This window comes from Euprymna scolopes, chromosome 21 (genome assembly GCF_053919585.1).
Source record: "Euprymna scolopes isolate OS-2025 chromosome 21, ASM5391958v1, whole genome shotgun sequence".
NCBI classification, from domain to species: Eukaryota; Metazoa; Mollusca; class Cephalopoda; order Sepiida; family Sepiolidae; genus Euprymna; species Euprymna scolopes.
The window spans coordinates 121,188,691-121,332,869 of record NC_136502.1 but is presented as its reverse complement, the minus strand read 5'-3'; positions in this window follow the sequence as shown (position 1 = coordinate 121,332,869).

Sequence of the window (144,179 nt, the reverse complement as noted above, 5' to 3'; positions counted from 1 at the left end):
ACCCAATCAATCTGTACTATATGTCTGTAATTAATCAAACCACTCTAAGTGAATATTCAAATCAATATTCCCTAATGTATCTTAAAGAATTACTAAATTATCTTCTAACGAATCTATATTTAACAAAAACACAAAATACTACAATGGGACCTTTAAAACCTATGGATATAAACCACAAATCTAATACCAAATATAAACGGATAAAAATACAAATTGCCTAAAAACATATAATAATTAACCTAGAATATTGCTATATAAACCCACATAAATATTACAAAAAATAGCAAATCACAATACAAAACCAAATTAAACAACATACGTCAGCCATTAACAACAATAGACCCCAAAACCATGACAGAAAACGTAAGAATTGATATAGAGATACCGTGTGGTTTAACCCTCCATACTCTACAAATGATAAACAATCATAGCCTGATAATGTTTCAAAATATTAGAAAATAACTTCAAAGCCTCAAATAAATACACTAAAATAATAACCAATTACACTATCAAAATACCTCATTCAACATTGGCAAATTTAAAACAACAAATAATTAGTAACAATAAAAAGAATTTAAACATTACAAAATACAACTATACAATCTATGAAAAGCTGTAATTGCAGAAACAAAAACAAATGTCATTTGCAGGTGTTGTATAAGGTTACATATTTAAAGATGACGGGAGTTCATATTGGGGAGGACACATAATCTTGAAAGGGGTTACAATGGCCGTTATAAGATGATGATAAAAACACATTTACCTTTTGTGTATGGAGCGGCAAGACGAGACAACAGTTATAAACAGTTGGTTCCTTTACCCTTCAGTAGACCGATCAGTGATGTCAGAAATTCAAACTTTGATTGACATGGTCTATTTTATTTCCCTCGCTTCTAAGGGGGTCTCCTCTCCAACTGACTATCACCGTGTTTGATCTGCTTTTAATATCTGACCCTAATCCACCCTATCCTTTAACTGACTCTAACTCCGAACCATTGATTTCTATATTGAGAAATCTCCTTTGTTTATGACGTAAGAAGTGTGTATTCCAACGTAGCTACTTCACGTGGATTCACAAATGTTTGTCCAAACACACTTTTGGAAAAAAAAGAATCCTCAATTCTAATTCTAACCTATTTTAACAATATATCTTAACTTGAATCGTGCATTCATTAAACTGACATATTTAATATCCAGATTTCCAAAAGAATGGACAATCGACTCTTGTTCCGACATAAACAATATTTAACTATTTATAATAGAATGAACAATGGACTTAATTTTTAACATTCCATTATCTATTATCTTTAACACTTCTTACTTACATGAGAAGGGCGCAACCCTTTTAAGTAATACAAGGAACATATAAAAGCGAAATATGATAATTTACAGCTGCACAGTAAAAAAATGTAATACTAACAACTATATTAATCCTTAGGCAAAGACAATTAATGAATAACAACAACCTATTAATCCATCAGACATTTTAGTGAAACAATTATTTTTTCTGGACCCATAAAACACAGAATCTCCAAACATAAACATTCTTTCAAAAAAGAGACCCTTAAGAAACCAAACAACATTGGAAAATATATATGGCACGTGAAAGATATGAAAATCCCCTTTAACATGAAATATAAAACACTAGGCTCTTTTAACACATATACATTCGATGACAAATTCTGCATCTTTGTAGATGTAAATCATTGGATATATGAAAAGTCAATGATAATACGTCAACATGTTTACACAAAATAGAGGAAATATTATCAGATTGCATACATAGACGATGCGTAAAAATCAGTAGATATAATCCCCATGGGAAAAATATTAACTTAAACATTTTCGCTTTATTATTATTATTATTATTATTATTAGTAGTAGTAGTAGTAGTAGTAGTATTAGTAGTAGTAGTAGTAGTAGTAGTAGTAGTAGTAGTAGTAGCATTAGTAGTAGTAGTATTATAAATATAATAATACTAATAATAATTGATCTTATTATTTTACTCATTTTATTATTAATACAATTATAATTACTATTATTATTATTTTTAATATTATTATTATTATTATTATTATTATTATTATTATTATTATTATTAGTATATTTAATATTGTATATATATATATATATATATTATTTTTATTTTTTTATTATTATAACTATTACCATCACGATAAATACTTAACTTGCCCCTAAAATAATTACAAATATATAAAATACAATAAAAAAAATATGAATTTTAAATCTAAGCAATTATCCCCTTTAGATCGTTAACCGTTTTTATTAAATATTTAAAATTAAAAAAAATAACATTTATCTCCCTTGGATTTTTAAATTAACCTCTACTAATAAGACAGTAAAACATTTCATTTACCTAGCGTTTTTAAATATTAAATTTAATAATAAACTGTAAATATTCTTTTTTACCATCTGTGGCCAAAATAAAATATGCACACTCATATATTGGCGAATTTTTAAAAAAATGCAACTCAATAAAGTAATTAAAAAGGTTAGCCCTTGTTATTCTATTTTTCGGAATTTTCTATTTTCATTAAAAAACAGGAAATTTACAAAATTTTTCTCATGATTGTAAATATTTTCAGGACTATCTCCTTGACTAACTAAGAAAATGCTATTATTATTTTTGTGTCAGAAGGTAAGAATTAGCAAAATGCGGGATCGGATTTTGCACGCAGAAGTATTTGATGAAACCACAGGTAAGTCAAAGACATTACGTGATAACAAAAACCTGAAGCAAAGGGAAGTTTAAAGAATATATATATATATATATATATATATATATATATATGTATATATATACATAATATATGCATGCCTGTGTGTATATATATATATATATATATATATATATATATATTTACACAGTGGTCACAATTTATCAATCCCCGGAAGCAATTCAGGGATAAGGGTTATTGCAAGTACATTACGTTAGTGTGGATATTTGATTAAGTGTTTACTTGAGGGGGCTGTTCATTAGGAATTTGTTAACGTTGGACTTGACCACATCCAAGTTGTAGTCAGGTGGGAAGCAGGCAGACAAAACAGAGTGCCACCGGCGTGCAGTTCTAAGAAAGAAGCTTTATTCATGGAATCCACGTTTTGATTTAGGCACAGATAAAGGCTGGGGGAAATTTTTCACAGTGGATTCAGCTAGACGGGTGTTTGTTGCGAAAGATTGGCGAGGGGGGACCAGAGATTGGAGTTCAGACGAGCACCTGCCATGGAAATAACGATAAAACCAGGATAGACTCGCGACGTGTCTTCTGTGGGAGAAAGGTTGCAGGGTAGAGAAAAGGGCATCCCCCACTAAGCCACGAAGTCTATTTTGTACTCTGTCAAGGCAGGATAGGTTGTTTTTAGCAGCTCCTGCCCAGATATGGCAACAGTATTCCATCCTTGGACGTACTTGGCTTTTATATAGATAGAGAATTGCATCAGTAGTGAGATATCTTCTGGAGCGGTAGAAGGATCCCACCATCTTTCCAGCGACCTTGGCAACAGACTTGATGTACGTGTTCCATTTCAGATCAGGAGTAAAGGTCAAACCCATAAGCTTGTCAAACCGGGGCCTCTCCCAGAGGAGAGCCATCCATCCCAATTGATGCCAGATGGGGATCAGAGCGTTGATAATGTAAGGATAGGAGTTTGGTTTTAGACGCATTAAAGGTAAACAGCCACGTCTTCCCCCACTGAACCACGCGCTCGACATCTGAGGAGAAAGAATCAGAGTGAACTTTGTCATTTACAGCCTTTGATGTGTTGCCATAGATAGTTGTGTCATCAGCATAGATGTCAACGAATGATTTAAGTATGTGTTTAGGGAGGCCATTGATGTAGATCAGGAAGAGAATTGATCCCCGAGGGACTCCAGCATTAATATTGCAGGCCTCTGATTTTTGTCCATCGACGACTACTCTTATGAGCCTACCGGAGAGAAATGATTTAATGATTGAGAAAACATTTCCAGTAATTCCGTCGCTGGAAATCTTGTGAAGTAGACCCTTATGCCATACCTTGTCGAAGGATTTTGATATGTCAAGAGCAATTGCCCTAGAAAGGAAACCTTTGTCAAGAGATTCACTAATCCTGTGAGATATAACCGTCAGCACATGTGCGGCAGATCCTCATTGTGTGTCACTAAGAAGGTTGTTTCTGCTAAGGTGGTTGACTATTTCTCTTTTTAATATGGATTCCAGCAACTTACTCATGACACACAGGAGACTTATTGGACTGTACTGAGAGGGAGATGATTTATCACTTGAATACTTAAATACAGGACAAACTGATGAGGTCTTCCAGAGAGTCGGAAAGCACTTCTCCTTAAGGCAGCGCTTAAACAGTTTCGTAAGTATGGGAGCAAGTTATGGTTGAAGCTTTTTTAACACTATAATTGGGATGCCGTCAGGGCCAGTTGCTTTACTGGAATCACGGTTCTTGATTAGCTTGGCGACCTCATGCACAGATATTTGTATGTTACCTAACGTGTTCTGTGTTATAGGAGGAAATATGGAGTGTTGATTGCCTTCGTCGCATATAGACTGGGCATATAGATCTCTTGCATGTTTTATTACTCTTTTACTGTGGTTTCTTTCAGTGCAACTATTACGTTTGTAGCTATGGAAAAAGTCATTTCTGTGCGCGATAGCAGCAGAACATTCTAGGGAGAACCATGGCTGGCTGTTAGGTTTTTGTTGGAATTTCTTAGATGGTATGAATTTATCTATGCCTACAATTAACCATTCCGTCTGATCTGATACTATAGAGGACACTTCCTTTTTAAACATGGAGTGAAGAGGTAAATCAGATATGAATGTACGGAAGCTTTCCCAGTCAGTCATAGATTATCGGTATACAGTACGGTGGAGGGGTACGTCAGGGGACTTATTACATTTCGTTTTTATCTTAACTGATACAACTGGGTGGTCGGGGATCCTAGAGGAGAATGAATGGAACATGACCATAGCTCAGGGGAAGTTGAGAGAAAAAGGTCTAGGAGGCTAGCATATTGACCGGGTGTATCGGGCACACGGGTGGGTTTGCGAGCAATCTGAGTGAGGTCATAAGCAATGGCAAAATCATGACAAAACCTCCCCTCATCATCTGTCTTATTTGAATGGGTTAGCAATTCCACGTCATGGACGTTGAAGTCACCACAGATGTGGATGTTAGCCGAGGGATTTGCAGACAGTATCTGGTCTATTTTCTCAGATATGCTCTTAAAGATAGTAACTCCGCTGTTGTGGGGGCGATAGAGGGCAAATATAAATGCAGTGGTGTTAGCAAGTGCAACCCGGAAGCACATATAGAGTAAGTTAGGATCTTCTCTTGAGATATCCCTGCCACACGGGAAGCCATCTTTTATGTAGGCACATATTCCATGCCCATGGCGATATTGGGGGTTAGATTTGGCTGTTAAATAAGGTATCCGTTAATTATGAACTCATCTAGGGAAGTGGTCGGCCCTATTCCAGTTTCGCTTTGAAATAACATGTTTGGTTTCGTCTCCTGTAATTGGGTTTCACACTCTGGAAGGTTGGAACGTAGACCCCTGGTGTTGGAGAAGGAGTCCTGGTAGTAGGGGTCTACGTTGGAAAATGTGGTTCTAGGTTCATTCGAGTTTTTTTTTTTCTGGAGATATTTCATGTTGAGGTTTTGGGATTTGTCGTCATCTTTGTTTAGAGCAGTACAGAGAGGAAAAGTAAGAGAGTAAAAGACAGCATTTTTTTTGTAGCACACGAAAAGGTAAAGCCGTAACAATTACCCACCAGTATGGGATCGAGAGGCCCCACCAGAGACTACTGCATGGTCAAGATCCACTCACCAAATGGCAATACAGCAGTCCCAGTACTTTGCGCCTGCTGATAGGACAGCCTCCTTAGTGGTTAATCCAAGGTTCGGGTCCCTGACTCAGGCGGATAATGTCAGCATAGACAAAACGTTTACCTCCAGCGCCCTTACTAGTGGCATGGCCAAAAGGACAGACATAGAGACAGAATGAATTCCCACATCTCAGACTTCTGTTAACCAAGTACTACTGACCTTTAAGCAGTTTTTTCTTAACCCTTTGTCATAAAAATCACTCATTGAATGAGGACTGAGGGACAAAAAACGAGAAGCGAGAGTTACTGGAGCTGCAGATAACACATCCACTGTATTATCTTCTCTCCATTAAAAAAAAGGGAGGGATTGGTGCAAGTGACTTATTTATATCTAAGTAGTAAGTCCGGTGCTAAGTTATCATTTCAGGACACTTTTGATGATAATCTCCCTCTCATATTACTGGGTGGAAGTTTGTCGTTATCTATATCGGTTTTATATATATATATATATATATATATATATATATATATATATACATATATACATATATATATACATATATACATATATATATACACATATATATACATATATATATAGACACAGGCATGCATATATATATATATATATATATATATATATATATATATATATATATATATATATATATATACATATATTCTTGAAACTTCCCTATCTATCTAATATATCAATCTACCCATACTTCCATATCTTGTATGTATACTTACTTATATTTTACTTGCTTTTTTTCTTGCTTTTTCCTGATTCGAGTTTATCAGTCGTATATGGTGTATACTAGATGATTACATTTTCACAAGGTTTCACATTATATAAAGCGTATTTCGACAAGAAGTCGATCAGTATTGCAATTTTGAGTTGTATTTTGTGTCTGGTCTCTCAGCATTGGCATAGGACTTTATATAGCCTCTATTAAAGTAACTTTATAAGTTAAAACCTTACGACCGAAGTGCCCAATTTAGTTCCTTTTGCGAACGTATTCGTTCATCAATATTTGTTTCTCTACTAGATTTATTATTTCATAAATCGGGTATTTCTCTTTTCTTGATGACTTGCTAAACGAAGCTGAACTCAGAATAATGTATTTCTTCCAAACATGCAACTAAAGACAATCATCAATTACCGATTTTTCATACTTATCAGATGGTATTCCGATAGGAACCTATCTAACAACACTCACAAAGGATACATGTGTGAAATTAAAATAAAATATCGGCCCAGTCCTTTTGGAGTCTATAAGGAACGACATCACACACAGACAAAGTGCCTTTTATGTATAACTAGAGAAAAGATTGAGATAAACTTTAACGAAAAAATATCATTAAGAAATCCACGTATGCGGTTTGAACCTACAGACCGCGTCATACAGAAACAACAAAAAAAAAACACGTAAATTATCAAGTCTTATAATTTTCAGTTCATGAAAAAAAATAAGTTAACGCGTGAAAAAACAGAACAAAAACAAAACACTATCAACTTACCAACAGTAGATTTTTTAGGACTCGTTGTTCTATCATCTATATATATAAAAGCGAAAATGTGTGTATGTATGTATGTTTGTATGTATGCGTGTTTGTGTGTCCGCTAAAAACTTTCGACAGAAGGAATAAAAATTCACAAACTTGGTATCATATTGACGCCCCATCCTTCGCCCAAAATCTCTCGAAAAATTGGCCAAAAATGTTAATTTTTTCACCCCGAAATCGACAATTTTCGACAGGGGAGTCAACAAAAACGGTCCTCTCGTGACGACGACCGGTTCTACGCATGGGTCAGATGACGTCATGACCTGATTTACTTTAAATAGTTGAAGAACTGATCAAGTTTAATGTACGTCGTTTTAGCTCAGTTGGTTAGCGCGAAACGTTTTGGGTTCGAATCGTGGTGTAAGATTGTCTTTTTTTATTTTTTAAATTTAAATATTGAACTAGTGTTATTTAAGCCATTTTTCACGTAACGCTCGTTTTTTTTTTTTTCATCGCTTATCCACTCCCGACCACACACCCAAAAACCCGGGTACCCACCGATTTTTTAAATTTTAATATCGAAACAGGCTTCTTTTAGCCATCTTTCACGTGTTTTTTTTTAACGTTCGTTTTTCTGTTTTCTTTGTTGTTTTTCAGATTTTTACATTTAACATCGTTGGTTTGCCTTACGTTAGTTTTTTATGTGTTTTTTTCGATGTTTTGATTACCCCCCCCACCTAAGTTTTAACGTTCGTTTTTATTTTTTATTTTTTTACTTCGCTTATAACAAACAGACATGGTCATTGCCCTCATTAAAAAGAACTGCTGAATAGCTATTGCTTACGTCGTCTTCGTCGTCGTAACGCTCGCACAAAATCTATACTCTACGACTTCCATGCGGGCACCTGTCAATTTTGTTCTTACTTAAATAAATTCAAACATATTTCAGTAACTCATTCTGGTTGGCCGAACGGTTCATGTTTTTTTCACATTTTATTTTCAAACTTTGTCTCAGGGCTTCGGGTTCGATCCTATCTACTTACCAAAACTGTTTAACCCCCCCCCTCGGTTTCTTTTTTATTTTAGTGTAAACACATCTCGAAACACCCAGGCAACGCCGGGTACCCCGCTAGTCTATATATATAAAAGTAAAAATGAGTGTATGTATGTGTGTGTTTTTTGTATGTATATATGGGTGTGTGTGTATGTCTCGCAAAAACTTACGACAAGGGTCAGGGATTTTCCCGACATTTGTAGCATTTGAAAGTACCAGGCTTCGCCCACAAATATCGAAAAATTGGCCAAAAACATGCCTTTCTTCATCCTAAAATCATCCGTTTTCTACAGGGAGGAGTCAGTAAAAACCGTCCTCCTATGACAAGTTCACTTCTACGCATGCGCTATACGATCGAAACATGATTTACTTTAAATATTTGAAAAATCGACACAATTTCGTCGACGTCGTCTTAATTGAGTTGCTTAGAGCTCGACCTCATTATCTGAAGGTTTTGGGTTCGAATCGTAGTGTGATATGTCCTTTTTGTTCGTTTTTTTTATTTTAATATTGAAACAGGGGTATTTAAGCCATTTTTCACGATTTTTTTTTTTAGTTTTATTTTTCAGATTTAAAAAAAAAGTTTTAACGTTCGTTTTTTCTGTTTTATTTTTCCATCATATTCGCGTTTCTTTTTTTTGTTTCTTTTTTTTTTGTTAAGTCTTAATATTTTATATATTTACAACTATTTATTTCGCTTATTCTTATGTTTTGATTAATACTTCCCCGCCCGAGCACACACACACCTCTAAACACACGGGCAACGTCGGTAACCCCCCCCCGCTAGCTGTTGCTAATTCATTACATGGAAAATGGCTTTACTGAAGATAAATAAATAACGGTTTCGATCATCGCTAATTGCCGCGGGTATTCTGAGAAAGAGCTCAACTAACATAACTCCTAGATAATTTACTAAAGTTCTGTAAATTTTAAAGAAAATCTGTTCAGCCGTTTCGGAGTCTATAAGGAACGAACACACACGCGCGGACAAAGTTTCATTTATATCATTTAAGATAGATACATAGGTAGATAGATTATATATTACTTGGAAGAATTTTCCCAGCGGACTAATTCGCTAAAACATAAATATAAAGAATAATAATATGAATATCGTTCATCGAATTTAGCTCATGTTTGTTTACAATATCACGTCAGCTGATATTTGCATTTGACAATGAATGCTCTAGAAAAGTCACTTTTGATTAATGTTTAGTTTTAAAATATGCAAAGAAATTATGATTTGCGGCGCTTTGATCTTCTTTTATTTTAAACTACCCTGGGTGCCCGGAGTTGCCAAGATGTTTGGAGGTGTGTGTTGAGCAAAATAAAAGTAGTTGTAGTAGGCAGGCAGACTCGAACCATGACAAGAAATTAAAAAAAAACGTTAGTTCTTTGCTGTTGCGTCCATTGCCAAACCGAAAGTGACGAGGGTTTAGATTAAGGCTTGTCAATCTTTAACAGAGGATTATTTTCGAAAATGTCGGCGAAAAAGGGACGTCCTTGAAGGAAAGAGTCTAGTTTAGCGTGAACGAATCACTGTTTTTAGCCGACATTTCGATATTTGTCGCCCGACGGGTTATGCTTTGAAAAGTACCGATCTCGTGAAAATCCGTCGCCTTTTACGAAAGTTATGGGTAGACATACATACATACATACATTTAAACAGTCAGGTGAGATTTATTTTATAAATTGAACTCATTAATAAGAAAAAAATAAAATAAAATGATGAGGTACACGCGGGATTGAACACGGGATCATTCGATCTGTAGTTGAATGCTCCATAACTGCGCTATATCGCCAGATGTCAATGATTCTTTTCCTGATAAGAAACAATTGCTAAGATCCCATTATCTCCCTCTCCTGTGTGATGTATACAATTCCACTGTAAAAATTATTCGTTTTTATATTCAAGAAAAAAACTTATTTAAGGATCGGATCGTTTCGATTTTCGATATCTGTCCGAGGAATTTCTGTAATAAAAAAAACATATATAAGAATACTGGCAGACTTATGAATTACCTTCATGTTAAATTTACAATGGATAAGCGCATTTGTTTTGAAACCTTATAAGGAACTTATTATAACACACAGACAAAGTTGCATTTATATAGTTGTAGAGTAAATATATATATGATTGAATTAACGGTTAGTATACTACAAAAATATCACACTATATATATAATTAAATGAAAATGGAGTATTTTAATTTTCATAGAATTAATACTTAATCTATTTTGTTGCAAATTATTTATCAATGTCATTATCTGTTAACATTTTATTTAATTCATGCATACATCAGCAAAGTGCACATAACATATAAGAAATATAAGGAATTTTAAATATTTTATTGATATTATTATTTTTATACTTTCCGTTTTATAGTTTATAAAAGTGCAAATGAAAAAAATCAAATTAAATTTTGTACGTAATTCAAAAAAATCCTTAACCTTGCTCATAGTTTGCAAGAAATGCTTTTCTTACTTACAAAAATATAACAGCAATAAATGAATAGAAATAGGAGAAAATTAGGTGTTGATCACCGGAAGGTACTTGAAACTTTGACACAAGAGTAATCTAACTCGTCATTGTCAGATCGAAAATTACGGATAGTGAAGTGAATAATGATGATGATGATGATGATGATGATGATGATGATGATGATGATGATGATGATGCCTCAAAAAGCATGGGCATGTCAAGGTAATGATATATGAACAGATAAACGCAATGGCTACAACCAACGGATTACCGCAATAGACGCTTGCACAAAGAAACGAAACTAGAAATCACATCACAATGCAGCAAGCTCGGCTGAAAGAACTCAACTTCCACGATAACGGGCAGGGATCAGTTTATTGGGAGCTGCGCAAACATCTGCATTTTTAACACGCGGACAGTTCGTAGAGTCACAAACAGGAAATTGCATTGGAAAATGAAGATTACAAACGTTTCTAGAACAGGGAAATATAAACGCAAGGATACCGGGCGAAATGATAATCACAGTGGAACAAAACATATTGAATAGATTTCCTGGTCGCAAATATTTACAGAGTAAAAATCAAAGAAACTGAAAAACTAAGAAAATACAGGCGGATCGCGAAAATCTGGAACAAATATACAGCTTGAATTAAGTTGCTGTAATTGTGAAACTGTCAGCAACAACCCCCAAAGAACACTTGAAAAAATCAAAGAGAACTATAATGATCCGAGTGTAGAAAAATAGATATTAGAAATTAAGGCGATTAATGACGCGTCTGTAATTGGAATAGTATTTAAAAAAAGAAAATACATCAATGCAAAAAAAAAGGTAAAACTATAGTAAAGTCCATGACTTGACACTCTCTAAAATAGCTTGGTATCAAATTATAATTGCACAACGCAATATAACCGTGAAGGTTCATAAAAGGTAAAAGAACTAAAACGGATAATATGAGACTAATGGATTGCTCTACGGAAGAATGGAACGGTCGTTGCAGCATGGGGTATTTTAATTGAGATAGAAGTTAAATCATAGAAATAAAAGAATCCAAGGGAGCTGGAAATACTATGAATTCTATAATTAGATTAAATGGACGCAATTATTCGCAGCGATAATCAAAGAATCGTGGAAATCAAAAGGGTAATTATCACTACACAGACGCTACTAAGACAACGTTCACATCCCATGAACATTTTTTGCAGCAGAACAAGTGATGAACTTGAATTGTATAGTTGTTATAGGCACGGACTGTGAGCATTGTGAGCACTACGTGCTATGAATGCTACTACATTAGTTCCATTTATTGTTGTAGGGACTCCCCCATGCACGGGGTTAACTCCTTCAGACTCGTTTGACATAGGAGCCAACAAGTTTCGGAGGTAACTCGAGCATAAGGGTTATTGAGTATACAGTAGTCAATGCGATAATGTGGCAAATTCGTTTACGAAAGAGGACGGGTCATCAAGAACTTGTTTACATTGGACTTGAAGACTACCACATTGTAGTCAGCTGGAAATCAGGAAAATGGAACTTTCCACACGCGTGCAGTTCTAAGAAATTAGTTCATGGAATCTACGTTTAGGTTTAGGCACAGATAAAGAGTGGGGGAAATTATTGACAGTAGTTTCAGCTAGATGAGTCTTTTTCGTGAAAGTTTGGCGAAGGAGTACCATTATGGAGCCTAGACGAGCACTTGCCATGAAAATAATGATAAAGCAGAAACAAACTCGCATCATCTCTTCTGTGGGAAAGAAGTTGGTGGGAAGAGAAAAGGGTATCCCTCTTTGGCTACGAAGTCTATTTTGAAATTGGTCAAGGCAGGATAAGATTTTCTAACAGCTCCTGCCCAGTTGTGGCAACGGTACTCCATCCTTGGACATACCTGGCTTCTATATAGATAGATAATTCAATCAGCAGTGAGATACCTAATGAAGCGGAAAAAGGATCCTACCATGGCAATCGATTTGATGCACGTGTTCCATTTTAGATCTGGAGTGTAGCGAAATTGGCAATAACCGAAATAGGGGGATAAAGAGCTTACCTCGGATATGTCTGTTGTTGTGTTGCGGGCCGAGCGGAAGAGAGTGGAAGATAGTTCCAAGATGGCGTCCATTGTTTTTTATTGGCGTCGTCCATATGCAATTCTCGCAGAATCGCATGTGCTCTCGCGCGATTATGCAAATATATACTTCCCGGCCGTTATAAAGACAGGACGCTGGGAAGCAATCAGGCAGTGTCCTGCAGATTGTGTGTATGTGATTCTGGCTGTTGGATTATTCTTTGCGACAAACCACGAATCTGTATCCTTCTTCTTTCTCTACGTTCATTACAGCCAAGATATCCCTCTCTTCTAGTGGGGGTGGTGCAGGGCGAAATTGACTATTTCCTATCTTTGTTCCTGACTTTTGCCCACTACATTTTGTTACATGGAGTAAAGGTCAAACCCAGACGCTTGTCAAAATATGGAGCCGCCCCAAGACAATAGGTATTCATTTCGATAGATGCACGATCGGGATCAGAGCGACTTTATAAATTAACTAAGAGATACAAAGAGATACAATTCTCGTAGTGTGGTAAGTGTACTTCCGTAGTCGACCATCTTGCTGGTAATTACAACGATGGTTGTCTTTTATATGATGTTTTTTGTTTTAATATATTTTACTTTTTCTAACTCATTTCCGTGTCTGTGTTTTCTTTAGTCACGTTTCAAATATCACAAAACCAATAAAAAGCTGGCAAATGAACGCATCTGTTCTCTAGCTATAGGGAGTTAATTGTTTGTCTGAACCGCAAGCTTTGATTATGTAACACATTTGGAAAGCAGGAAAAGAGAGAAATAAACTCAAATAATACGAGTATTTAATATACGTTCATACTATTTGCAACTGTTTAATATTAACTGAAATTACTTTTCACGGAAAGTAAACGAACAATATTGCAAGCGTTTGCCGCGATGCCAGACACGTCGAATCTGCGAACAATATTGTATGTTCTAAAAATAGAATGTGTTTATCTAGCAAATCTGTTCATATCTAACCGTCATTGTTCATTTTCTCTAAAAAACTCTAATTAAACTACGCTCCTAATAAACTTCATAGTGATTACTCTTTGAAGCAATGTGCTTGATGAAATATTATTTCCCCCTCTTTCCTTAATTAGGGAAGTGATTATTTTCGATATACAGTGTATACTTCACACACACACACACACACACATACACACACACACGCACACACACACACGCGCGCACACACACATATACATATATATATGTTGTTTTTAAACAGAAAAACCGAATGAATTTATGAAATGATCAATGTTTCGTCCCTATTGCAGAGGACATCTTCAGACCAGACACATAAACGATTATATTCACTACTACTCGCACCACAATGATAAAATGAAGACCGGCATGATCATTATTTTTTTCTTGCGTGCCGTTTGAATATGACGCCCTCAATATCTTAATTTTGAAATTGAATATATTACGAATGTTTAAAAAAAAAACTACTGTACCTATCCTATTAATTTTTTTACGTAAAGAAAAAAGCTACGAAAATACTATATCATATAAACAGACAGAAAAATAAAAACACCTCACTATTAAACAGACATCTTTTCATTCCCACCCACACTAAAAATACAAAAATCTACGACACTCTTAATAGACTTGGTTTTCACTTGATACAAACAACTTCCACAACAATAAAACACACATTAAAAACTACCAAGCACTATCCCAAAACCCTCACATCCGACGCTGGTATATATTCCATCCCAGGTAACAATTTTTAACAAGCATACATAGGTGAGACACAGCGTAAATTGAAACTAAGACTTTACGAACACAGAAGAGATATAAGGAATGGTAACGCCCTTAATGCACTCTTTTGCCATTGTGCAGAACACGATCATTCATTTAATTTAGATCATTCGAAAATTATAAAATTCGTGATAGAGCTAAAAGAAAAGTTTTAGAGTCAGCACTAATATTAAACACTAATACTATTACGCAAAGAAAGGGCTTCTACCATTAAGCCCCTCGTATAGGGAAAATAATAATCAAAGAATAAAATATATAAACAGATCCTGGTTAACCATTTTTCCTTAATCCTTAAATAATTTAAACAAAATGAATAAGTTAAGAGGAAAAAATGTACACATTTATTTAACGTATTTTTAAAAGTGTATATATATAGGCATTGAACAAGCCAACCTTCCCATACACACATAGTTTCCTTCCCGATTTGGGTAGGATTCTAACACTTTTTTCCTTTTACTTTTCGTATGGTCTATGATTGTTTTCTATTTTTGTATTTTTCCTTTATATATCCTGTGTGTCTACGTCGTGGGGGCACAAGTGTCTGCAGTTCGTCAGAGGATTCACCATTAAAGTAATTGTAGAACAGGTAGAGGGAAACAACGTTTCGTCGATGGGACAGAGGCTGAAGCTTAGATGCCAGTTCAGGGCCTATCAGATTGGCGACTCTTTTTTTAACCTTGTCTAGGAGCGAGAGACTAGTAGCAGATGCACCAGCCCAACTGTGACAACAATACTCCATACATGGGCGAATTGTGGCCTGGTAGAGGTACAGGATACTTTCAGGTGTCAGTAGTTTTCTAGCACGGTAGAGAGAGCCTACCTCTTTCGCAGCGGCCCTGGCAATGTTTTCAATATAATTTTTCTAACTCATGTTTCCTGTGAACGTTAGGTCAAGCAGTTTGAAAGATGTACTCTCAGACAGGGAGTCACTGGCCATTGCTATTGGTGGCAGAGAAGGTTTCTTGTTATTATTGAAGGAAACCAGTTTAGTCTTGGCAGCATTGAATGTGACCATCCATTTATGTCCCCATTCCACTACAGATTGGAGGTCATCCTCTAGTGTTTTTGTCATTTCTTTAGATATGTGTTCATTTGTTTTTCTGTCATGCCTGTCATAGAGTGTAGTGTCATCAGCATATATACCCATCTCAGAGGCAGTTTTGTCGGGGAGGTCATTATTACATATTAGGAACAATAGAGGTCCAAGGATAGGCCCCTGACCCACACCCGCATTTATACCCCAATGTTTAGACGTACGACCGTCGAGGACAACCTGGATTTTTCTCTTATCTTACAAGGACCTGATTATGTTAAGTATTCTATCATTGATACCGTATGATTTAATTTTCCTGAGGAGACCCTTGTGCCATACCCTGTCAAAAGCCTTAGATATATCTTGAGCTACCGCTCTGCCCTCCCCCGCTTTGTCCAGTGAATGGTATATACGTTCAGAGATTACAGTGAGGATGTCAGCTGTGGAGCGGGCATGTCTAAATCCATATTGTTTGTCAGTCAGAATTTTAGCACCTGTAAGGTGCCGGACTAGAGCATGGTTAATTATGGTCTCAAATATTTAGGGAAACAGTGGGAGGAGGCTAATGGGGCGATAATTTGATGGGTCAGTTCTTTCGCCAGAATTCTTGAATATTGGTACCACAGAAGCAGTTTGCCAACAGGTCGGAAAGCATGATTCATTTAGGCATTTGTTGTAGATTTTTGAGAGAACTGGGGCTATTCGGCTGAACACATTTTTAATAGCATAGCTGGGATGAGATCAGGTCCACATGCTTTTGAAGTGTCAAGGTTTTTTTATGATAGCGTGTACCTGAGCAGGGATGATTTTTAGCTCGTCTAGCGTGGCGTCTGTCCGCAAAGGAAAGTCAGGCAGGGGTGGTGGGTAGGGTCCAGTGTGGAGTTCGAGGCAAACCGGCAAGCAAGCATATTAGCCTTGTCGGTTGCTGATCAAACAACCTTGTAATTGTTGGTTAGCAGGGGAATTGTTGATTGGCCATTATTTACTACACTGTTGTAGATTTTCCAGAAGTCACGATTTCCTAATTTTTGTGCTTCGATGCGTTTTTAGTGGTTTCAGTAAATTCTCTCTTAGCTGTCGCTATTTCTTTCTGAACGTTACTTCTAGCTTCTATATACATCTGTTTGTTTGTACTGGACTTACGTCGGTTAAATCTGCGGTATGCATGCTGCCTTTGAGCAATGGCAGTTGCGCAAGTCGAAGTAAACCATTGGGGAGAGTGAGGCTCGCTATAAAGTTTCCGCATGGGGCATCTGATAAGATCTCTGATGGCTTCCCAGTCAGCCTTTTTTATAATTTCTCGTTGTTTTGAGCACTAGCTCTTCAGTTTTGGGTCTAGAATTTAGGGCGATTTCTATCATTATCACTGCATGGTCAGCGTTCCCGAGTGGGCTGTCTGCATTTGTTGTACAATCCTCGGGAACTGTAGTCAGAAACAGATCTAGAAGTGATGCTTGTTGTTCTTGCTGGTCAGGGAAACGGGTTGCAAACGTAACCATTTGTGATAGGGAGTGAGATATAGCAAAACTATGTGTTGTGCTGCCCGCTGTAACTGTGTGAGTAGAGAATCCAAACCAGTTTTTGTGGTGAGCATTAAAGTCATCAAATATGTGTTCCTTGCGCTAGTGTCAAGGAAGAGTGCTGTGTCTATGCTGGCAGAGACTTTGTTTATTATGGTGCGGTCCTGGGTCGAGGGAGAGCGGTAGAGAAAATAAAAGTTGCTAATGCTGTGTTGTATGTTTAGTCTAAAGCACATAAAGGCTTGATCGTCCATTTCTAGGTTTGTTTATCTAGTCAGGGGGAGGGTGTTACGAATGTAGACTCCAAGTTCGTGCATATGTCTATCAGAGTCCTTACGGCAGAGTGGGAGATAGCCAGGCATGTTAAAGTAGTTAGAGGGGATGGAGGAGTGTAGGTTAGTCTCGCTTAGTGCTAAGATATCCGGGGTATTTGTTAGGAGAAATGCTTCAATATACTGCTTACCTTCTATCAATCAATATAATTCCATTATATATTTTATTTTCCACATTTTTAATTTCTGTTTTCGCTCCTACGATTTTCTATTCCTCCAACACCTGAAGATAATTCGCAGTCGAATCAAAAGAGCCTGTTATAATATCAATATAAAACAAATTACACGAAACATCGAAAACATAAAAACTTAATTAAGCAAAGTATTTCTGTTGTATTTAATAATGTTTGATTAAATATATATATATACTACTTCATTTACTCACATAAACCTAATATACGAAAGTATAGATTGATGCGTTAACTTTAAGTATTTACTTCAAAAGTTTTCACTACGTAGGTAGAGCTAGTTAGTAATTTATAAAATATATATGGCGATTAAGCTACACTGAATATTCTGCGTTTCATCCACTATAGGATTCGTCAGGCTTATACGCGAATTCTGTGGTTCCTTCTTGTTTTTATATATGTTGAGGATTTTTAGTTAGCCAATTAGCTTTCTAGTATCCACCGCGCTCCCTCCTATCAGCCAATGGACATGCATTTTATCGAACCAACGATCTGTTTTAGAACTAGGTTAGTGGTTTAAGGTAGACGTTTCCTTCCTTTATATATATATATATATATATATATATATGTATATATAAATATACATAAATATACATATAAATATATATGTGTACACACATGCACACATATATATATATTTGTTCACAAATAAAACTTACTCTAGGATAGAGGTACAAAATAGCTTTAAAACTAACAATAACAATAGAAAACAAACAAATAAATAAATTAAATAAACATGAATATACATAAACTATCACACACACTCACACATATATATATATACATATATGTGTGATCGTTTATGCACACACGCATACACACACGCACATACACAGAAATATATGTAGGAGCATACATATATACATACCCACCTACACACTCACACAGGTACTCACACACATCCACCACTAACACGTCAGGCACATATTGGTTAATTACTTTTATTTTTTTTTCATATTTTATATATATATATATAAGCCTGACGAATCCTATAGTGGATGAAACGCAGAATATTCAGTGTAGCTTAATCGCCATATATATTTTATAAATTACTATATATATATATATATGTATGTATATATATATACATTAAAAAGAGTGTAGCCATCAACAATTGTGTTTTTTTTTCAAGGTTTTCATCATATTTTTATTTCAAAATATTTTTATAACGCGTTTCGAGCTTAGGGTGTGCTCTCTTCAACTGTCAAGGCTGGATGAATAAAAAAAAATTAAGGCTTAAAAAACCCCGAAAAACGGTGACAGTTTAAATTTGAAAAGCATGGTCAAACTGACCCAGACAAAAAGCGCGAAAGTTAGCGTTAATAATTAGGTCAGCTTAGATATGCACGTGAAAGTCCCAGAATTAAATTAAGAAAACTGATCAGAAGAACAAATAAATATGATCATATTTCAATGTATGAGCGAATAGTACATTTAGGAAATTGTTATTATTTTATTATTTCTAATTTGCTTTCCTAAGTTTGCATTTACGTCACTAACATATCCGATTAAAACTATTCGGTTGCCGCAGGTCACCCCCTTGTAAAACATTAAAGCGCGATCGTTGTTGGTTACCAACCCCTAACATCCTCATATTAAGAATGGCTTTCGGAATTGACAGCCCCAATCTCTGCATGTTTAAAACGGCTTTCGGAATAGACACCCCCAATCACCCCATGTAAAGAATTGCTTCGAGATAGACAACCTCAACTGTCTCATGTTAAGAATGGCATTCGTCATAGGCACCCACCTATCGAAAAGTACTTATCTCTTATCTTAGGATTTTCCTAAATCGAAAACATGTAAAAGTTGTTATGTAAAAGAAAATTGTGAAGGTGGATCTAATGTACAACATTACCCACAAAAAATGTTATTCACTGCTGCATAGAGCAACGCTAATCGGTTAATATGTTTAATTTTGTTTTTATTACAGCACGATTGTAATATCTAACGAGCGACGACAATCGATTAATATGTTTTATTTAGTTGTTTTTTTAGCCTGATTTTCTTCTGTAGGGAGCGACGCCGTATTTTATAATTTCTTTAGCGTTAATTTATTTATCGTCAAGTCGATTCCGGAATTACAAAATTTGAGAAGGGAGAATTTATTCGTTTAGAATCAGGAAATATAAACGTGATATTATGTGTGTGTGTGTGTGTGTGTGTGGGTGTGTGTGTGCGTGCGTGTGTGTGTGTGTGTGTGTGTGTGTGTGTATGAAATAATTAGTTAATGGGATGGAAGCACAATATAGTACAAAAATATAACATTTGACCCGGTCTGAACTGGTAGGTGTAAGATCACTTAATACTAAGAGAGAAAAATAGGAACTTCTTCCTCCGTAGATGTGGCGTTGCTTATCGAATGTAATGTAGCATTTTATTTTCACAAGTGAAATCGACAGAAATGGTAGTCGAAAGCTAAATAAGATAGTGGCTATCAGAGTAGATGTATTGAATTTGTATGTGGCGTCTGCTGTTTCAAACTACGGGTCTTTCGTTCACTAGGGAATTTCTGCAGTCAAAATATTATACATAGAGATGATATAAACTTTTCCTTTTATTTTGATTAATTTTATTGAATTAGTTCGAAATAATTTTCAGATCGGTGTAATCGTATTTTCATACTAGAAGTTGTTTTTCAAATAATATTTGAATAATAAATTATTCCGTTTTTCTGGAATACATCGCTTGCAGGAACGAACTGAATGGAATAACCGTTTGGGATGCTTTTATAATACCGCGACACATTTATATAGGCTTGCATCTTGCTTTATGGGTTCTAAAAATGAATTTCTCATATTTCAAGGCTATACATGACAGGAAATAGATGATTTTAAATGTTATACATGTTATAGAGAAAGAGAGGAGGACCTACCCTACCGTTGATAGAAGAAAACATATAATATAATAATTTGATAAAGAGACAAAATAGAACCTCTTCATTTGGAGGTACACTTAGAAGCATATAGTATAATTTGATACAATAAGCAAGATGAAACTCGCCCGCGTGATATAACATATGAAGCAAGTCTGGAAAGGGACTTGGCAGTGAAGGATTGCGTTGCTAACATCTCGTAACAACATCATCTGAATCTGATGTTCGCCTATTTTGTTCACTATTGGTCTTTCCGCTGTATTTATGCAATATAAATGTGGTTAAGCCTCCTCAGCCTCCAGGTTGCATAGCTCAAGTTGAGGTTTGTTGGAGTCCTCGTGTATCGCTCCTTTCATCTCTCTTGATCCTGTATAGCTAATTTTATGAAAGCAACGCAGACTGGTGTCATGCTGAGGTGTGTTTCCTGGGTGTTTTAAATTATAAAATTATCATAACTTTCCGTTCTCAATTTTCCGCGCAATATTATAATTTTGTGGTTTGTTTAATTTTTAATTGTGCTTATCTGTAGTTGATTTGCTTTCGACGGTTTTGTGGATGACTTCGACACCTTATATGTGCCTTTATTTTTGTGTAATTAAACAAGTGTAAAAGACAATCAGTCACCCAGCTTACCAAACATTTTTGTCAGGGCTCTATCACAGAGGAAACTGAAACACTGAACAAGCCTACCACAGAAATAGCAAGAAAAAGCCGCCCAAACTATGCCGAGACCTTCCAAAACCGTGAAGAGTGAGATCAACATCAGCTTGCAAATTGTTTTATTTCTCCCAAGAATACATGGTTGAAGAGAGGAGCCCTCAACCACGATAAGGAATGATTTATAATGGCTGTTCAAGACCAGGGATTGATGACCAATACATTACAGAAGATGGCAGGTCTCAATAATGACAATAAATGCAGATTCTGCCACATGAAATTGGAAAGTATGTGTCATCTGGTATCAAGATGCAAGGTTCTTTTGGGGGATGGCTACTACACAGCGAAACATGATAGAGTATGTAAGTACCTCAACTGGAGCATCTGTAAAAAATTAAACATCCAGGGTAGCAGCACGTACTGGGAACATCAACCTGAAAGAACTGTTGGAAATGACTTATATACCATACATTTCGACCATATAATCCCTACAGCCACCTACCCTGAAAATGCTGTTGTCAAACCTGACATAGTTATATAAATCAGTCAGAGAAAGTTGCAACCTTGGTTACAGTGAGTGCCCCTTATAATGGAAGTCTGAACAGAGCCGAAAGGGAGAAACAGGAAAATATCAAGGTCTCATGTATGATATGAAAAGAAACAGGAATCTTACAGAGATATCAATAATGCCAGTTATTATAGGTGCGACAGGGCTTATGAAGAAGAACTTGAAGTCCTACCAAACTAATATTCCTGGTTAACCAAGTGCAAAAGAGATCCAGAAAACTGCACTTAAGGGAACAGTGAGGATACTAAAAAGAGCTCTCGGTTGGTTTCAATGAAAAGCATGGTAATGTTGGCAGCTGGCTTACATAACGTAACAATCTTCAAAATAAGAAAAAAAAAACAAGAAAAAACGAATATTACAGCGGGAGAAACGTTGAGAAAATAATGTGAAATATGAGAAAATTAATCCGATTTATGCAAATCAGACAAGCAATTATTCCTTATCTCAAAGATTCAGAATTCTAATTATGACTTTCATTCTAATTCTACATTTCATCTTTGCTTTACATAAAATTGTTGTCGTTTGCATAGTTCGTAGAACGCTGTCTTTTGCATCTAGAGGAGGTTTTTTATTTTGTTAGACTAAATTTCCTCAGTCACCTTTGTTATTTCGCGGTTAGTCTCGTTCTGTTACTTTCTTCACAAATTTGTTTATCTTGCGACCCATATAGTTCTTATTTTCGAATTGTTTTGTGTATCTGTCCGTGGCACTTTTGTGCCCGCTTTAAGTGCAATTTGTGTAGGCATGTCCCTGTGCGTTGCCAAACCTTTTTTTACGAGCTCATTAATTGCTCTCTCTCTCTCTCTCTCTCTCTCTCTCTCTCTTTCCATGTTCTATTTTGTCACTTTCTTTTCAGTTGTGCTGCTCCGTGTAGATTTTATTCGGCAATTAGTATTTTTATATGAGTATTTGTATGTGAATCATCCGGACCACTGGTATCCTTGAATTTTATTTACGTAACCTTTCCGCCGCTATAACCAACCAGATTAATTCTCTCTTATAAAACTGAGTTATCTTCATATCGAGTGCCGAAATGCGAGCGGTACTTCAACCAGAACCCTCTATTGCATTTGCGAGGTTAGTTTCGTCTTCTCATAGCAGCTATGACAAGGAATATTGAACTTTCAACCTGCGGAAACTATCGCAAATGAACGATTGTTGCTTTGTCATATTCTCTATAATTCAAGAACTTGAATGTTATTTCTTCCTCCCGTCACACCAATAATTTCCTGGGTAAGGTTGACACTGTTGTCCAAACTTCCAGCTTCCAAACTTCTGTATACGTAACGCACCTTCTCTTAAATCCAAACGAACTTCTGTTAATTCAACTTATTTCTTCGAAATACAACTTCAAAAATTAACGCCCCTCTAAAAAATCAACTTTATTTTATCTCCAACCAGGAGCATCTCACTTGCATATCGGGTGGTCATATTGCGGGCATATAAAGAGATAAGGCAGCCATTTTTGTTTCTTTCTTCTTCATTTATTTCATTGCACGACCGACCCGTTGAATTATGCACACGTGCTAGTTAGGTAAGTCGCACGTTTCCCTAGATTCTCAAAAATGCCTTTCTTTATATATTCTTATTTAACAGGATATGTATATGCATCTATATTAGTTGTTCTTCGTATAACAGAATCCTACTCTCGTCCTAAATGTCAATCTTCACGGCCTTTGACTCGACTAGTGTTATAGGTGCGTGCGCATCATCATATATAATACACATACGCATGACGACATACCTGCCTGCTGCTGACCGCTTCTGGGGGATTCGCTAACCGTACTTGGGGAGCTAGAACCTGCTGTAAAAGAGACATTTCAGCAGGCACAAAGGACGACAGGTTTTTTTTATATATATTGTTATTTACTCCCATGCATCCAGTCAGCAGAAATGGAGTGGCCGACGATCTTTAGCTTGTTGGTTCTCTCTTTCAGTCCCTACTTCCCTGATGCGGAAATCTTCTCAATCCATATTGCTTGTTAAGCGTCCACGATACAACTCAATTAAACTTAGCTTATTCCAACCGGAGCACCTGACACGTTACTTCTGGTACCCGTTTTATATTCCCGATGTACACTGACAAAGTTTGATAACTGTCAAAGCATGCCACTATTCAAATATTTGTTGTTTATTACGCTTAATAAAGAGATATTTATATAGACAGGCATATAGACGGATAGATAAACAGATATATAAATAAACAGATAAATAGATAAAACGATAATTAACTGCTTCTGCCTGGTAATAATCTAACAATATTTTACTAAAAACGTGTAGTCTGGAAAAACAATACGAGTTAAGGTATTTTAAGAGAGTGTATGTCTTTTTTTAATATATTTTGTAAACGACTATGTCTATTTTTAACGTATTTAGTAAGAATGTTCGTCTATTCTTACAAGGAAATTTATCTGATTATCCTCGAGAATTGATAGATGACAAGCGTAATCCTTAATCACCTGTCATCTCGATCGCCACTGCTTCATATCAGTCGCATGGAAAAGTCCAGGATGACTGTAAACAATGTCGGGATAAATGGAACGCTCTTGTACTTTCAAATATACAGGATGGTCACTTTAAAACAGCTGTTCGCGTTACATCATCGAAGTTAAGCGTTGTTGAGCTTCGTCAGTAGGAAAATACGTGACCCCTAATCAGTAAGTTAAATAAAAATAGAAATTAGATGATTTCACATATTTTATGGAAGAGTATCAAAATCATTTTTGAGAGTCATGTATGCTTTTTTTTTAAACAAACTAAATCATTAAACTTTGGACGGATATAAATAGAGGTATACTGTCTTGTGAAATATTGCTGCCTAATATAATGACCCAGACGAACGCATTAGAGAAGACTCGTGTTTATATGCTCTATTCCAATCTTAATAAAGTTGTCTTGAATTACTTTGTGCAAATGGTAGTGCTGTCAGAAAGAGAGATGTATTCAATGATTGAATCAAGAAAAAACATTATTAAACATAGAGTAATATCTTCTGCGCGTTTGGTTTAAGTCTAAGATAAACTGACTCGGTTAAGAAATGAATTGGCGAAAGTGTATTAGATTTAAATCTATTATCGAAACACTAACATAGCAAAAATGTCATTTAAGGTGTAAGTATGCCTGACTAAATAATATGGCAATTTAAAAAAGGGCGGTTGCCACACTTCAAGAGATGAGTAAATAATAATTGTGTTACATTTTTTCATAGTTTCCGCCTGTTCCTGATCACTTTTTCGTTTAATGGTTGCTATAAAATAAGCTTCTGTTTTATATGAAAAAAAGCAATCCACAAAGAGTCATATTTTTTATCCCAGTTATTGAAAAAACTAACAAAAAGAAAAAGAGAGACAGCCTGAATTTCGATTACCTTAGTTCATTTTTTTTTAATTTCTTGTATTCCTAACTTACTGAAAACAATGACGAACATCTAGTTAAAATTAGTTCTTTTGTTACAATTATTTTTATGATAGTAATAATATAATATAATATTAGGTTATTGATATTTATACAGATATAAACAAAATATTGTTAACAACGCGACAAATTTTACAAATAAAATTATTTATGTAAAAATAGTTACCAAAATATTAACTAATAGAAAAGGCCTGAGATGTGAAGACATGTTTACGGCAAGGCTTAAATTTAAAACATGAACAAATAGCTATTACGTTACGCATGCATATTCCTTATGCGGTCGTCCAACATTCACTTGGCAAATTCTATTATTTATAATTTTCTCACTTTCGCACCGATTTTCACCGGCGAAAAACCCAAAGATACAGTTCCCCAAGAGTTCAGAAACATTATATAGAAAAGCTCATGTATGTACCCTAAAACTGGGGGAGGAATTTTTTAGGTAATTTTTTAAAAGAAATACATATACGCATACATAAATATATATATATATATATACATATATATATATATACATATATATATATATATATATATATATATAATAGAGGTTTGTGTTTGCTATAACCTTTTTACACAAATATTACGCTAGTATAAATCATGTAGAATATTTACATGAATATAATTACACCTAATAGTTTATTTGAGATGATCAGCCTATCAGAAAACGGAAAAAAACTAACAGGGAATTAAGTAAAATAAGAAAATTAATGTTTAAAAAAAATGTAATTTATAGAGATCGGTTGCAAATGAATGCAATTTCATGGTCCATATATAAAAAGGTATGTATTGAGATCTTATATATATATATATATATATATATATATATATATATATACATATATATATATATATATTCACATACACCGTTCACGATAAAGCTAGAAACCAGAATTAGATAAAATCGAGCAATTGCATCGACAACGGACAACGCCAGACCCAAAGTGGGTTTCGATGTACTGCATCTCATCAGTGACGTGCTCCGACATAAGCGCAAACCCAGGTCGTCGCACGCATGAAGTGTGCAATACTGACGACCTAACCATGTCAAAACGTTAAACAGACATCAAATATATTGATCGTGTTAATATACAGCTTGTAACTATGCAACATTTCGTTAGCTCCCATCCATGAAGAGACTGATATAGAAATCATAGTGTTCTCTCCGTTAAATGATGGGCATTTTGCATCATCTCTCTCTTTTCTCTACGCGGTTTTAGCTCCACATCTTGCTTTAAATTTTACTTCACCCATCTTAGCTTCAATTCTTCGAACAAGTCTGTTATAGATGTAAAGCATAATTCACTTACATGCATATTTTTCTTAATTAAATAGGGAGCGTAAAAAGTACATCTTGTGTATTACTTTCGGTAGTCGCAACACTCTTGCTACCATTTACTTCCTTTAGTTCATACAGTCCAGTTACGGGTTTCTCAGTAAAAATCTATTCAATCTAACAAATATCGTGATCAAGTTTTAGGCCTTGAAGTATTGTTTCAAGTGGTTTCATGCCTTCACTAGAGCGATTTTCATTAAAAGTCAAACAAGCTAGAAAACGGAACTGCCGTAGCATCCCTAATGTAAACAAGTGGATACCGATGTGGTGTAGCACTCCAGGTATTTCAAATTCTATAACATAACCTTTACTCATCTTTATGTGTTCTATAGATAAGACACATGAGAAAGTTTAGAAAAAACCCAAAGAAAAACAATAGAACAAAGTCGTTTAAAATGGTACAATGCTTATTGGGACACATTTACATTGACGATTAAATTCGAAAGTGGAAGACACCTAATCCAATAAAAAAACAGATACATTTTCTTTACCAGATACCATGACACATATTAAAACGATGCCTTCAAGATAAGCGTGACAGAGCATCAATAACCCGACGGAGAAGTTTTACATATAAATCCGTACTGTTGTATACAAATTTCGTTGCAAAATTCATCGTTATAAGTATATTGCTATCATATAAAATCAGCATAATATATAACTCTATTTAATTCTTATATAGATTAAGTAAGGCTCGGTTTTCATGAGTTAAACTTAGTTTGATAAGCTTTAACGAACAGCGTTTGCAAATTGCAAATGACGTAATCAATTTTCTGAGAAAACACATTTTAGGAACGAATAATCTCACAAAATAAACCTGTAAAATGGTCACCTTATTCGTGTGACTTAAGGTCATTATATTATTTTTACTGGATATATTTAACGTCACATGTCAACACTAATAAACTAGATACAATATTCAATTCAAAGACAACATTCGACGCGTTATTGCCGAAATACTTCCTAATTACATGTGGAGAGTTTATATGAATTATACCTAAAGACTATGATGTATAAGGTCGGCCTAACAAGCAATATGCCCGATATTGTTTTTAAGTCAGTAATGCCAAAATGATTATTTATATAAACCGGGTAGTTGTGTAACAAACTATTTTTGTGATATTTATTTTAATTTAAATTCACTGCCTCTAAAACTACTCTTTACAAAATAACACCTGGCAAGAAAAAATTTAAATTGACCAGCATAATAACGTTAATGATTAAAAAGATGAAGATTTTCCTCAGCATGAATGGCTACAAAATATCTAATATAACCTAAAACTGACAAAAAATATTAAAGAAAGCTTAAAATAAGGCTAAACCAATACCACATTATGAATAATCGAATCTCATGCGCTGAAACATGTATGGAAATGTCCAAACCTTATAAACATGCCCGTTTGACTTGTGATGATCTGATAATGGTTGAAATATAACTAAATTCGACACTTATGCACTTATGCTCACGTGCTGAAAGAATAATGTGATTATTTAGAAATACATTCTTACATGGAGAGGGAAGGTGTTTGGCAATTTACTATAATTTCCCCTAACAATTAAATAAAAAAAGATATGGTGAAACTTGCAAATAACTTGAAAATGCTATCCTAAGATAATGCGGTGACATAAATACATAAGTACTATAAGTTCTGACAAACTAACATCATATTTCAATCTTAATCGGGATAAACTCCATTCATGTTTATTTCCAATACCCGTCCAAAAGATAAAAGAAACCATTTAAAACGTAATCATGTTTGTCCAAATAATATTTGGAAATAAAGATTGACACTGTAAGCAAGTATATTTAGAAATACCACTAAAGTAACATATTTTGCTAAAGCTTTTTCATGTACATTTTTATTACAGAAAACTGGACCAACATTATTCTGTTTCAAGCGATATTATGGCAAAATGAAGAGTATGTTTTTAGATATTTGAAGATAAAACACTTACACAGGGTGTAAGCAAACATCACGTTGTCCTTCCCTTAATTCTCTAGGCAATTCTTAAAGAATACTCTACCGTTTAAGCTATCACCAGATGGATAAAATCAATGAAAATGATACCATTTCAAGCAATTAATGAATTTGCGCATGTGCAAAAGTAAGAAATATGTCGGTAAGTGAAAATGAGCTTGTCTCATTTCCAAATGCCGACATATTTATATGCGTGTTATCTATCCATAATAATAAAGATTTTTACTCGTTATACGCCCTCGTTGGTGGTCGATTGCTATGCCTGTTAATTCTCCTGTTATCTGACATTTTCTTTTCAATTGCAAAGATGATTGCAAACAGAAGATTGTGATTTTTGATAGGTGAAAAGAGGGTTAGGGTTAGGGTTAGTGATTGTATATTTTCAACTCAAAAATTATATATTGGACCTAAATGGAAAACTTACCTCTTACAAAAAGACGGTGTTTGAAAATCAACTTTATATTTTGCATTTTAATTCACCGAGCGCGGGTGGTAGTATATTTGTTAAAGACAGGGCGGTCGAGCAGAGTGTCCCAAGTTTAAATCCAGTTCATTCCACACCACCCCACACACACACACGAACACACCCACACGAACGCGCGCGCACGCACACATACCCACAAATACACACATACATACACACATACACATACCCACATACACACACATACACATATACACATGCACACACACATGTACACACATAGACACACATACCCACATACATATACACACATACACACATACACATCCACCCACATACACGTACACACATTCATACACATACACACATACACATACACACATACACACACATATACACATACACATACACATACACATACATACACATACATACACATACACACATACACACACATATGCACACACATACACACATATACACACATACACACATACACACACTTTCATTGAGATCTTGGCAACTTCAGGTAATCCCTGATATTCGTATGTAAAGAATTCTGATTAAAACATATTGGGGAGACAAATGATAACGATAGAATCTTTGGATTCATACGTTATGATGGTTGCGATAGATGTGGTGAACATTAATACAAAGACATATCACTTTTTCAAACTGGCATAAGTAGGAAAATAATTCCCATTAATTCATAAGTATATTCTGCAAGGAATTCACGCAAATCCTATTTAATTCTGCATAAGAAAAATGCTATTTTACTTACTTTTAACCAGAAACATGTATAGTGTCACTAACGAAACTTAACAAAATATTGATTTTATAGCAGGAAAACTTTTGCTGATAAAACCAGAAATAAACTGAATTAGTTTGCGTATTAGATTGATTAAACTACCTACTTGTGGACAAAGATCTTATTATTGACACAAAAACGCACTAAAAAATAAATAAATGAGAATTTGCTGTCAAGTTTTTCGAATGGTTTTCTACAATGTTCCAACAAGATGGCGATCAGATAATATTCTGCAAAAGCAGACGTCAATAAAATAATAAGAACGGTGATATTTTTTTCTTAGATTTATGTGTTCAGAGCGTAAGCAGTGTTGATAATAAACGCTGAGTGGATATATTAAATGTATTTTTAAACCTTAGGGAAGAAAATATGTAATGTAAGGCGTTTTACTTGATAGGGGATGAGGGGCACATATCTGACCAAGAGAATAAATAGAATGTCGTTTAATAGAGTTCTGAGATTTGTGAAACTGAGTAAGCTCGGTGGCTTAGACACATAATAACACGTTTTGAGGCATATCGAATGACTTTTTCTTATCTTTAAGAGATCCTGCGGAGTAAATTGTAAAAACAAATTCAAAGAGTCAGAACAAAAAATTATGTAACATTTATACCACAAAATACAAGCGGAGTTAGATTCGGACGTGCGATATGTATCTCCGAATATTACTGTATGCCGTCATCTGGAGAAGTAGCCGTAAGCGTACAGTAATAACCCAGAAAATCGTTGTATTACCGCTTATTAAAAATATATTGTTTTTTATTTATTTTTTCACATGAATCAAGATAGATTTTTACAAGATGTTTCTGTGAATAGAGGGTTCACTGAATTTATAGTGAAGTCCCTTAGTCGGATAGTGTGCTACGAAATATTACTAAGTTTATATTTAAGTTTATATATTTTTTGGGCGAACTAATAATTGAAATCAAGAGAAATGGCCTTCTGAAGCAATAACCAATGAGTACATTTACAATGATTCGAGTTGCCGCTTGTGCTGAGTGTGGTATTTTGTTGCGGGGGCTCACTTTCACTAGTTTAATTGCAACAAAGTATGTGTTGAAGTATTTGTAAAAAGTAAACATATGGATTTCACACCGCAACGATAAGTTAAAAGTTTAACTATGGCAGAAATTGCAGGTTTTTTCAAGAATATATATGTTCTATCTACAACCTAGGTCAAAGGGAAAGACTCGTTGTTGGGGCAGCAGCCATATGTGACGACAATATCCGACGTATGTGTGAATGTTGGTGTGATACTAACAGGGTGTTCTGGCTACTGTGAATTTTCTACTTCGTTACAGGGACCCCATCTTCTTTCAACAGTCTTTGTATTCTATCCAATAATTTATACCTGTAAATGTAAGGCCGAAGTCTTTAAACTTTAAGTTCCCTGAAAAAAACAGCCGTACATATCGTTTGTTTTAAATCTTTCTTATAATTGATTACGAAAAAAAAGGCTTTGCCTTGTTAGCATTCAGTTTACCATATATTTTTACCGGATTCTTCTAAAGACGGACTACATTATTTCTAACGACGCAGATATAAACTTAGATATGTATTCTTTCATTATGCAATAAAAGAATAAAATTAGCATAAGGAGATAGTAGACCGTCGTTGACGCGATTGCATCAACGACGCCTATTTGAAAATCGGGAATAATAAAGGCCAACGTATCGATACCTAAGATTCAGCAGTGTTTATTTTATATTCTCTGTACACCTATCACTAACAATCTGAATTTTTTTAAAATTAGTGCATATCTGATTTTATTTAATATTCTCTCATTAATACCATAAGAGATAATTTACCTCTTGACACATTCTATGAATAACTTATGAATATATAAATGGTTACTGTATCAATATGGAGTCTCTCCACCATCAACCATAACGCTTCAGTTCAATGGTTTTATCTCTCTCACCGCTCATTTTAATTAGATACGTACTTTACACATATCTACGCTAAATTTCGCTCAGATGCGATTCTTCGATATGGCGAGTTATTTTAAACACTGCGTTCAAGGCAGCCATCTTGTCATTGTCCTGTTCTTTCCGAGACACTCGCATTTGATATACAATACTAATGCTTTGCCGCTTTCGTAAGTAGTTTCTTCGATTACATTGTCTGATGTCACTATCACACAATATCGACTGCTGTTACTATGTGAGATCGGAAAACGTTTTCCATATGCAATCTTCCAGCGTCTTCATTAATATATCATGCCTTTTTCCGTTTCCTTTATTAGGATGGTTTTTGCTCTTTGTAACGAGATACATTAAAAATAATTATTGCAGTTTTGAGCTGTCTAAATATAAAACGTTTGGCTGTTACTAGCCTAAGTAGTTAAATAAAACAAGCAAATAAACAAACACACAAACAGACACACACACACACGCACACAGAACCCCCCCACACATATATAAATAAATATATATATATATATATATATATATATATGCAAATATGTTTTTTCAATGATATGTCACATGTGTATACATACCAATCATTTAATTCATGAAACCCAATATAATTACAGAGCATATAATTAATACATGACTAAAGCCTATATTCAAAATTTAAAAGTGTGGTCCACCATACAATTTATTCCGTTACGTATTGTCATTCACTTGTTCACTATATATATATATATATATATATATATATATATATATATATATATATATATATACACATATATATATATATATACTAGCAAAAGTACGCGTCGTTGACTGGGTCCAAAAACGACCTACAGAAAATGGACTCTGATTTATGAAAGTATGATAGGTTATGAAAAGGAAGGGTTGTAAAGAGATAGCTTCGAATTTAGGGGCATCAAAAGCAAAGCAAAATATGATGAAAGTAAAAATAAAATAGATAAACCCTATAATTTATTATACCATACCCGTTCACACTGAAACACTTATCTCAATATTCTGTGGATCTATATTAAAAAACCTTGTTAAACTTTGTGAGATATTTCCATTCTATGGAGGTCTGGCGTGAACGAACACCCCATAATTTTATTATACCATATTTCTTCAAACTGAAACATAATTATCAAAGTATACTTACGCAAATAGATATGAAAGTCTTTATTAAAGTGGGTGCCTATTTCCATTCTATGGAGGCCATGCGCGAACGCAGACCCCACAATTTTATTATACCATCTCTATTTAAGTTAAAAAATTCTTATCAAAGTATTATTCTGTACATCTATATCATAAACACTTGTAAACGTTTTTTTTATTTTTAATTTTTTTATTTCCATACTTTGTGGACGAGGCGCGAACGCAGACCCCACAATTTTAATGAACCACCGTTATGCCAGATCCAACATACACATTCCTGTGTCTCGATACATCTTTTATCATTATATGTAATCAGTTTTTTTTTAAATAGTCAACCATATAGAAGCCTATTCGTGACCACACATACACACATATTCAGCTTTATATTATATATATATATATATGGGTATGTGTGTGTATTTACATGTGCGTGTGTTTGTGTGTGTATGTATGTGTGTGTTTGTATGTAATTAAACTACTTAAGTAACAAGTGTGTGCGTGCCTGCTTGACAGCAGAAGATACCCGACTCTACAATGCATCTGCATAGGTAGATTCGATGCATGATAGAAAATAAACCGTTGATATGTGTCCATTTATTATGCCAAATCTGTTGCATGGTTTATTGCGATTCTCGGCGTCCATGTTGCGTTGTATTTCGTTTCTCTCTTACGCGTTTTCTGTCTTTGATTTTAGCGGTATCTTTGATTATATCACATTGAAATGGAATTGCCTTTAGCGAATCTGTCACATCATGACACGAACAAAACAAAACTGATAACTATCGGCTTCCCGGTCATCGTCACACCATGACCAAGTAGGAAAAATCGTTACAGCTATCCAAATGGCTGGCATATGTAAAAGAAATGCGCAGAAAATGAAAATAAAAAGGTAAACCTGTTTCATCATTTAATTTTCCGGTTTAGGGTTCAAAATAGGATACATAATCTGATACTGAAACGCTGATCGACGTCCAATGCACTTTATAAACAGAACAAAAACTATAATATCGAGGTGAATTATAATGTATCATGCTTGAAAGGCATGCCCAATAAAGGAACATCAAATCAACTTTAATTAGTCACATTTTTGTAGAAACTTATGTGATATTTTATTTAGTGGGAATTGATATAACATTACCCTATATTTTACATCCGTTCTGTAATTTTATTTATTAATTCAGTAATATATAAAATATCTTTTATTGAACATTTAAAGTTTTAGTTGAATATATTAATTTGGAATTGAATATTTTGTTTTGTATTAAATATTTATTGAATTGAATATTTACAGATGTGAATTGAATATTTAAATTTTTTCAAATGAATAGTAAAAGTCTTGAATATTTAAAGTTTTGAATATTTAGGTTAGGAATTTGATTTCGAAAACAATCGAACTGAACTATATTGAATGACTTGTTTTGTTTTTGTTTTGTTTTTAATATTTATACTAGAAGACGTAATCGACGTTGCTTGATATTAAGCGTAACGTTAAATTCTTTAAAAATATGGAATAGACAAACGGAAAGAAACTGAGATATGTGCAGACGAGTGTCATGTTTTTTTTTCTAAACAATTCACTTCTATAACTAAAAAAATATTCGAGCTGAGATCGAAGTCTAAAGAGAATGAGCCAAGTACGATAACTATTGGACCAGCTTGCAGCGATCTTTAAAAGGTGTTTTCAAACTTTGTGAAACACTTAAAAGATAAAAATTCAGTTACCCTCAAGTACTAATTGTTCAATTTAAACCTCTTGGCAACAAACAAATTAAAAACGTTTTCCACATATATGAATACTGTTTATATACATATAAACATGTATATGTTTTCCACATATATGAATACTGTTTATATACATATATAAGTGTTGGGACGATTATCGGAATCGGAATAAGGAATCGGGAAAATCGGAAGATTTGGCAGTATTGAAATCCGTATCGGAATCGAAAAAACCGATGCCTATTTAAGTGTCCATCTTTAAATGCCTCATAGGAGAATGTGTCTCTAAAATAACACGTACATCGGCATGACTCGAACCAGCAACTCTCCTTGACTGACATGCCCCATATCTTACATGGATAGCTCCATTTATCAGCACCTTAGAGCACACGACATCCCCAATGTTTATAAATCAATTAAACCATATACACATGGACGAATACATAGCCTTGCACACACATATAACTACATACACATAAGTACTGGTTTGCATGTAGCACACATGCTCACGCCCATCTTATTCACGCAACATAAAATCACTATTTTGTTGTTATATATTGTTATTAATAGATTTGTCATTTTATTGTAATTATTTTGTTGGTGGTAGTAGACCTATTCGTTAACACTTGAGTTATGTCGTAAAATATACTTTAAACGCAATAGGCTAAGAATGAAGATTATCATTTGTTTAAGTGTTGAGTTATGTCATGCATAAAATACCAAAATAAATTTCAATTACACAAAACAAAACAAAAATATTATATTTGTTCACAATTTGAAAGAAATAATATAGTTATTAAAACAAATGGAAAAAAAACTATTGGAACTAAAAGATTAACTAAACTAATAAAATGTAAACATTTTTAAGGATATAGTGTATGTATTGTCCGTTTGTGTTATTGACATCCGTTCGCACGTTATAATTCGACAGTTTCCGTCGTTCGCCGGGTAAGACTCATGAGATTTAAACTGCAGAAGTACAAGCTAATGTCTATAATTAGATGTGTAAAAGAATAAAAAAGCAAACATTAATCATTTAACCTCGAGTGTTCAATAATTGAAGAAAAAGACAAAAGAATGTGGAAGATACATTTACTACTATATACTCTACGTATATTTGTGTATGTTTTAGAAGAGAAGCTAAACACTTATGCATAAGGGGCGGAGATTCGTTCGCTGTTGTTCTTTGTTAGAAATTACGTGTTTATAAAATGAAATTGATTTCGTGCAAATCAGTGCATGTAATAGCGACGCCATATTTTAATATTCATAAGTGTTCGTCCGAATTCAGTTTAACTAAGCTGAGTTAAGTTAAGGAAACTGGGTTTGAGACAAGCACGCAATATGGTTTAAACAGTTCTTCCTATAAAAGAGGGTGACCGTCTCCAAATGGATGCAAAGAAACGCCACAAGTTCGAAGTCGTTGATGTAACTCCATGTCACGGTAAACGAGATGACTGGGAGGAAAATAAACCAATCCCTCAAGTATCGCCCAAATAACCGAAGGCAATGCAGCAAAAATTATGTTATTATAAATTTACTGTGAATTAGATGTTGTGACACACACACACATTTCTAGATGAATCACGGACCGTTAAAACATTTAGGACACGAGGAAAATATTTAATCGGATTAGCAGTTAAATACACAATTAGATAACAGATATATTTTATGGCAACAACACCTTCGTTTGATTGTTTTCTTTTGTTCATATTTTGCATCAAAGTTCTGATACAACTATTTTTGTTTCCAATAATGTTTCAAGCAAACTACATTCCCTTTTCGATCTAACTCGTTATAATGTGTAATTAACCATCGAAGTGACGCATTTCTTAACCAGTTGGAAATGTCTTAAATGTCTAAGAAGAAGAACTTTCGAAAACACACATTTTATCTTAGAGAGACTCAATAGTCATTGCGATACGAATAAAAAACAGACTGCTAAATCGCTAATTGAACCAGAATTAAGCTAACACACATTCGGATTAGGTCAAGTGTTTCTTCAAGTGAGATAGTATCATCTACAAAGAGAAAATGCAAAGAAAATGACATGTTCATCAATACTTCCTTGCATAATGGGGACCACTTTAGAAATTAAACCACTATATTATGAATGTAAACACGTGGTAAATTTTACTCGGGGAAACAAGGAAAATGCAAGCAGAAGCATATGTTTTTTTAAAGATCATATATATTTTAAAACTTTGCGTGTGTGTAAGAGACAGGTAGGTTTACGTCATGCGCCCACGTCTTATGATTAAAAAAAACATCTTTCAATTTTTTTCTAACTGAGGAGGTTTCAGGCTTCGGCAGTAGTCTTCTCTTAAAAAAATTGTTTTGGGTGGGAGTGGAACATCCTAACCGAATGCCTCTATGTCCTACATTGCCACTCAGAGATATTTTAAAGATTTTTATTGTCTATTTAAATAGAATTGTTTGTATCTCACGTGTAATTTGTTCAAAGTGTATATTTCCTAGGTAGTTGTTGAAATTATTATGCATAATTTCGATTGCTCCTATAATTAATGTTTGATTATATAATAATGTTGTCTTAGTCAGCTTTCTATTTCGTCCCTACAACGGTTGCCTCCCTCGTCGATTACGTCTGCTACCTATTATACATAAGTTACGAAAGTCTTTAAATGGACTACCTTTTTCCCCTTCTTTTTTTCATTGATTTTTCGCACGCTGCCTGGCTTGAACACTACCACCGAGAGACAAGGCCTGTTTACTGCAAAATTACGTGATGTAAAATAGGTCAAGACAGCAACGTATGCCGGGCAGTTATAATGGCGGTAATACATGACAACTTTAAAAAAAGATGAAGAAATCATTTGTATAAATGTATTGGAAAGAGATAAAAACAATGAACACTATTTATACTTGAATTTGAATGTATAAAATATAAATTGATAAATAAAAAAAATCAAACAGAAAAGTTGTACGTTGTCCCCGAGTGAAAATGTAAGAATCACAGTTTATCATTGGTTACAAACACTAATATTCGTTGACTATTTTGTTGAAAATAATGTGAAAATAAATTTTAAAGGACGAATAAAAAATATTAAACAATGACAGTTATATATATATATATATATATATATATATATATATGTATGCCCCCACATACATATATACGTGTGTATATACATGTATATACAGCTATATATGTTTATATATATATATGTATATGTATATATATATATATGGTCATGTATATGTATATATCTGTGTATATACGTATTAATATATGGGGGTTATGTTAATATGTGTGTAAATACATGAATATTTATGTATGTGTATATATGTATATGTTTACATATATTTGAATATCTATATATGCGTGTGTATATACATGTGTAAATGTGCGTGTGTAGTAATAGATGTATATATATATATATATATATATTTTTATATATATATATATATATGCTTATGTATATATGTAGGTATATTTATATATATATATATGTGTGTTTATACATGTGTACATGTGTGTATCTATATGTATATATGCGTTTATATGTATGTGTGTATACCGCCGTGTATAAATAAGTAGGTATATATATATATATATATATATATATATATATATATATATGCGTATATATACGTGTATATAAATGTATATTTATATTTCTGTATATATGCACATATATGTAGATGTATATATTTATAAAACCACATGTGTATATATATATATATATATATATATATATATATACATATGTATACATATGCATACATATCTATACAGTGGTCTTCTTTCTAGCTAACAGTAATTTACATTAGCCGAATATCACGCGTTTTAAACTCAATTACTCAGCAAATAAACTGATTATAATTAAGATGTTTTAAATGCAGGCATATGATTCACAATAATGTAATCATTGCTTTTCTTATTTAAATATTCATAAAGTAATAAATTTAGTGTAAGTGTTCAAGTTTGCCCCGGGAATGAATTCTACTCCCAATTATTTATTCTTGAGAAGTGGTGTCTTCACATTATTTGCTAAATAACTCCATATCTTTTATATTTTAGCATTTATTAGAGACTAGCGAGGGGTACCCGGCGTTACCCGGGTGTTTTCAGGTGTGTGTGCAACAAACAGGTGCCCGTGAAAAAAAAAACAAAGCCTTGATGACGCGCAGTTAGAAAATAGTAAAGTGTAAATAACATTATTTAAAGTTGAAATTCTTTCAAATTACAAACTAAGCAATAATTTGAAATAAATTATTAAATAAATTACTTTCCCTCCGAAAATATTTTTATTTTTATTCATAACTTGGATTTACCACTTGGATTTTATTTTTTAATCTTATATATACAAAAAATATTCATCTGTTATATATAAACAAATATATGCCGGTGTAACGAAGGACTATGCTTGCATGTTAGTGTTATCCAGTACTTTGGAAGGATTACATGGCACGTTGAGTCTCTTTACTTCCTTACTACCAGACATTTGCATTTCAAGATTTAGCATTCATTTTGGGTTCACAGTTCAATATGAATTTTCTGCCTCAATGTCTGTTCCCCTTATTCTAAGTACCTAAAATTGTTTAATAATATTAAAAAATTTCATTTTTCTATGTTTTTTGCGTTTAGAAAATAAGGCGCAAACCAATAAATACACGTCTTAATATTTTTCTGCTGAGGAGATAGATGAACATCTAAACTCATGGGTTAAGGAAATGTATTTATTTACTTGTATTTTTCGTTTTGAAAAAATAAAAAATTCTATATTTGAAGATTAACCTTTTCAAATCATAAAATTTAAATACCTTATATATATATATATATATATATATATATATATATATATATATGTCGAAAATAATTATTAAAGAAAACAACTTAGACACCGGTTAAACGCAAAAAAAATCGTAATTTCACTTAATTTTATTTTTATTTTACTTATTTACTGTATTTTATCATTACCCATTTTCAGACTCCATTTTATCACCTCCTATTCCTACTTTTAGACACCATCTTTTAAGTTACTGCGCTATTTTATCCCAATTCAATTACTTCTAATTAAAAAAAAAAAAAGATTCTTTCGTAATCTCGTGTCATTTTATTTATTTAATCTATCACCGCTATATTTCCAAACACAACTTTTAATCTCTACGATATTTTATCTTTTAGACGTAATCCACTACACTAGTTTACTCTAATTAGTTCTTCTCTCATAAAATGTATATACATGTATATATGACATCTAATTTACATAAGGAAACCACGCTGCTCTCCCCCATCATTATATATAGCCCCAATCCTCCGACTCTCTCGTCAATGACCATCCCTCTTGAAGAAGCCCGCATAAATCGGGCGAAACGTTGAGTATCCAGGTCCCTCCACCTCCATTTTATTTCATATATATATATATATATATATATATATATATATATATATATATATATATATATATATATAATTATATATACGTAGGTTTTATATTTTTTATTACCATTTTATCTGTTTAGTTACACATTTTTCGGTTGTCTGACTATATCTACAATCCAGCAGCCTCGTCAGACATTACATATTTCTGTAAGGTCTGACGAGGCTACTGGATCGTAGATATGGTTCGGCAACCGAAACATGGGTAACTAAACAGATAAAACGGTAATAAAAAAATAAAACGCATATGTGCTCTGCAATAGTATTGAGCACTCTCTTCAGGTTTTTACTAATTACAATTTTTGATCTCTCTCTCTCTCTCTCTCTCTCTCTCTCTCTCTATATATATATATATATATATATATATATATATATATATATATATATACGCTCTTATATAAAGGTCACTTGGTGTTGATGAGAGAGAAAGCGAGAGTGACCTGTATCCATAACTGTAAATTAAAGCCTTTACATTTTTGCGGCTTTCATTAAAGGATTGTGTTCAGAAGAAAACTGAAATTTTAGGTTATCTGATGAGACTACTTAAGCGAAAGAGTAGCATTGTTTTTGTCGTAATTATATAAATCTTTTTTTTTTAAATTAAGCGTACACCCCCCATATATATATATATATATATATATATATATATATATATATATATATATATATATATATATATATTTGAATATTCACTACGGCGATGAAACATGTAAAATTCTGCGTAGCTTATTCGCCATATATTCTCAAACGTATGTGTTGCGTAATATTAAAGTAAATATGGACGTTGATATATGACGTAGCATCTTATGTATATACACAAAATAATCATATATATATATATATATATATGGGGGGGTATTGTTTTTTTAACCTTTAATCACTTGATTTGTATTAATTGAAGTGAATATTTTCTATTTAAAAATTTAAAAGGAACCGATTTTAATGACTTCTAAAGTTACGTACATGAATAAACAATTTTTGAAAGATTAAATGTCTGATTTCGGAGATTTTTTTTTTTTAGTTTTTGTTAGTGACTTTTAGTATATTTGCACTTAGGTAGAATATATCAAAATTGTCAGACTGGCTGTTTTATCCTACACAATTAATACAGAATGAGATTATTTCCATTTGTAGAAGCATATATTATCGTATATTTCTAGATAATTAAAGTGTTTATATGACACGCAGTTTTTAATATTAGAAGTTATTAAATGTCTTTTTGTTTATTTTTGTGACTGTGGGTTTATAATAGTTTCAGATAAGGGGTCCAAACCTGAAGTATTAGACAAAATTGCAATGACAGCTGCAACACTGGTAAAATTGCACATAATTTAGAATGACAAGACCATCAAGCTCAACTAAAAAAACTTGTGAACCATGGATATTTACAGCAGAATTAGAGAAGATGATTCTCACGACAATCCAGAGGCGCAAACTAAACCGGTTCAGCCCCCTAACAAGCGGAGAGAGGCTAGTCAAGACAGCCTTCCAGAGAATACTCAGAGGAGGAGAAAGATAAGTAGAGATGGGAAATAGCATCACAGAATGGACAGAAATGAAGTTTAGTGGGACAGTTAAACGTGGAGAGGTCTGGGAAGGACAGAGATGACTGGTTGACAGGTCATCTGTAGCGCACCAACAGCAACCGTCATGATGAGTAAAAATCGCTGTAAAAAGCCTAGTAATTTAATACTATAATTACCACTATCACCAGCACCACCACCACTTTTTTCGTATATCACCAATACCGCGTCTACCACCACTACTCCCAATACTACTACTACTACTACTACTACTACTACTACTACTACTACTACTACTACCAATAATAATAATAGTTGTAAGTTCCTAGCTTCCCCACCATTCTTTGTGTGGTTATCACCAAAAACGTATGCCACAATAAATAAGCTAGAAGGGTCAAGGAGGATTGAAAGGCAGAGGAAGGAAATACTTGCTAGTCCTCCTCTGGATGAGTGCAAAGAATACTGCCACTTTAGGAAGATGTTTTTGCCATATAAATTCCAGTGAAAACCAGTGGTCGCCGTCAACAAGAAATCAATGTAAAGTGGTTGTTACGATGACGCAAATTCATCGTCAGAAGTGGAGAGTACTGGGAATCTGATGAGATAGTGTGTCGCTCAGACCCCAGAGAACACAACACGTTGCTTTCAAGGAGCAATCTTTGATAATTGCTTGTGTGACTATTCATAGTCAGTAACTACTACTACTACTACTACTACTATTACTATTACTACTACTACTTATAATAATAATAATTTTAATAATAATAATAATAATAATAATAATAATAATAATAATAATAATAATTACTACAGTAACAAAACCGGATAATCAATGGCGGTCAGATCGTGTTATTCCAGAAAACATAAGAATATTTCATCTGATTTTTTTACACGATCACGACATCATCACAAAAAACGGAGATATAACGAAGAAGCTTCCATCGATGCCTCGGTTCAGTATCCAAAGACAAAGGATACTCCCGGTAGGGGCAGCTGCGCATGTAATTATGTATCAAAGGTTGAGTAATCTCCAACTACATCTCTCCTGAATCGAGAACGGCTTACATCCAGTGGGAGGGAGACGTCTAGGACAATTGAAAACAATGCTAAGATAAGCGGAGAGCACATACAGCCCCTGGAAATCCCAAAGTGGTCACCTAGCTGGTACTAACCAGGTTCATCGTTGCTTAACTTCGGTGATCTGATGGGAACCGGCATGTCATAGATAATTACGCCGTACATACAAAGTAACTTAAGAACTGCAAAGGAATATGTGAAAACTATGAATTTTATGACACAATGAGAAGACAGAAATGATACAGAAGAACATCAATCTTCACTTGGAAAAGTGCGGTTCTTACACATTCGAAACTTTACTTAATCCTTCGAGCAAAACCAAGAACATTTGTCTAATCATTGACGTAACCTTCCGCTTCGATACTAGAGTGCAGGGGAAAATTAAATAAATAAACATCAAGATGTAAAATTAGAATTAGCTGAACGCTAGAAATGTAGAGAAGTCAAAATCATTTATTTTCCAATTTAAATGCTTTGGCTTAAGCAGATTAAGCAATTGTGCAAGGATGCTTGCACGTTTGAAACGTCAAAAGTAAATGAAATTGACATTTTACACAGATCAAACTGACGACCTTCTAAATGTATGGATACTAAAAATAATAAAAAGAAGCAGAAGAAAAAAAAAAGAAAAAGCAGTAGAAAAGGAAAAAGAAGAAGAAAGGAAAGTTAATTTTATCAAAACGAAAACGGTGTTGAGCAAAAGAAGATCGGAGGTTATATCGACCGAAATGTGAAAACCACACTCAAGATGAGAATAGTAGTCTGATGAATCCAAATAATAGGAATAACCACTCTTCATCGAAAAAATTTAGGAACGACAATATCTTCGTTTATCTGGGTAAATGTTTACATTAGCTCTACCTTCACAATTTTTAACATGGCGGATTTTAAAAGTTTTCACCTATGCTGATTACGAAACTTTCATTTAAAATTGGTAAAGACAGGTAGTTTTCGATATTTGCGTTGTTTATTCCGAAAACGTTTCTTAATATGACGCGGTAGGTTGTCTATTCCTAAATCCGATTTTAACATGGGAAGCCGGGTGTGTCTATTCCGAAAATCGTTCTAAACATACGGAGGTTGAGACTATCTATTCTGAAAGCCGTTCTTAAGGTTGGAGGTTGGCCACCAACAAAAACCGTAATTTTTTACGAGGGAGTCTGTGTCATCCGGGCAACGCCGATTAATGAGCTTTGCTAGTTATATATATATATTTATTCACATCTCAGATATCTCATCCCAGCCGAACTTGTGGTTTCTCTAATTAACCTCAAGGTGAAAATAACCAATCAAAACGTTTGATACATGTCAACACTTGTTACCCTTAAAATCCCTGTTGCCCACTTATCACTCGATAGATAGATAGGTAGAAAGATAGATAGATAGATAATTATATAGATAGATATATCATCACCATCATCATCATCATCATCATCATCATCATCATCATCATCATCATGCAGTCCGTCAATCTTAACGATGACTAGTCAGGGCCTCAGTGCTTTATCCTTCGGTTTTAACATAGTCCTCTTTCTGTGTGAAACATCCGGTCACAGGCACTGCATATGTGGGCGCCAGGGTTGTGTCGCTAGATAGATAGATAGATAGATAGATAGATAAACATATGACTGACAATTGAGTTTTTCTACCGACGAAAGCATGAACTACCTAATGTGTATGAACGAGCTAAAAAAAATTTGCGGGAAAGAAAATAGAAATTGAGACGCTGATGAATTAAAACAGATTATTTGAATGGAATGGTAAATGAAAATGTGTGCACTACTTGTCATAAAAAGCAACACACCACAAGAAAACAGACGGTGTGAAATATTTAAAGAATCGGCAAAACACAAAATATATTAATGCTACAGATTAGCACCGAACAACCCAACCAGGAAGGCAAAGCAGTTCACTTAAGTGTTATGTATGGACCCACCCTCAAACTAACGGTTTGGATTTCTTGTAATGCATATTCCACCCTCTTTTCCTTAGTAGAGGAAACGAACATGTTTTCAACGCCCGAAGAAGGTCGCATATTACAGCGATCAAAACCCTGTGCTAATAAACCCAAGATAAGTATAATTGTTCGAATAATTAAGCATTCACATAAATCATCTCAAAGAATCAGAATGGCAAATACAATTATGTTGGACCATGTACCATTAAGTACTTTACTAAATCACGATACTTTGGAGCTTCAGGTCCTGGTATCTCTGCTGACACAATTGCATCGATTTGTTGAACTGTTTGGATCTCATCCTCATCTAGCAGCATCATAATCATGGGGTGTGGTAGGCTCTTTTTCTTTGAAATTCAGTAACATAATCATTCACAGGTAGAATTACCATTGCCTATCTTGATTGTCTTTCAAAAGTTCAGCTGTGCCATTAAGGCAGGTTGATTTTGTATAAGTTCTGATGGTCCCGCGTTGTTTATTTGCTAGGGCATTTTGATTACACGTTTCTGTAAGGAATAGGTGTAACGTGATCGACCTGAGGGAGCGAATTGCCCCTCATTGGGGAGCCGGATATGCTTAGATAGTTTAATAGCGCCTGATTTTTTCGTATTTACAGTAATCTTTGTACTAATTGCATTGTAATTATTTAAACATATGTCAGTAGATGATCTAGTTTTCATTCGAAATGCACACGTTTTAAAATCGTTAATCAATAAACACGCCTTATTATTTTATTTATTGTCACCTGACATTAAAGTATGTAATAATATTTTCACCTGAAATGCATAAGTAAAAAGATCAAAAGAACTAAATGATTATACCTATTTTTACATGACACATAAGTAGGTAATACTATTTTTGTCTGTAATGCGTTGGAATTTCTAATAATTTCAACATGACATGTAAGTAATAATGTTTTCACCTGAAATACGGAAATTAAAAAAAAATCATTAAAAAAACAAAATAACTTTATATTATTACTTGCTTACAAATAACACTTAAAGAAGTAATAATGTTGTCGCCTGAAATGCGTTGGAATTTCTACGCATTTCAACATCACATATATGTGGGTAATAATGTTTTAACAGAAAATGCACAGGGGTGTAAAATTCGAAATAACCAAAAGTGTTCTATGATTTTAATTATTTCAACAATCTACGTAAGTAATAATATTTTCACGAAAATGCGTTGCATGTTTTACTATTTTAAACATGACCTGTAAGGTGGTTATAATGTTTTTAATGCGGAGATTTAAAAAAAAAAAATCCCTAATAACCAAAACACCATACCATTTTAGTTATTTCGATATCCCACTTAAGTACGTAATAATGTTTTTACCTTAAACGCGTTGTAGTTAATCCTAATTTCAACATAACATATAAGTAGGTAGTAATTAAAATTAATATTTAGTGCAAGCGTAATAATATATAATCAGAATGTTGCTACGGTTTTCCGAGACAGCGACACCATTATTTTGTTTTATTAATCAAATGTTTATTAGTCATTCGGATTATTCCACTTATTAAGGCATGTGAGGGCGATAAGTGCCGAAGCGAATTATCGTATTAATATATAGATCATGATGATGATAATAATAATAATAATAATAAAGAGAAGAAGATGAAGAAGAAGAAGAAGATGAGGAAGAAGATGAAGAAGAAGAAAAAGTGACGTCCACAAGTTGCCGTCCAACAAATTCTAAAAGTTGTCCATCAAATTAATGAGGTATTACACATAAAAAAACAATGGTAAATGCCACGGGAGGCAGTCTATAATGCAGATAACAGAGAAACATAGTCTTAAATAGAATAATAATGAATAACGGAAGCAAATTCACGTATCGTTTGTTTTTCTTACAGAAGTGAATATATGTTGGAACGCTGGTCACATGACAAGTGATCCGACAATTTTATGGAGAGGTAGTCTACAGTCTTGACATTTGCGATTCAACATTCACCAACTAATCAAAATGGTCGACAAATCAATGTTCGTCCGGTTGTCTTACCCTGTTAAAACATTCGAACTATCTGTCAATCAAACACAACGCATCACCAGGGTCAGACAAACCAGTGGAAATCTGAAAAAAACACAACATATTTTTTTATTATTTACTTACTCCTCCCAGCAGGATATATCAGGTAAACATATTATTCACACACACACACGCACAAACACATATGTGTGTGTGTTTGTGTTTCTCTCTGTGTGTGTGAATAATATGTTTACCTGATATATATATATATATATTTATATATATATGTGTGTGTGTGTGTGTATGTGTGTATGTGTGGTTTACTTCCTCCCCACTGCAAGAACTTAGACATCAACGTCGAAAAGTAGGATTGGAAAGAGAAGAGGTACTCTGGCGTACAAAAATATCCTAGGCAGCCGCCTCAGCATTCTCGGCAAGGGCGCCTCAGTCGATTAGCAATAATCTAACCCATTATCAAAGAATAAGAAGAACTGCAGAGAAGAAAACTTCTACAACAAAATAAATGAGGATCTAATCATAACACGAATGGTGTAATCTTTGTTGATTTGGGGACCCAGAATGAAAACCAATTAGTGTACGATCCTTTCTGAGATGCCAACATTTTAATGAAAAAAAGGTGATTTTTATTGGTTCACGGATGAGACACCAAAAAATAAAATGTTAACACATGTTCTAGGCTAAAGTGATTATAAGTAATATGTAAAAAGTAAATCTTGAAGTTTATAGACAAAACAGAAGTAATTTTATATAGGAAATGTATGAATATATTAATTGCAAACATAAATATTTAATGAACAAAACGTGAGATGAAGGAGAAATTTAGTATAATTACAAAATCATTCTCTTATATCACTTATAACATCTAAGAAAATATTCGATTTTTGTAATTGATATAAGATAATTATTTTGTACCTTACGTTGAGTTTTCGGGGGAAATTCTTGACCTGAAGACGTAGTCTCCCTAATAGCGGATGATTAAAGCAACATGTATGCAAGTATGTAGTTATCAATGTTTGTATTAATAAATTTAATATATATATATATATATATATATATATATATAAATATATATAAATTTAGATATTATAAGTTGATGATTTTAGAAGGTTAATCTTCAAAAATAGAAAATTTTCTTGTTAGAAAACAAAGAATAACATTTAATAAATCTGTTTAATGAATTTTGGATGCTTATTCATCTCCTCAGAAGAAAAATGTAAGCACATATTTTTATTCGTTTGCATCTTTCTTACTAAAAGCAATGCACATAGCAATTTAAAGTTGTTGTTGTTTTTTTTACATTTAAGATACACAGTAAGGATGTTCGTGTTTCTAAAGTTGGTTCTACGTTTGAGACCTCTGTATACAGAAAACCTACATTTACAGGGCTCTATCTTAATTGGTTTTCCTTTGCCCCTCAGTCTAGAAAAATAAACCTCATTAGCGCTCTTACACATCGTGTACTCATGATTTGTTCACCAAACCGTCTTGATGCGGAACTTAGTGAAATCACAAATATTTTTCTCAGCAATGGATATCCCATAAATATAATAAAAACTACTATTGAACGTAAAATTGCTACATTTAATAGTGTTAAACGTATTGGTCCATCACGTTGCCCTATTTATTTAAAATTACCATGGTTAGGTCCTGATGGCCTTCATATTGTTGAAAGGGTTTCTTCTGCTACTCAACGTTGTTTTCCAGCTACTATGCTTAGAGTAGTTTACACAACTCGAACCTTTTTCTCTTCTTTTCGTAAAGATGTTTTGCCAACCATTCAAAAGAATTATGTTGTTTATAAATTTGTTTGTCAGTGTGGAGCTGACTACGTTAGCAAGACATCCCAAAGATTGGAAATGAGAATATCCCAACACATCCCTCGGAATATTCGATTACACCAGGTTTCGAGAACATCCGGGCACTCCCAAGCTCATGAGTCCGCCATCGGTAATCACCTGATTAGTTTAAATAGGTGTTATGACCAATATTCCGATGGTTGGTTTTCTGTTTTATAAAGTGCTAGGTCGAACTATAATCTCAATATCATTGAGGCGTTAGTCATTAATAACTCTCGACCTAGCCTGTGTAGACAAAAGATTTTGAAACATCAGTTGGAAATATTTACTGATTTAAAACCACCTGAACAGTGAGAATTATATATATATATATATATATATATATATATATATATATATATATATATATATTTCTCTCACTGGTTTTCCAACTGAAACCAATTTCCCTCTTTCCTCATTCGATTCTTAGCTTTTAATTTATCATTCTGACGTTTCCTGTTAGAGGGTCAGACGATAAGGCCTTAAGGAAAAAAAAATTAACAATTCCACCTGCCCGTTTTTTTGTTTCTTTGATCTTTTTGATTTAAATTAAATTATGTTTCCTCTGAAATTTCTCCTTCCATTTTGCTGTACCAAGAATGTACTTATATATATATATATATATATATATATATATATATATATATATATATATATATATGCATATATATATGTGTGTATGTGTGTGTGTGTGTGTCTGAGAGAGAGAGAGAGAGAGAGAAGGAAAAATAAAAACTGCAAGATGATAATATAAATAAAAATTTATTGTTCGACTGAATACTCCCAATGTTTTTTTACCATTGCGTGTAGCAGGCAAACACTGTTCTCTCTCTCTCTCTCTCTCTCTCTCTCTCTCTCTCTCTCTCTACATATATATATATATAGATAGATAGATATATAGATATATATGATTAGAAATGAATACTCCCAATGTTTTTTTACCATTGCGTATAGCAGGCAAACACTGTTCTTTCTCTCTCTCTCTCTCTCTCTCTCTCTCTATATATATATATATATATATATATATATATATATATAGATAGATAGATAGATATAGATATAGATATAAATATATATATGATGAGAAATATGGAAATAGTATTCCGACAAAATAGAGAAATTAAAAGGAACAAATCGTATTATGTGTTCATCAACGTTTTGTTTTTTATTCTGAGACTTCTTCTGGACGAGTGGGATTAAGAAACAAAAAATACCAATGCAAAATATTTGAAAATATTTCACGTGCAAAGTGTGACGCTGTTGTATTTCAGAAAAATGGAAAAAGACGTAGGAAATTCAAAAAGGAGGGAGGGGGATTGCGCTGTTAAAGAGAGGGAAATTTTTTTGACGTCATATAGTCGTTAATGTAATTTTAACATATATGAACGCAGTTAATATTCTTACTGGAGAGAAATATATCTGTTGGAATTCAAATATAGGTGTGTAACAGAAATGAAATGAGTGTTATGTAATTTATTTATTGAGATTATATGTATTAATTATTATAGGGGTTGTTTAATGGTGTGAGAGGGTTTACCTATGTCTACTGTTAAATTACGTTCTTTTAATAAAAGTTTACTTATTAATGGCGCTATCTTATAGAAACCTGCACGCTGTTTAATTGTGCTTGAATTTGCGATAAGCGCAGATTCAAGAAGTAACCGGTGCGGTTTATTTGAAATAAATGTAACTACTTTTGCTTGTTTAAAGTCAAGGGTGTGATTATGCTGCAATAAATGAGAGAATAATGCACTTAGAGAATTGCAATTTTTTTATATCTCCTTTATGTTCACTGAGCCTTTTTTTCCAATTTACGCTGGGTTTCACCAACGTATTATGATGGCAATTTTGGCAAGGAATAGTGTATATACCTCCATTGGAAACTGGTTTGGTTTGGAGATGTTTCGTAGTTCTTAATATTTGTCTTATGGTTAGTGATGTGGTTTGTATATATACACGGCATAATCGCGTTGACACACCGGTTCTCGTCAGATCACCGAGGTTAAGCAACGTTGAGCCTGGTTTGTATCAGATGGGTGTCCATTTTTGAATTCTAGGCGCTGTATGTGCCCTCCGCTTATCTCGGCATTTGTTCAGTCGTCTTGTACTTCACTGGTATTTAACAATGTCGTCTCAGGAAAAGTGTGGTTGGAGATTGCGCAGACAACCCTTCGTTGTTATCCTTAGTCTATCCAAGACTAAATGCGCCTGTTATATAATTAGTTTTTTTTTTTTGGAAAAAGTAATCTATAGGAGTGCTCAATTATAAGGAAAATCTGAAAATAAGTGCGTATTTATCTTTTGTGTACAGAAAGTTCTTAGATGGGACAAGTCATTGGTACCGTCAGTTAAAAACCCGATAATTAGGACCGATTTAGATATCCATATAAGACTCTCTTCAGCAAATGTTTAGGATTATTGGCGTCAGAAGGCTTGATATAGGAATCTAAAACTGTCCTATGTATCGGGTTTGAAACAGACGGTACCAATGACTTTTCCAATCTAACAACTTTCTGTACATATAATATAAATGTGTATATTAATATATACATATATATATAAGAATAAGTACTTAATAAAACATGTTAAAACACTTTGAAAAAGAGTTAAAAATATTGAATTATAAAGGAAACACTAAATAAGTGGATAGTCCTTAATCCGCGGAGTTTTGAAGAAATACTTAACTTAAGGGTAGGATTTAGCAAAATGGGGATCAAATTTTGCTTGCAAAATTATTAAATGAAATTACAAGTAAGTCATATATCTTACTTGGTAACAAAAAGTGAAGTAGAGGGAATAGGGTGAATAAAAAAAGTAATTTCACGTGTGTGTGTGTGTGGGAGGTGTTTGTTGTATATATATATGTGTGTGTGTATGTGGGTGTGGGTGTGGGTGTAACTGTATGTATTCATATATATATGTATGTTTGTATTTACAGGTGTATGTATTTATTTTGTATTTCTTCTTATTTCATTTGGTTTACTTTAAAAACTTTTGCTGATAATTTAATTCTTAAATAATAACTTGTACAGTTCAGTAGATCTCTTTTTTGCTTAAAATTTTGGCGCCTTTAAAGTCATCTTGTCTGGGTCATTTTGACATTGCCTTTTCTATTTTAAATTTATTCCAATCACCATTCAACTTTATTTTTCTTTTTGGTCCTCTCCTTTTCTTCTTCTTCTTCTCCGTGCATTTCCTTTAATACAGCCTTGCCTCGACAGTCGAGCTGTACATTTCTTCCATTCCTTTTTTTTACGCACATTTTATCTTTCTTTTAATAATATATTGGAATCCCTCTCTTTTCCATGTACCTATTTGTGAATTAGTCCACCGATTCCTGCCTTTTAGATTACTATGGATCATCTTCTAATTACACGATTCCCTTGGATTTTACTTGTGCGAATGGAAATTTAACATTCTTGGATTCTGCATCTTTGGTGTCTACCGCCATGTGATATTGTACCCTTCACCAGACTATGCATTCACGTGAAATCACTTTTAAATCACCGTATCTCCTCTGCTTCACTTATTGTTATCAAGTAAGATATATGACTTGTTTTATTTTATACTTTTGCAAACAAAATCCGATCCCGTATTTTGCTAAATCCTACCCTCTGATGAAAAGGAAAGTCTTTCTTCAAAACACCGCGGATTAAGGACGATCCACTTATTTAGGGTTTCCTTTTTTAAATTAAATATGTTTGTAACTCTTTTTCAGAGTGTTTTTTACATGTTTTATTAACTACTTGCTCTTATTATAAGCTCTCTTTCGCATTTAGTTTTATCGAGCGTTTACATCTGGTTGAGATTACTTTATAAATATTAAGTCTTTAATATTTATAATTTACTTTAGTTTTTCCATTGTGCATCGTTTTGGTTAACTTAACTGTAGTTCTTATTATATATATATATATATATATATATATATATATATATGTAATCTTTTTGTTATATAAACTTTTATATGATTTTAATATATATGGTATCAAGGGAAATATGTAATCTAAATATTAATGTGCATGTTGTAATTTAATCTTAAAAATACAGATGAAGACATTTTGGCCTATGCATAATTGTCATCCCTATATAAACTTAATTCAATGGTTATCTTTTTCATTTGAGCCTGATTAGCGTGTAAAGAGATTCGTCATTTATTCCAGAAATTCATTAATCTGTACGCACGTTATTTTTTAAATAATTTTTTTTTAATATTTCATCAGTCCCTGTTATATACTAAAATACATAATGTATGTGAGATAAACTCATATATTTACCGCCTACCTGCAAACAAATATAGATATACATATACATATATTTATTTTCATGCTGAGAATATTGTAACTAGAAAAAATGAAATATGTTATTTTTTTAATTTTTTTAATTCAATTTTCACTCCAAACAAGGCACAGTGCCACTTTGAAGCAGGGGGCTTCTATCAGGGACTTAATTAGCGGGGTCATTATGAAGGGAGATGAGTAGAAAGATGTTTGTTCACATTGAACTTCTGCATATAATTGCAGTTTGGAAAGCAGACTCCCGGAAGGGAGTTCCAAAGACCCGCAGTTCTGGGGAACAAACTATTGGTGTAAAAGGCTTTCTTGCACCTAGGGATCTCTACTGTAAAGGGATGAGACTTAGTAGCTTGTCGGGTTTGTCGGGGGTAGTTACGTCGGGGAGGTACAAGTGTTTGCAGTTCGTCAGAGCATTCACTATTAAAGTATTTGTAGAACAGGCAGAGGGATGCAACATCTCGTCGATGGGACAGAGGCTGAAGCCTAGATGACAGTTCAGGACCTATCAGGTTGGCGACTCTCTTTTGAACCCTGTCCAGGAGCGAGAGACAAGCAGCAGATGCACCAGCCCAGATGTGACAACAGTACTCCATACATGGGCGAATGGTTGCCTTATAGCGGTATAGGATACTGTCAGGCGTAAGTAGTTTTCTAGCACGGTAGAGAGAGTCAACCTTCCTTGGAGCAGCCTTGGCAATGCTCTCAATGTATCTATTCCAGTTCATATTCCCTGTAAACGTTAGGCCGAGGAGTTTAAAAGAAGTACTTTCAGGCAATGTGTTCTTGGACATTGCTATTGGTGGAAGAGAAGGTTTCTTGTAGTTATTGAAGGAAACAAGCTTAGTCTTAGCAGCATTGAATGTGACCAACCATTTTTGTCCCCATTCCACTACGGATTGGAGGTCATCCTCTAGTGTTTCTGCCATTTCCTTGGATATGTGTTCATTTGTTTTCCCCTCATATTTGTTATAGAGAGTGGTGACATCGACAAATATACCCATCTCCGAAACAATTTTATCAGGGAGGTCGTTTATGAATATCAGGAATAATAGAGGTCCAAGGACAGACCCCTGAGGTACTCCCGCATTTATGTCATATTGTTTGGATGTACGATGGTCGAGGACAAATTTGATTTTTTTTATTATTAAGAATGATTTAATTACATTATGAATTCTTCCAGTGATTCCATATGATCTAATTTTCCTTAGAAGACCATCGTGCCATACCCTGTCAAAAGCCTTAGATATATCAAGGACCACCGCTCTACCCTCCCCTGTTTTATCCAATGAACGGTATATACGTTCAGAAACTACAGTTAAGATATCTGCTGTTGAACGGGCTTGCCTGAATCCATATTGTTTGTCAGTCAGGAGTTTAGCAGCTGTTAGGTGCTGGACTAGGGCTTGATTAACTAAGGACTCAAATATTTTGGCGAAAAGCGGGAAGAGGCTAATGAGGCGATAATGTAGTGGGTCAGTTCTTTTACCAGAATTCTTGAAGACTGGTACCACAGAGGCGGTTTTCTAGCAGTCGGGGAAGCAAGATTCGTTAAGGCATTTATTGTAAAGTTTGGACATAACTGGAGCAACCTCGGCAGAGCATTTTTTTAATAGCACAGCTGGGATAAGATATGGTCCACATGCTTTTGAAGTGGCTAGGTTTTTTATAATACCATGTACCTGAGAAGCGGATATAGCGGATTGTACTATAACATGGATATAAAAACGGTTCTTAGAAAAAAAACGGAATTAGTTCTAAAATGCAAGTTGATGAATGTGATACTGATCTTTGGCAAAGGATTGCACTTTCATCAGACTTTCGAATTAAATCCGACAAAGAAATTAAATCCGATTCGATAGAGCATATACGTAATAGGCGCGAAATCGGATGAAGGATGCAATAAACGATGTGATTTCTGCGTCAGTAATGTAACGAAGCCAATGCATTTTCAAGAGAGATGATGAGTTGGCAATAACGAAAGATTTACATTGTGCTTCTGCTCTGAATTGTCCTCCAAAACCTAACATCCGGGTTAATAGCTAACACGACCCTTAAATCACATCAAAATGCGTTGTCGTCTGCGACGTGTAGGGAATTGAAATAAGCATTAGAAACTCATGTTATATATATATATATATGTATATATATATATATATACACACACACACACACACACACACACATATATATATATATATATATATATATATATATATATATATATATATATATATATATATATATATATATTAGCAGACCGCCCAACATCACCCGGTCGAAAAATAGCGCTTAAATATTATATTTTTATTAATACAGAGTTACTAAATATTATTATATTTTATTGAACCTCATGTGAATTAACGATTGAAATTTTATTTTTTAAATGACTCGTGTGCCACCACCTAAAATAAAAAAAAACGTTTATCAGACGATTTACGCTTTCTATTTACGTTAATACTTAAGCCTCGAAGACATAGTTGCTGCTAGGCTAAAAATTAAAACATAAACCAATAGCTATTACATTGCACATACATATTCATACCCTGGATATTAAGTTTAATGTCCGTAAAGCAATTACTAATAGAAGAATTCGGTAAGCAAAATTAAAAAAAGATATAGAGCGTATCACACAATTATGTACACCCCTCATATTTCTTCAAATATTTAAGTATATCTATTCATGGGAGGACACTGCAATTTTTGACAAAATGAAAAGTAGTCTGTCTGCAGCATATATTACAGATTTAATTCATTTAACCCTCAAAATAACTCAAAATATAGCCATTAAAACTAAATCCCTGTCAACAAAAATGAGTACACTCCTAAGAAACTGCACCTTTAAAAAGTGAGTACAATACAAAAAAATTACACTCCTAAATGTCTAAATTGAGTGCCGCTTTTTTCCTCCAAAATGGCATGTGACTCGTTAGTATTACTATGTTGAGAGGGATTAGGTATATTCAAATTTGTAGCGCAGCTCTCACACTCTCTCTCTCTCTTAGGAGTCACTTAAAGTTCCAACATGACACCACGTGGCAAGGAACTATCTGAGAATCTTAAAACACGTATTGTTGCGCTATATAAAGATAGTCAAGTCTAGCAGAAGTTTGCTAACAAAAGTCGGTAAGATCATTCAGCATTTTAAAAGAGCAGAGTGAACTCAGAAAAAACCTGGCTAGGTCGTCCAAAGAAGCTGTGCGCACGTACTGAACGTTACATCCAAATGCTTTCTTTGAAAGATTAGCGTCGGAGTACTGTTTGCATTGCTTCAGAGATTAAAGAGGTTGTGACTCGACCTATTGGTGGTCAGACAGTATGCTGCATACTACATGAAATGTGTGTGCAGGCTGTCACCACAGGAGGAAGCCGCTTCTAATGGCAATTAAAAAGAAAGCCCACACACAGTTTGCTGAAGACATGTCAACAGAGCCCATTGATTACTGGACCCATGTTCTATGGTCTGATGAGAAGAAATTTAATTTGTTTGGTTCTGATGGTCTTAAGCATGCATGGCGGCGACCAGGTGAGGAGTACACAGATAAGTGTGCCATGCCTACAGTCAAGCATGGTGGTAGTAATATCATGTTCTGGATTCCACGAGTGCTGCAAGTATTGGAGATTTACATTTTATTGAGGGAAACATGAACTCCAACATGTACTGTCAAATAATGCAGCAGAGCATGCTCCCCTCCCTCCAGAAACTGAGTAGCAGAGCATTGTTCCAGCATGAAAATTACCCAAACACACATCCAAGACAGCATCTACTTTACTGAAGAGGCTTAGAGTAAAGGCGATGAACTAGCCAAGCATATTTACAGATTTTCACCCAACAGAACATATTTTGAGCATCCTAAAGCCGACGGTTGAGGTGCACAAATCTCAAATATCCGCCAGCTTCGCGACGTCGTAATTAAAGAATGGGAGAGCAATCCAGTGGCTTCATGTGAAGATCTGGTCAACTCCATGCCTAGGAGAGTAAAGGCAGTTTTGGATAATGGTCGTTGTCACACAAAGTATTGAGAGTTAGCATGTACGAATATATTAAAAACTTTTCATAAGAGGTGTACTCCTTTTGGTTTCCATGGATTAAACTGTTAATGGCTATATTCTAATTTATTTTGGAGGGAAAATTAATAAACTCTGTTATATATGCTGTAGACAAACTCCTTTTCATTGTATCAAAAAAACATTTTTCAGTGTTTTCCCATGAAGAAATATACTTACATCTTAAGCATACAGAAATATATGTAGAAAGACGTTTGTGATTGACAAATTGTTTTTTTAATAAATTAAAGTTTTATAATTTTGTTGCAAATGTGAACCTCATTAGACTCCAACAAAATGAATTGTAATTTGTGCTAAAATCAGAGATTAGTCATTGAATTCATGGCCAAAATACATTGGTGGTTATCGCCGATAAAAATAAAACGTGTAGCACAAAAGGTCGATCGCTTAAGTAGTACTACTCCTGTCTACGTAGCCATTCAACTTTTAAATAAAAGATGGAAAGCTGTTTTTAACGAGTCCTGTAATATTAACCTAATTTACCTTTTTATAAAAAAATATTGATTCAATAGTTTGATCTCTACACCTGTCTAAAAATGAAGGACACACTTGTTATTTTAGAAACAAATGGACACATATATTTTTGAAAGATCGAGTCACGTAATAATTAGACGTTGCTTTTCTATAAATACCTTATTACGCTATGTGTACCAGCATTGTGAATCTAACACAATGGTTTAATTTAATTTTTGGATCATATTTTCTAAGACTTTTAATGTCTTGTTACTAATATTTAGATCCCCGCCACCACCACTTCGGGAAACGTGAATTACGCTGTTGTGGCGCCTTAAATGGTAAACAATGAAATCCCCCTCAAAAGGAGAATAGGTAAACTGCAGAGAATTAGGTCTTTGCTTAACAAGGTCAATTTACTGACATCTGTTTTATTCCCGAATTTTTGCTTCAGTTCTTCCATATTCATACAAAGCAGGAAGATTCGACTTTGTCCGGGATTGAATGGTGATCGAAAACTAATTCCACGTAACCATACATTTATTATCATTTAAAACGGCGTAATTACGCATTCCAATAAGATCGATTGATTGCCTGCTCCATAGTGTATAGGGAGTAAATTTCATGTGCCTCTCGACAATGACATGGTTCATAATATCATTATAGTCCACATTGCACTGTAGAGAATCTACTGTTGATTTCATAAAATTATCGTCAATAATAGTCTCATTTAAAGTTTAAATGCAAACGCAAAATTTCAAGGATTATTGTGCTCTAGATTGATACATTCATTTCAAACGTCACTCTGTCTTATAAAAGAATCACCAATGTATTGTATAGACCAGGCCTTTTGCTTGCGCGGGGAAAATACTCCTCAAATGCATTAGTGATGTTAGGTTGTATAACAGAGTAAACTGTAGTTAAATCAGACTTCCTTCTTTGATCGGATTTTTCGACTATCGATTTTGTTTTACACCTATGGAACGCATTCTGGTATAAAACCTACGCAAGGACACTCACAAACAAATCAACTAGCTTCTTGTGATATTTAAAAAATATCCACCCAGCCGTTTCCGAGTCCGTAGGAATCGAACTAACACACACAAGTTAATTTTACATAATAGAGGAGATCTCCTACATAAAAGACTAAGGAATATTTTGTTACTTTGACTTTGTTATTCATGACATTGAAGAACTTACTGGTGTTTTCGGTGTATTCTTTAAATATTGACGGGAAGACTTGTCAAAGTTGTAGATGCTTTTGTCGATGTTTTTTTTTTATATTAACAAACATATATGTATTACCTTTTTTGTACTCTCTGAAATATTAGTTGCGTAAGAATAAATTTGCTATGTGTAAAGAAATGCAGAATAGAGACATTATCGTTACTTTTGACAATAATGTAGTATGACCGCGGGCTTCATTATTTAAATACGTACGCATATTGACGAGGCACGTGCATCATCATTTAAGCGGTGAGCGTGACGTTGCGGAATGAAATCCATACATCAAGATATAAAGAAAAAAGAAGAGAAATACTACGTGGCGAGTTTCAAGGTACACTTTAGAAGCACGCGAATATTTTCTCTCCCTACCTCTTCGAAAGCGAGCCGGCCTACATGATCGTCTTACAGAAGATTATTTGCAAACTGTAGCAGATTTTAGCTAGATGAAAATAATACTATCTAACCGAGGAAAGGGAACAAAAGAGCGAACCTATTTTGTCGTGTTTAAATATGCGTTGGCGACACACGAAAAAATTACTGTTGTCACCTATAGAAATTCGTGTCAAACATTCTTCTCTTTGTGATCCTCAACATACACTGTTTTATAAATTTTAATAACAATTACCACATTATAGTTATCACGCTTTCATTATTCTGTCGTTTTTTCTGCGGCTTCCATTACAAATTTTACTGACACACGTGAGAAATACTGTTTTCTGGGTCGAATCTATTCTTAAACACTCATCGTTTGGTAATTTTTAATTTAAAGAATTAAAATGTTATAAACAGATTTAAAAAAAAAACACACTGACATAAATTCAAACTAGGTTAAACCTTTATATTTTATTTCTTCGTTTTAGTCTCAGCTTTTCGGGACATATTTAGCCTACGCATAAAGAGTAGAGTGGCGATCCACTCCATGGCTTAATACACACACTATAACTACATTATAATGCTATTTACCTTAGTTCATATTTTTATCGTTATAATACATAGAAAATTCCAAAAAAATCCATCAAAATTAAAATAAAGAAAATAAGCCGACAATAACATCAGATAGACATGAGATTAAATAAAAAAAAATAAACTGAAATGTAAGAATAAGGACAGGTCAAAATCCATTGCACGAATGACGCAGGTGATCATGGATGTTTATGAAGGGTCTATAATTAAAGTGAACAATTGTTATATGCTTGTGACACATAATATTAGCTGATAATGGTCATCTCTCCTCGATATATATATATATATATTCTCTCTTTCTTTTATTTAGTTCGCTTTGTCTCTCTTTTGTTTCCAAAAACAAATGTGTGTTTCTTCTGCAAGAATATCACTAGCAGTGAATATAGCAAATAGCAACTGGTAAAAATAAAATATCGATTTTTAAACTAATATAAATCTAATGTAAAAACACTCTCTAAACCTAGCGGGGGGGTGACTTCTCTGTTTCGTAAAATACGTTTTTATTTTGTTCAATCCATATAAGTTTGGTCTGTATTATTACAAATCATTTGTTGCACCGTACCTTATATATAGAAGCGATTTCAAAATCTGTTTAAAAAAAATATTTAGGCGAAATAACCTAGAACCTAAACCAAAACATTAAGCGCTAAATCTTCGTTCCCCATTATTACACTAGAGGGGTAGGAAAGTACTATTAGATATTAAACGACTTGAGAGAAATGGATTCAATTGGAGCATGTGCAAAAAGACATAAGAATATGAGAGAAAGTTGCATCGAACCTGGGGAGGCATTGTAAATAGGAACTTGACAATCTCTACGCGCTATTCACTCACCTAAATAATGAGTGTTTTCGTTATATACCGTTCTGGGTAAATTTTCTGTTAAAATCAATGTTATGCAAACAGTCGTTGAAGATTATATTGTACCCTCCATATATATATATATATATATATATATATATATATATATATATATATATATATATACGAGATGTCTTCAATAAATTTTCAGAATGTTGTCGTATGGTCCACTTTTAATGATACTACACACACGACACCCTAGTCACCTTCGAAATAATCGCCTCTGACTGCAATGCAATTGTTTACTGTTCGAACACATTCTGGAAGGTCTCATGGAAGACCGCTTGTGTAAGCGTCTCAATGACGCCTGCCATATTTTCTTTAATCTCCTCAATTCTCTCATAACGACAGCCCCTAAGATTTCCTTGGGATTAAAGAATAAGAACAATCACAGAGAGCTAGGTCTGGACGCTTAGGATGGTGACGAATTATTTTGTTACTTATATTGATAATGACAACGTCTTTCTTTCGGATCTTCTCTGAGCACAAACTTGGGACAAACTTTGCGAAAATCCTCTGCATCTTTAGTTCCTAGCGAATAACATCGTGTACGATTCACATACTGACTTCAAGCAGTGCACTTAGTGTCTCTATAGAAACACGGCTGTCCTTATACATGAACTTCTTTATTTGGTCTATCAACTCTAGTGTTATGACTTTCTCACTCTTTCCACCCCTACCAGCATGCTTAACATATCTCCTGCCTTCCTTGAATCTCTTATGCCACCCAAAAACTGATCCTTAATTAATGAAAGATGGAACGAAAGCAGGCTGGAACATCCAATATGTTTCCATTGCATTTTCTTCTAAGTTTAAAGCAGAATGTTCATGTACATCATTCTTGTAAAATATTTAAATTCTATTGATATGAAATTAGGTTAAGTAAGTTGTATTTGAATGCTTGGGTAGCGGTTTATAAGAATCTTAAATCATAAAAATTGGTGAGTCATCATTAGGGCTATGACAACAGCATACTCCTTTCATTGTTTTCACTCTCGAGTCAGAGTGAAATAGAGTTAATCAACGGAGATTCACACCACTCTATCGAAATACATATAAGAAATTAACTGATATATAATCAAGAGTCTTAAAACAAAAAGTATATTCTCTTGTATATTCTGCCTTCATCAACATATACGATATATAGCAGTAACATACTGAATTTTCAAAGGACAACAACAATTTTAACTGCCTGCACAAAAAAGTATGGGATTTTTAAAAGATATCTCATCATCTACTGTTTCATTTATACTAATGTTTTAACTACGAGGGTAGCTCTAATAATAATATCTTCTTTTAACCGAAAAAAGTCAGAGCGACGCTAGCAAAAGTTGTAATGTTAAAACGTGCTATTTGTTGAGATCTACAATTTGTTTTTCTTCAATATTCACCAATGCACATTTGAGAGGAATTCAATGATCCATCTCTACTTCTGACATGAGTCCATGACAGCTTTTGCTCTTTGCTTTCGTAAAGTCTCAGCTGTCAATATCTGCAACAGATTTGAGGTTATGAATGCATATGTTTTGTCATCATACCAATGCAATTTATAATCCTTTCTGATCTATTTAGGCGGGTTAATAATGTGTTCCTGGAAGGAACAATGAAAGGTAACACGGAAAAGATAAACAAACGAAAAGATGCCGTGATTACGTGTGTTCCTGGACGTTCAAATAAGTCAATTAAAGCCAGTAATGAGGCAAAGGCTCTGAACACTTCCTAAGGGTATTTTACTTGGGCTCTTACCAACTGTCTACGTGTCGTTTTGCGGAGTTTTCTTTAACATAGTCAGGGCTGTATATATGATGTGCATTCATTTGTGGCGTGCCCGTCTCTGAAACGGTAGAGCCCCCCTATTACGAACAGATTAAAACCTTGAAACACTGAGTAAAGCCGGGCAACTATGCTGGTATTAACTGTTAAGCAATATTGGGTGTCCGGGCAGCGGTGGGTAACCTGGCTGAAGGGAAGAGTAAAGTTATGAATTTATTGTGTTTCGTAAAACAGATATATGTTTTTTTATTGTTGGGGAAAAGTGACAAATTCGATGGCGTTTTGAAATCTTCACGAATATGATTTCGATTCTGGGGCCAGATGAGAGCTTAGACTCGGTCGTGGGAATTAATATCGGCGTACAGTCGTAGATTCCCTAGCACACACGCATATGATCGGGAGTTCACTGAAATGACGAGCTGATTGGTGATAGGTCTGGTAAGCAACCATACCCGCCCTATCACTTCCAAATATAAGCGAAGGCCTACGTTAAAAATCTCAGAGTTGAGATTGATCCAAGAGAATTTATCACTAATCAAAGAGACTCCGTCACATCTCCTCCTCGACTACCGTCACCGTAGACGACAGAGAATAAGATTCAAAAGTGTTTCGTATGAAATCGAACTGAAAAATTGTATATAAATATACATTCGACTTTTCAAATGTCGTTTGAATAAATTGAGTTGAATAAAGATATCTGAATTTGTATTATTAAGCCTACATGGATAGCTGATTATTTTCAGCAGGAGCTGGCATATCAACCCGATAAACGAGGTCTGTGGCGATGAAGAACCCTGTAGAGATCTCCCGAAAAGAAGACGATCACGACCACTGTGACTTGGATGGGTCAGAGGTCATATATATATATATATATATATATATATATATATATATATATATATAGACGTTGCTATATTTGATCGTCATCATATGAATGTGTTTATTGGTCATCTAGTGGTTGTCTTAATGAGATAATGATAATTACAGCATTAAGGGACAAATAGCAGTATCAAGGTTTTTATACCGGCCAATACGAAAACATATGTCGTCCATCTTTTACTGATCTTGATTTGACCGAATCTTTAATGGTATTTACAGTAGCTTTATTTTGGATGTTTCCACCATTGGAACGTTGCAAGGCGTGTCCTAGACTTTTATGTTCGGCATTTCCTCTTATTACTGTGCACTACCGTCTTTATTTATCTGAGTACGAACTGTGTCTGCTCTGACTCTCAACTCTTGGCTAACTGATCAGTTACATCATTCGTAGACATTTTTGCTTATGACACTACTATATATGGTAGCACATCTAAGATCGTAAACGACAAAGTTCTCTCTGCTCTTATCTTGAGCAAGTGGTACAATGGGGAAAGGGGTTGCTTATTACTTTTAATGCATCTAAAACCAAACTTTATCTTTACATCATCAACTTTCTGGCATCAATTGAAATAGATGGCTCTAGTCTTGGGAAGGCGTCATGCTTTGACAATCTTCTGGGCTTGACCTTTCTCCTGATCTTAAATGTAACACATACATTAAATCCGTTGCCAAGGCCGCTGGCAAAATGATTGGAACCTACTATAGATCCAGTAGATACCTCATTGCTTATGCAATTCTCTATCTATATGAGAGCCAGGTACGTCCAGGGATGGAGTACTGGTGTCCATATCTGGGTAGGAGATGCTAGAAAGAAGTTATCCTGCCTTGATAGAGTTCAAAATAAACTCTGTAGCAAAGTAGGGGATGCCCTTATCTCTTTCCTGCAACCGCTTTCTCAAAGAAGGGGTGTTGCGAGCTTGTCTATACTTTATCGTTATTTTCATGGAAAGTGCTCGTCTGAGCTCCAATCTATGGTCCCCCTCGTCAGCCTTCACAAGAAACACCTGTCTATGAGAAAATACTATCACTAATTCCCCCCAGTCTTTATCTGTGCCTAAACCAAAACCTAGATTCCGTGAACAAAGCTTTTTTCTTAAAACTGCACCCCAGTGAAATTATCTTTCGTTTTCCTGCTTTCCAGCTGACAACAATATGGTTATCTTCAAGTCTAACGTAAACAAGTTTTTGATGAACCGTTCAATATAAGTTAAGAAATTTACCGAATTTCCATTATTAACGATTACTATATTGCTCAATTGCTACTGCACACTCTTTAACCCTTGTTCTCGAGTGGTCTTTTGGCCTTCATAAGTGGTGATGCCTATGTAAAAAAATTTGTTTGGGATTGTTATTAAAATGAACATTCCTTCCTATTAAAACATTTGAATGTACATAATTTTGTTTGTAAATATTATTTTCGCTATAATAGCATTCTTTTATTATTCTATCTTTAGTAATATTAATAATGATCGTAATAATCATCGACCAGCAAACTTTCCCGCATTGCCCGGCCAATATCTACCATATGTAAACAACCGTAAATTGCGGAAGCTTATATCATATCAAAATGAAAGAACAGCGGATAAAACGTTAAAGGGCAGTTGAATTATTAATTGATGATTGTTAATTATTTCCCCACAGATGTGACCTCATTATCGATTATCTCTCTGCCATCAATTACCTGCAGTACAACCACCATTCCTCAGTGCTCTAAATGAGGCCATTCACTGCCTATATAAACACCATGGCAGCTGCACCCGACAACATAAAATGGTCGATAAAATTTAGTATACCAAATTTTTATCAAAAATAATAAACATTACTAATGTAATGCTTTCTAGTGTAATGCTTGTGTTCGGGGTAAAACAAGATTTAGAGTTTGCCGATTTCTGTAATGAAAAAACTATTAATATAATATTAAATTTCTAAGGAAAAATTGTTTTAATTTTTCCGTCAGCAATGAATAAAATCACATAGAAATTCACACACTAGAAATTGCAATGACTTAAAAAATGTAAATCTCTAGAACGTCTCAATTATTCCAGTAATTATATTAGTAACTAGACTCAAAGAACCTAATGTGAAAAAGTACCCGGCAAATATATTCGATGAACCTATTCCATTAGAAAGTTAAAAAAAACTTGCACTTAAAGGGAAGGTCAGAATCTTAAAGATAGATTTGAAAAGCACGCGTGCGGCAACCGTATTTGTTGAGATATATGAGTCAGCGTGTAAATGTTTCGTCTCCGGTAGAATGCCCCATTCCAAGCTCGAACAAACTGATAGAAATCAAAAGTGAGAATTTTTTTTATTTTAAATGTTATTTTCCAGTTAGAACACGGCCTCGCAATTTGCGGCAGTTTACGTCATTCACATCAAACACAATCGGTTTAGTTTGCTTCAAAATCAGTACAAATACAATGCAACTACGAGTCTTTGAAGCCGTTAATATATTATAGATAGTATTCTGTCGTCGTCATAGAAAGAATGAGAAAAGCTAGATCGAAAAGTTACAACATATATGTTAAAGCGCGATCAAGGATGTTTGTGGCTTCCAAATCAATCTCTCAGCAAAACAAAGTTTGAGCGACACGGGGTCTTGGAATTAATACGCATATACTGGTGCCACTATAAATAAGGCGGTTTTAAAATATGAACTTCTGGACTGAAATGACTTTTATACATCTGTTGGCAAAACTTAATACTTTTTTCTCCAAAGACAAAAACAAATTCAACACTGGTTCTCCATTCATTTTCGTTCCTCTTTCTTCCTTTTCTGAAGATTAAAAATTCACTCCAAATCAATATTATGTTTTCTTTTCCTTTGAACAACTCAATCATGTTCTGCAAATCCTAAAGCATAAAAGATAGGATCCTGTAAAAAATTACCAAGCAAAATACTACGGATTAATATTTTAAGATATAAGGCACTTGAAGAATGTTTCTTAAAATTGCAAAATTTAACATAATTAAGACCAACACGTTGGATATACTGTGCAACAAAATAAATAAATTAACAGAAAGACGATGTGATTGCGTATGATTCTATGTAATGAAATCAAAGATATGCATGCAACAGCAGCTTTTCTGTGCAAATGACTAAGCCGTGCTACCAGTTAACATCACGGCGAAAAAAGAAAAGGATGAGAAAACGGAGATAATTTAAGAACTACTAGGACAGCGACAACAAAGCGAAGCACGTGCCATCAAGATAGATTTTTAAAAAAACACACACATTGCGGCGACCGAACTTGTGCAGATGTGTAGACGCGTTAGGATAAAAATCACGTGTTCCTCACGGCTACATTTTGTTTACAACGTTCCGAACGAAGGTAAATTTATAACTAAGAGGCAAGCTCGGTTTGGAAAGTACCATAAATAAATGCATTTTATTTCAAGGAGCAGAATATTGAGTTGATTTTATTTTCCATTGTTTCCTTGTGAGATTTTTGTGCACAACACCATATTGGGGTTTAAATGTAACTATTATATTTAGTTTTCTAGATAAATCTACCAGCTGCGCAATATAATAAGGGATAAATGGCCTTAAAATTAGGTAAGGCGTTATAGTTTTATTATTTTAAAGTATGCGGATAGAATGAGAAACTAAATAATCTCATGACATGTAGTTTGATATTAGTTCCAAATAAAACTAATCCGTCTTGTCCTGTATACTACGCTGTTAACCGATTGTCGTTGACCAAGCGGAATTATTCTATCCGGTTGAGGTTGTTGTTTTTGGTTGGTCCTGATGAATTTCAATGTCGACATTTTGATAGGCTATGCAAGTTACAGAATAAAAACAGGAAGGTATTAGATTTGCTCGTAAATTTTTATTACATTTAATTATGCTAGTGACAAGTAAAACTTTATTGCTGTCGGTTGGATAGATTGCAACGTGAATCGAAACATGAATGTTTGCAAACAGCTAGGGTGCAACATATCTAAGGAACTGGGTCAGAATAAGCAACGAATATTTGCTGGAGATGAAGGTTTACCAGGGATTTAGACTAGCAAGAACGTGTCTTCGAGAGAAGGATTGCAGAGAAGAAAGGCGAGTCCGAAACAAATTCTAATTGAGCTTTTTAACTTTATCAAGCATGCGCAAATGTAAGAATAAAATTGATTTAAATTAAAAAAAAAACTCATGTTCACAAACTTTTTTTAAAAATGAGGATCGGCTGTTCCTACTACTTTTATTTTTTGGAGTATAGTTCCGATCTCAAAACGAATTTTCACACCATTTTCATTGATGTAAATTTCAATGGTACCTAGGCGTATCTTGTGCAAGGATCCGTTGCGCACTAGTTTAGAGTATTTGCAAGGATTCAGTTGTAGAGTGATATTCATTATGACAGTTTTCGATCTAAAACACCATTACGAATATTTTATGGAAATCCATTTAGAAAAAATATGACGCAACTTGATTTAAGAAGCCAAAAAACAGTAAATTATTTGCCAATGATAAGTGTATGATGGGATAGATTCTGGGGAAAAAACATAATTCCATTCCCTCAGAAAAATCGATTCTTATGACGTCCATCCTGTCATGGCTGATGGAACGAGAGCAAGCTACTCTCGTGCGGTAAATAAAGGGTTCTGTTCGAAATTCTCGAGTTCAACAGAAACATTCTCGAGTTCAACAGAAATATTTCCGAGTTCGACAAGATACATCTGAAGAAGATCGGAGGTTACATCGATCGAAACTTTGTGTAATGATACTACAGATGAGAACAGTAGTGCGAAGGATCCAAATAACACGAACATATTTAAATAAAATTAAAAGAAAAAAATATAGACCGCATCAGATTTAAGTAATTTTTATTAGACTATCAAAATAACGACATTTGATATTTTGAAATAAATATCCCGAAGATCATAAAGAGAATTACCGTTTCAATTTCTATTATAGATAAACTTTGATTTGTCCTATTCTGTTTATATTCTGCAACATAGATTATTTAATTCTAAACGGAAGGAATCTCTGTGTTTGCCTCCCAAAATAACCTTCGGCACCCTTTTATACATGGCTGTTATAAGTGAACTTTAGCGATCGAGTTTGTATACGGAATTTAGTAAATGAACGTAAAATTGTGGCGTTTCCATTTTAAAGATAGTGTCATATGAAGAGGTTAATTACAAGTTTAAGTTCAGAATGACTCCTTTCAGAACGGTATTAATTGTTTGTAGGAATGAAGACTTACGTATGCGTATTCCGACCAAATGTTAAGCCGCCGGTGAAACCAAATGGAATTCGACTGGCGGCGAAGAAGCCAGACTTAATTGGCCGTGCGTTTAAGTCGGAGAGTTCATTCCACCAGTGATCAGGCTGTTTTAACAGGGAATATTCGCGCTTGCCCTTGATTCAACGGCTTTAGTTCGCCTTGAACGCAATCGTCCGGCTATTTTCCTAGAAGTTTAGTATTTTCCGAAATCAGTTTGATACGAAAAGTTGTTTCCTCTAAAAGTCGGTGAAATCTTTTGAACTATTGAGATGTACATCGTTATAATGTATATGCATCGAATGCAGCATGCTCACTCCCTCTCACTATTTCCATCTCTTTTCCTCTCTTCTTTCTAAGATAAGTTTTATTTTTTTGGGGTGAAAGAGAGAAGACTTTTATTGGTTAAAACATTAGAAGCAATTATTTAGCAATTGATTATTTAGCAATTGATTATTTAGCAATTGATTATTTAGAAAATAATTATTTAGCAATTGATTATTTAGAAATTAATTATTTTGCAATTGATTATTTAGCAATTGATTATTTAGCAATTGATTATTTAGAAATTGATTATTTAGCAATTGATTATTTAGCAATTGATTATTAGCAATTGATTATTTAGCAATTGATTATTTAGCAATTAAATATTTAGCAATTAATCATTTAGCAATTGATTATTTAACAATTGATTATTTAGCAATTGATTATTTAGCAATTGATTATTTAGCAATTGATTATTAGCAATTGATTATTTAGCAATTGATTATTTAGCAATTGATTATTTAGCAATTGATTATTTAGCAATTGATTTTATTTGTAATTTTTATCATATTAAAACCGTTTAACAATGTTTGGTATAATTTATTTAATAATAATTTAAAATATACATAGGAAACCAGTGTCAATACTATTAATAAAATTCTAAATGTTTATTTAATTATGTACGTGTATATATACCAATAACACTTTCGAACGGATGCACCGAATTGGAAAATTATTTTTTTCAATGTAAGTGGTAAGTCCCAAGAGTCTTCTTATCTCTATATGGTTCGTAACGAACAAAGCCACAAACACAAACATCCGGAATTAAGAGTTTTTGGGCCGTTTCATGCAATTGCCGACAAAGTTACCTTCCCATGCCAACAGAATTCAGCACTGTCTGTATACAGTCGCGTTAATATCATCTGACATACGAACACGACTTGTAGCGCAGCGGAAAACACGTTTAATTACAGATCGAAAGATTCCAGGAACGAATCCTGGCTCTTCGTAATAATTTTAACCATCATTTTATCCAAAGTTTACTCATAGCCTTCTTAGTCTTAGTTAGGCTATTTTTGTTTTTTTCAGTGAGTTTATTTTAGGCGAGTTGAACTGGCTTACTCTATAGGACGGAGTTCATGAGAATATTATGAATATACTGATAAAGAGGGATGATGAGGCTAGGATTTTGTAGAGAGGTGGTGATATCCTGCTACATACAGCGTCTCCAAATAACCACCATGTAGTGATAACAAGGTTCAACAGCGTTAACTACGGTGACCCAGCAATAATAGGTGTGTCATCGTGATATGCTGATTGAGTGAAACTCTGCGCGCTGATGCATTGTTATAGCATTAAGATGTTATTGTCTCTGAATTGTTTTCGAATTATAAATAGAAAGATAAGGAAATATATTATTAAGCGCTCCATGCTTTTAAATGCAAATTCAATAGTCCGTTTTTACATCTTGAAATTGAAAGGGACAACAATGTACTTCGCCAGGACTCCTTTCTTTTTCGTCGGCGACTACCATGGACTAAGGACACTCATTTTTGTCTCTCCGTAAAAGAGGGAGGACACCTCTCTATTCCCAATACAATAAGTATTTAGGCTTAGTGAAGTTTTTTCAAAGTTTAATTGTTATAAGTTGTTGGTTGTAATTTATTGTGAATCTTTCTGTAAAAAATAAATAGTTTAGATTCTCTTATCTCTTTCACTCATCTTTATCTCAACTACTACGGTTAGTCAATTAGTCCCGAGGGGTAAAAACCTGCTTTTGGAATAGTAAGAAAGTCAGAACACCATAATTGATTGGCTAAATAAAATATTTCTTGTATAAGGACCACCGCGTCTCTACAAAATTAACAAGTGCGCAGTTTGATATCAGTGTGGGAACTGTACGCAAAATAATTCCTAGAGTCCAGACTTTGCCTCTGTGACTGTTAGTTATTCCCTAAACTCAAGGGACCCTTTGGTGGCTGCCGTTTTAAAACACCTGGAGAGACGAAAGAGGCTGTAACGGGGGTCTTTGACATTATCACATAAAACGATGTCTATGGGAACGTCTAGAATTTGTTCGAACGGTAGGAGTGCATTGGAGTCCGATAAGATTACTCCAAAGGGCTCTAGAGTTTACAAAAAAAATCTGGAAACTTATTGAAGGGACTTATATATATATATATATATATATATATATATATATATATATATATATATATATATAAATAAACACAAAAGCACTATCTGCGTTTATAAATGTGCAGGTGTCTGCAGTTTTATCATCACAGTATTTTGCTTGCGTACTTCGTTAGGTTGTTATTTTATCTTCAGTAGAATATAGCAACGCAATCACGTTCTCGTTCGAGATCATATCGGAGGTAATGGGCGTTGATGTTTCTTTACTCAAACAAAGATATTAATTGTGACTATGGGATAAGTGAACCATTCTATATCACTGCTGTACAATTTGAAGGTTGCGTTTTGCACTAAGAAGAGTCAAGTATTCATGGAAACTTCCTCTTCGTCAGGAATTGCTCGTTTTCATTATAATTTACCTGAAACAAGTCAGACGTGATTTAAGACGTGGGTAAGTAAAATACGGTAAACGTTTAATTCAACAGAATGTTGAGAGATTTCATAAGACGTTTAGGATTTGGATAAAAGAACCGTGTGAAGATATCGATACTCCTTTATTTTTTGTTCTTTTTGAGTGTGTATTAGCATTCATATTAAAAACCATCTTTTCTATTTATTGGATTCATCCAAATATCACATTTAAGCGTATTTTACACACGTGCAATACAGGGGGGATCTAATAAAATCATAAATAGGAAATCCAGGGTGAAATGAGGCAGGGGTTAGGAAGAAGATTAGCGATCGGTATTATTTGGATATTTCATTTAATGAGATTTAGAAACAAGACCGTTATTTAATTCACGACGTACCATTTGATAAATATTCCCGAGTTCAACAAGCTACACCAAATAAGTGTCGAGATTATATTGATAGAAACGTTGTGATATTAACAATCATGATGAGAACAGTTGTGATATTAACAATCATGATGAGAACAGTTGTGATATTAACAATCTTGATGAGAACAGTTGTGATATTAACAATCATGATCAGAAAAGTTGTATAAATTATCCAAGATGTTTAAAATGTGCTATCACTATAACAAACATTTACAGCTAATAATCCTATTACTATTATTCGTTTACCAGCATATTCTCTTTAAGGTTTGATAATTATCAGCGACGCCTTTGCTGCAGTTGCGTGTGATTTCAAGCTTTACATTTTTATATTACTTGTGTTGATCGGATAATTGTTATCATCTTGAGTTTTATTTGTGGAACATTTCGGTTGGATTATTCGTCGACTATCTTCAGGCATGTGGGTTTCCAAACAACAACAACAATGCCCGAAGACGACCAAAGGACAATAGGACGGAAACCTTGCAGAATAACAGTCAGGATAAGAACAATAGCCCGTTCACTATAAGTAATATAAACAATCAGTCCTCATCACAAAAAAATCAGAACTTTACATCATCCTGTAAGCGTTATTTCACACGAAACTGTTTTGTTTTGTGTTTTTTCTTTCGTTTCTACAATACTTGTCTTTATTTTGAGTCTTTTATAGTCTCCAAGAGATAATAAACCGTGACATTAGCAATTTAATTATGTTTCTTATTTAATCTAAAAAGTGTAAAATCCAAATTGGATTTATTAGCGAATGTCATCATTAATTCTTGAATTTATATACACCGACGACTAAATGATATTTAAGCATAATTCGTGAAACGCATAAATATACCATGAGTAAAAAAAAGTACCGTCATTTTAAGACGTTTTATGATTCAAAGGTTTATGTTATCTGTAAAAGTTAATATTTTTGTAACTATATATTTACCTCTTTCGATATATATATATATACATATATACGTATGCATATATATATACATATATATATATATATATATATATATATATATATAGGCATATGCATGCATACATACAAATATATATGCATCGAGAGAAGATAGATATATATAGTTACAAAAAGTATATATATATATGACACAATCACGTTGACACACCGGTTCTAACCAGATCACTGTAGTTAAGCACGTTGAGCCTGGTAAGTTTCAGACGGATTAAGGAAGTTTATGCAATGTATATACCGGGCCGAATCCTAAAAATTCCCAGGTTAGTACCTGGAAGCGCAATAATTCACTGAGAGAGATGTACCCCCAGTCTTCATGAAGACATGCATCCAGGAGAAGCAAACCCTGATGTAAAACCCTTCGATCTGTTATATTCTCTGTCCTGTCGCAGTAATCTGCATATAATGACTGCAGAAATATCCCTTCTGGACATAAGTATTGTGAGTTTACAACAGCAGATGACATATAAAAATTAAATACATCTAGGCTCTTAGCCATCCCCTTATGTAGCTTCTGAACACCATTTAATACACTTTGAGCCCTTATATAAAAATGCTACGGGCAACACCACTATAATCGAAACATATTTAGTCCTACTACTACTGCTACTACTACTACTACTACTACTACTACTACTACTACTACTACTACTACTACTACTACTACTTGCACCGGTACAAATTGTACACTTTTCACAGAATTTGTGATTACACTGACCGTATCTGGCTCAATACATACATATACGCACCTTTATCTTCCCAGTATGGTGTTCTAAAATAATAACGGTTCGCTACCCAGAGTCCGTCCATTCTGATTCGCTGAGCTCTGAAAATTCTCATATTCCGTAATCCAGTTCTTCGATTCATAACCGAACTCTTACTGCTATTAAAATCTGACGTAACTGAGAGATATATGATTATAATTTGACTGAACAACACAATATTAAAAATAATTTATATAATCCATGGATTTTCGATATAGGTTTTTTTCCTCAAATGGATGCCATTAGCAAAATTTTGAATATAATTCAGCACATACATAGAAAATATATTAACGATTAAATATCTTAAGGGACAGAGAGAAACAAAATAAGAGTAGAAACAAAAGAAGGAAATGATATTTTGGTATCTAACAGTATAGTAATCTTTGATTATTATACGACGATGCTATTAAGTTCCTGATTAGGTTAAGATTTTCCCAGTAAAGGTAAATCCCAATTCCGTTTGATAGAACATCCAGAGCAACAGAAAACATTTTTTTGTAAATGGAGGATTTTAGATTTATTCTATCTCATTTTTTTGTTTTGCTGGTTAAAATCGAGATCATTGGAAAATTATTGCATTTAATAGATACTCTAAAACTAAACAGTACGTACTTTTTAAATAACCGAAATTTTCGAGTCCCTAATTAAATGGAGAGAAGAAATGGAGAGAAAAATAAAATATTTATATTCTGAGCAACTGTTTTAATAAAAAATGAGAAAGCAAAAAAAAGATAAAAAGTCAAAATGGAAGATATTTTTAGTATTGCTTTCGGCACGAAAGACAGTTTACAGCAAAAGATACACCGGTCAAAAGTGATAAGGCAAATGAAGTATAGATGAAAGCGGAAGAAAGTATACGCAGAAATAGTGGAGATTGTCTATTAAGATTGATGTGACTTTTAAAATTAAAGGATTATAAGTAAATTTAAATAATTAAAGTTATCGACCCTTCTAAAGCAAATACCATGTGTTTTGTTGAATTTAATACAGAAAAATATGTATAAAGTAAGGCAGTTTATAAAAGTAGAGTTATTAGCCATCAAACTACATAATTATATAACCTACAAAGTACTATAAATATTTGATAAAATATCAGCTGAACAAATTACTGCTAAAACAGGGAATGAAAAATGTCATATTTATAGTCTAAAAATTATAAGGATAAAATATAAATACATCTCAAAAGTCTAGAATAAATAAAATATTAGAATACGTGAAGTAACCATATTAAAAAAAATACTAGTTCTAATATAAATAAGATATTTTGAGATACTTTTAGATAACATTTCTTTTATCTTATTTTCTATGCTAATGTTATTTGTCTAATTAAATTATAGCTATCACATATTAGGATTTAATTGAGAGATCTTAGGAAAATTGTATTGGATTGCAATTCTGAAGACAAAAGGAGATTGCGGAACGATAGAGAAGATGAGTTGTGGTTGAACGCATCAGGTTTTTATTTCTATTTAGATTGCGAAACGTAGATCAAAAGAATCTTTAAAAGTTAGGATTGAAATTATGAATTAAAATAGATGAATATTGCTATATGTAGATGAATATAAATGTTTAAATAATGTTAAATTATCTTTTTAAAAAGTATCACTCAAAAGCCAAGATTTGACATGAAAATTGTAAATACGCAATTTTTGAGATATGAAAGAATAATAATTTAAAAACATGATCGGTTAAGCTGATTGAAAAATCACTAAGGTTCATAATAGAATATGTACAAGAGAATATTATAAGCTTAAGTATGTTCAGTAAATGATAATGTGTAGTAGGTATTATTTTTTATTGTCTAATGTTAAACTATTTCAAATTGGCTCTATTTAAGTTTCTCTTGTGTTTGCAGGGTGATACCAACTTTTTTTAGTATTTATCGTACGTTTAGGAAAACTAACGAGGAATTTAGACCCTGGTATGTATGGTTTTGCTTTTTAAGTATGACTTTTTAATTGAATCAGAACTGTTCTTAAGTGCTGACTTTGTCATTAAAGTCGTGCGTTTTTATTATGTGTATTTCGATTTTTTTAATTAATTTGCAATATACTTATCTCATGTTTTTATACACGCACAGACACACATACACTCACCTCACACACACACATATATGTATATATATATTAATATATATACATATATATATAAAAGTAATATAGACAGGACAAACCCATATATATATACATATATATATATGCATATATATACACATATATATAAATATATATATATATATATTTATATATATATATATATATATATATATGCCGATTTAATAAGAACAAACAAATCAAGTGGGAAAGATGGTCTATGCTCCTATATTTCGATATTTGGAACTCTTATATTCCTCATCAAAATATGAGCTAGCGAGGGGAGTTGCGAACAATTCAATGCGACACCTTGCTAATTGTATCATGCGGAGTATACAAATGTATCTATTATATATCCGAGTGAATTAGTCTTGCATGTTTTTGTGAAAAGCATTCCCTGAGAAACTACTCAGCTATTTTTTGGTCTACAGACGTGGTAGCTGATAGGCAAGTAGTGATACATGTTTTCACTTGGCAAAAATAGTTAAGATAAAAAATTGAAATAAAAGTGGTATTTCAACGCATGTGACAATATATATTAATATCTTTAAAAAAAAACTTATCGTTTTTTTTAATGCGCCTACGTTTAGATTAGACAGTAACAAATAAGTCCGCAGCGCTACATGTTTATACTTTGATTCACTGCCTCTCAGCTACCACCTCACTTCCAAGATGTTCGTTCTAGTTGGCAGTCATTTTTTCTCAGTTATATTTTGATGTACATATTATTATTTTTATCTGACCTATAAATGTATTTTGTCAGCGTATCTTTCTACATATTCCCTCTGAAACTGATCGCATATTGTATTTGAAGTCTTGATCCCCGCGCCCTATTGTCTCGTATCAAACAATTATACACTACATGATCGATAATTGATTTTAGTATTGATATCCTTTGAGTACGTACCAATATATATTAGCGAGTTCAGTATTCTTTAATTCTCTCTATAGTAAGTTTTCAATGTACAGTGCACTTCAAAAACGTTTCCTAAAATTAAAACAATATACATTAATTTTGTTTTATAATTAAATAAAATGCAATCTGATAAAGAAATTTATGACACGAACATATATATGAATATGTATACATATACATATATATATATGCACGTGTGTTTACACGTCTCTCGTTCTCTTTTCTGTATCTCTCTCTCTCTCTCTATATATATATATATATATATATGTATATATATGTGTGTGTGTGTGTGAGTGCGCACGCGCGTGTGTGTGTAAAAAAGGAGGAGGCAGTTTTTTTAGTATCCATGGCAAAAAGAAAGACGATTCGATTTCTTTTAGGAAAACGCATTCAAAGGGAGGAACAACTAAAATTAAATCAAACTATCGGAAATATAAAAAAAACGAATTCTATCGTTATGATAATTATACAATAGGGAGGAAGTGAGGGCGAAACTCCGTTGGCTGACTCTAACCCCCTTTTTAATAAATTTTTTAAACCTATATTGATACTTTTTTTCCTCCACCCATCTTTTTATCATCGATACAAAAAACAATCTCAGTCTTTTCTTTTTAACAGCTATAACAATTTTCACCCCCACACAAAATAATGATATATATATATATATATATATATATATATATATCTCTCTCTCTATATATATATATATATATCATTAATAGGTAGAATTAGCAAAATTATACTTTCCAGAGTAAACAAACAAATCAAACAAGACCTAGAACTAAACCAGTGGGCAAATACCACCGAAGCTATCACATGGTTTTAAAATATAGAAAGCAAAGATAAATGTACGTTTATACAGTTTGACATCATAGAATTTTATCCCTCGATATCCGAAGAACTTTTTAACATTGCCCTAGAATTTGCCGAGGCATACACTGATATATCCTCAGAAGAAAACAACATCATTAAAAAATGTAGAAAATCAGTTCTAATAAATAACAATAACCAATAGATAAAAACTAAAATGAAAAATTCGTTTGATTTGGCGATGGGCGACAGGGATTCTGCAGAGGCATCCGATCTTGTGGGATTATTCATTCTATATACTCTCACAAGCATATTCGATACTACGAATATCGGCTTATATAGAGGTGACGGACTTGCTATAATAAAAAACTCCAACAAAGTCAAGGGAGAAAACTTTAAGAAAATCATGCACAAGGAAATGAAAAAAATAGGCCTAAAAGCAGACGTATCAGCTAACATCAAAATAACAAACTTCCTGGACGCCACGTTAAACTTAGATAAAAACACATATGAATCATACTTAAAAGATAACGCTACTCCAATTTACATAAACCCTAAGTCCAATCACCCACCATCAATAATAAAACACATTCCTATCTCGATCGTAAGTAGACTCAGTAATAACTCAAGCGATGAAAATGCATTTAACAGGTCAACCGATATCTACGAAACAGCCCTAAAAATAGTGGATACAAAAATATAGATATCAAATGTAAGCAGCAACACACCAATAACTATAATAAAATTAAAAATAGAATAAAAAGAAATATAATTTAGTATACGGCACCATACAATCAAATGTTAAAAACAAAACTTGGCAAGACATTTCTAGATCTTATTGAAAAGCACTTTCCCGCAATCAACCCCTTACAAAAAATCTCCAATAAAAATACCTTAAAGCTATCCTACAGTTGTTGCAAAAATTTAGAGATGATAACTAAAACACATAATAACAAAATAATAAATAAAAACAATGTAAACAACAACAAAATAAACAATGAAAAAGTAGACACCATGACAAAAAGAAAACTTACACTAGCAGAAATAATAATAATAATCATAATAATAATAATAATAATAATAATAATAATAATAATAATAATAATAATAATAATAATAATAACCAACCAACACCGGACAAGAACAACCATACCATAAATAAAAATACTAATAACGAACAAGATAAATGCAACTGTAGCACCATACACTTTGCCCAGTTCAAAATAAATGTCTAACCAAAAGCGCAGGTAATCAGGCAACAATATTTGCGAAATAAAACCGAATAACAAGAAATATTCCGTAGGCATGACTTCCTTAGATTTCAAAGCCCGATAGTATGACCACAAAAGCACATTCAACAATAAAAAAACACCGTATAAAAACAACACTAGCGAATAAATACTGGGAACCCAAAGAAAGCGGACATTCGCCCGTAGTCTAATGGAAAATAATAAGACAAGCTACCATGTATAGGCATTTACACGACCCATGAAAATATGCCTTCATGAAAAATTTGCTATCCTGTACTTTAAAGAACCCCAAAATCTATTAAACTGTAGAAGAGAAATAGCAAATAACTGTGTTCACAAAATAAAATTGACTCTAGGATTACAATACAAAATAATTTTAAAACTAACAAAAACAATAGAAAATAAAGAAGTAAATAAATTAAATAAACATGAATCTACATAAACGATCACACACATATCTATGTATATATATGTACATATATGTGCATATATGTATGTACACATATGTATATTTATATTTTTATATATACAAAAAAAAGACAACGTCTGCATTAAACCACTAAACAAGTTTTAAAACAGATCCTTTGTTCGATAAAATGCATGCTTATTGGCTGATAGGAAGGGGCGGGGTGGACACTAGAAAGTTGATTGGGTAACTAAAATCCTCAACAGAAGAGGGCCATATAAAAACGAGAAACAACCAAAGAATTCGCGCATAAGACTGACGAATACTAGAGTGGATGAAACGCCGAATATTCAGTGTAGCTTAATCGCCATATATATTTTATAAATTACTATATATATATATATATATATATGTATATGTTCAATCAATGTTCAATGTAAATTAGATATTGTTTACACATAGAAGCGTTACGACTTTTATTCTATAGATAGGCACTCGACCAAGTCATCCGGAAGTAGAAATCTCCTGTCACTCTAGTAAGCCATATGCTAGCTAACAGTTGATAAAAAAAAACCGCTGCCGGAATCTCTAGTGCAAAAACGTTAAGTATTTTTATTTTTTATTTTTTTTATTTTTTCTAAACTAATCCTAAATGTTTTGTTACATTGTTTTAAATTTACTTTTCGTGTTTTATGTATTTTGTCTGTATTTCTCCTGTCTTTTTGTCTTTATTCCGTCTTATCCGTCCCCCCTCCTGCTACAAAGCTGAACGATGAAAACAAACAATCAAAATGCCGGCAACTAACGAAAAAAAAAATGCCGGAAATTATTCTCTAGAGTAGATAAACTTAGGACTTTAAAAAAAAAAAAAAAAAGCTAGAATTTTTTTTTTTTTTTTTTTTTTATTACAAAAAAAAAAGATGTAAATTAGATATTGTTTACACATAGAAGCGTTACGACTTTTATTCTATAGATAGGCACTCGACCAAGTCATCCGGAAGTAGAAATCTCCTGTCACTCTAGTAAGCCATATGCTAGCTAACAGTTGATAAAAAAAACCGCTGCCGGAATCTCTAGTGCAAAAACGTTAAGTATTTTTATTTTTTATTTTTATTTTTTTTTTTCTAAACTAATCCTAAATGTTTTGTTACATTGTTTTAAATTTACTTTTCGTGTTTTATGTATTTTGTCTGTATTTCTCCTGTCTTTTTGTCTTTATTCCGTCTTATCCGTCCCCCCTCCTGCTACAAAGCTGAACGATGAAAACAAACAATCAAAATGCCGGCAACTAACGAAAAAAAAAATGCCGGAAATTATTCTCTAGAGTAGATAAACTTAGGACTTTAAAAAAAAAAAAAAAAGCTAGAATTTTTTTTTTTTTTTTTTTTTTTTTTTATTACAAAAAAAATGTAAATTAGATATTGTTTACACATAGAAGCGTTACGACTTTTATTCTATAGATAGGCACTCGACCAAGTCATCCGGAAGTAGAAATCTCCTGTCACTCTAGTAAGCCATATGCTAGCTAACAGTTGATAAAAAAAACCGCTGCCGGAATCTCTAGTGCAAAAACGTTAAGTATTTTTATTTTTTATTTTTATTTTTTTTTTCTAAACTAATCCTAAATGTTTTGTTACATTGTTTTAAATTTACTTTTCGTGTTTTATGTATTTTGTCTGTATTTCTCCTGTCTTTTTGTCTTTATTCCGTCTTATCCGTCCCCCCTCCTGCTACAAAGCTGAACGATGAAAACAAACAATCAAAATGCCGGCAACTAACGAAAAAAAAAATGCCGGAAATTAGTCTCTAGAGTAGATAAACTTAGGACTTTAAAAAAAAAAAAAAAAAGCTAGAATTTTTCTTTTTTTTTTTTTTATTACAAAAAAAAAAAGATGTAAATTAGATATTGTTTACACATAGAAGCGTTACGACTTTTATTCTATAGATAGGCACTCGACCAAGTCATCCGGAAGTAGAAATCTCCTGTCACTCTAGTAAGCCATATGCTAGCTAACAGTTGATAAAAAAAACCGCTGCCGGAATCTCTAGTGCAAAAACGTTAAGTATTTTTATTTTTTATTTTTATTTTTTTTTTCTAAACTAATCCTAAATGTTTTGTTACATTGTTTTAAATTTACTTTTCGTGTTTTATGTATTTTGTCTGTATTTCTCCTGTCTTTTTGTCTTTATTCCGTCTTATCCGTCCCCCCTCCTGCTACAAAGCTGAACGATGAAAACAAACAATCAAAATGCCGGCAACTAACGAAAAAAAAAAATGCCGGAAATTATTCTCTAGAGTAGATAAACTTAGGACTTTAAAAAAAAAAAAAAAAGCTAGAATTTTTTTTTTTTTTTTTTTTTTTATTACAAAAAAAAAAGATGTAAATTAGATATTGTTTACACATAGAAGCGTTACGACTTTTATTCTATAGATAGGCACTCGACCAAGTCATCCGGAAGTAGAAATCTCCTGTCACTCTAGTAAGCCATATGCTAGCTAACAGTTGATAAAAAAAACCGCTGCCGGAATCTCTAGTGTAAAAACGTTAAGTATTTTTATTTTTTATTTTTATTTTTTTTTTTCTAAACTAATCCTAAATGTTTTGTTACATTGTTTTAAATTTACTTTTCGTGTTTTATGTATTTTGTCTGTATTTCTCCTGTCTTTTTGTCTTTATTCCGTCTTATCCGTCCCCCCTCCTGCTACAAAGCTGAACGATGAAAACAAACAATCAAAATGCCGGCAACTAACGAAAAAAAAAATGCCGGAAATTATTCTCTAGAGTAGATAAACTTAGGACTTTAAAAAAAAAAAAAAAAAAGCTAGAATTTTTTTTTTTTTTTTTTTTTTTATTACAAAAAAAAAAGATGTAAATTAGATATTGTTTACACATAGAAGCGTTACGACTTTTATTCTATAGATAGGCACTCGACCAAGTCATCCGGAAGTAGAAATCTCCTGTCACTCTAGTAAACCATATGCTAGCTAACAGTTGATAAAAAAAACCGCTGCCGGAATCTCTAGTGCAAAAACGTTAAGTATTTTTATTTTTTATTTTTATTTTTTTTTTCTAAACTAATCCTAAATGTTTTGTTACATTGTTTTAAATTTACTTTTCGTGTTTTATGTATTTTGTCTGTATTTCTCCTGTCTTTTTGTCTTTATTCCGTCTTATCCGTCCCCCCTCCTGCTACAAAGCTGAACGATGAAAACAAACAATCAAAATGCCGGCAACTAACGAAAAAAAAAATGCCGGAAATTATTCTCTAGAGTAGATAAACTTAGGACTTTAAAAAAAAAAAAAAAAAGCTAGAATTTTTTTTTTTTTTTTTTTTTTTTATTACAAAAAAAAAAGATGTAAATTAGATATTGTTTACACATAGAAGCGTTACGACTTTTATTCTATAGATAGGCACTCGACCAAGTCATCCGGAAGTAGAAATCTCCTGTCACTCTAGTAAGCCATATGCTAGCTAACAGTTGATAAAAAAAACCGCTGCCGGAATCTCTAGTGCAAAAACGTTAAGTATTTTTATTTTTTATTTATTTTTTTTTTTTCTAAACTAATCCTAAATGTTTTGTTACATTGTTTTAAATTTACTTTTCGTGTTTTATGTATTTTGTCTGTATTTCTCCTGTCTTTTTGTCTTTATTCCGTCTTATCCGTCCCCCCTCCTGCTACAAAGCTGAACGATGAAAACAAACAATCAAAATGCCGGCAACTAACGAAAAAAAAAAATGCCGGAAATTATTCTCTAGAGTAGATAAACTTAGGACTTTAAAAAAAAAAAAAAAAAGCTAGAATTTTTTTTTTTTTTTTTTTTTTTTTTTATTACAAAAAAAAAAGATGTAAATTAGATATTGTTTACACATAGAAGCGTTACGACTTTTATTCTATAGATAGGCACTCGACCAAGTCATCCGGAAGTAGAAATCTCCTGTCACTCTAGTAAGCCATATGCTAGCTAACAGTTGATAAAAAAACCGCTGCCGGAATCTCTAGTGCAAAAACGTTAAGTATTTTTACTTTTTATTTTTATTTTTTTTTTCTAAACTAATCCTAAATGTTTTGTTACATTGTTTTAAATTTACTTTTCGTGTTTTATGTATTTTGTCTGTATTTCTCCTGTCTTTTTGTCTTTATTCCGTCTTATCCGTCCCCCCTCCTGCTACAAAGCTGAACGATGAAAACAAACAATCAAAATGCCGGCAACTAACGAAAAAAAAAATGCCGGAAATTATTCTCTAGAGTAGATAAACTTAGGACTTTAAAAAAAAAAAAAAAAGCTAGAATTTTTTTTTTTTTTTTTTTTTTATTACAAAAAAAAAAGATGTAAATTAGATATTGTTTACACATAGAAGCGTTACGACTTTTATTCTATAGATAGGCACTCGACCAAGTCATCCGGAAGTAGAAATCTCCTGTCACTCTAGTAAGCCATATGCTAGCTAACAGTTGATAAAAAAAACCGCTGCCGGAATCTCTAGTGCAAAAACGTTAAGTATTTTTATTTTTTATTTTTATTTTTTTTTTCTAAACTAATCCTAAATGTTTTGTTACATTGTTTTAAATTTACTTTTCGTGTTTTATGTATTTTGTCTGTATTTCTCCTGTCTTTTTGTCTTTATTCCGTCTTATCCGTCCCCCCTCCTGCTACAAAGCTGAACGATGAAAACAAACAATCAAAATGCCGGCAACTAACGAAAAAAAAATGCCGGAAATTATTCTCTAGAGTAGATAAACTTAGGACTTTAAAAAAAAAAAAAAAGCTAGAATTTTTTTTTTTTTTTTTTTTTTATTACAAAAAAAAAATGTAAATTAGATATTGTTTACACATAGAAGCGTTACGACTTTTATTCTATAGATAGGCACTCGACCAAGTCATCCGGAAGTAGAAATCTCCTGTCACTCTAGTAAGCCATATGCTAGCTAACAGTTGATAAAAAAAACCGCTGCCGGAATCTCTAGTGCAAAAACGTTAAGTATTTTTATTTTTTATTTTTATTTTTTTTTTCTAAACTAATCCTAAATGTTTTGTTACATTGTTTTAAATTTACTTTTCGTGTTTTATGTATTTTGTCTGTATTTCTCCTGTCTTTTTGTCTTTATTCCGTCTTATCCGTCCCCCCTCCTGCTACAAAGCTGAACGATGAAAACAAACAATCAAAATGCCGGCAACTAACGAAAAAAAAATGCCGGAAATTATTCTCTAGAGTAGATAAACTTAGGACTTTAAAAAAAAAAAAAAATCTAGAATTTTTTTTTTTTTTTTTTTTTTATTACAAAAAAAAATGTAAATTAGATATTGTTTACACATAGAAGCGTTACGACTTTTATTCTATAGATAGGCACTCGACCAAGTCATCCGGAAGTAGAAATCTCCTGTCACTCTAGTAAGCCATATGCTAGCTAACAGTTGATAAAAAAAACCGCTGCCGGAATCTCTAGTGCAAAAACGTTAAGTATTTTTATTTTTTATTTTTATTTTTTTTTTCTAAACTAATCCTAAATGTTTTGTTACATTGTTTTAAATTTACTTTTCGTGTTTTATGTATTTTGTCTGTATTTCTCCTGTCTTTTTGTCTTTATTCCGTCTTATCCGTCCCCCCTCCTGCTACAAAGCTGAACGATGAAAACAAACAATCAAAATGCCGGCAACTAACGAAAAAAAAAATGCCGGAAATTATTCTCTAGAGTAGATAAACTTAGGACTTAAAAAAAAAAAAAAAAAAGCTAGAATTTTTTTTTTTTTTTTTTTTTTTTATTACAAAAAAAAAAAAATGTAAATTAGATATTGTTTACACATAGAAGCGTTACGACTTTTATTCTATAGATAGGCACTCGACCAAGTCATCCGGAAGTAGAAATCTCCTGTCACTCTAGTAAGCCATATGCTAGCTAACAGTTGATAAAAAAAACCGCTGCCGGAATCTCTAGTGCAAAAACGTTAAGTATTTTTACTTTTTATTTTTATTTTTTTTTCTAAACTAATCCTAAATGTTTTGTTACATTGTTTTAAATTTACTTTTCGTGTTTTATGTATTTTGTCTGTATTTCTCCTGTCTTTTTGTCTTTATTCCGTCTTATCCGTCCCCCCTCCTGCTACAAAGCTGAACGATGAAAACAAACAATCAAAATGCCGGCAACTAACGAAAAAAAAAATGCCGGAAATTATTCTCTAGAGTAGATAAACTTAGGACTTTAAAAAAAAAAAAAAAAGCTAGAATTTTTTTTTTTTTTTTTTTTTTTTTATTACAAAAAAAAAAAATGTAAATTAGATATTGTTTACACATAGAAGCGTTACGACTTTTATTCTATAGATAGGCACTCGACCAAGTCATCCGGAAGTAGAAATCTCCTGTCACTCTAGTAAGCCATATGCTAGCTAACAGTTGATAAAAAAACCGCTGCCGGAATCTCTAGTGCAAAAACGTTAAGTATTTTTATTTTTTATTTTTATTTTTTTTTTCTAAACTAATCCTAAATGTTTTGTTACATTGTTTTAAATTTACTTTTCGTGTTTTATGTATTTTGTCTGTATTTCTCCTGTCTTTTTGTCTTTATTCCGTCTTATCCGTCCCCCCTCCTGCTACAAAGCTGAACGATGAAAACAAACAATCAAAATGCCGGCAACTAACGAAAAAAAAAAATGCCGGAAATTATTCTCTAGAGTAGATAAACTTAGGACTTTAAAAAAAAAAAAAAAAGCTAGAATTTTTTTTTTTTTTTTAATACAAAAAAAAAAGATGTAAATTAGATATTGTTTACACATAGAAGCGTTACGACTTTTATTCTATAGATAGGCACTCGACCAAGTCATCCGGAAGTAGAAATCTCCTGTCACTCTAGTAAGCCATATGCTAGCTAACAGTTGATAAAAAAAACCGCTGCCGGAATCTCTAGTGCAAAAACGTTAAGTATTTTTATTTTTTATTTTTATTTTTTTTTTCTAAACTAATCCTAAATGTTTTGTTACATTGTTTTAAATTTACTTTTCGTGTTTTATGTATTTTGTCTGTATTTCTCCTGTCTTTTTGTCTTTATTCCGTCTTATCCGTCCCCCCTCCTGCTACAAAGCTGAACGATGAAAACAAACAATCAAAATGCCGGCAACTAACGAAAAAAAAAATGCCGGAAATTATTCTCTAGAGTAGATAAACTTAGGACTTTAAAAAAAAAAAAAAAAGCTAGAATTTTTTTTTTTTTTTTTTTTTTTTATTACAAAAAAAAAATGTAAATTAGATATTGTTTACACATAGAAGCGTTACGACTTTTATTCTATAGATAGGCACTCGACCAAGTCATCCGGAAGTAGAAATCTCCTGTCACTCTAGTAAGCCATATGCTAGCTAACAGTTGATAAAAAAAACCGCTGCCGGAATCTCTAGTGCAAAAACGTTAAGTATTTTTATTTTTTATTTTTATTTTTTTTTTCTAAACTAATCCTAAATGTTTTGTTACATTGTTTTAAATTTACTTTTCGTGTTTTATGTATTTTGTCTGTATTTCTCCTGTCTTTTTGTCTTTATTCCGTCTTATCCGTCCCCCCTCCTGCTACAAAGCTGAACGATGAAAACAAACAATCAAAATGCCGGCAACTAACGAAAAAAAAAAAATGCCGGAAATTATTCTCTAGAGTAGATAAACTTAGGACTTTAAAAAAAAAAAAAAAAGCTAGAATTTTTTTTTTTTTTTTTTTTTTTATTACAAAAAAAAAAAATGTAAATTAGATATTGTTTACACATAGAAGCGTTACGACTTTTATTCTATAGATAGGCACTCGACCAAGTCATCCGGAAGTAGAAATCTCCTGTCACTCTAGTAAGCCATATGCTAGCTAACAGTTGATAAAAAAAACCGCTGCCGGAATCTCTAGTGCAAAAACGTTAAGTATTTTTATTTTTTATTTTTATTTTTTTTTTCTAAACTAATCCTAAATGTTTTGTTACATTGTTTTAAATTTACTTTTCGTGTTTTATGTATTTTGTCTGTATTTCTCCTGTCTTTTTGTCTTTATTCCGTCTTATCCGTCCCCCCTCCTGCTACAAAGCTGAACGATGAAAACAAACAATCAAAATGCCGGCAACTAACGAAAAAAAAAAATGCCGGAAATTATTCTCTAGAGTAGATAAACTTAGGACTTTAAAAAAAAAAAAAAAAAAGCTAGAATTTTTTTTTTTTTTTTTTTATTACAAAAAAAAAAGATGTAAATTAGATATTGTTTACACATAGAAGCGTTACGACTTTTATTCTATAGATAGGCACTCGACCAAGTCATCCGGAAGTAGAAATCTCCTGTCACTCTAGTAAGCCATATGCTAGCTAACAGTTGATAAAAAAAACCGCTGCCGGAATCTCTAGTGCAAAAACGTTAAGTATTTTTATTTTTTATTTTTATTTTTTTTTTCTAAACTAATCCTAAATGTTTTGTTACATTGTTTTAAATTTACTTTTCGTGTTTTATGTATTTTGTCTGTATTTCTCCTGTCTTTTTGTCTTTATTCCGTCTTATCCGTCCCCCCTCCTGCTACAAAGCTGAACGATGAAAACAAACAATCAAAATGCCGGCAACTAACGAAAAAAAAAAATGCCGGAAATTAGTCTCTAGAGTAGATAAACTTAGGACTTTAAAAAAAAAAAAAAAAAGCTAGAATTTTTTTTTTTTTTTTTTTTTTTTTTTATTACAAAAAAAAAAGATGTAAATTAGATATTGTTTACACATAGAAGCGTTACGACTTTTATTCTATAGATAGGCACTCGACCAAGTCATCCGGAAGTAGAAATCTCCTGTCACTCTAGTAAGCCATATGCTAGCTAACAGTTGATAAAAAAAACCGCTGCCGGAATCTCTAGTGCAAAAACGTTAAGTATTTTTATTTTTTATTTTTATTTTTTTTTTCTAAACTAATCCTAAATGTTTTGTTACATTGTTTTAAATTTACTTTTCGTGTTTTATGTATTTTGTCTGTATTTCTCCTGTCTTTTTGTCTTTATTCCGTCTTATCCGTCCCCCCTCCTGCTACAAAGCTGAACGATGAAAACAAACAATCAAAATGCCGGCAACTAACGAAAAAAAAAATGCCGGAAATTATTCTCTAGAGTAGATAAACTTAGGACTTTATTTAAGTAGTATACTTAATATATACTATTACTGCAAGCTTGCCTGTATTGAAAATTCTTTCTTCTTGTTTTCGAATCCTACCTTATATAGTTAGCCTTATGTTCAAGTACATTCGAAATATAATACAGTGCAAAGGAAGTCACTCATGAAAACGGACCTCCTAAACTAAAACCTTGAATAATTATTTAAACCCTAATGTAAATTAATATTAAGCAGTCTTTACAAATTGATAATAGTTAATTATTGGATTTTAATTAATTATAAGATGAAACTTTAATGATTCAAACTAGATAGATAACCGACAAACTTCCACCCATTAATATGGGAGGGGAGATTATCACCAAAAGTGTCATGAATTATTAAGTGCGCACTGGACTTACTACTTAGATATAAGTCACTTGTACCCATTCCCCTTTCTCCCCCCCCTTTTTTTTTTTTTTTTTTTTTTTTAAATGGAGAGTAGATAATACAGTGGATGTGTTATCGGCAGCTCCAGTAACTCTCGCTTCTCCTATTTTGTCATTCAGTCCTCATTCAATGAGTGATGTTTCTGACAAAGGGTGAAGAAAAAGCTGCTTAAAGGTCGGTACTACTTGGTGACCAGTAGTCTGTGATGTCGGATATTTTTCTGTCTTTGTCTGTCCTTGTTGCCATGTCACTAGTAAGGGTGCTGGAGGTAAACGTTTTGTCTGGGCTGACGTTATCCGCCTGATAGTCAGGGACCCGAACCTTGGATTAACCACTAAGGAGGCTGTCCTATCAGCAGGCGCAAAGTACTGGGACTGCTGTATTGCCATTTGGTGAGTGGATCTGGACCATGCAGTAGTCTCTGGTGGGGCCTCTCGATGCCATACTAGTGGGTAATTGTTACGGCTTTACCTTTTCGTGTGCTATAAAAAAAAAAAAAATTTCCTGTCTTTTTCTCTCTTACTTTCCCTCTCTGTACTGCTCTAACCAAGTATGCCGACCTATTCCACAAATCCCAAAACCTCAACATGAAATATCTCCAGAATAAAAACTCGATTAAACCTAGAACCCCATCTTCCAGCGTAGACCCCTACTACCAGGTCTCCTTCTCCAATATCAGGGGTCTACGTTCCAACCTTCCAGAGGTTGAAACCCAATTACAGGAGACGAAACCGGACATATTATTTCTATGTGAAACTGGAATAGGGCCGACCACTTCCCTAGATGAGTTCATAATTAATGGATACTCCAATTTAACAGCTAAATCTGACTCCCAAGATCGCCATGGGCATGGAATATGTGCCTACATTAAGGATGGCTTCCCATGTGGCAGGGATATCTCTAGAGAAGATCCTAATTTACCCTATATGTGCTTCAGGGTTGCACTTGCTAACACCACTGTATTTATATTTGCCCTCTATAGGCCCCACAACAGCGGAGTTACTATCTTTAAGAGCATATCTGAGAAAATAGACCACATACTGTCTTCACATCCCTCGGCTAACATCCACATCTGTGGTGACTTCAACGTCCATAACGTGGAATGGCTAACCCATTCAAATAAGCAGATGATGAGGGGAGGTTTTGTCATGATTTTGCCATTGCTTATGACCTCACTCAGATTGTTCGCGAACCCACCCGTGTGCCCGATACACCCAATCAATATGCAAGCCTCTTAGACCTTTTTCTTTCAACTTCCCCTGAGCTATGTTCATGTACCGTTCATTCTCCTTTAGGATCCTCCGACCACTCCGTCGTATCAGTTAAGATAAAAACAAAATGTAAGAAGCCATCAGACGTACCCCTCCACCGTACTGTATACCGATACTCTATGGCTGACTGGGATAACTTCCGTACATTCATATCTGATTTACCTCTGCACTCCATGTTTAAAAAGGAAGTGTCCTCTATAGTATCAGATCTGACCGAATGGTTAATTATAGGCATAGACCAATTCATACCATCTAAAAAATTCCAACAAAAACCTAACAGCCAGCCATGGTTCTCCCCAGAATGTGCTGCTGCTATCGCGCACAGAAATCACTTTTTCCATAACTACCAACGTAATAGATGCACTGAGACTAAAGCTGCTTTCAGGACTGCCAGCAACCACTGTAAAAGAGTAATAAAAATGCAAGAGAGCTATATGCCCAGTCTGTTAAATCCAAGGTAGCTGATCAGCGGCTTGGTTCCCACCAGTTTTGGCAAATAACAAATAGGATCTTGAACAGAAGTGTGCGTTCTATCCCAACCATTATCAATGGACCAGAGGTTATCTCGTTAGCATCAGACAAGGCCAAACTATTTGCAAAGAACTTTGCAGCTAATTCTACCCTATGCGACGAAGGCCATCAACTCCCCATATTTCCTCCTATAACACAGAACAAGCTAGGTAACATACAAATATCCGTGCATGAGGTCGCCAAGCTAATAAAAAACCTAGATTCCAGTAAAGCAACTGGCCCTGATGGCATCCCAATTATAGTGTTAAAAAAGCTTCAACCAGAACTTGCTCCCATACTTACGAAACTATTTAAGCGCTGCCTTAAGGAGAAGTGCTTTCCGACCCCCTGGAAGACCTCCTCAGTTTGCCCTGTATTTAAGAATTCAGGTGATAAGTCATCTCCCTCTCAATACAGACCAATAAGTCTTCTCTGTGTTATGAGTAAGTTACTGGAATCAATATTAAATAGAGAAATAGTAAACCACCTCAGCAGGAATAACCTTCTTAGTGACACACAATATGGTTTCCGCTCTGCAAGATCTACTGCAGATGTGCTGACGGTTATATCCCACAGGATTAGTGAATCTCTTGACAAAGGCTTCCTTTCTAGGGCAATTGCTCTCGACATATCAAAGGCCTTTGACAAAGTATGGCATAAGGGTCTACTTCACAAGATTTCCAGCTACGGTATAACTGGAAATGTTTTCTCAATCATTAAATCATTTCTCTCTGATAGGCTCATAAGAGTAGTGGTAGATGGACAAAAATCGGAGGCCTGCAATATAAATGCTGGAGTCCCTCAGGGGTCAATCCTGGGCCCAACTCTCTTCCTGATCTACATCAATGACCTCCCTAAACACATACTTAAATCATTCGTTGACATCTATGCTGATGACACGACCATCTACGGCAACACATCAAAGGCTGTAAATGACGAAGTTCTCTCGGATTCTCTCTCCTCTGATCTCGAGCGCGTGGTTCAGTGGGGGAAGATGTGGCTAGTTACCTTTAATGCATCCAAAACCAAACTCCTATCCTTACATCATCAACGCTCTGATCCCCAGCTGGCATCAATTGTGATGGATGGCTCTCGTCTGGGTGAGGCCCCGTGTTTTGACAAGCTTCTGGGTTTGACCTTTACTCCTGATCTGAAATGGAACACGTACATCAAGTCTGTGGCCAAGGTCGCAGGAAAGATGGTGGGATCCTTCTACCGCTCCAGAAGATATCTCACTACTGATGCAATTCTCTATCTATATAAAAGCCAAGTACGGCCAAGGATGGAATACTGTTGCCATATCTGGGCAGGAGCTGCCAAAAACAGCCTATCATGCCTTGACAGAGTACAAAATAGACTTCGTGGTTTAGTGGGGGATGCCCTTTTCTCTACCCTGCAACCCCTCTCCCACAGAAGAGACGTTGCGAGCCTATCCTTGTTTTATCGTTATTTTCATGGCAGGTGCTCGTCTGAACTCCAATCCCTGGTCCCCCCTCGCCAATCTTTCACGAAAAACACCCGTCTAGCTGAATCCACTGTGAAAAATTTCCCCCACTCTATATCTGTGCCTAAATCAAAACGCGGATTTCATGAGCAAAGCTTCTTTCTTAGAACTGCACGCCTGTGGAACTCTGTTCCGTCTGCCTGCTTCCCTCCGGACTACAACTTGGATGTCTTCAAGTCTAATGTTAACAAATTCCTAATGAACCGCCCCCCTAATTAAACACTTCATAAAATCTCCTCACTAACGTGATGTACTTACAATAACCCTTATCCCTGAGTGGCTTCCGGGCCTTGATAAGTGGTGATCACTGTGTAAAAAAAAAAAAAAAAAAAAAAAAAAAATTAAATGAATGTAATTTTCACCCGGTAATAACATGACCGCATTTTAACTTGTTTTTTATTAGATTTTCAGTTCTAAAATGATTTTATTTTAAATATATTTAGTAATTGTGAGATTCATTTCTTTTGATTGATATAGCATTGTAGTCCTCAAACAGTACACGCTTTGTGATATATATATATATATATATATATATATATATATGTATATATATATATATATATATATATAATAGGACAACAAGAGTATGAAATCAAGGCACGAAACTATATATTGGTAGATATCGAATGGATCATTTATTGAATAATAGAATACAGGAAAAATTTTGGGGATAAATTGGACTTTTAATACCAGGGCATTTCGAAGCATAATGCTTCTCATCAGAAGATTAGAGAAGGCACTAGGTAGTATTGGGAAGATGCGGCGTCTAGCGTAAAGCTCATTAGGGACGAAGAGATTAAGAAGAACTATAGAATGTTGGGGGAAGCTTTATTGAATTCTAAATAAATAAGGAGAAGCCTATTATATATAGTATTATATATGATTATATATGGTCTTTAACATAGTAATGTCAAAGTGGACGAGTAAGGAAACCATTACTCCTTATGAGAGGGGTAAAAATATACCAGATAATAGTAGGGTAATTATAATAGTACGAAAGATAATAGTAATGAAAATTATAATAATAGTAGTAATAATAAAGCTGAAAATAAAATAGAAGTAAAATTGAAGATAAAAATAAAGATGAAGTAAAGACAAAATTAAAGGTAAGCATTAAAAATAAACATTAAAGATAATATTATCAATAGTTGTGATAAAATTAAATTCAAAATTAATATTATTAACAATGAAAATAGAGATAATGGTAGCGGTTATGGTAGCAATGACGGGGATAATTACGGGGAAAATAATAATAATAACAGCAATTTTAATGATGATTATAGTAATAATAATGATGATAAAAATAATAACAATAGTAATAGCGTTAAAAACAATGCAGTAATAATAATGATAATAATAAAGATGGTAGTAACAATACTTGTACTACTACCTCCAACATCACCACCACTATTACCAATAATAATAACCGATTATTAGGGGTGGGTAAAAGACAAATGGGAGGTAATATATATATATATATATATATATATATATATATATATATATATTTAAATAAAATGGGTTAAGAAATTCCAACGAAAGAAAGATGTATGTATATTTAAATAAGGGAGTAGTCACCAACAATGTGTATTTTTAACATTATTTTATTATTCCGTGTCTTGGTTTTTCATTGAGAATTATGTTTGGATCATTGTAATAATGTTTTTAAGTCATTGAAATCGTTCTTACGTGCGTTTCAGACGTTCTGTGAAGCGTCCTCGTCAGAAATTATTTTAAAATGTATTGGAGATGTAAAAATGGCCTTTTCGTCGTTCATTTGAAGTGTTTCCAAGGGGTAAAAACGTGTAGGTGTCTACTATTCATTGGAATCTTCAATTTTTATGACTCTTTTATTGGGCTGTGGTCACTCCAGTGTTGTGTTTCTCCCTCTCACTCTCTCTTTCTGCTTGTGTTTTTCTTTTCGTTTAGGGTAGGATGGCTACGTGTGTGTGTGCGTGTGTGTGTGTGTGTTATACTTTTATTGGTTTGAAAATGTGTGTACTGTTTTATAGTATTATGATGTTATTTTCTTCCCTAGGAACGTGGCTGCGCTCCAAGGTCGTTACTAATATGCATGTGTGAGGAGGGGGGAACCAGCTCTTCTGAAATAAGGGTATGGGTGCTTTCATTCTATTTTGATATTTATTTTTTGAATTCTTAGATTTTAGTATTGTGAGTTTTCATTTCAGTCGTAGACTGTTCTGGTATTCATTATATTATGTGTGTTTAGATAGAGGAGTGTATTTAAAAATATGTATAGGAGATTTTCTAATGTTTCAATTTATTTGTGTCCACATGTGAGTATGATCACACACACACACACACACACGCGCGCGCACACACACATACAGCCATCCTATCCTAAACGAAAAGTAAAAACACAAGCAGAAAGAGAGAGTGAGAGAAAGAAACACAACACAGGAGTGGCCACACACACACACACACACACACACACATATATATATATATATATACATACACATCATATTTATATTTTATATTTATATATATAAATATATATATATATATATATATATATATATTTAAATAAGGGAGTAGTCACCAACAATGTGTATTTTTAACATTATTTTATTATTCCGTGTCTTGGTTTTTCATTGAGAATTATGTTTGGATCATTGTAATAATGTTTTTAAGCCATTGAAATCGCTCTTACGTGCGTTTCAGACGTTCTGTGAAGCGTCCTCGTCAGAAATTATTTTAAAATGTGTTGGAGATGTAAAAATGGCAATTTTCGTGGTTCATTTGAAGTGTTTCTAAGGGGTAGAGGCTTGTAAGTGTTTATCATTCATTGGCATGTTCAATTTTTATGAAAGTATAGAGCAAAAGTACGGGCACAATATAAAAACTCTCTTCATAAAAGCTTGGAAAAGATACCTAGACGACTGCTTTATCCTCTGGAGAACCTCATGGGGGATATCAAAGAACTCCACACTTCGCTACAAAATCTACACCCAAAAGTAAACTTCAAACTAGGACACAGCCCTACAGAACTACCTTTCCTAGACATACTAGTAACAATAAAAAACAACAACATAATCACAGACATCTACCACAAACACGCAGACACTCAACAATACCTCCACTTCAAAAGCCACCATCCTAAAAACTGTCTAAAATCAATACCCTATTCCCTAGCACGTAGAGTCTGCACCATAGTTACAGACTGACACCTCCGTTCAACTAGACTGAATGAACTACAAATAACACTGCGGAAAAGAGGATATCCACTACCACTAATACAGAAAGGTATTGAACTGGCTGAAAAAATTCCAATAGACCAACTAAGAACCCCAAAAGAACACCACAAAGAAGAAATTTGAGCATACGTCTCTACACACAACACAAACAACCCAGAACTATTCACACAGATAACAAAAAACCTTATCCTCCTCAATCAGAACGACAAACTAAACAACATACGTAAAACAACAAAAATAATAAAAAGCAAACGCCAACCCAAAAACTTAAAACACATCCTAACTTCCTCAAAACTCGTCCCACGTACTACAAAAGGGCTTACAAAATGCAACAAACCGCGATGTGGATTATGTGACATAATAATAGAAGATAACACCTACACATTCAAAAACATAACACAAACATTCAAAATAAAAAAGGATCTAAATCGCACCTCCAGAAATTAAGTATATGCACTAAGATGCACAACATGCAATAAATCCTACATAGGCGCCACCAAAAATTTCAGCAATAGAGTGGCCTTACATAAGAGCAACATCAAAATTGCAGATAACATACACCTTTATGTTTCAAAACACATACACACATGCAGTGGAAACAGCTTCAAAATAATGCCAATCTTCCAAACAGACAATTATTTTTATTTACTTACACAGGAAAGAAATTGATCACCAGGTTCACTCCTGAATTGAACAGAGCCTAATAACATCACACAAAAACATGAAATGCAAGATACACTCGCATGCACATTCATACACATACATAAATACACACCAACACATAAATCAGAACCGACACATTAAAACACACACACGTGCACGCATACAACCACACACAGACATAACACCCCTATCTCTAATACAACACACTGAACAATACCAACCCGACTTAACCTCGAAACCAACAACACTAGGAAACACCTAGAACCATAGTATAGTATCTATTCCAACACTTCGCTCCCTTCTTAGTCAGTGGAGGAAAACCCCCTCATGACTAAAACAACTATCATCCCTTCTATCATCCCCTTCCCATACCTATACTCCCTCCAATTGCCCCCTCTCTGGGGAACAAAATCTTCCCCACACTAGGAACAGACCATGGGTCTGGCCATACCCACATGAGGAGACAAATAAATAGAAACATTAAAAAATTCCCTATACATATTTTAAATACACCCCTCTTTCTAAACAAACATAATATAAGGAATACCCGAAAAGACTAAAACGAAAAATCACAATACTAAAATCCAAGAATCCAAAAAAATACATATCAAAATAGAATGAAAGCACCCCTACCCTTATTTCAGAAGAGCTGTTCTCCCCCTCCTCACATATACACATTAGTAACGAACTCGGATCACAGTCATCTTCCTAAGGAAGAAAATAACCTCATAATACTGTAAAACAGTATATACATTCTCAAACCAGTAAAAGCAAACACACACACGCACACACACACGCGCGCACACACACACAAACAAACCCCCCACACACACACTACCCCACCCTAAAAGAAAAAGAAAAAACACTAGCAGAAAGAGAGAGTGACTACAACCAGGTCAGCGACCTGGACAAGCCCAATAAAAGAGCAATAAAAATTGAACATGCCAATGAATAATAAACACGTACAAGCCTCCACCCCTTGGAAACACTTCAAATGAACCACGAAAATTGTCATTTTTACATCTCCAACACATTTTAAAATAATTTCTGACGAGGACGCTTCACAGAAGGGCTGAAACGCACGTAAAAACGATTTCAATGACTTAAAAACATTATTACAATGATCCAAACAATTCTCAATGAAAAACCAAGACACGGAATAATAAAATAATGTTAAAAAATACACATTGTTGGTGACTACTCCCTTATTTAAATATACATACATCTTTCTTTCGTTGGAATTTCTTAACCCATTTTATTTAAATATATATATATATTTATATATATATATTTATATATATATATTTATATATATATAATTATGTGTAATATATATATATATATATATATATATAGTCATCCTCATGAAATTTAGAATATAGACTATTGTCACTTGTTTTTGTATATATATATATATATATATATATATATATATACACAGACATATTATAAATATATATAGGCAACTTATATATATATATATATATATATATATATATATATATATATAAAATATATACAGAGAAAGGAAAAATAATATTAAGTAGTCAATAAAATAGCCCGCTATACTTCCTTTTTTTTTTACAAGGTGGATAAGGGTTGTTGCATGTACAGTCCGTTAGTGTGGAGATTTAATAAAGTGTCTACTTAAGGGGGTGGTTTGTCAGGAATTTGTTTACGTTCGACATCCAGGTCGTAGTAAAGTGGGAAGCAGGCAGACGGAACAGAGTTTCTCAGGCGTGCAGTTCTGAGAAAGAAGCTTTTGTCATGGACTCTACGTTTTGATTTAGGCAGATACAAAGAGTGGGGAAAATTTTGACAGCGGTTTCAGCTAGACGGGTGTTTTTCGTAAAAGATTGGCGTATGGGAACCAGGGATTGGGGCTCAGCCGAGCACTTGCCATGTAAATAACGATAAAACAAGATAGGCTCGCAACGTCTCTTCTGTAGGAGAGAGGTTGCAGGGAAGAGCAAAGGGCATCCCCCACTAACCCACGAAGTTTATGTTGTACTCTGTCAAGGCAGAATAGGCTGTTTTTAGCAGCTCCTGCCCATATGTGGCAGCAGTATTCACTCCTTGGAAGTACTTGGCTTTTATATAGATAGAGAATTGCATCACTAGTGAGATATCTTCTGGAGCGGTAGAAGGATCCCACCATCTTTCATGTAAGCTTGGCAACAAACTTGATGTATGTGTTCCATTTCACATCAGGAGTAAAGGTCAAGCCGAGAAGCTTGCCAAAACACGGGGCATTTCCTAGACGAGAGCCATCAATTTCAATTGATGCCATATGGGGATCAGAGTGTTGATGATGTAAAAATGTTGGTTTTAGATGCGTTAAGTTACACTCCCTTGCCATTGCTATGTCTGCAATGATTGATTTTGTCTTCCCTTTACACAATGATTAACTTGTAAACAAGTAAAGACCAGCATTACAAATTTATTTGTGCTGAGTTTATTTCCCATCGCATAATAGTACTTCCTATCACTTCATGGCGGCTTCTAATTAAAAAAAAATGTCTCCTAACATTATTGTTGTCCCACAGCACATGCACATCAATAAAACGGATAAGTCAAATGGAAGTGTAAAGTGTAAATTACAATTGAAATCGATAAATAGAGCAGAAACAAACGAAAAGAACAATGAAAAAGAGAGATACAAACAAAGAAAGGAAGATAATAATATTAAGTAGTCGAAAAAATATTGGAGAAAGAGGGATAGATATAGTCGAGAGAGAAGGGGGTTAATAAAGGGAGAAAATGGGTAGATAGAGAATCATTAGGTTAAATCTACTTTTAGAATGAATAAATATAGGTCACTTTAGATTAATTTGACTTTAACAGATTAAAATGGGCAGAGTGTTTATTGATCACAAGAAATGGTTAAGAAAATTAATGCATAATTAATTGTATAATTATAATTGTACGTATATGCATATATACACGGATGTATGTATAAATACATATATACATGTATATAGAAATAAAAAAATAACGGAAAATAATATAACCCAAGAGCAGACAGCTCACAAGCAATAGGGGCACACTCATGTGATTATACAAATCCAAAGATTAATTCATACATGCAGACATGCATATAAATACACACATATATGCATACATATAAACACAATTAACACAAAAATACACTCACATATTACGTATAAAAACAAACATACATATACACAGATATAACGTTATGGTTCGTATAACGCAGCTCCTTAAGTCTCACAAAAAAGGGGAATAGAAAAAATCTCTTATATTAAGGAAATTTATAAGGTGTAAGAGGCCAGCTAAGTACTTTCGAATTGGCAACATTTGAATTTTTCTTATACGTACATTAAAGAAAATGTTATCTATTGGAATTGATTAACTTGATACTGACTTAGCAGGTTCGATCAGCCCGATGGGGAGAAACAATCTAAGGTACGTTTTGAATTCATAATATTTAATGGTTTCTTCGTAACTGCGCAATGCCACTTTTAATTCGCTGAAATTTATGGGTTTGTCTTTCTGAGTTATACAGTTGTAAATTGGTTGTTTAGCACGGCCGTTGGTTATAAAAATGATTGGCGAATCCATTCGTTTGACATATCGACTAAATGTAATTTTATTATATCTTCATGATATATATATATATTTATGAGAATGTGACAAGACTTAAAACTTGGTGTGTTTGACTTTGACTTTTTAATAATAGTTCAGTTTATAGAGAAAGGGATATTTTTAATTAAAGCTTTTAAACGGAGTAGGTACGGAAGTTTCCTGGTTATTATCAGTGATTCCATTATTAAAAGAACAATTATTATTAGATATTCTAACTTTTTATTAATGTTGAAGTGGCGACAAAATAAGGGTATATTTAGCCTTCGCGTTTGCGAAGTGTAAATAGTATGTAGATTTCTGTGAGGATTTAGGGTAAGATAACGGTTACATTCAGGGTTGTGATAATTAGCAGTAGTGGAGTCAATCTGTACTTGGATATTGAAGTATATATTTAGAGATGAATTTTGTGTATTATAAGTGTATTTTTAAAAATGAGGCGGTTATCATTATTAATTTTTGATACTTCTATTATTATTATTATTATTATTTTCATTACTGTATTCATCTATATTGATATGATTATTTGTGTTTTTTGTTGTGACGCTGTTGTTTGTAGGTGAAATGAAAGGTGGAAACGTTGATTCACTTATTGGAATTATATTTTGTGTAGTAGACGTTTTTGAGTGGGCAGTCTTGGTTATTATAAAAATTGCAGATATATCGGCATTAAGGGGAAAGGAGCAGTCTGTGCAAGTTTGATTATTTTGTTGTTCGATGCGATTACAGTCTGTGCTAAGTTAGGAACTGTGGAGTAGAAAATTTTCATAGAATTTTTATTAAATATGGTACTATATCTATGTGATTTTTTTTTTTTACAAAGGCATCACCACATTATCAAGGCCCAGAGGCCACTCAAGGATAAGGGTTAAAGAGTGTACAGTAGAAATTGGTCAATATAGTAATCGTTAGTAATGAAAATTTGGTAAATTTAATAACTTATATGGAACGGCTCATCAAGAACTTATTTACTTTAGACTTGAACACAACCATATTGTAGTCAGCCGGAAAGCAGGATTGTTTAAAAGGAGTTTCTACAATATTAAAAAATCTATTTATATATTTGTTTTGACATATCTACTAAACGGGGGATGCACCGAATATTTTTCTTTTACCTTAGACAGGTCCAGAGGTTTGGCTTGTTATGATCATTGTTGATAAAGCGGTTGTTTATTACAGTTATTATCTAGCGGAGTAGATTCTATTCTGGAACATGATTTATTTTAAGTGATGTTATGCATAGTCGTGGATGTTACACGGCTGGTAACAGGGTTATCATTGTTATATTGTATTAATGCTTTGAGGCATTATTGAAGAATGTTGGATTTTTGTTGTTTTTATCTGCGGGAAGTTGAAAAGTCTTCGAGATACAGAGGGTACTATGGATTTAATAATTGAATTAGGGTGATTGGAAAACTTACGAACGTAGAAAATAGGTTTACGATAGGGACTATAAGATTGTGTATTGAGTTTTAGCGTGGTATGAAAAAGTTAGAAGTTTTTTCTCAGATATAATCGAAACCAAAACCGTTAGCTCTAGCAGATTTCTGATAGTTATTTGATAGTTTATAGTCTACAGACGCCAGAATAGCTAATAATAATAAAAAAAACAGTTCATGCATTTTTGTAGGAAACATAGGGTTCTTATATTGCTCGCATTTTTAAAGGTAGACTTAACCTCGTGTTTGTCCTCATAGTATAGATCATACAGTTACGACCAGAGGATTAGCCGACGGTCTATGGCTTATAGTTACAATAACGCTTCTCATCGATCATAAGAGATATATTGAAAAAAAAGCACTTAAATATTAGCCATTTTAAAATCAATCTTCCATATCGATCTCACATGAAAACCATTTATATATGACAAATTATACAATCAGTTTCATCTTATCTTAATGGATGTACAGATATTTCAGAATTCTCCAGATATAACACGCTTACGGCATCTGTTTATAAATCGGATTATGGACGCATGATCGTTGATTCACAACGGGAGGTTATTTTTGACATCATTGCTCGAATTTAAATCTTTCCAGACGGAGAAAATAAAATGTCGCGTTCGACACGAATGAGGGCACATCAAAAATAAAAGATGATGATGAATGTATTCTCGTGTCGAACTCGCTGAACTATAGAAATGTTGCCTTCAAAGAATTTTACTTGAATTCAGAAATAGCGTCGATTCATATATACTTCTATGCAACACAGACACGCACACATAAAAAAGTGTACTTTAGATGTGGTGAAATTAAAAAAGGAAATCACAAATTTATTTTTATTATACAAATATATAGTTTCTTCAAAAGATTAAATTTTGTATTTAGAATTTAAATACAATTTTTTTCCGTACAGATGGCACCAGTTGCTGGCGCACATATGGTGTAATCTAGAAGTGAAAGACTCTCAAATCTACGCAATAAGTGTCAAATTTTTTCTTCCAAGTTGTTTATTTTGTCTGGTTTATCAGCGTAAACATGAACGGTAAATATCCTAAAGGCGTTCAGGTAATTATCATTCAATCAACACTTTTGGCAATAATTTGATCGTATATTCGATAGTCTTCTGCTTCTCATCAGCAGAAAATTCAAGATAAAGGACGAGCGCATTATGGAGAGTGTAAGTGCACTATATAATACGCTCCTCCTTATCTTAGAATTCGATATAATTTCCCCCACCCCTATAATTGAATTCCACGCTAGACGTCGCATCCCCATTATGTTACCTTCTCTACTCTTCTGATGAGAAGCATAAGGCTTCGAAATGCCTTGGTATAAAGAGTCCCCTCCCAAGTAAACGTTTGTACACCCTTATTGAATAAAATGAACAAATCTATATTTACATATAGTTACATATAGTTTTTGTGACTTTATTTTCCGTTTCTATTGTTCTCCTATATATGAAACTTGTGGAGGCTTATATTATCCCGATAAGTCTACTTCTATAGAATGAAATTCACTCTCTTCTTCTAACCTACTAAGCTATATATATATATATATATATATATATATATATATATATATATATATAATGTATATATATATACATATATATATAATGTATATATATATATATATATATATATATATATATATATATATATATATATATATATATATATATTTGAAAATTTTCCGGGGGGGGGGAGTACAGAATTTTATAACGGTGCAATACAGACCAAAACGCATAATGAATTTAATAAATAAAAAATCAAAATAAAGATTAGCTAACCAGGTTTCTTTCCTCACTTATCAAAGCTAAATCGAGGAAAATACGATTTAAAACAAAGAAAAAAGTCATGAATATTGCGGGGGGTAGGAAAAAACAGAAATACACGCGGGACAAAGTTACATAGAGACTAGAAGATTTTCTTTTTGCTTGCAAAGAAAGGTCTTAATGACTTACTAAAAAGAATCTCTAAAATTTTCAAATGATAGGGAGAGTTCTACATACTAAGGATCGTAAACATGTCAGCACATTTTAAAATCAATGTTCTTGATTAGCTTGCCGAATTCACGCACATATATTTGTATGTTGCATAGCGTGTTGTCTGTTGTAGGAGGAAATACGGAGAGCTGATGGCCTTTGTCGCATAGATTAGAATTAACTGCAGAGTTCTTGGCAATAGTTTGGCCTTTAATGATGCTGACGAGATGACCTCAGGTCCATTAATGATGGTTGGGATAGACTGCACGCTTATGTTCAGGATCCTGTTTGCTATTTGCCAAAACTGGTGGAAACCAAGCCGCTGATCAGCTACTTTGGATTTAACAGACTGAACATATAGCTCTCTCTAACATTTTTAGTACTCTTTTGCAGTGGTTGCTGGCAGTCCTGAAAGCAGCTTTATTCTCAGTACATCTATTATGATGGTAGCTACGGAAAAAGTGATTTCTGTGCGCGATGGCAGCAGCACATTCTGGGGAGAACTATTGCTGGCTGTTAGGTTTTTGTTGAATTTTTTTGGATGGTATCAAACTGTCTATGCCTACAATTATCGTTTCCGTCAGGTCTGATACTATAGAGAACACATCCTTTTTAAACATGGAATGCAGAGGTAGATCATATATGAATGTACTTAATGTACTGAAGCTATCCCAGTCAACCATAGAGTATCGATATACAGTACGGTGGAGAGGTACGTCTGAAGTCTTATTACACTTCATTTTTATCTTAACTGATAAAAGCGAGTGGTCGGAGGATCCCAGAGAAGATAGAACGGTACATGAACATAGCTCAGGAGAAGTTGTGAGAAAAATATCTTGAAGGCTTGCATACTGACCGGTAGTATCGGGCACACGAGTGTGTTCGTGAACAATCTGAGTGAGGTCATAGATAATGGCAAAATCATGACAGAACCTCCACTCATCATCTGTCTTATTTGAGTGGGTCAGCAATTCCACATTATGGACATTGAAGTCACCGCAAATATGAATGTTAGCTGAAGCATGAGCAAAAAGGTCGGGTTTTTTTTTCAGATATACTCTTAAAGATAGCAACCCTACTGTTGTTGGGGCGATAGAAGGCAAATATAAATGCGCTGGTGTAGGCAAGTGCGACCTGGAAACATATATATATAAGGTAAATTAGGGTGTTCTCTGAAGATGTCCCCACCACATGGAAAGCCGTCTTTAATGTAGACACACATTCCATGCCCATGGCGATCAAAAGGTCAGATTTAGATGTAAGGTTGGAGTATCCTTTAATTATGAACTCATCTAAGGAAATGGTCGGCTCTATGCCAGTTTCGCTTGGAAAGAATATGTCCGGTCTCGTTTCCTGTAATTGGATTTCAACCTCTTGGAGGTTGGAACATAGACTCCTGATGTTGGAGAAGGAGACATGTTAGTAGAGGTCTACGTTGGAGGATGGGGTTCTAGGTATATTCCTGTTTTATTTTGGAGATATATCACGTTGAGATTTTGGGATTTATGGAACAGGTCGACAGACTGAATTAGAGTAGGACAGAGAAGGAAAGTAAGAGAGAAAAAGACAGGTATTTTTCTGTAGCTCATGATAAGGTAAAACCGTAACAATTACTTACTAGTATGGCATCGAGAGGCTCAACTAGACACTACTGCATGGTCCAGAATCCATTCACCAAATGGCAATACATCATCCCCGATACTTTACACCTGCTGATAGAACAGCATCCTTAGTGGTTACTCCAAGGTTTGGGCGCCTGACTCTTAGGCGGATAACGTCAGCCCAGATGAAACGTTTACTTCCAGCACCCTTACTAGTGACATGGCCACAAGTATAGACATAGAAACAAAAAAAAATACTCATATCTCAGGCTACCGTTCACGAAGTACTATCGACCTGGAAAGCAGCTTTTTCTTCACCCTTTGTCAGAAAAATAACTCATAGGAAATGAGGACCGAGGGGCAAAAAAGGAGAAGCGAGAGTATCTGGAGCTGCCGATAACACATTCACAGTGCATTATCTGCTCTCCATTTAAAAAAAGAGGCGGTAAGAGGGATTAATTATTATCTACTAAGTACAAGTCCGTTACTCTATTCCTAGTTTAGGACGATACTTGAAGATAGTCTCCCCTCCCATATTAGTGCGTGGATATTTTTGGCTTTATCTACCTCGAGCCAGAACGTTCGAGCGTTCCGGGTCAACCTCATAATAGAAACACTATAATGGAACATTTCTCATATATTATAACTTTCCCCATCTTGGAAATAGAGTACGGTTATAAATATCTCCAGTATCAAATAATCTTTATACACTGTTAAATTATCTTTATCTATGAAAACCAAAGTGAGGGATATAACACATAAGAAATGTGTAGAATCAAGTCTCGCCTTACTGTTATTTCAGATTATATTAGGCCATGTCATCATTTGTATATCTCACATCCATTAAGGTCAGAAGTTTTGTGGAAGTATTAGTTATTTTGTTAATTCATACGCAAAACCAGGAAAGCAAATGTCTATCAATGAATTATTCGTAAAGATGCAGTCTATTTCCATCCACAAAACCCTTAAAAATTACAACTTGTATAGGTTTTCGAGGATGCTGAAAACGAAAACACACAATTAAAATAACTGTTTCTATATATATATATATATATATATATATATACACATACACACACAAACAACCACACACACACACATATATATATACATATATATATATATATATATATGTTTGCACGAATAATCATTTGTCCTTAGTTTTCCAGTATACGTCATATCTTTAAATAAACATTGCAATTAATAAGGACCTTAATTATTCGTACATGTATTGTAAATATCACCCAACCTGAGTATTGCACTATTTAATATTCAGAAGACTTAAAATTGAATATGACTTTCACGTCTCTCAACCTTTCAATTAAGTTCTAGCATAAATTCTCTCTTTTTTATGCGTTTTCTTATCAATGTCTACATAGTTACTTTATTTTCTTTACATTTAACGTTGGCTCATCGAAAAATCTAAGGATCTTACGACGTATTAGTGGGATTCAAACCAAAATGCAAGGTCAGTTATTTGGAATTTTGCACGGATTTTATGCCTTGCTACGTATTCATTCGCTGAGGGGCATCGGCCTTCCATTTTTGGGAAATCGAATCTGACAATCTGCTTATTTTCCGCGGGAAGCAACTGTCATTTCGTTAAAATCGCATATTTATTTTAGAATGTCTTCTTTTGTCCGGATATTTTTAGTCCTATTCAGTTTTGCCAGCATCCTTCAAAGGGACAAACTCTAAGGAAAATAAAAACATCTCTATATCTGATTTTTATACAAGTAATTTTTTCCTGAAATACAACATCAGGTAAGTGGTGAGACTGTGGATCACAGACTAAGAAGGTTTCGATCGTGTTTATGGTATGAATGAAAAACTATAGAACATATTTTATGTTTAACTTTGATTCAAACGTGTAGAAAACAAACAACTTGTCTCCGTCACTTCAGAACAATTACACTTAATATTTGCTTAATTTGGGCTACTGTTCTCATCGTTTCGGGCTATACCGATACAGAGTATAAGTGCAGCACTTCGATCTCTCTCTCTCTCTCTCTCTCTCTCTCTCTATATATATATATATATATATATATATATGAATGTGTGTTGGTGGGTGTATATATAAAATTCAAATGGACAAATCTAAATCCATGTTTGCGCTATAATTTATTTTGTCCATGGAACGAGACCGCAAATGAACACTAATCGTATATATATATATATATATATATATATATATATATATATATATATATGTGTGTGTGTGTGTGTGTGTGTGTGTGTGTGTGTGTGTGTGTGTTGGCGGTTATATTTCATATAATTAGTGAGTCTTGACGGAGGCTTCCTAACTAGGGCAATTGCTTTTGACATATAAGAGGCGTTTGATCATGTATGGAATCAAGGTCTACTTCATAAGAATTCTAGCTTTGATAGCTGATAAAGTTTTATTTTTAACTAGCAAAGATACCCGTGCTTCGCACGGAGCTTTGTTGCGCACTCGGGTACCAAAATCTGTGGGCACCTTTCCAGTAAGTTGATGTTGTAAGAGCAACGATTGCATAAGGTGATTAACATTTTAACTACCTCTTGTAGTGACTGAAATTCAATCAGGAACTTCACAAAACATTTTCATCAAAAAGGAAGGTAAATTTTTCATTGAAGTAATTTTCAACTCTTGCTTAAATTTTATCTTGCACATTCAATACTAAAAACTTACCACAATCAGATCATGTCAGTTTTTCCTCATATCCATTTCTCGAACTTTTCACTGAAGAGCCTCAGGGTAAACTACATTTCTGCTGCTTTGATTTGGAGCCAGAATGTAGAGTTTTTCTGAACTTCCTGTCCGGCTGATGGAGACGTAGAACATACCGTGACTGAAGCAGTCTGATGTCAAGTCTACGCCAATGGTGTTAAATGTCTGACCTTGACTTTTGTTTATGCTCATTGCAAAACACACCTTCACAGGAAATTGGAGTCTCCGGAATTAAAATGGAAGTTCTGAGTCCGATGGAACCAAGGGGATCCTTGGCAGTAGAACGGTTTCGCCTTTGTAGGGACCACAGGAAATGGTGGCCTCAAGTACATTGGTGTGCATTCTGGTGATAACACATCTGGTTCCGTTTGTTGTTTTTGGCGGTTCCAAGGATCGAAGAATCATGATTGGCGATCCAATTTGGAGATTTAAAATGTGTGGAGGTATTCCAGATATTTCCAAAGAGTTTAAAAACTCCACAGGGTAGTGAACAGCTTCATATTCATTAGTAGCCGAATCAACTGACTTGTATTGCTTTGTGTCTCCTGGAAATTCATCCATTATTGAATTGTTCAAATGATTCACATTGCTGTTTAATGGCGAAATAATAGCCCTCTCAGCAAGCCAATCCGGTGATTTTCAATTGTTTTGCAGGTCTGGGTACACTTTGTCTTTCAGTTGCTTCTGATTACCGACACATTTACCAAGCGCAGTTGGAATCTTAATTGTGTCAGGTGAAGAAGTGCTAGGAAACTGACCATTACCGATTTGGAGAAGCAATTTTGAGAAGTCTGCTGCAGCTGTGTTATCAGAGATATAGGCTCTCATATTAGTAGTCAGTCTCTTCACTATAACGTGCCTCCAGAGATAGGATTGTTTAAAACTTGCATTGACAATGTTAGCCCTTGTGCCATTTGGGAGGATTTGATGGAAATCACCGCAAAATAAGGTTGGAATGCCACCCATGGGATTTTTTTTTCCTGTGATGTCTTGCAGTGTTCGGTCAATTGCTTCATAAGCACTCTTGTGCGTCATTGGGGCTTCGTCTACAATGATTGCAGAGGTGTCTCTAATTACATTTGCCAAGGCTGAGTTACCAGTAATTTTGTAAACTGGCTGATCCATTCGATGAGTATCCAAGGGTACTTTAAAAGTGCTGTGAAGAGTGCGGCCACCTTGTAGTAGAGTATCAGCAATGCCACTGGATGCTGTTGCAAGCGCAATCTTTCTCATGGATCTAATCTTTGCAAGGATCAAATTGATTACAAAAGTCTTGCCCGTACCACCTGGAGCATCAAGAAACATCATGTTTTTGTTCATTTCACCTTGTGCTTCCAACATTGCCATGAATGAATTGTAAACTTCTCTTTGAGAATCGGTCAGTTTTTCTTGCATATTTTCTGCTTGTAGGGAAAGTTCTTCAAGATTATAAGTAACTTCACGTTGATACTCTCTCGCGAGTCTTTCATCTCTCCCTTGCGTTGGTGCAGGTAATCCATAGCTTGCCAATGGTTGACCGCACATAAGGAGAACTTTTTCTTCAATTAGACAAAGAGTTTTATTGTAGATGTCCTCATTAAAATCTGCTTCTGGATTGTTAACTTCTTGCCTGTATCTGTGAAGAATGTCTTCAGATATTACATCACGAAAAGTCATCCAGATCTCAAGAGGATTTCTTGGCTCACAGGCTGTTAAAATTATCACAACTAGGCTTCGCAAATTTGAAGGTGATTGAGTGGCACTTGCCTCTCCTACTGCTTGATGCAAGTGATGGTCATTTTCTAGAAGGCCTTGAGCAAGGCACGCTGCTCTGTATGTTTCAAACACCTGACCATTGTATGCTCGCAAATTTTGAAATGAAGTTGGACCAGCAACCTCATTGAGCAACAGGCGTAAGAAATAACACTCCCCTGCTTTTGGACTAATCGTGTAGATTATCCCAATGCATGGTGCCTTCCATACATCATCATTTTCAGTACCTTCAACTTGTACCCCACGCATTCTTCTCATCCATTTCTTTGTCGATTTGTTCCAAGTGTAAAACTCAGGGACTTCTACGTATTTGAGACCCCTTGCAAAGTCATCCTCATGGCAGAGTTGAAAAAATGCTGTCAAAGTTGTGGCAGGCGGTGGACCTTGGGCTCATTCCAGAGCAGTATCAGCTGAGAACATGACATGCTGCCCATTTTCAAGATGAACAGAAAGTTGTACAATTGGGGGGAAATGTTCATGGATGGGATGTTCCAATATCCTCCAGGCCGCCTCTGAACTGCCGACATACCTTGCATTCTGGAACTGCTGGATCTCATCCACAATGTGACTTTGTACTTGGCCTTGTTGGTTAGCTGCTCCATCAGTTCTTTGTAGTTCAAACACTGCTTGATCACATCCTTTATTCACGTATTTGAGGACATATTTGATGCGTTGGATCGAGCTGCAAATTTCTACGTTAATGTGAGCGTTGAACTGCTGAAGGAGGACCTTGTTGTACGGAACAATCCACTGGTTTGTTATTTCTTGATTAACATACCGACCATTTCTCTTCATCCTTATTGTACCAGTCTGGCCTCCATCTTCTGGTTTTCTTCGCCTGTACTTGGGGTAAGAGTCTTGGCCTTGCTCGGTACACTGAAGAAATTCTTTTGGGTATTTTTTGGAACATCTGTTGTCAATCATACATGGACAATTTGGATTAAATGGTCCACAAGGTCCATGTGCCATCACTTTAGCATGAAGATCAGGATCTTCCTCTTTGTCAGGGATCTCTGCATATCTGCAGAGATACATTTTTCTGGTAGAAGTTTGTCCTCTGGGGCCTGCCAGGTGAGGATGTGTGCATGCGGCAGTCCTCTTTTTTGATATTCAATACTGTACAGGAAAGCCCTCAACCTGCCAAATCCTCCCTTTTTTATAAATTCAAGTAACTTTTTTAGCTTCTGCCTGAAACCCCTGGCAACAATATCTGGACGATCCTGAGGGTCTTGCCCTTGAAGACAATTTTCTGTAATTTCTGTCCACCTTGGATTTGTTGTGAACGTGATGAAGAGGTCGGCTCGGCCCATTCGCCGAACATATGCCATGGCATCACTTTGACGCTCAAACATGTATCGAGGGCCTCCTGTATAAGTTGCCGGAAGTACAGCTCGTTGACCAAACTGTTCTGGATTCCCATCCTCCCTAAGAATTGAATCTCTCAAGTTGCTATAATTGTCAGCTCTCAGGGTCTGTTGCTCACGCCTCAGGAACTGTAAACGTTCTGTTTCAATCTTGCAGTACACATCCACCAGCCATTGTTGAAATAGCCTTCGGTACCAGAGAAAATAGTTTCCAGGCCGAGTCATTAAATGGTACGAATAAAATTGCTGTTGGGTAACTTTTCGCCCATTGGATGCCTTCATGTAGATGTTGTAAGATGGAGAACCATAGGGGTACATTAACGGGTACATTAAAGTATCGTAGAGGGGATGTAGTTCGGAGATCCGTTTTAAAGTATCATTTCTAAAATGCAAGACAATATCCGGTTAGCTGTTGGTTCATTCTCCATTAATATTCCAATCTCATACATTGTTTTTGGAGCATTGAATCGCCGTGGATGCTCTTCTTGCGGCCTTCGGTCTTCCCTTATGACAACTTTATGTTCTACCAAGTGTTCTTCTTCAATCCTCTCCTTTGTTGTTTTCAGCTGACAAATGAAGCTGTTGTTCTCATGTAAAAATTCAGTCAGACTTTGGAGAATGTCTCTATTGAGTCTACTGTCACGTCCCCGATTATGTAGTTCCTCTTCCAGACTATCCAAGAAGTAGACTTGAATAAACTTTGCTGTTTCATCTTCAGGTGGTAAAAGACTCCCAATCTGGTGGCAAACCTGGCCTCGAATTCTAAAAGAAGGATTCCACCCATGTACTGCCGCAATTTTGTGACCAAATGATGTCATTGCAAAACAATTGTTATAACTGCGTAGATTTTGCAGAAAATCTTTAGAGATGGGACCATTGCCGGAGAGCAAATCTTGAAGCAACTGAGGCAGTGGTGGAAAGCTATCAAGCACAACTTTGCCAGAAGAACAACACCAACCAGGGGTTTCTCCTTTAAATTTTACAGCTGAGCAATGTTGACATACTTTGTCCATTTTTCCTATATCAGCTGTAGTGAGAGAGTCATTTTTGTTGTAGAGCAATCCTTTTCTATTGCAGTGTTCTATTTCATGGTGTCTCAAAGCAGTCATTCGTTGTCTAGCTGCCTCGTTTTCTGTCAATTGCTGGGGCAAAGTCATACTCTCTCTCCATGCAGCCTCTCGTTGTTGCCCTTGGTATAGGCGAAAGCTTCGTTGAGTTTCCGATTCATTCTGATGTCGTTGAGCCACTCTCAACTGACCTTGTGTACGTCTACTTACCTCATATAATTCATTCGATCGTAATATTGCTTCTCTTTCCAGTGCATATCTTTGCCTTTCTTGAATTTCATCTTGTGATGAATTTAACCGCCTTACAGCATGTCTAGTTCTGTCAGCTTCACGTTGGGTTTCTCTTTCCAAATCTGACAGTCTTGCTCTCCTTTCTCTTTGACGTATCCTGTTAAGTTCTAGACGTCTTTCTCTATCTGAATTGTTTTCATTGGAGCGAATTGCAGCAACTCTTAGTCTATTAGCTTCCAATCTTTCCATTCTTTCTTCCTCACTTTCGTTTCTACTTCGTTTGGGTGGCATAATTTCGGTTTTAAACGGAATTGTTTAACGATATTAATGATTGTAAATTAATTAAGCGTAAAGGTAATGTATACTAACTGAAATGGACGAACTATAAATAATATTTCTGAATAGTACAATTATAAACAATTATATTGTACCTATTTACTATGCCTCCCCACGGGACAGAGTTAGACACCAGGGTCGTTTTTTAACGTGGAGAAAAGGTACAAAAATAAAAATTGTCTCAGTCGTGAAGGATTTCTCCTCCACCGAAAGAGAACAAGAAAATGAAATGCAGCATCTGAAGAACAGATACTACACTTTGATCTTGGCCAAAAGGAATGAATAAAAGCGACCTACGTGTGACTCATTACTTCCGGGTGTAAACGTCACAGTCTAAAAGTAATAATTAAAAAAAAAAGTAAATGTAAAATAAATGTAATACCAACTTAGGTTAACTAAGTAAACAGTACAATTAAAACAGTTCTATTAAAACAAATAATTACTAAGATCTAGGTAATTGTTAGTCTCATTGTTATGGTTTTAAAGAAAAAAATGTGTAAAAAAGCTCTGCTTTTGTGAGTACGTGTATTTCTTTTAAATTACATAACCTTTTTATTTTATTATTTATATCTCTTTTAAATTTATATATTTTGTTAGTAAACTGGAAGAAATTCAGTTGAATAAAACCTTGTTCGTGTTCTTTACGTTAAACTCATATTTTTATAAAAGGTTCATCCGGTTTAAAGAAAGCACTAAGTTTAAATAAGACTGGAAATAACTAATTCAATATATAAATAGAAAAATGAAATAAATATAAGCTTTAAGTCTTAAGATAGTAATAATCAAAATGTAATAAATTATTTGTAGTTCAAATCTATGATAAGACAGGCTTTCGAAATAGGCTCGACCAGAAAGATTAAATTGGAACGAAATTATAATCTCCGTGCCATTTTCAAAACAACCCCACAAAAGTAACGGTATCCCGCAGTTGGTTAAATGACAATGGTTGTAAGAAAAATGTAAAAGAAAATGCGCTTATCTGTTTATTTTGACCTGTTTTATTTAATTAAACAAAATTGGCTATAACTGGAAGAGAGCGTTATGTTTTGGGGGTTGTTTAAAAAATAGAATGGAAATAAAGTTAGTTCCGTTTTAATTGTCTTTAATTGCGGCAAGCGCTAACAAAATCGAAAAAGCACTGTTTACATTCGAAATGTTAACTTTTATAGGTTTACAGGTTTGCTGACAAGGCTGGGGGTGTTTAATACAATTATTTTACTAAATTGATTTTTTTCATTTAAAAATAAAATTATTTCTTTTTTAATAAAGTTTTATTTTAAAATATTTGTTTTTGTTTATTTATATAAAATTACGATATTTGAATTGTATTCTTTCAATTATATTGGCAAGTAAAATATAAAAGATTAAAACGGAACGAAATTGAAATTTCCATTACATTTTCAATACAATCCCAAAACATAAAGCTTTCCTCGCCAATGAATTGTTTTGATAATATACGTAAAGTGAAATAAATCGAATATAAAATTAAATGAAAATATATTAAATAATTAAATGTTAAATAGATTTTGTAAATAGTACAGTTGAAATGATTAGAATATTTCCAATATGTAATAAGGTCGAGGTAATTAGTTAAAGAGATTTAATATAATGTGATATGCAAATGAGCATAAGTCATTCGATATGGGGGTGGTTTGTAGACTAGTATATAAAGAAATTAGGCATAGATTCTTATGTCTCCTATAATAGAAACATCCTAAAATGGGTTCTAATGTTTCTCTACCAGGAGAGATCTACCCTCTTACCTCCTTTATATTTCGTTGATGATGGAGAGCTGTAAACACAGACAGAAACACACGAACCCTATTACTTTATAAAAATATAGATTATTAAATCATTTCTGTCGGATAGATTCATAAGAGTAGTAGTTGATTAGCAGAACTCAGAAGCTCACAGTATTAATGCTTGAGTCCCTCAGGAATACATCTTGGGAACAATTCTCTTCCTGTCTATATAAATGTTTTTTTCAAATAACATCATGAGATAATTCGTTGATATTTATGCCGACGACATTACCATGTATGGCTACATATCAAACGCCATAAATGAGAAAGTTCTCTCTCATTCTCTCTCCTGTGATCTTAGCACGTTGTACAATGGGGAAAGCGATGACTTCTTACTTTTAATGCATCTAAAGCCAAACCCCTATCTTTACACTATCAGCGCTCTGATCCTCTCGTGGCATCAATTGAAATGAATGGTTCCTGTCTTAGGAATGGATGCATGTTTTGAAAAGTTTCTGGGCTTTTTACCTTTACTCCTGATCTAAAATGGAACACATATATTGAATCCCTTGCCAAGGCTGCTGGAAAAGTGGTGTGGGCCTTCTACCGCTCCAGTGGATAGCTTTTTTTTTTTTTTTACATTTTCACCCCAAACAAGACACATTGCCACTTTGGTGTAGGGGGCTACTATCAGAGGAAACATCTACTGGGGTACTATGTAGGGATTTGGGCAGCGAGATGTTGGTTCACGTTGCACTTGAACTTATGCATGTCAGTACAGTTGGGGAAGCAGTGACCTGGAATGGAATTCCAAAGTCTAGCAGTTCTGGGGAAGAAACTACTGGAGTAGAAAGATATTTTACATCTAGGGATCTCTACAGTGTAGGGGTGGGATTTTGCAGCTTGTCGGGTCCGTCGAGGGTGTTTACGTCGTGGGGGAACAAGTGCTTGCAGTTCATCAGAGCATTCACCATTATAATACTTGTAGAACAGGCAGAGGGATGCAACGTTTCGACGATGGGACAGAGGCTGAAGCTTAGATGCCAGTTTAGGGCCTATCAGATTTTCGACTCTTTTTTGAACCCTGTCAAGGAGCGAGAGACTTGCAGCCGATGCACCAGCCCAAATATGACAGCAATACTCCATACATGGGCGAATAGTGGCCTTGTAGAGGTACAGGATACTTTCGGGTGTTAGAAGTTTTCTAGCACGGTAGAGAGAGCCCACCTTCCTCGCAGCGGCCCTGGCAACGTTCTCGATGTAATTGTTCCAGCTCATGTTTCCTGTGAACGTTAGGCCAAGGAGCTTGAGAGACGTACTCTCAGATAAAGAGTCATTGGGCATTGTTATAGGTGGTAGAGAAGGTTTCTTGTAATTATTGAATGAAACCAGTTTTGTCTTGGCGGCATTGAACGTGACCATCCATTTTTGTCCCCATTCCACTACTGATTGGAGGTCATCCTCTAGTGTTTCTGCCATTACTTTAGATATATGTTCATTTGTTTTCCTGTCGTGCCTGCTATAGAGTGTGGTGCCATCAGCATATATACCCATCTCAGAGGCAATTTTGTCGGGGAGGTCATTTATGAATATCAGGAACAGCAGAGGTCCAAGGATAGATCCCTGGGGCACTTCCGCATTTATATCATATTGTTTAGATGTACGACCGTCGAGGACAACCTGGATTTTTCTCTTATCTAAGAAGGATTTAATTATGTTAAGTATTCTAACAGTGATACCGTATGATCTAATCTTCCTGAGGAGACCCTCATGCCATACCCTGTCAAAAGCCTTGGACATATCTAGAGCTACCGCTCTGCCCTCTCCCGCTTTGTCCAGTGAATGGTATATGCGCTCAGAGATTACAGTGAGGATGTCTGCCGTGGAACGGACTTGTCTAAATCCATATTGTTGGTCGGTCAGAAGTTTAGCATCTGTAAGGTGCTGGACTAGAGCATGGTTAATTAAGGTCTCAAATATTTTGGCAAAAAGTGGGAGGAGGCTAATAGAGCGATAATTTAATGGGTCAGTTCTTTCGCCAGAATTCTTGAATACTGGTACCACAGAAGCAGTTTTCCAACAGCCCGGAAAGCAAGATTCATTAAGGCATTTGTTGTAGAGTTTGGAGAGAACCGGAGCTACTTCGGATGAGCACTTTTTTAATAGCACAGCTGGGATGAGGTCGGGTCCACATGCTTTTGAAGTGTCAAGGTTTTTTATGATAGCATGCACCTGAGCAGGGGTGATTATTAGATCGTCAAGCGTGGCGTCTGTCCGCATAGGAAATTGAGGTAGAGGGTGGTTTAGAGGGTCCAGTGTTGAGTTTGAGGCAAACCGACTAGCAAGCATATCAGCTTTTCGGTTGCTGAGCAAAGACTCCTGATGCAATTCTCTATCTATATAAAAGCCAGATACGGCCAATAATGGCGTACTGTTTCCACATATGAACAGAAGCTGCTAGAAGCAGCTTATCCTGCCTTGACAGAGTAAACAATAGACTTCGTAGCTTAGAGAGGAATGCTCTTTTCTCTTCCCCGCTAACTCTTTCTTACAGAAGAGATTGTGCAACCTGCTTCTGGTTTATCGTTATTTTCATGACAAGTGCTCTTCTGAGCTTTAATTTATGGTCACCTCGTCAAACTTTCACGAAAAACACTCGTCCAGCCAAAACCACTATCAATAATTTCCCGCATACTTTATCTGTGACTAAACCAATTTAGATTCCACGAAAAAATCTTCTTTCTTAGAATAGCACGCATGTGGAATTCTCTTCCGTTTGTCTGCTTTCCAGCTTACTACAATTTGCTTGTCTTAAAGTCTAAATTAAACAAGTTCTTGATGATCCAATTTACAAAATTTATTCTACATATTTATTCCCATTAACCCCTATCCTCGAGTGGCCTATATATATATATATATATATATATATATATGTTTTATATTCTTTATTAAAATAAAGTAATATTTTACTACGATGTGCAGACCGTTTCCTTCAGTATTAAATTCATTGGGCAAGTAAAAATTTAAAATTAATAAAGGAACATTTTTAATTTTAGAGGAGAAAATAGTTTACCATGTCTAGCGTATAACATAGTTTAATCTCTCTTACTATCACTCTCACCCTCTCTCTCTCTCTCTCTCTCCCATCTCACTGTCTGCCTGTCTCTCTCTCCTTCCGTCTCTCTCTGTATATATATATATATATATATATATATATATATATTATTTGTTATTAATGCATCCTATACAGGGATGAATTCCGTATTTGTTCACATCCCTGAGTTTAATATAAAAAATATTGATTCGACATCTGAAGAATGTCGCAGATTGCATACACAAAGACATTGTGAATATAATCCACAACGTGAGAAACATAAGTCAAAGTATTAGAAAAAATACTAACAATAATCCTAACTGAAAATTGTCTTATTTAAGAATGTTATTCATACTTGAGTAGATGCGAGATTCTCTCAAGCTGATCTGAAAAGCGCATTTCAGATCAGCTTGAGCGAATTTTCATGCAAGCTGAAATAGTATGCGCAGTTTGCTTATATATTTTTTACATATCCAACATTTTTCATATCTTTTCTTGGCAATGTATTACTATAATGCCATGACTAGAAAATTAATGACTTTCTACAAATATAATTTGCTGATTTCTTTATGTTCGCTGATAAGATAAATAACAAGAAAATATTCTTTGAAATTGTTTTTTGGAGTATTCAGTCGAACAATAAATCTTTATTGTAAAGTTCAACTTACAGCTTTAATTTTCTTTCTCTTAAATATATATATATATATATACATATATATATATATATTTCTTGTAGATTTTTTAACGATAAATACGGTTACATAGCCTCGAAACTCATTTGTATTTACTTGAAAAGTCTGCCCATAATTTATTTGGACGTATATAATATTTTTATTTTTATTTCTAAAAATATTTTTAAAACAGTAATCTACGTAAATACATGATTCAAGGTACCTCTCGTCAACGTAGTTTGACTCTTTCTAGGAATCGAACACTGGAGCATGTGTATCACATCCCAGCGGTATAATCGTTACGCCATGAACTCTTGATTATTTTACCGTTTATTTTTATTGTTCATAAATCAAGATTGTGCTGACTTTTTTAAACGATTCTTTTTCACACCTGACTCAGTTAAATCACCTCATTATCGCACCTGCAGAATTCAGGGTTATTATTACTGAACACCAGTTATAAATTCTTGTTTAAATTATAATGACGTTATTTACTTTTTAATTCATATTCTCTGTGCGCACACACATTCGGGCGCGCACCCACGCGTACACAAAAACAAATACATATTTATGTATACTGCATGTCCCTAACTGTTTGTCTTTCTCTTGCATAGAATTCTTCGAACATTTTCGTATGGAATATGAGTACTTGCAAAGAGAGAGACTAAAGGTTAGATTTATGGAATTCATTCGAGTGGCGAATTAAGGCTTGACTGAATTAAATTGATGGACGTGTGCCGATTGTAAGATTTGAGAGCCGTAAATTCCGAAGGCTCGTGATGGATTTTTTTAAAAAAAATACCGGGTTTATAAAGATACCATATTCACACTTTCTGCTTGATAGAATTCGTAAAAAAACTCTATAGCAGGAGGTACGCAATCTCTAACAACACCTCTCCTGAGTCGACATTGTTAAATACCAGTGGGAAGAAAACAAAATGCTGAGATAAGCGGAGATGCATAGAATTCCCAAATGATTACCCATCCGGTAATAACCAGGTTCAACGTTGCTTAAATTCTGTGATGTGACGAGAACCGGTACGTCAACACGATTATGCCGTGTATATATATATATATATATATATATATATATATATATATATATATATATATATAGGAGCAAATATGCAATAAAACATGTTAAAAACACTTTGAAAAAGAGTTAAAAACATATTTAATTTGAAAAGGAAACACTAAATAAGTGGATAGTCCTTACCCGCGGAGTTTCGAAGAAATACTTTCCTTCTCATCAGAGGGTAGGAATTATTAAAATAAGGGGTCGGATTCTGCTTGCAAAAGTATTTGATGAAACTGCAAGTAAGTCAAAGATCTTACTTGATAACAAAAAGTGAAGCAAAGGGAACATGGTGAAGAAAAGGGTGATTTCACGTGAATGGATATGCAGGTGAAATGTAAATTATCCAATGACGGTAAAATCCGAGAATATGTAAATCCAAGAAAGTTAGTTACATTTCCATTCGCACAAGTAAAAACCAGGAAAATCGCGTAATTGGTAGATGGTCCAAAATAATCCAAAAGGCTGAATCCGTGGAATAATTCACAAATAAATACAAGGAAAAGAGGAAAGAATTCCAATAATATTATTAAAAAGATACATAAGATATGCGTTAAACTCGGCTGCTGAGACAAGGTGTAATATATATATATATATATATATATATATATATATATATATATATATATATATATATATATAAAGAGAGATTAATATGCATATATATGCACACATACACACATATATATATATACATACATATATATATATATATATATATATATAAAGATAGATAGATAGATAGACAGATAGACAGATATAGATGGATAGCACGTATTCATACCCATGGACCATTTCTTATTCGTATTTATCTCGAAAAGGGGCTGTTAGAGGGTAACAATTGAAAAATAATTACGGGTAGGTCGTTGGAGTTTTTATCTGCTTGCTAACTGTGTCACGAATGCACATGCATGTATAGATCACATGACTCATATGGATTTATTTAAAAAATAATAGGTTTAAAAACACGATTAAAGAACGTTTCAAGCTCGCCTAATGGATATCGTCTTTTTCTCACTGTATTTAGATTTTGTTTTCGATTTCAGCTTGGATATTTTTTACTTACAAAAGCGAGCTGTTTGAAAAAATATAATACTCGCATCCACATGTCATAGTTTCTAGTCTTAATTGGGGTCATTCTTTTTTAAATTGACCTATGCGATCTCTACCAAATTACTCAGATAATTTTTTGACTGAACATTTGAAATTTTAAATAAAGTGTATTTAGACATAGCGCAAGATTTTTTATCCGTTTTTGACCGAAAAATAGGCTTTCAACGGGTCAAAGTTCAAAATATTTTACCTTTGCGATCTCTAGCAAACTATTAAGCCAATTTTGGATCTCAATATTTGAAATTGTACATAAAGAGTAATCGGAATGCAGCAAGCTTTTAAATCAGTATTTAGGCGACAATTCAGCTTACAAGAGGTCAAAGTTGAAAGAGTTGACCCTTGCAGACTCTACAAAACTCCTCCGCCAATTTTGAGTCTACACGTTTGAGATTTTAGATGTACTTAGACGTAAGTCAAACATTTTAACGGTATGAACAGTACATAGGACCCGAGCAAAGCTGAACTGAACTTCTAGTTATAATTAAAATTGTGTTTTATATTGATTTGACATTCTGAAAATACTGTTATCCCACCCCCATGATGACTGTCACTGAGATGGAAGAGGTTACTGAAAATTATGAACCATTTTTTTTTGTTTGGGGGGGGGCGTAGTGTGCAGTAAAATAATTTGCAAATTCCATTTAACTTTATGCATGTTGATACAGGAAAAACGAAGTAAGCTTAAAAGAAAGTACAACAACAGAGTAGTAAGTCTGTCTTTGAAATACTTGTAAAATATCATCGTCGCGTGGTGGAAAATCTGGACAGAATTCTAGCACCAGGTTACACAGCAGCATTGTTTTAATTCATGTGACGTATATGACTGTTAAGCAAACCAGTTTGAATATTTGATTTTCTTTTAACATAGTATGAACTACGGCAAACAGTGTTGGAAATAAGTTTATTCTAATTGTTAAAAAAAATGAGAAACATTATATTTGTTAACATCTATTTATTTCTTCGTTCAGTTACAAATTGTAGATGAGTTTCTATAAATTAAGCAATTGCTTTAAAAATAATCGTACGCTAGGTTTTACCTACTTGTATAGAGCGTAGTGTCATCGGCAACTATACACAAGTCTGAGAAATTTTCATCTGAAGGTTAATGAAAGTCAGAAAAAAAAATCAAGCTGATAAAAATTTGCACTAAGACTACAAGACATCATTTTCATGATATGAATCTTGAAGAGAGATCTTTACAAAGTCTTAACAATAATTAGTAGATTACCTGGAAATAAATCAGATTTTTAATATATATATATATATATATATATATATATATATATATATATTAAAAATCTGACTTATTTCCAGGTTATCTGCATCTAAAATTTCAAGTGTTTAAACCCAAAATTGGCGAAGGAGTTTAGTAGTGTCTGCAAAAATCAGCTCTTTTAACCTTGACCTCTTCGCATCTAAATTTCCACCCAACAACTGAGTAAAATCTTGCTGGATGTCTGAATACCACTTTATGAAAAGCGGCGCGGGTGTGTATGCATGCATGCGCGCATATGTGCAAGTATTTTCACGTCGAGGCGGAGATGTGATTGTACATGTGAACGTTTCTTTAAGTATATATGTGTGTAGGTGCGCATGTGTGTGCTCGCGCGCCCGGTCGCAAGCCAACCCTCTCCAAGCACTTTACAACAAATAAAAACCAAATAAATAAACCGAATCATAGCCCCCCCGCCCATGAACCTAAACGAACACCCAACAGGTCAAGATATACTTACCAAGGAATCATCTCCCCAACGAGACGCCAAAAACTTAAACATTAAGACTCGAATTTTAAAGTAACCCCCTCCTCCTAACCCTTCCTCCTCTTACCCCCCTCCATGTATCCCTATGCCCTCAGCCACACCAGAAATGAACATCCCAGACCCTACCCCACAACCACCTAATGTCCTTAAACTCCAAAACTAAAACATACCGACATACCAAGCACCCCTCCCACATTTCCCCCGTTCCCTTCCTCTTCTTTTTTCCGCTCTTCTCACACGCCTCCCCTTACATCATTCACTCTTTCATCTCATCATAACGAACATTTCTGTAAAAGTCTGAGGTAGCTACAGACGGCCAAAAACGGCCGGGTAGCTGCAACAATAATGTACTTAACAGAAAAATACGGTAATAAAAAATAAAACGCATATATGATCTACAGTATTGAGCACTTTCTGCAGGTTTTTATTAATTAACATTTCTGGTAAATATATATATATATATATATATATATATATATATATATATATGCACATAAAGTTCTTAAACGCACATCTGCACGAGCAAATCTGCGTTGAACTGCTAGTAAGTTTCATTTATTTATTTTTTTACAAAGGAGTCACCATTTATCAAGGCCCGGAGGCCACTCGAGGATAAGGGTTAGTGGGTATATAATAATAGTGGACATTTGGTTAATTGGTTTACTTAGGGGAATGGTTCATCAATAACTTATTTTCATTGGACTTGAAGACAATCATATAGAAGTCAGCTGGAAAGCAGGCAAACGGAAGAGAATTCTACAGGCGTGCAGTTCTCATAAAGAAGTTTTTTTCATGGAATCTACGTTTAGGTTTAGGCAGAGATAAATGTGTAAGAAATATTGATAATTGCTTCGGCTAGACAAGTGCTTTTCGTACAAGTTTTACTAGAGGCGGCCATAGATTGAAGCTCAGATGAGCACTTGCCATGAAAATAACAATAAAGCAGAGACATACTCGCAACGTCTCTTCTGTGCGAAAGAGATTGCAGGGAAGAGAAAAGGGCTTCCCCCACTTAGCTACGAATCTATTTTGAACTCTGTCAAGGCAGGATAAGCTGCTTCTAGCAACTCCTGTCTAGATATCGCAACGGTACTCCATCATAAAAAATATATATGTTTGTGCATTAAAATTAATTAAAATTAACACGGGTGTTCATGTGTTTACTACCATATGCAAGAAAATTGTATTAGCTTTCATTTGGTACCACTTTCAATGCTATAGCGTCAACCTCTGGAAAGCTACAATGAAAATAAGGACATAATATCCCATATTTTGCAGCGTTTTTGAAAAACGTCAACAATAAAATTACATGGCTTTTGAGGCAGGCATAGCCAAGGTCCAAGATCACAATAACTGGTATATTTAGTTAATTTAGACCTTGGAGAATGGGAATAATATAAGTTTCCATATGTTTGAAGAAAAAGGTCAATTTTGAAGAGGTCTACAGAACATCCATTACGTTGGAAGCAATGGAAAAAGTGATTTCTGTGCGCAATGGCAGCAGCACATTCTGGAGAGAACCACCGCCGGCTGTTAGGTTTTTGCTAGAATATTGTCGGAGGGTATAAGCGGTCTATAATTAAGATAGATTCTTGTTTTTATTTCTCCCACTTCTCCTTTACATCGTGTAACCATGCAACTTGTAATTTTTAGCTGATTACATTAGATTAAAAAAAATGTACGTTTAAGATAATACTATTATTAATACAACGAAATTAATACATTTGAAACCAACTCAAAGTTATTGTCATAAAAAGCTGGCACTCTACGATGGATAATATAATTTAAACAAAGTAAGAGCACGTAAAATGCGTAATATACTATGATTAATCATGCAACGAGATTTGTGGCGTCCTGAAATGTAAGTAGTTATTATTTCTCACTTTGTATGTACGTTTCCGCACAGCATGTTAGAAATCGTCTTATTTCGTTTTTTTTTGTTTATATATTTTCACAAGCTTTAAAAGGGACTAATGGTGCATATATAACATTTATTGATCTGCTGGATTATACAGGAGAAAATATTTCCGAAAAATGGTAATACAATATAATTATATATATATATATATATATATATATATATATATATATATATATATATATATATATATATATATATATATATATATATACTAGCATTGTTGCCCGGCGTTGCCCGGCTGTTTGGGGGGTATGTTGAGCAAAAAAAAATGATTGGTCTTTAATTCGCGACTGCTTATTCGTCGGTGCTTACGCGTCAGGGTTGATATGACGTCGTCTCACCGGTCTGTCGTATGCTAGAAGAAAAATTCACGATTCGTCCTCCGCCAGGAAAACAATTCCATGCACACAAAAAACATCTCAGTTCTTCTAGTCTACTGATTAATATTCAGGAAAAATGATATACATATATATAAATATATATTCTTGTCTTTACAGTACAATCTTCAATAATGTCCGACTGCACTAAGTATGTATTTAGATTTCACTTCTCTCTTTACATATAGCGGTGAGGATTGTGTGGAGAGAGGAAGAGAGGGAGAAAGAGTGTGGCGATTCTCTACAAGTTGCTCTCGCTTGTTAGTCTTCAACTCTGCCTCAACTTTCAAACTCAACTCTCAAACTCAACTCTCAAAACTGTCCTTTTTCACCTGTGCTCTCATTAAATATTTTGGGGTGTTGTGAAACCGGGGTTGTTTCCTGGACCAATCATACCCAACAACGTCACCCCAAGGAAAAGTCCCACCACGAGTGCACCTGTGGATCTGCAAACGTTTCTCATGACCTAATGGCGACACCCCGTGATCCCCAGGTTGAACCGATGCACTTAAATTATAAACATAATTTCGCCAGAACCCTGAGTCATTACTTGTTTGGAGTACATACTTAAAAATTATATTGTTTGTCGACTTTCATAAAAATGAAAATCCAAAATCCTAATTTTTTCTCTCAGCAGGGTTTTTCGCTGTCAAAATATCACTGATAGAATTGTTAATGAATTTCAAAATGCATTCTAACATTTAATAAAATTTAGGACAACCTTACTTTAATCTGTTTATGATTTGCCACCAAGTCTCAATCATAATTATCCGCCAGGCTTTTATATTGGTGCCTAAACGAACCTAAAAACTGAAGGAAATTACTGTATTTCCATTCTTGCAATTCGTTAGGATCTTTTTGTCCTTAATTTAGAACAATCTATAACTAGCCTAGAGGTTGAGGGGTAGGCATAATCCTTGAAACAGACGTACAAATAGCACGCAAGACATTCAGGTTTTATCAAATCTCATAATGATAAGACGATCATCTACGTGGGAGAATATGTGTTTTTAAGTCATATTTTGTTTAACAACCAAATAAGTATATATATATATATATATATATATATATATATATATATATATATATATATATATATATATATAAGTGTTATTTTTTTACCGTATCTTTCTGTTGTTACATTATTGTTTCAGCTACCCGGCCGTTTTTTTTTGGCCGTCTGTAGCTTCCTCAGACTTGTACAGACATGTTCGTTGTTATGGGATGAAAGAGTGCAAGAGTGAACATGGGTGGGGTGCGAGAAGAGCGGGGGAAAAGAGGAAGGGAATAGGGGGAAAAGTGGGAGGGGGCTCTTGGTATGTCGGTAATGTTTTAGTTTTGGAGTTTAAGGAACTTGTGGGGGGGGGTCTGGGAAGTGAATTTCTGGTGTGGCTGATATATTCTCTGCACTATTATTGAGCGCTTTCTTCAGTTTTTATTAATTACCATTTCTACAAATAAAAACTATATATATATATATATACATACATATATATACATATATATATATGTATATATACATATATATATATATATATATATATATATATATATATATAACATGAAATATGTTTTCAATAAGGGAGTATACTGTACACATCGTGCATCATCTAAAAACAGTTAACAGTCAGGGGAAATGTATTTTAGAGTAATTGGTTAGTGTTGTAGATGTTCATTAACGAAAACGCACTTGGCAATTATTTTAACAACATCCAACGCAAAAAAAAGGACTAGGACTCAATAGGCTACGAGTTGATTTCAAAGCAATGCACTTGCTTATGCATGAGTTATCAAACGTTTATTTCACCTCAACAAGGCATCTCGCCATTCTCTCTCTTTGCATTTCACAATTTCGTTTTTCGTCTGACAGAGTACATTTCTAAAGCAAAATAAATAAATTAAAACGGCGCACGCTTACTCTCGTCACATTTCCCGGTGAAGATATGGAAATTCGCCAGCAACGCTTTTCCTGATCATCTCTCGTAGGAGAAGGAATGAGAAGACGCAGCCAACATTTCATTGATTAGTTTTCGCGACTGCCATGAAATAGAAACAGATCGTTCTCCGAAGAAGAATCAGATTTTTTTTCTTCTTAGTTTTTTTTTTATTTATGTTTTTACTGAACCACTTTTCTTGGTGTCACAAGCTGATTTGCTTTCTTGAACTTGAAAAACTTAAACAAACAATTTAAATTCGTTTTATCTAAGATTATTCGAACGTCAAATATTATGTATGGAGCATCCATTGAAGTATTTTCTTTGAATTAAAGCAGCCTTATGTCGGCGTTCTATCAGTTGCTACTAGATACATACAACAATAATTGTTTAGCGAAACAGGATCTGTGCGTAGCTTCGCTCCTTACACATGTGGATAAATAAGTCTTCAGTTTGGTGAGTGAATGCGATTGTGTTTGGTTCCCGTTTTCTTTTTTTTTACATATAAAAAATGGTTGATTGGTACCTGCGTCTACGCACTCTCAAAATTTTGTTGTGGAAAGCCCGAAACAAAACAAAACATCATTCACCACAAAAACACCCTTACACAACGCCACTGATAGAGTGTTAGTCACCGAAGCTATAACGAGCCTGAAGTCGCAATTTCAGAAGAAAAACATGACAAGATTCGGAAACAAGGCGTCAAGAAATACTTCGGGGATGCTCAGACAGGTCCGGACTTTTTTATTTCTGCTGACCCGCCGGTGGCATTTGGCGCAGCGAAAACTTTTGTCTTCACTGAACGTCCGGTGTCGGTGAGGAGCTGCCGATAGCCGGCCGCAACATATGCTGTGGCGGCCCGTCTTGTGTCACTAGGCGCTGCCGGGAGCTTTGCTGACCCACCTTGTATCTATAGGCACAGGGAAGTGGCCAGCTGACACCTGTAAATGTTTTATAAACAAATTTCAAGCAAATCACCATGGATAAATATGTTAAGATATTAAAAAATCCAAGCATAAAACTTCCTAACAAAATACGAAACTAGTAGATATATCTAAAAGCAACGAAACCAAACGAAAACAAGGAAAACACATTGTTGACTAGGTATTTGATTCAGATTGCATTTAAACCGTTGTCCGCAGAAATAATCCTTATTAAAATATATCTCATTTGCGATGCTGTTGAGTAATCTGTTCGGCTGGCAGAGGATAATATTCTATCACGAATAGAATGAGTCTCCTATCTGAAAAATTCTTAATAATCGTACTGAACGATGCTAAAAGATAATACAGTGAATAAAAAAAGAGCAGCCAAACGAATCTGATGAAGACAAAAAAAAAAAAAAAGATAAAATCAAATAAAATAACACTTTCTTTTGGAAACTTTAGAAATTCAATTTCGTATTAAGAGTTTGGTTATGACGTAAATTCCTGGACAATAGTTAAGTTACGTATTGAATCTTGGGCGTATTCAAAGTGCGTCAAATGATAGGTGGCAGTTTAGATACAACTTAGAATCAATGTACGAGAAAGCGCACAATGTAAATCTCTGATACAGGCAGAAGCAGAAAAGACAGCGACGATTTAAAGTGTCCGGGCTTGCTTTAAATCAACACGAATCGCCGAGAGTCTGCGTCTGGTAATAATTTATTTATTCATTTTTTTATTCAATCTTTCCCCGAGACAAGTAACAGTGATACTTTGAAGTGGGGTCTACTATCGGGGACATAAGTTGAAGGGATATTATGGAGGAAGCTGAGAAGAAAGATATATGTTCGTATTACATATGAACTTCTGCATGTCAGTACAGTTGGGAAAGCTGAATCCCGGAAGGGAGTTCCAAAGTCTAGCAGTTCTGGGGTAGAAACTATTAAAGTGGAAGGCTTTCTTACACATAGGGATCTCTACTGTGAAAGGGTGGTATTTTGCTGCTCGTCGGGATACAGGATACTTTCAGGTATAAGTAGCTTTCTACCACGTTAGAGAGAGCTCAGTCCTTTGCAGCAGTCTTGGCAATGTTTTTAATGTATCAGTTCATGTTCATGTTCAATGTTGTAATTCATGTTCTCTGTGAACGTAAGGGGTTTAAAAGAAATACTTTTAGGTAATGTGTCTTTGGGCATTGCTACTGGTGCTAGAGAACGTTTCTTGTAATTATTGAAGAAAACAAGTTTAGTTTTGGCAGCATTAAATGCGATCATCCATTTTGTCTCAATTCCACTACATATTAAAGGTGTTCGTCTAATGTTTCTGGCATTTCCTTAGATATGCATTCATTTTTACGCTCGTGGTGTCATCAGCAAATATACGTTTTTCAGAGAGAATTTTATCAGGGAGGTCATTTTTGTACTATTAGGAATGATAAATGCCCAAAGATAAACCCCTGACTTACTCCGACATTTATATTCAATTGTTTAGAGGTGCGACTGTCGAGTGCAACATGCAACTCTTACTTAAGAAGGATTTAATTATGCTAAGTAATCTTCCAGTGATACCATATGATCTCATTTTTCTGAGAACATCGTGCCGAACCCTCTAAAAAGCCTTATCTATCTATCTATTTATCTATCTATCTATCTATCTATCTATCTATCTATATATATATATATATATATATATATATATATATATATATGTATGTATATGAGCAAACACTTAATAAAATATGTAAAAAAACACTTTGAAATGAATTAAAAACATATTTAATCTGAAAAGGAAACACTAGATAATACTTTCCTTCTCATCAGAGGTAGGAATTAGCAAAATGCGGGATCGGATTTTGTCATGCAGAAGTATTTGATGAAATAACAAGTAAGTCAAAGATCTTACTTGAAAAAAAAAATAAGTGAAGCAGATGGAATATGGTAAAGAAAAAGTTGATAACACACGAATGGATAGTCTGGTAGAAGATAAAAAATCCAGTGACGGTAAAATCCAAATGTAAAACTTCAAGAAAGTTAAAAGAATTTCCATTTGTACAAGGAAATCCCGTAATTGGAAGAAGATGGTCCATAATAATCTAAAGGAATAAATTTTTTATTTATTTTTTTTCAAGTAAGATCTTTGACTTACTTGTTATTTCATCAAATACTTCTGCATGCAAAATCCGATCCCGCATTTTGCTAATTCCTACTCTCTGATGAGGAGGAAAGTATTTCTTTGAAACTCCGCGGATTAAGGACTATCCATTTATCTAGTGTTTCCTTTTCAGATTAAATATGTTTTTAATTCATTTCAAAGTGTTTTTAACATGTTTTATTAACTGTTTGTTCATATTATAAGCTCTATTTCCTATTTGGTTTTATCGAGCTTTTATATCTGGCTGAGATAATTTTATAAATATTAATTCTTTAATATCTATAATTTACTTTAATTTTACCATCTTGGATAATGTTGATAAATCCAATTGAAAATTTCATTATATATATATATATATATATATATATATATATATATATATATATATATATATATATATATATATATATACCACTTCCTTGCTTTCTCCACAGAATGGTTTATACGTTAAAAGATTACAGTTAGTGTATCAACTGTGGAAGGGCTTGCCTAAATCCATAGTGTTCGTCGGTTCAATGTTTTGTAGCTGTAAGGAGATGGACTAATGGAATAAAACTCATATGTTTTGGCGTAAAAGGGGAGGAGACTAACATGGTAATAATTTAATGGGTTAGTTCTTTCGTTAGAATTCTTGTAAACTGGTACCAAAGAAGCAGTTTTCCAGCGGTCAGGAACCCAGACGCGTAAAGGAATTTCTTGTAAAGTTTGGAGCGATATGGGTCAACCTCAGCCTAGCATTTATTTAATAGCACAGCCGGGATGAGATCGGGTCAACATGCTTTTGATGTATCGAGGATTTTTTAAAGATACCATGCACCTGAGAAGGGCTAAATTTCAGATCATCTAGCGTGGTGCATTGGAGGAAGTGGGTCCAATGTGGAGTTTGAGGCAAACTGACTTGCAAACATATTAGTCTTCTCGGTTGTCGTGTAATAAAAAAAAAACATATTAAGCTTGTTTGATTGTGGGGAATTGTTTATTGCCCATTTTTTACTACACTGTTGCAGATTTTCAAAAAGAAATATATCTTTTTTGATTGTTTCGCCTTGACAAAAGCATAGGAATAAATAATTAGCGTAATTCTATTACACTTTGCTTACACGTTATATGCATAGCAAAGAAAGCTATATATATATATATATATATATATATATATATATAATGAGAGAGAGAGAGAGAGAGAGAGAGAGACTCGGGGCACCCGATTTACCCGGTCGTAAAATGCGCTTAAATATGATATTTAAGTTTGTCCTATTTTGTATATATAAAAGAGTCGTGATTTCAAAAGTAAAAAAAATAGTATTCGGGTGCCATCAGCTGGAATCGAAACCTAAACTGATCATGCTACCATTGTACTAACGTGATACGCATATGAAACTTTTATTAAAAGTAGACCGAGATGAATGTACAAAATATATAATGGTTTCTTAAATTTTAAGAAGAAAGTAGCGACAACTAAGATAGAATATACCGAAAAACGTACTTAAGCAGAAAAATGAAGAACTCGTGATATCTGGAAAATCTACAACAGTGTAGTAGTAGATAATAGGCAATAAAAACATTCCCCCACACTCCAACAATCATGTGGTTATTTGCACGGCAACAGAGAAAACTAACATGCTTTCTATCAGTTTGCCTCAAACTCTACTTTGGACTCAGCAAACCACCCCCTTCTTGATTTTTTTCCTTATGGAAAGAAACCATACATCTGGACCCAATCTGATCCCGGTATTAGATAAGGCAATTTATTAATACAGATAAAATAAATTACAGGTGCGGCAGTGTTTACATTCTAAAACTTCTAACAGTTAAACTACGAAATGCCACCTTTTTATGCAATTAAAAAAACTTTATTTCCCATCTATATACCGATCGATTGAAATATATAGCTCTTTATATTCAGGATGACCATAACAGAATCTCATGCAATTCTTTAAAAAAGAACAAATCTTTTCTGTGATACAACTATACTCAGATTGACAAAAAACTTCATTCTATATAACACTTGCTTAACAAGTTTTAACCTTTAATAGTTAACAGTTACTCTGTCATCACCGTTGAAAACGACTCTCCAACTGTATATTAAGCATTGTTATGCTATTTGAATACTATTGGTTTTTGATGTGGTGGCGCTTTTTAGATGCTGTTTAATGAGGGAATTATTTGGTAAAAGTTTAGTTTAAAATACCCATGCATCAATATCAAACGAACTGCAGACACTTGTGCCCCCCACGACGTAGACACCCTCGACAGCCCCGACAGGCAGCTAAATCCCACCCCAACACAGTAGAGATCCCTAGATGTAAAAGATCTTTCTACTCAAGTAGTTTCTTCCCAAGAACCGCTAGACTCTGGAATTCCATTCAAGGTCCCTGCTTCCCTAAGTGTACTGACATGCAGAAGTTCAAGTGTAACGTGAACCGGCATCTTGCTGCCCAAATCTCCACATAGCTCCCCAGTAGTTGCTGCCCCTTATAGTAGCCCCCTACACCAAAGCGGCAATGTGCCTTGTTTGGGGTGGAAATGTAATTATTTTTTTTTTAATGAAGTAAGGGCGCAGATGTGTCCCGTTTCACAACCAACATTTTTTTTTGAGTCGATCATTACATGCTCCCAAAACGTTATTAAACAAAGATGAAGGACTGTAAGAACTTTAAAGCTGAAAATTGGTAGACAAATCAAATATATTTGTATTGCATGAAATATTGTGAGACTTCTGAAGGTTTTCAGGAGTTTCATTTTTGTTTTCGTCATCAATGAAGACAAGCATTTTTGTCTGTAACATCATCTATGTGATCTATGTGGTCAATAATATTTAAGAATTTTCAAAATACCATAACTGTATTAAAAATAACAACTCATACAAACATATTCACAGATTTTACATGATTTTAAAAAAATATCTACTTTTTCTCTTCCCTAAATAAGACGTTCCTCGTCCGTAAAAAGTCCGTCTGTTGCAATTGATCTGTATCAACAGCCATTATCATGTTTGAACTTATTTTTAATTATGTTGCTATTAATGTTTACTGTTAGTTGAAGCGTGTTTTCGTAAAAAAGGCTTAATATGCGTCTATTTGTTCTCACGAACTTCGATGCGGGTCGACTTCTTAGATAGCGCATTATTTACGATAATGTTTTGTTTCTGAACGACGAGTAATAAAGACAGATAATTTCAGAAACACATGAAACGGTGTAGTTTGGCAAATTAACTTATACATAATAGCTCTTATAAAACCTAGACTTTTACATTATGATACAGGTAATATATATATATATATATATATATATATGTATATATATGTATATATATGTATATACATATATATATATACATATATATATGCGTGTGTGTATGTGTGTGTGTATGTGTGTGTGTATAATAATTGTTATCAAACAGCAAATCTTTAGCAAAGCAACATTTATCAAGATAAGCGAGAAACCAGCATTATCCAGGGAGGAAAAAAAGCAATAATATTAAATGAAAAATTAGGAATAAAATTTATATGTAACTTTATAATATCATCATAAAAATAAAAGAAAATGTGAGTATAAATTTGGAAAAAAACTCTTCAGGTCATGGCATTTTAAAGGCGCATCCTTCTCATAGAAAGAACAAAAATGTCACAATCATGCAAAATGCCAACGTAGCATAAAAATAAAAACTGGCTCAATGATATTTAGAGATTAAATGAAAATGGAGAAATATTGTAAAATAGAAAATAGTAAGTAAAAGTAGATATAAGGGTGAATCTGAAGGGTAGATTAGATGTAGGTAATATTTACAATAATATAGACCACTTTGAACATAATTGGGATCATTCAAAAGAGCCAGTAGAGCCTCTGACTTTATTATTTATAAATCATTTTTAAACTCTATCAAAGCAGGGAAAACAAGATGCGTAAATACCCATGCACATCTAAATATATATATATATATATATATATATATATATATATATATATATATATATATGTATATATATATATATAGCGTACTAGTAAGTGAAAGATGTGTTCTAGTGCGATGGAAAAACCCATTTCTGTAACTTATTTGACAGAATGTTATCTGTATTTTATCTAATTCATGTCCTCTATGTTGTTATGTTGAGTGTAATCGTCGGGTTCTCGTGACGAGTGTTATCAGGTCTTACAGTTTATTAAAGGGAGCGTGTTATATATGGTTTTCTTTTATAATCCTGTTTTCTATACTTACCTTTGAAAGAATATGCCCAACATTGGAAATTCAATACGTGGTATAATTACCTCAAACGTTAGTCACGTTCTATACTGATCTCTATTATCCAATAGGCCAAGCAAGTCTAATGATGAAACATATGTAATGAATAGCAAATCAAGCTGAGCACATCTGCTCAATATAATATACTACTGTTTCAACGAGTTATTATTTCCTCATAGCTCGTTTCTCGTAATAGCCTAATACGAGCTTTTTAATGGTCGCTATACAATAAGTAAAACTGATTTCTGTCAGTCAATCACTCCTGTAGCTCATCTCCAGGGTGTATATTTACAAATTACAATATTATGTATATATATATATATATATATATATATATATATATATATATATATATATATATATGAGTGAACGTATCAGTGCATCTGTCTATCTGTGCACATTTCCCTATGCAATAACTCTATCAATGTTATGCCTACAGACTCAAAATTTGATAAACAGGGTACTGAGATTTGGAAAAACTGATTTGAGTAGTTTTCTGCCAGAAATTTGGTGATTAAGGCGTCAAAGTTCAACGATTTTACCTTTAAGAACTCTACCAAACTCCTTCGACAATTTATTTGTCTAAACACTTGAGATTCTAGATATAGGTTCCTTGGACATAGATCTAACTTAATAATTTTATTTGAGCCTAAAACAATAAATTTTCAGAGGTCATAACAGGGGTCTAAGTTTTAAAAAATTGACTTTTTTCTTTTGCTCGACATACACCTCCGAATACCAGGGCAAAGCCGGGCACCCATGCTAGTATATCTATAAAAGAGACCGTGTCTGTGTGTGTGTCTGTCTGTGTGTCTGTGTATATTTCCCTACGCAATAACTCGAAATTTGATATAGAGGGTACTGAAATTTGGGAAAATCTCTTTGATCCGTTTTCGGTCAGAAATTTGGCTATTAAGGACTGAAAGTGCAACGAGTTGACCTTTGATAACTCTACCAAACTCCTCCGACAATTTTGGGTCTAAACTCTTGAAATTTTAGATATAGGTTCCTTGGACATGGATCTAACTTAATAACTTGATTTAATCCGAAAACAATCAATGTTTAGGGGTAATAATAGGGACCAAATTTAAAAAAATAACCTTTGCGGTTTCTACCAAATTACTCAGACTCTTCCTTGTCTAAATATTTGAAATTTTATATAAAGGATATTCAGAGATAGGGCACACTCTTTAATCGGTTTTGGTCGAACAATTTTAGTTAGCAATATATAAATGTATGTATGTATGTTTGCATGTGTGCCTAATACTTTCGACAGAGGCGACGGATCTTTTCAAGGTCAGTTCCTTTTAAAGTTCGACTCCTCAGACGACACATATCGAAAAATTGGCTGAAAACATTAATATCTTCACTTTAAACTGGCCACTTTTCTACAGAGGGGTCGTTTTTTCGCCGATATTTTTTAAAGTCATTTTCTCCTTTCTATTGTCTAACCTTAATTAAAATCTACGTCACTTCCGCAGTTGTCGTAACGACAAAGGCGTCACGTTTTCCCCCCGTTTTTTTCGTCCTTCGCGGTAGGAGTTCGAGCCCGTATTTTTACTAGCATTTTTTTTTCTTTTTCCTCAACACATCGAAACACCTGGGAAACGCCGGGCTGAAATACTAGTATATATATATATATATATATATATATATATATATATATATATATATATATATATATATATATATATATAACGTAAGACAGCTTACACTAATATAATTATATTTCCGAACGTATTGTATCTCATGTCTGCTAAACTTGTAATATGGTTTGCTGAAGAATATCTACGAACTGAGCAGCCAATTACAATTATAATCATATTAAATTAATAGAAATATATTAACCGACCTCGACATCTGGTCGTGGTAATCACCATATTTCTCATAAAAATCACCAGAAACAACGCCAATAAATATATGGAGCTAACAAAAACGAAAGCTGATTAAGGTATAACAATTTAAATAAAATTGAATCAAAACATTTCCTTGGATTTATGATATGTAACGTACATTCTGTTGCACTTTTAAAAAAACATTAAAACATTTATATCTATATCATTAATTGCTAGATGAAAGATAATGTGTTTAAATTGCAACAAAATGTACATTACAAAAAATAAATCCAAGGTAATTATAGATTCAATTTAAATTACATTTTTATACCCTACTTTGCAAAATTTATAAAAGTGAACTTTGAAGATAAATTAATTTCAAATTGAATCTTGTAACTTTATTTTTAAAGCCTATAGTAAAAACATTTTGTTTAACAATTTTCATACCTAGGATGAAATGCTTTTCTAACTTGCATCTTATCTTTTTTAAGATTATATTCTAAAACTCCCCTTCTCTATTTCAGTTTGTATTTCTCCTAACACCATAGCTCATTTTTACAAACCCCTCCTTGTATTATTACAGGTCTGAATATTCTCACTGTTTCAGTTTGTATTTCTCCTCACACCACAGCTCATTTTTGCAACGCCCTCTTTGTAATGCAGGTCTGTATAATGAGAAAATCTGAATTTTTTTAACACAAATTGTAAAATAAAATTTTTAGATTACATTTTTGAAAACTTCTTTCAGAATAGAAAATCTTTAAAATTTAATAAGGGACAGATTTCATATAGGTTTCATTAGCAAATATTCAGTACATAACGAGAAAAATAGAGATGAACATTTCCAAAGGAATGTATAACTGGTTACCCTCAATAGTAGTCATCGCCAGGGAAAGTGTTTGTTATTGTTTATTATTATTTAAAACATTTTGTGTCCTTCTCTTTCGCGCGAGGACTAGTAACGCCCCTCATATATTCCCAGTAACATTTAGCTGGATTTCTAGTAGTGCAAATACAAAATTTCGTTTTACGTATTTTGTTCAAAGGTTTGAAATTATTAATATATATTTTAAGAAATATAGTTGAATGCTTATTTTCCACCCAAGTTTGGATTTAAATCCAAACTTAGGTGGAATTCAACTATATTTCTTACGGTGGATTGTTTTTTTTTAAATTAATAGTCGAGCCATGCCAATACTTGGCGTCGCAATAATCAGACGAAACAACTAAGCACAGCTCTCGCTCTCTCTTTCTTGCGTCCGATCTCTCTCTCTCTCTTTATCTATATTTCTTTCTCTCTCTCTCTCTCTCTCTCTCTTTCACCCCTACTCTTTATTTATTTAATCAGCGAGGCGATAAATTGAGTCTTAGTGTTTTTTTCTTTTTGAAAAATGCGAGTGATTTGTTTAAAACGCATAAAATAATAAGCAGAATAGAAACCAAATAGAACACAGATCCATTAGAAACCAGATCGTTTTTTTTCCAGTAAAAGAATCAATAAATAAGGAATAAAACTTGAAGAAGTAATAAAAATATAACCATTATATTTATTTCTAGTTCAATAACCAATGTTTTTTTTTTTTACTTGACAAAACGCTATACTTCAAAGAAAATAAAGAATGGATATTTTGGGTTTCCTTTATTTTGTTTGTTTTCTAGTAATTATATTCCATGAGCAATTCTTCTAACAAAGACGGAAGATGTTTGTTTTAGGGGAAATGGATCATGGGTGTACACATATACTGTAAAAGTAAACCTCAAGAGATTTTAAACATCGAATTGAGTTTAGGAAAATTCCGAACTGATATGGTTTACGTGGCTTTTTATTGTAAATGTAGAAAGGAAAGAAGAATAAGAAAATAGCAACAAGGAATTGAGGTATCGATGGTAAAGGGTGTTTGAATACAAATTATTACTACGACTAGATGTTCGATCAGGGTAAACGAAGTGGACCACTATAGCGATTAAAATCACCTCCAGACTTGGTTACATTGTACAAGCAAACCAATATAACAACAATAATACACCAGTTGTTCTCAAACGAATGTTGACTAATTTGCGAAATGTGTTACGAAATACGAATTTTTTATTCCGCTTTTCACGTACGTACGAATTATAAAAAGGCATGTGCAATCTATATATCTATAATAGTGAGACTGCGTGTTAGAACACTTCTCAACCTATATACTACACGAATGCTTACTGTACTCACTTGGCATTCTGTATTCAGAATACAGTGGGCACGTGGAAAACCTTTGATTACGTTTTTATTATGAAATAAAAGCTGCTCAGGTGTCAGAAATGAAAAATTGGTGTTGGGAATAATCGGACTTTATCTGTTCGTTGTTTAACGAACGCGAACTCGAATACGGGTATAGTAAACATTACAAAGTAGTTATGTTAAAATTAAGTATGTTTTGAAAACACTTTCTAAAGATCCTGTCACGCTCGTCTAATGGTTATTGTATCTGAATAACTGTATCTAGATTTTGGTTTCGATCTCAACCCAAGCATTTTCTTTTTTCAAAAAATAATCTGTGTAGAAGAAAAAAAAACATAAAATTGCTTGCACATGTCTGATATCTATGCGTATTCTTCGACAGGGAAACGCCAGACAGCCAGCAAGAATTAAGCATTGTGATATATATATATATATTATTTTCACAAATAAATCAAAATATTTGCTTTCTTTAAACATGTTCATTTATTTTGATAAATTTCAAGCACTGAAGTCAGAAATATGTAATCTTCTATAAAAGCTGTTGCTTCTCACGGATAATTTTTCTTTGATATTTTGTACCATTAAAAATATGATAAACCATTTTATTACAATTGATTTACAGATTAATTGAACCTGAGAAACTGATATTAAGAAATACCCATGGATAAACTAAAAGCAAAAAACAAATGTTCCGTCTCCATATATAACATATATGACATATATAACATATATAACATATATAAAATACATAACATATGTAACATATATGATATATATAACATATATAATATATATAACATATATGATATATATGACATATATAACATATATGATATATATAACATATATAACATATATAACATATCTAACATATATAACATACATGGCATATATACCATATATAACATATATAACAAATATGATATATATGACATATAACATATATGACATATATAACATATATAACATATATGACATAAATAACATATATAACATAGATAATATATATGATATATATGACATATATATCATATATAACATATATGACATATATAACATATATAACATATATGACATATATAACATATAAAGCATATATAATATATATGATATACATGACATATATGACATATATAACATATATAATATATATGATATATATGACATATAACATATATAACATATATAACATATATGACATATATAACATATATAACATATATGACATATATAACATATATAACATATATGACATATATAACATATATGACATATATAACATATATGACATATATAACATATATGACATGCATAACATATTGCTTATCCGAAAAAAAAAACATATTTTCCTTTGCTGTTTTATTTATTCATTTTTATACATGCTATTCCGGTTGACGATTAGATTATTTACGCCGATAATTACGATACACGGAAACACGTATTTTTTTTACAAATTTTTTAATTCTGTTGATTATTTTATTACATTTTAATTTCCAGAAAAATTCTAAAGATTGCCCACTCGTTAACTGCTTTTTTGGGGGGGGGGATAAATGTGTACCTTAGTTTTACCTCCACAATTTTCCTTAAAATGATGATGTCTATAGGTTTTCGACTAAGCTGATTAAGAACAATTCATTAAAATTTTGTGAAGAACAGTACTTATGAAAATATAAAAAAAACCTGCAAAATGCACTGTAATTAACTGGTTGCCAGGTGTGTACGTATGCACGATAAACAAACTTACTTCTCTCCTACCGACATGCCACCCCCAAATCTTTCAGCATTTGCGGTTGGGTATGCTGACAACGATTATCACAGTTAAATTTTAGGAAATACCCCCCCCCCCCCGCAAATACGCGTTGTTTACTCCAAAAGAGGTACTTTACAGAAAAATGCCTGAAGTGTCTATTCCAAACGCTATTCTAAAGATGAGAGTGTTGATGGTGTCTATTTCGAAAGCCGTTCTTAAAATGATAATACTCAAAGAAGTGACGTGAAACGAGTCGCAATTTTGTTGGTTTTACGCATTAAAACGACCACATAAAAATGAGATTTAATTCAATGCTATTTGTAAAAGATTTGGAAAGAGGAGGAAGACTTGGACAAAAACAGAAACAGCTGTGACTGCTATCAGTTATATAAAACACTCTTAATCGTCAATATATAGTGAACTGATTTCTAAAACTAATGTTTTTACGTTTCATTATTTTTCTAATGGGCAATTTTTCGAATTTTATTAATTCATACTGATGAACCCATTCCCTTAATTGCTATTTTTTTTTTTAGATTCAAAGAGAACCTATAAGTTATCGACCCAAACCAGCATTAATCGCCAGAAAAGGCTAGACTATGTCATTTCGGCCTCGGCCGCCAGTCTCAGCGTTATTTTTTCATACGCCGTTATAAAACCAAACTATTCTTGCTTTTCTTTAAAATAGTATAAAGATGAATAAATTATATTCGAAATTATCATGATTAAAGAAATTTGAAAATTTCCTGTCAAACGAAATAGGTCATGATTCAGTAACTTCTAAATCTTTAGATAAAATCACAAGTCACCTGCCACATTATTTATAAACGGCATGTTCAATCCAAAGCTTTACTAAAAATAATATTAAGATGAATAAATTATATTCGAAATTACATAACACAGGACATTATATAAACATGACATAATAAAACACATTAAGAGTTTTTAACTCATAAGCTTATTTCAAATAATATAAGGATCATTACGTAATATTTTAACTTGCATGACACACTAAGAAGATTTTGCAACTAAAGTCGTATGCACTTTTACCTAACGTTTATTTACTCGAACTTAGCACTTTCTTGATAGTCAGAAATACACTTTTAATTTGCAAATTATCAACAATTTAAAAGTGTTTTCACTAGTTTATTATTTTTTATTTTCACTTTTTCCCTTAATTATAACGTTGATTCGTCGGGATATGCTGAGAATAAAATCACCGAAGTCACCAACACGTCTATATAAAGAACGCAAACCTTCTTTTTATTGTGTCTTTTATTCGGAACAATATTAATGATACCTTGAGGACACAGTTCGTTTGTAGAACCGTTTTTCACTTTGAGTTTTCAATCCACAAATAGATGCTTTTCTACGTGTAATTGAAGTAAATAAAGCATTTAGCGCAATATGTTTTTCTGCTATAAATAAAACCAGATTAAACAATGGGAACAACGACAAAGAAATAAAGGAAGTAAATGGGAACCATTGCGAACTTTCAGAAAACAAGTCGTAATCATTTGCTGTTCGCGTGGGTTCAGTACTTTATTCCAGCAGCGGCAACGCATCTACGCTTGTTGCTGTTTATAAGAAGAATATAGAAGGGTTTTGTTTTTTTTTTTACATAGGCGTCATTACTTATCAAGGCCGATATGTCACTCAAGGATAAGGGTTGAAGAGTGTAGAGCAGTCAAAAGGACAATATAGTAATCGATAGTAATGGAAGTTCGGTAAATTTGTTAAGTTAAGTGGAACGGCTCATCAGAAACTTGTTCACGATGGACTTGAAGACAACCATATTATAGACAGCTGGAAAACTGGAAAATGTAAGAAAATTCCACAGGCGTGCATTTCTAAGAAAGAAGCTTTGATCATGGAATCTATGTTTAGGTTTAGGCACAGATAAAGAGTGGGGAAAATTCTTCATAGTGTTTTCAGCTAGACGAGTGTTTCTTGTGAAAGTTTGGCGAGGGGGACCATAGATTGAAGCTCAGTCGAACACTTTCCATGAAAATAACGATAAAGCAGAGACAAACTCGCTATTTATTTCTTTAACTAAACTTTACTTGACTATAAATTCTAAAAATGAATTCAATTGTATTCTGTAAGTCAATCCTCTCCTAAAAATTGTCTACTCTAGTCCCCAAGCTGCTACTAACACCCATACATTACACAGGCCGTGGAGGGGGGTCCTTAGCTTTCAGCCCTTAATCTTCGCACGCTGACCGATTGGAGGTCACTATCACTAAACATCTACACATTTCTCCCGCCATGGCATGCATTATTGTATTCTTACCAAGGTAGATACTTACTAGCTATGGTATATACTTATATTTACAGCTATCTACATTACATAGCAATAGCTGTCTCTTCCTTAGTTTTGCGATGATAAATACAAAAACTGAACTGAAATCTATGATGCAAAATACAACTTCATGATTTTTAAACGAAAGCTGAAGATATCTTCATTAGAAGTGGAAACCTAGTTAAAACTTACAACCTCCATATATTCGCATCTGCTGGAGATCTGCCCATATAGCTATTTACTTTGTTGTACACACTGAACACGCCATAGCTTATAAGTTTACTTCCAATTTATACCTGTTCTGTATTGTACTTCATACAAAAATGGCGTTACTTGTATTTGACAGCATAGATACAGTACTTAATCTTCATGCCATCTAAAATACCCAGGGCATGGGCAACCACATTTTTAACTAAATCTTAATATCAAGCCATTCTGCAATGCGTTATCCTATTCCTACGCCAACATATAAATAAGAAAAAAAATTCTAAATTTAAAGAAAAATTATTAAACCATATGTTTACTCCTTCCAACTAACCTGTTGCAAATATAGCTGCTTCCACTGCATGAACTTTTACTCACCTCCTCCTCCAGTAAGAATGTAATAGCAATGCCCCTTAATCACTTTGAGGAGTGTAATTTTTCAGTAGAAATGTAACATTTACATACTAATCCAGTAACATTAACTACCCAGGCGGTATCGCAGAAATACCTGGATTAGGACCCAGGCGTTAGGCAAATCCTCTCGGTGCTGGCGGATCTGTACATCTCCCAAGGTTATCCGGCATGGAGAAGGAAAACTCTGAAGCTAAACCTAAGGGGAGGGAGACCCCTCCAGTCTTGGATGACATCCTTCCTAGAGCTGGTGACTCAAACAAATTACCGGTCTGCAAACCTAAACTGCTTAAGGAGTAGATAGGCACTGTCTATCGCCCGGCATCCATACTCCTTCTATGCCTATTAGCCAGGCGTAGAGGTCGAAGCTCGGACATTCGACAGAAACACTCAGTGGTCGATCTTGTTTCCTGACTAGGGCAATGCACACCGTTCCCCCCTCTGCCGACACATCCCATCCCCCTCTAAACTGGGCACTTGGGCGAAAAGGCAGCACGCGTACGACAGATTTAACCAACATAAATCCAGTATAAATATACAGAAGTATATAGAAGCAAACTGTAAGAAAGAAATAAGAGAGAATTTACTCAAAACTCATCGCCGCACAGGAATTAGGAACCCTTGACAGTGGAGTAAATAAGGGACAATCAACAATTCCCCCACTACCCAACAATCATGATGTTGTTTACTAAGCAATTGAGAAGGCTAACATGCTTGCCAGTCGGTTTGACTCCAACTCCACACTGGACCCTGCTAACCACCCTTTCCTGGACTTTCCTTTGCGGATAGACTCCACACTAGACGATCGTAAAATTATCCATTCTCAGGTGCATGTTATCATAAAAATATCTGGACACTTCAAAGCATGTGGACCTGATCTCATCCTAGTTGTGCTATTAAAAAGTGGTTAACCGAAGTAGCTCCATTTCTCTCCAAACTTTACAACAAATACCTTAATGAGTCTTGCTTTCCTGCCTTCTGAAAAACTGCTTCTGTGGTACCAGTTTTATAGAATTCTGACGAAAGTACTGACCCAGTAAATTACTGCCCCATTTGCCTCCTCCCACTTTTTGCACAAAATATTTGAGTCTATAATTAACCAAGCTCTAGTCTATCACCCTACAGATGCTAATCTTTTGACCGACCAATAATATGGACTTAGGCGAGCCCGTTCGACAGTAGACATCCTAACTGTAATCTACGAGCGTATATACCATTCATTTGACAAAGCAGAGAAGGTAAGAGCGGTAGCTCTAGATATATCTAAGGCTTTTGACAGGGTATGGTATGCAGGTTTTCTCAGGAAAATCAGATCATACGGTATCACTGGAAGAATACTTAACATAATTAAATCCTTCTTAGACAAGGGAACATCCAGGTTGTCCTCGATGGTAGCATATCTAAACAATATGATATAAATGCGAGAGTGCCTCAGAGGTCAATACTTTGACCTCTATTATTCCAAATATTCATAAATGGCCTCCCTGACAAAATTGTCTGTGAGATGGGTATACATGCTGATGACAGCACGCTCTATAACCGACACGGCAGGAAAACAAATGAACACATATCTAAAGAAATGGCAGAAACACTAGAGGATGACTTCCAACCTGTAGTGGAATGGGGACAAAAATGGATGGTCACATTCAATGCTGCCAAGGCTAAACTTGTTTCCTTCAATAATTACAAGAAATCTTCTCTACCACCAATGGCAATGGCCAGAGACTCTTTATCTGAAAGCACATATTTTAAACTCCTCGGCCTAACGTTCACAGGAATCATGAGTTGGAACAATTACCCTGAGAGCCTTGCCAGGATCGCTGCGGAAAAGGTAGGTTCTATCTACCGTGCTAGAAAGCTACTAACGCCCCAAAGTATCCTGCACCTCTATAAGACAACCGTTCACCCATGTTTGGAGTATTGTTATTATATTTGGGCCGGTGCATTAGCTACTAGTCTCTCGCTCCTATACAAAGTTCAAAAGAGAATCGCCAACCGAATAGGTCGTGAACTGTCATCCAATCTTCAGCCTCTGTCACATAGGCGAAATGTAGCATCCCTCTACCGGTTCTACAAGTACTTTAACGGTAAATGTTCCGACAAACTGCAAGCACGTGTACCCCCTCGACGTAAATACCCCCGACAAACCCGACAAGCAGAAAAAATCCCACCCGTTCACAGTAGAGATCCCTAGATGTAAGAGAGGGTTCTACTCCAGTAGTCTCTTCCCAAGAACCGCTAGACTTTGGAATTCCATTCCGGGTCCCTACTTCTCCAACATTACTGACATGCAGAAGTTCAAGTGTAACATGAACCGACATCTTGCTGCCCAACTCCCCACCTAGTACCCCTCTAGATTGTGTCCCTAATAGTAGCCCCCTACATCAAAGTTGCAATGTGTCTTGTTTAGGGTGAAAATGTAATTAAAAAAAAATTGTTTCAGTATTTTCTATAAATATTATGATAACAGAAAAGTAACGCTTGCTCACGGTACCCACATATGAACATCATAATATATGGCACCTGCTGATGGTATGAAAACCGCTTCATGTTCACATCAGCATCTATTGAGTGAATAAGGCGAAGGGGTTTTCATTACGGAAACCTCCAAGTCCACGCGAAAATGCTAGTATACAGAGCAGTATGCATTACCACACCGCATTATTTATGTAAGTCTTTGACGATCTATATCCGCCATGTGAGAAGTCATGAGACCTTTCATATTAGATGTACTCTTTTTTTTGGTGTCACATGGAGGGACAAAGTACCGTGCACAGAAGTGTAGGAAATCAGTTGCAGCGTGGAGTCTATCCAGATCAAAGCCACGTAAGTGGCTGAGGCACATCTACCGCGTAGAATCCTGAAAAGTAACTTACTGAAACGTCGATGCAGTGTCGGTGGACTAGGTAGTGTTTCAGAGACGTCATTAAGAGATCGCTGAACTTGCCTCCATCTTAGATTTCTTGGCGCTCGTTCTGCTCACAGGGTGTGGACTGTAATGACTAGCAGCTAAAACAGGACCATTTAGCGAAGTGTCCGCAAGTGGCATGCTCAACCTAGAACC